The 144,179-nt window shown below is 35.6% G+C and overlaps 7 protein-coding genes and 1 long non-coding RNA gene across 19 annotated transcripts in view; 3 read left to right on the plus strand and 5 right to left on the minus strand.

Moving 5' to 3' along the window:
* The window catches only part of LOC125222275 (protein ABCI7, chloroplastic), a 5,632-nt gene extending 3,043 nt beyond the window's left edge, over positions 1 to 2,589 (plus strand). Inside the window, exons 2-4 of one of the 2 annotated variants that reach the window (XM_048124797.1) lie at positions 1,109 to 1,368; positions 1,917 to 2,228; positions 2,519 to 2,589. In XM_048124797.1, the coding sequence (XP_047980754.1) occupies positions 1,109 to 1,368; positions 1,917 to 2,228; positions 2,519 to 2,573 (627 nt within the window). In that variant the 3' untranslated portion in view covers positions 2,574 to 2,589. Of the gene's footprint in view, positions 1 to 1,108; positions 1,369 to 1,916; positions 2,229 to 2,323 lie in introns of both variants that reach the window. The other variant, XM_048124798.1, reaches the window with a different exon arrangement.
* Positions 2,590 to 6,937: 4,348 nt separating this feature from the next.
* On the minus strand, positions 6,938 to 9,262 carry LOC125218281 (bifunctional UDP-glucose 4-epimerase and UDP-xylose 4-epimerase 1-like). 2 transcript variants are annotated; one of them, XM_048119918.1, is made up of 9 exons: positions 8,942 to 9,262; positions 8,812 to 8,861; positions 8,612 to 8,747; positions 8,246 to 8,347; positions 7,950 to 8,177; positions 7,692 to 7,773; positions 7,532 to 7,614; positions 7,362 to 7,453; positions 6,938 to 7,276 (listed from the first exon to the last, which is right to left on the minus strand). In XM_048119918.1, the coding sequence occupies exons 1-9, from the start codon at positions 9,233 to 9,235 to the stop codon at positions 7,192 to 7,194; spliced, it is 1,152 nt and encodes a 383-aa protein (XP_047975875.1). In that variant the 5' UTR covers positions 9,236 to 9,262; the 3' UTR covers positions 6,938 to 7,191. The 2 variants fall into 2 exon arrangements, with proteins under 2 accessions (XP_047975875.1, XP_047975876.1); XM_048119919.1 differs by having other exon boundaries at positions 8,612 to 8,736; positions 8,942 to 9,261.
* A 14,139-nt stretch (positions 9,263 to 23,401) lies between these two features.
* Positions 23,402 to 32,561, minus strand: LOC125223330. 6 transcript variants are annotated; one of them, XM_048126431.1, is made up of 12 exons: positions 32,179 to 32,559; positions 30,667 to 30,810; positions 30,478 to 30,576; positions 29,681 to 29,785; positions 28,816 to 28,923; positions 28,350 to 28,460; positions 27,940 to 28,047; positions 27,757 to 27,852; positions 27,406 to 27,545; positions 25,924 to 26,344; positions 25,150 to 25,207; positions 24,978 to 25,047 (listed from the first exon to the last, which is right to left on the minus strand). In XM_048126431.1, the coding sequence occupies exons 1-9, from the start codon at positions 32,251 to 32,253 to the stop codon at positions 27,489 to 27,491; spliced, it is 903 nt and encodes a 300-aa protein (XP_047982388.1). In that variant the 5' UTR covers positions 32,254 to 32,559; the 3' UTR covers positions 24,978 to 25,047; positions 25,150 to 25,207; positions 25,924 to 26,344; positions 27,406 to 27,488. The 6 variants fall into 6 exon arrangements, with proteins under 6 accessions (XP_047982386.1, XP_047982387.1, XP_047982388.1 ...); XM_048126432.1 differs by lacking the exons at positions 24,978 to 25,047; positions 25,924 to 26,344 and having other exon boundaries at positions 32,179 to 32,558; XM_048126433.1 differs by lacking the exons at positions 24,978 to 25,047; positions 25,150 to 25,207; positions 25,924 to 26,344 and adding an exon at positions 26,437 to 26,864.
* A 2,581-nt stretch (positions 32,562 to 35,142) lies between these two features.
* On the minus strand, positions 35,143 to 39,649 carry LOC125185188. The gene is made up of 3 exons (XR_007170079.1): positions 39,546 to 39,649; positions 39,400 to 39,465; positions 35,143 to 35,295 (listed from the first exon to the last, which is right to left on the minus strand). It is a non-coding gene; the product is annotated as an uncharacterized LOC125185188 (long non-coding RNA).
* A 4,106-nt stretch (positions 39,650 to 43,755) lies between these two features.
* LOC125222421 (probable LRR receptor-like serine/threonine-protein kinase At1g63430) lies at positions 43,756 to 48,314 on the plus strand. Of its 3 annotated transcripts, none has more exons than XM_048125014.1 (14): positions 43,756 to 44,173; positions 44,456 to 44,594; positions 44,715 to 44,786; positions 44,872 to 45,015; positions 45,119 to 45,265; positions 45,708 to 45,824; positions 46,153 to 46,217; positions 46,387 to 46,448; positions 46,563 to 46,641; positions 46,784 to 46,989; positions 47,090 to 47,222; positions 47,317 to 47,474; positions 47,552 to 47,767; positions 47,849 to 48,314. In XM_048125014.1, the coding sequence occupies exons 1-14, from the start codon at positions 44,080 to 44,082 to the stop codon at positions 48,092 to 48,094; spliced, it is 1,878 nt and encodes a 625-aa protein (XP_047980971.1). In that variant the 5' UTR covers positions 43,756 to 44,079; the 3' UTR covers positions 48,095 to 48,314. The 3 variants fall into 3 exon arrangements, with proteins under 3 accessions (XP_047980971.1, XP_047980970.1, XP_047980969.1); XM_048125013.1 differs by having other exon boundaries at positions 46,387 to 46,419; positions 46,522 to 46,641; XM_048125012.1 differs by having other exon boundaries at positions 46,387 to 46,641.
* A 113-nt stretch (positions 48,315 to 48,427) lies between these two features.
* LOC125222422 (glutathione S-transferase T1-like) lies at positions 48,428 to 50,544 on the minus strand. Its single transcript, XM_048125015.1, has 7 exons — positions 50,409 to 50,544; positions 50,226 to 50,299; positions 50,079 to 50,139; positions 49,779 to 49,832; positions 49,552 to 49,631; positions 49,002 to 49,207; positions 48,428 to 48,880 (listed from the first exon to the last, which is right to left on the minus strand). The coding sequence occupies exons 1-7, from the start codon at positions 50,471 to 50,473 to the stop codon at positions 48,686 to 48,688; spliced, it is 735 nt and encodes a 244-aa protein (XP_047980972.1). The 5' UTR covers positions 50,474 to 50,544; the 3' UTR covers positions 48,428 to 48,685.
* A 12,386-nt stretch (positions 50,545 to 62,930) lies between these two features.
* On the minus strand, positions 62,931 to 80,731 carry LOC125219749 (lysine-specific demethylase rbr-2). 3 transcript variants are annotated; one of them, XM_048121796.1, is made up of 35 exons: positions 80,541 to 80,731; positions 79,520 to 80,458; positions 79,046 to 79,438; positions 77,844 to 77,901; positions 77,182 to 77,304; positions 76,952 to 77,009; positions 76,448 to 76,584; positions 74,842 to 75,000; positions 74,641 to 74,727; positions 73,023 to 73,202; positions 71,992 to 72,144; positions 71,716 to 71,901; positions 71,559 to 71,630; positions 71,343 to 71,438; positions 70,670 to 70,756; positions 70,423 to 70,539; positions 70,140 to 70,347; positions 69,969 to 70,033; positions 69,618 to 69,676; positions 69,393 to 69,524; positions 69,141 to 69,300; positions 68,723 to 69,058; positions 67,748 to 67,927; positions 67,594 to 67,655; positions 67,118 to 67,196; positions 65,647 to 65,796; positions 65,424 to 65,557; positions 65,115 to 65,226; positions 64,958 to 65,031; positions 64,417 to 64,561; positions 64,180 to 64,329; positions 63,983 to 64,078; positions 63,794 to 63,889; positions 63,518 to 63,720; positions 62,931 to 63,247 (listed from the first exon to the last, which is right to left on the minus strand). In XM_048121796.1, the coding sequence occupies exons 2-35, from the start codon at positions 80,383 to 80,385 to the stop codon at positions 63,004 to 63,006; spliced, it is 5,457 nt and encodes a 1,818-aa protein (XP_047977753.1). In that variant the 5' UTR covers positions 80,386 to 80,458; positions 80,541 to 80,731; the 3' UTR covers positions 62,931 to 63,003. The 3 variants fall into 3 exon arrangements, with proteins under 3 accessions (XP_047977753.1, XP_047977752.1, XP_047977751.1); XM_048121795.1 differs by having other exon boundaries at positions 79,046 to 80,431; XM_048121794.1 differs by having other exon boundaries at positions 79,046 to 80,458.
* Positions 80,732 to 89,332: 8,601 nt separating this feature from the next.
* On the plus strand, positions 89,333 to 91,173 carry LOC125185418 (WAT1-related protein At2g39510-like). Its single transcript, XM_048081941.1, has 6 exons — positions 89,333 to 89,532; positions 89,616 to 89,678; positions 89,769 to 90,126; positions 90,271 to 90,432; positions 90,514 to 90,665; positions 90,743 to 91,173. Exons 1-6 carry the CDS (start codon positions 89,345 to 89,347, stop codon positions 90,912 to 90,914), a joined length of 1,095 nt encoding a protein of 364 aa, XP_047937898.1. The 5' UTR covers positions 89,333 to 89,344; the 3' UTR covers positions 90,915 to 91,173.
* The last annotated feature ends 53,006 nt before the right edge of the window (positions 91,174 to 144,179 follow it).

Raw genomic sequence — 144,179 nt, forward strand, 5'->3', positions numbered from 1 at the left:
CGAAATATTTCATCATTTTATAAGCTGCCACATATCATCCATTCCTCGTATAGGTTATGAAGTTGCTTATACTGCATGTACAATTGATGATAGGCCTAGGCTATCCTATGTGAGACGTATTACTTTTTGGTCCCAACCTAAGTGAGACATCTTTTTTGGCAATAATTAACTCACTTCTCTCTCTTACTTTATCCTCTTATCTCCCATACTTTATTCTCCCTTTCTCTTTCTTACTCTATTCTCTCTCCTACTTTACTATTTATAGTTTAATTCACTAAACACCACTACCTAAATTCCTGTGCCAAAATATAAACGTCTCACTTAGGCTGGGAGAGAGGGAGTATGAAATTTTCAAGAAAATGTTTATAATCAGCAGAAGTGTACCTTGTGTAGTCACAACAAGAAATGTGTGTTTTGGACATAAGTTGCTTTAAGAGCATCTCCAATACTACAGACTTCCCATCGGACTTCCCAAAAACACCTCCTGCCACGTCATAAGGACTTCTCACCCTCCTGCCACGTCATGAGGACTTCTCACTGCACAATCCGGACTTCCATCGCCCTTCCCGCGCGGACTTCCCACAATAAAAAAAATTCACAAATTCACAAATATTCAATTTACGTTACGGAATTAAATTTTCAACGAGCCGTGTATGTATATTTTTTTTTTTTTTTTTTAAATGAAAATATTGGGAAGTCCGCGCCGGACGTCCGCGACTCGCCACAATGGCGCCCTTCGCGGCGGACGTCGGCACGCCCTTCTCCCGACGACCGCGCCCCTCCCGCGTCCGTCCCTCCACGCCTTAAAGGCGGACGTCCCGGGGCCCTTCCTGGAAGCCTCTCCGACGTCCGACGGGAAGGGCGCCGCTGGAGATGCTCTAAGAAGCTTTTACGATGCCCATGTACTGGCATGCCATATATGCTGCCAGCCTTAGTCGTTGCCTGTTAAAAAGTTCCCAACTAGAGCATTTTTGTCATCTTGAGGCAGATATTTAATCGAGTAATAATTATTGTTATGTAGCGTGTAGAGTTGCTTGATATAGTCATCCATAACTGTTCAGTTGCTCCTTTTCTGGTTGGGTTCACTTTTCAAGCTTGGTGAATGCAGGGATCAAAAAGTGTCTATGAGCTAACTGAAGTCAGCACTGGTGGAAAACTGAGCCGGCACAATGTCCATGTGCAGCAAGAAGGGCCAGATACTGTAACAGAGTTATCATCATTTCACTTGTCAATCGGTGATCAGCTGCAAGACTTGCATAGTAAGCTTGTCTTGGACCATCCACGAGGTTTCTCACGGCAACTTCACAAGGTTATTGTAGCACATTCGCTAGGACAGGCTGTTTTTGATGGAAATGTTCAAGTCAACAGGTATTGGAGTTTCCTCTCGATCCTTTAAGTTACTAGCGCATCATCATGACAGCTCCTAGAAAAAATCAAACATATCATTATATCAGTTCCTTAATTGAGGTGATGCGAAGGTGATTTATAGTATTATACTATTATGTTAAACGCTTTTAATGTTGACTTATTGTGATTTCTGGTGCACATGTAGAAGAAAACTGTACATGGAATTTTTGTTTCCTGATAAAGATTTCAGATGTATATTAGCAGACAAACTTAACCAATTTAACATAAAAATTGGACTCTCGGTCCTGGTATGATAATTTTATTCATGAGAATGCATTTTGCACGAACAGGAGGTTGCAATTTCAGCAATTTTGTTAGTGCGACCAATGTTTTTGATTGCGCAAAGTGCTTACAATCTCTACGCTAACAATTGCCGGTGCTTAATTTTGCTGGAAACCTCTGTTTGAAGTAGTACGGATTTTATATCAATGTTTCATGCCTCAACAGGCTCAACTTATTGTGTATTTCAGATGATTCTCATTACAATTTCCATAATAATTTCCCAACAGAGAAGCCCAACAGACAGATGCAGGACAACTTTCGAGGAGCCTCCTTTTGGAGCCTCGAGCAACTGTGAATGTGAAACCGAACCTCCAAATCATAGCGGATGACGTTAAATGCTCCCACGGAGCTGCAATCAGTGATTTGGAAGAAGACCAGCTCTTCTACTTCCAAGCACGTGGGATTGACAAGTCTGCAGCAAGAAAAGCTCTGATTTTTTCATTCGCAGCTGAGGTTATAGAACAATTCCCTGATGCTACTCTCCAAAAGAAGGTTGGAAATCTTATTACAGCATTGCTCACTCCTGCACTTCCTTCAAGGTAATACTCCATATATTGCATAACTTATCTCCATAGTGATACTGTCGTCTGGATATGAAAGCCATCAATGTGATACTCAACAATTCTTCATCCAGTTAGTGGTTCAGCACATGCTGCTAAAAACTGGAACAGATTATGGCAGGATTGTTTAAGGAAAACGATAACAAAATTCATATTGTCGAAATGTGACTGAGATTTGTGTTTTTCTGTTTTTCCTTACATACCAAACAAATCAACAGTATATAGGATTTATGAAAATAATGAATATTGGTACTTTGGTGTGTGTGTAGGCAGGGCAACTACTGTCTCCATTTGTATCTATATGAAGCTAGAATAAATAAATAAATTCTGTTTCTCAGCATTTTATCTATACCTTATTTACTGTGAAAATATTCAACTTTTCAGTTGGCCTTAATTTGAATTGTGTATATATTACCCTTTTCACGAAAATATTGTTTAGGAGTATATTTCAATATCTCTTCTAATGTACTTTTATGATATGTGTGAATGAGTTGTGGTTACAAAACTCGGCTAATAGCATCCAAACAAAAGAAAATGACTTTGAATTTCAAGTTATTTTTAATAAGATATGTCTTGATTTTCTTTTAAAAATTATCAATAGACATAATAAACCATTGATAATTTATCAAGAAAAATAAAATATTATTGGGGCTATTGTTTGCCTTCACATGGTTCACTCTCGTAATTTATCAAGACCAATTTGAAAACTTTGTCCAACAACCAAATTGGGTTCTTTTAGGGAACATGAAATTGGAGTCTTCAATTCTAATTTCAATATTTTGGTATCACAAAAATATTTAAATTTGAAATTGAATTGCAATTCCAAATCTTTCAATTCCACAATTTGAATTCCATAGCAAATGTAGAAATATTAGTCGTCAATGTCCTAAAATAAACTACTACACATAAGTTTATCTTCATTCTGCTACAAGCAAAATGTTTTTTTTGGCAAGAAATTTAAGAAATGTTATTGAAAAAGTGAAGCAAAGAGAAATTAAACTGTAGGAAATGGTAAACTAGAGAAATAAAGAAAGAATAAAGTAAGAGAAAAAAATATTCTATATTTCTAAAAATGGAAATGACTTATTTTTGGTGGGACAATCCACAAAAATACGTGACTCACTTATGGTTAGATAAATGGAATAATAAACCTGGAGATACGTACAAGAGATATAATTGAACCTGCAAAATTATTTTTTTTACTACTATTATTATTAACTGATTAGTATGAAAATTTGCAAAAGAGTGCTTTAAAAGAATATACATAACAAATTTATATAAGGAAAAAAACTATTTGTAAGATTTGAGAAAGGATTTATTAAACCCTAGTTAAAATATAACTAAACCTCTATAAAAAAGACGAAAATCCACCAAATTTCTTGTAGGTGTAGAATCGCAGCCGCCGCCGCCACACCAAACAACCTCCAACCGGAGCAGGGTTGTACTCAATTCAATAGCAAGAGATTAAATTTGAATCCAGGTATATTATAGGGATAAATTAAATTAAATCTCTTTGTTATGCACGCCCCACCATCTATATTTATTTCTGCTCAATTTTTTATGTGCTTTATTATGGAGTAACAGTTTTAATGATTTGTTTTGCTTTAGTTTAACATACTACTAATTTTATTTACAATTCAACATTATTAATAGTAATACATACGTTCTAGGTTGTAGTGATTAGTTTTAAGTGTTTTAATTTTGAGATTTTTATGAACATGGTACTGATCAATACTTGAATGTTTGTTTGGTCGTTTTTATAATTTTATTAAGAAATACTATGTGTTTCTACAAGTTTTAGACGATGATATAGTCTACAAATTATTTTATTCTTTATATGCTTCAAGACAATGCACCTAAAGCAAACATTATTGAAAAGAAAAGTAGAAGTCTTACCTATATCATGCATTTTTATACTTCTTACTATATAAGTATGTATTTATAATATTTTCGGGCTATGCCTAATGTAGTTTCGATCTAATGTTGCTATCATTTTCGAGAAGTGGATTCTGGCCTCCATCAGGCTTAAATAGTGAAATCGGAAGCATTATTTTATAAGCAAGGTATTTGGCCGACGAATCTATTGAGTTTGTAATACATATTTTGGATGATTGAATTTCTGAAGATCAATGGATCAAACTTCTTATTTGTTGGAGAACAACGAATGCAAAGGTAAAATTTTTATATATCCAAATAATCATCATTTCATTTAATTTATGAACTCACTTATCTTTATACTTGATATTAGAATACAACTAAGAGAAAATAATAAAAAAAAACTTGAGCGAAAAAAGGTATTGAAACGAAGAATAGGAAAAATGTCATTTGCACAAGCTAAAGCCAAATTTACAATGTTTCTTCCTTATATACTTCCTCCGTTCCATGTTAATTGGATCATTTTACTATATGGAAACATTTCAAGTTAATTTAGTCATTTCTATTTTTTGCAAAAAGTAAATCTCTCTTACTAAATTCTCTCTTCGGCTCTCTTACTTTATTCACTATCCACTTAACACACTATTCTTAATCTCCGTGCCGAAAAAACGCCCTAATTAACAAGGTACGGAGGGAGTATTTAAATTTATAATTGTTTTTTACAATATATTAGTAACGTAACAATATATATATTTATAGACGAAGGAACAAGAACGATGCTCTAACTTGTGTTCAACTATTTAGTTTATGTTTTATTTTTTTGAACGGAAACTCAAGTGATGCTATCTCAAGTAAAATTGTGTGCGTCTTTCAAAGAAACAAAACACGAACTAAATAGTTGAACACGAGTTGGATATCGTCATTTTTCCTTTGTACATAAATATTGTTAGATTACCAATATATTGTAAAAACAATGATAAAATTAAATATAGTATATAATAAAGAAAATACTACTAATTTGGTTTTAACTTGCGCAAATGACTTTTTTACTATTTTTTGATTCATTACCTTTTTCTCTCAAATTTTATTTTCTCGTACTTGTACTTTAATAAGTAGCAAATAAAAAAGATAAGTGAATTCGTAGCTTAAATGCAATGATTATTTTATGGGTTTATTAAATATACCTTTGCATTTTCTGTTAAGCAAAAGTTTGATTATTGATTTTGAAAAATTCAATTATCCATAATATGTTATTAAATTTTCAATAGGTACAATACCTAATATCTTATTTTCAAATAATGCTTCCAATTTCTCATTCAAGCCGATGGACATCAAATCATAACTACCTTACACAAAGCCAACCAATATTAAAAATATGTACTTATAATTGAAAAACATGTAGTCATTGATAAAGGTAGAATTAGTCGCAAAGGATAAAAAAATAAGCATGATAAATTATACTCCTTTTGTTCCACTCTAAATGGAGTATTTCTATTCCATCACAGGATTTCAAAAGTGTTGTTTTGTGAGTTAAGTGGATAAAATTAAATAGGAGAAAGTAATGTTTCTATTTTTAAAAGTGTATCATTTAGAATGGGACATCCCAAAAAAGAAAATGGATCACTTAGAATGGGATGGAGGGAGTATAACCTTAGCTTTGTTAAAATGTTATTACCTTTCCAATATCAAGCATCTCAATTTTTTTCCTCATTGGCATAGCGTGCCAATTATTAACATCTATTGGATAATATTTGCCATTTCTTGTGATCGGATCTAAGAAATGGCAACGCTTGCTATCCTCTCCACTTAGGCTGATCAAACTCCTTATATTCAACAGATATGAAGTACTCCCTCCGTTCTATAGTAATGAAGGCGTTTCTTTTCGGCACGGAGATTAAGAAAAATTGTGTTAGGGTGAGTTAAGTAAATAGAGAATAAAGTGGAAAATGAAAAATGTAGAGAGATGAAGAGAGAAAAAAGTAAGAGAGAGTAAAGTAGGTATGGAAAAATGTATTGACTTTTACTAAAAAGGAAAATGACTCTATTACTATGGAACGTATCAAAATGACAAAATAACTCTATTATTATTGACAGAGGAAGTAAGTTTGAAGGATGACTCGTATGCTTTTCATATAGATAAGGCCTCTACTTTCCTTTTCAATAATGTTAGTTCAGATACACTGTCTCGAAGCATAAAAAGAATAATATGATTAGTCCATTATTTAAAAGCTTACCCTGGTACATAACTTAGCATAGTGTTTTACCTTCATCTTTTCTTGTTCGACACCAACACTTACATCCTATTTCGCCAACTATGTATGGTTATGGTCTAAATGTATGACCATGTTCAGAGCTTCTTAATGTATATTCTTATTATAAATTCTTCCGCCTATTATAGTCCTAGTTGTGAAATCCGTATATCATTATAAAAATTATGTTAAATAAATAAAAATTATTTCCAAATACAAATATAACTACATTTAGTTTTTTTTTTTAATCTTTATTTGTTGTCAACCTTTGTCTTGCACACATATTTTCTTTATGTTATCTTTGTATTACTGTTGCCATAACTACAGTAATAAAATAAGCTGACTAAAGCTTATAAATACATACACTATAAGTTATTATAAATAAAATTCAATTCATTATACACCATGTTTTGAATATAAAAAAATATCTTTTACAATGTCAAAATTAAATCTTCGAGGTGTTGCCTTATCCAAGAGAATTCCTCCACTGTGGAGAAGATGAGCAAATTGATTGCCTATAGTTAGTTCAGTTTGTTTGTTGTAGGCCGCCAAAAAATGAGCAAATTGTTCCTGTTATAACCATATTTATTCTATAAATGATTAACTCTGTGAAATATTATCACAATGTAAATACACTACACATTATTGGCTTTCCCTATATATATCAACTTTGCAGCTGATAATTAACAAGGGAATGAATGACTGCTTATTAACTTTCAACATTCAAAATACAACAAGATTTCCCCACAAATTAAACTATATTGTAAATGTAGAATATCGTTTCACAACGCACAACGTGTAACAGTGCGCCCCGGATATCAAGGCTTCGACCGGTATCCCCATGGATTCTGGCTTGCCCACTTCCATTGGTCTCTACACATTTCATCGATGCCATATTTCGCCCTAAAAAAACAACTTAGGATTATAGATCAAAACGGCTAGCAAATTTTATATGTGAATATTCAACAGAAACGATTTGTATACTTACTTCCAACCAAGCTCTCTCTCAGCCTTGTCTGTTGACGCATAAACAGCCGTTGCATCTCCCGGTCGTCTTGGACAGAGTTTAATAGGGAGTTTCTGGTAAGAAATGAAAACATTCCAAATATATAAACTAGTTAAGCACGTATACAAGTTTCGTGTTTTCTCAAACCATACCTTTCCTGATGCCTTCTCGAAAGCTGCCACCATTTCAAGAACAGATGTGCCACGACCAGTCCCCAAGTTATAGGCAACGCAACCTCAAATATGAAATTGGACGAATCAATAAGGTGAAGCATATGTTGCTATTTTTGATACCATTAACGAGTGTATTCACCTATTTCATTGCGTTGCAGAAGCTTCTCCAGTGCAACAACGTGGCCGTCTGCCAAATCCATAACATGGATGTAGTCGCGAATCTGTTAAGAAGAAATTGGCAAACATAATATCTTGGAATAGAACTAAATAACACAATCTCAAAATAAACAAGGAGGGATGTAGCCTTTACACGTACCCTAAACATGTTTTTTTAAACTTATTCAGAGTCTTTTTTACATACCAAAAAATCAATTAACACCCCTTAAAAGCATAGTACCGCGCTACCATCAGGTGTGGGATAATCATGACCATAAACATTTAACTCGGGTAATCTACCAACAGCCACTTGTGTTATATAAGGCATAAGATTGTTGGGGATTCCTCTAGGGTCCTCTCCAAGCATGCCGCTCTCGTGGGCCCCAACCGGGTTGAAGTATCTGAGCAAAATAATTGTCCATTTTTGATCTGCCTTGTGCAGATCTTGAGCAATTTCTTCAAGAAAGAGCTATTGAGAAAACAAGAAATATTAGGAGTCTTGTCAAACACCATACAAGTGGTCTTAAGAGGACAGACCTTTGTGCGGCCGTAAGGATTCATAGCCTTCAACTCGAAGTCTTCAACACACGGAATTTTATCAGGCTGGCCATAAACTGTTGCAGATGAGGAGAAAACCAACTACACACAAGAAGATAAGTTGAGTCGTGGTCATATGCCAAAGCAAACTTGTAATTTGTAAACATTAGGGTCTTGAGTTACTCGAGATTGAATAAGGCAGAAATTAATTTTGCCTAATCCTACAGAGGATCAAGCAACAACATATGATATGACTAAGCTATATCTAATCAACCAAACCAAATAACTCTAATACATGAGAGATGGTGATGAATGATGTAATTGTTGAAGCTGACAATTAAAATGATTATATGAATAGTAGAGTACCTTTTTACAGTTATGTTTAGCCATGAGTTTGTATAGATTAAGAGATCCAAGCAAATTGTTGTCAAAATATGTCATGGGATTAGCAACACTCTCACCCACAGCTTTAAGCCCAGCAAAATGGATCACTGCGTCAAATCTAACAAACAAAGTTAGAGAGTTAAAAGTAATAAGAAAAAGCAGAGCATAATTCGAAAAAGTACTTGGTGTGAGAAAACAATTCCTCCAAATCATCCACATTTCTGATATCCCCCTGCAAAAGAAAAGATTAATCCAATTCCAAACAGCAATGAGAATGAAGTAGTGAAGATAGATAGATAGATAGATAGATACCAAATGGAAATGGAGATTGTTGGAGAGTTGGGGGCCGACCAACTCCCTGACTCTGTCAAGGGCTTGTATGACGGCATTGTCGAGATTGTCTAAGACGAAGACAGTGAAGCCGGCGTTGAGAAGCTGCAGCACAGTGTGTGTGCCGATGAAGCCCGCACCACCAGTCACCAAAATCGTTTCTTTCCTGCCCAACACCATACTGCTGCTGCTTCTCAATTCTGATTTTGGGATTTTAAATAGAAAAGCGGATGATAGGTGAGTGTCCACTTGAGTTTTGAGTAGAAAGCGGAACATTCAATCCAAAACGACCTCTGTTTCATGTTCGCCTCATAATTTTATCCCTTATTATTTCACAAGAATTAGTAGAGTCATTTAAATGTGACAACATCAATTTTAATATATAATTAATAAAATAAGATAAAAATAGAAAAGTACAGTAGTTAAAATTGTAGTGGAGTATCACACAGAGGAATTTTTTTTTACCTAAATAGATATTGACTATTTCTATGGACTGATAAAAAATGAAAATATGACTTATTTCTATGAAAAAATATATATATATATTAATCTGTACATAAGCTATCATTTCAACTCAACAATTTATTATTATTATTTTTTTTTGCCAAGATTTAAGTACAAAGTTAATCCCTGTAAAACTTTTTTGTTAGTTAAATTCCGTCTATTACATTGTTTAGTATTTTTTATATTATTTCCTAAATTGTGGTGTTGTAGTTATGTACTAGGAGTACAACTTATGTGAACATTATCTTTGTAGTACTATATTTAGTTTGATTATAAATATTTAACAATATATTATTGTTCAATTACTTGTTTATTTTGAAGTAACAGAGAAAATTATATTTATGAGTTTTATAAAATTAAAAACGTGATAATATTTTTTTTATGTTATAGTAATCAAATTAAATTTACAGAACAAAATAGAATTGATAAACATACATGATAGTATTAAGGAATTTGAATTCTCATAATCTTAAAAAACCAATAACCCAACTCCCAATCAACGTTGAGTAATTTTTATTTCCAAATTTTTGTAAATTAGGAAAAGAAGATGGAAAAGAGTTGGGATGAGTGATTGCAAGTTATGTGCGGAGAGAGAAAACATAAAACAGCATATACATAGACATGTGCATTGCATGGGATGGGTTGTTTTGTTAGTTGTTATCTTATCTTACACGTCATATTTCGGCGTTACGTCTCTCTCACCTTATTATCATTCATTCATCTTATCAGACAAACCATTTTTGAGATTACACGAAACGAAACCATTAATTATTTTGTCGACTAATGTATCCAGTTGTTACTTTCGTTACATATAATAATAATTTAAATTACAGTTTTGATTGAATATCATGATAAGTTTCATATTAAATTATAAAGTTTTAGATTTTTTTAATTATCTCATCAACTTATAAATATAGACTTCAGTTGATACTCAGATAGTACTTATAATTGAACTATGTACACGAAATATTAAAGGAAAAAAAATTATTTTAATAAAATAATGATGTTTTGAGCATAAAGATTACTGATTTCTATATATATATGAGTCAATAAAAAAAAATTATACTACTATTACTATTTTACATCTCATCAAATTGACCAAATTTTTTATTTGAAAATTCTCTCTTTTGGTGATCATATCTTGATCTTGTTATTTTATTGTCGAAACCATCTTGGATCTACTCGATCATTTTATGCTATATTCATTCGTTTAACTCCTTTTAACTTTTTAATGTGAAACTCGATTTCTTGTATTTTAATTTAATTTAATTTGAACTAGTCTGATATTAGTTTTTTTAATAGTTCATTATTTGGAATTTATAAATATATTAAATTTTACTTGCATTAATTAATATTTATTACTATTGGTTATGTTCAATAGTAATGTTATCATGATCGATGAAATTCTTAAAATTGTGATATACTAGAATAATTCGTGATTACCATTTAATTAAATCATATTAGTCTCAAATAATTAGAGTGGTCACTACGCATTCCAAGAGGATCAAAGCAAAAAAGAGTGTTGGATAAGGTGATCCACATTACAACTCTATTTCCTAAATGATGTATTCACAATTTTTATCTTATTTCTTACGGAGTATTAAAGAAATAACGTCGAGTAAATATTATTTCTTCTCTCAACCACCAGTAATCTCACCTTTTACCTTTTTTTATTTCTTTTATTTTGTAATTTATGTATTCAAATTTAACTAAAATATAAGATTTATTAAAATTTTAAAATTATATTATATTGAAAGCTAAAAAATGCATAGTTAAAATCCTAAAATTACATTTTATTGAAAGCGATAAATTACAAAGCTAAATGGTAATCAATCGTTGTTGTTGACCAAAATTTGTCCTATTGGAATTGTGATCGATCTAAGGTTTTGACCAATTCGTAAAAGTGACGTAACATTTAATTTTATAAAATTAAATGATATAGTGTCGATCCGTTCGGAGTAGATGATCGTCGTATATTCATTTTTTCTGATCTTGCGTAAATGTAATATTCCTATGATTCGATGAAATCAAACATTCTCTATGTCACTCTTTGCATTTCCAAAAGTCATAAACCGCCTTATTCTTCCGTTACAACATATACCGTCCCTTTAGAGTTGATTCACTCGATCTTTGGGGACCAAAATTTCCCACTACTTCAAGAAAACTATTTTAGAGTTACCATGCCAGAACTTCATAGATCAAGCTTAGTCATCCACTTGGCTATATCTCCTCAAACTAAGGATGAATTGTCAATCGCCTTCAAGCACTTCAAAAGCTTTGCCGAAAACCACCCGCACCAAAATCAAATCAGCTCAAAGTGATCAGCGGGAGCAGAGGTCTTGCACATTTTCTGAAAGTGAGGGTATACACCACGTAATATCTTGTCCCTATACACCCCAACAAAATCTGAATGGCCGAAAGAAAACATCGCACTGGGTATTAGCTATTGAGACGGGCCTTCTCTTCTTGCACAACTGACTTCCATCTCACTTCGGGATGATTCATTTTCTACCGCAAAGGTACTTAATTAATAGGATCAGCCTTCCTCCTACTACAAATCTTTCATCTCCATATGAAATTCTCTATAAATCGCTCTTCCCAACCACACAATCGATCTCAAGCATTTATTGTCTTTGCTATCCGCATCTTAGGGCCTTATAATAGATCCAAATTGGATTTTAGATCATCCTCCTCTGCCTTCATTGGATATAGTGCTCCCACAAAGGATACAAAGCTTTACTCAAATGGCAAATCAGGATCACAAGGGATATCATCTGATTTAGCCAGCTTTTTCCTCATCATACTGCTTTCATCTTCCTCTACTCTTACCTCATCTCCTCTCATCACAAATGTTCCCTGCTCCAATCATTTTTACTTCAACCCGTTGCTTCTCCTTAATCCTAACATCTCAACGCCTAGTTTATCACATGCTCCCATTACCTCTTCTTTTCCTTCCTCTACACGCCTCCTCAACTCAATCTTCCTCTGATGCCCCTCTTGATACCGCTCCCGCTATTCCCACTCCTCCACCTCGCTCGAACTCCACTCACCCTCGGAAGCACTCTATGACTACTAGATCCCGCATTTGAATTTCTAAACCAAAAAGTTCTCACACCTGTAACTGATGACTCAAAAGATCTTCATATCATTATTCCCACCTAGCCAAAATTTGCCATTGCCATTCCCGTTTGGAGATGTGCTATGGATGAGGAATTTCTTGCTCTGTTTTAGAAAACAAAACCTCGGACACTTACTTCCTTCCACCCGAAAGAATCTAACTGCTCATTCTGTTTTTTTCAGACAAGAACATGCTCACGGATCATTGTCGACAAGGCTAGTTGCTGCCCAAGGATTTTTCCCAAGAGTGTATCTTCACACTGGCCCATCAAGCATTTGGATGTAAATAATGCATTCTTGAATGGAGATCTTCAGGATGAAATTTATATGCGTCAACCTCCCGGTTTTGAACGTGGGCCTCCCGGCATGGTTTGGATCATGGCCTTCACATCAAGGCTTCTCCCTTCACCTTATCTGGTTTTTCGGACTCTGACTGGGCCTCTGACATTGATGACCGCCGCTCCACCACTGGCTACTGTGTCTATTTTGGTTCGAATTTGATTTCTTGGTGTGCCAAAAAGCAAAAGGTTGTATCTCGCTCCAGTACTGAAGCTGAATACCGAAGCTTGGCACATTTGGTTTCTGAAATTACATGGTTACAATCACTTCTTCATGAGCTTGGTTGGAAAATATCTTCTTCTCCTGTTGTGTGGGTTGACAATCTTAGTACTATTGCTATGGCTTCCAACCCTGTCCTTCACTCTCGGGCTAAACACATTGAATTGGATATCCATTTTATCAGAGATAAAGTTGCTGCCAAGAGTCTAGATCTTCGTCATGTTCCTTCGATTGATCAGGTTGCGGATATCTTCACCAAGCCTTTGAGCAATCAATTCTTCACGAGGCTATGCAACAAGCTCAATGTTTGTTCTCTAGCCTCTCTCGAATTGAGGGGGAATGTTAACCTATGCTTGATCACATCAAACACATCACCAAAAGAAGAGACATGTCATCACACTACTCCTAGCTGGAAAGATGTTCTGCTGCAGGGAACCAAGAGAATGGATAAGAAGGAGTGTGGCCACCACATTACTCCACACGCTAGCCACTGTGTTGTTCCACGTATATAGTCTGTTAGAAGTTTTGTTTGTATCCATTCCATTCCAGAGGGTTCCATTGATTAGTATAAGATGCAATAGTATTTTGTCTTCCTTCTCAACGCATATGAATTATCAAATTACAATCAATGAAGCATCTTCATTTTGAGTTACTTTCTACCCAACTTTATTCATGCTTTTCCTCTTTTTAAAGTTGGTCACAATTGCGAACTATATAAAATAGCTATGAGATTAGACCAGATGATTAACTAAGAGGGTTAGTTATCCCACCTTGGTTGTTAAAGATTTACGCCCTACGTCCATGAAAAGTATGATCATTTGGCTCGACATGATTTTTAATGCATAATTGGTAAAGTAAATGAGAGATAGAAAGAAGTATATATTTAGTGGAGAATGACTCTCACTTCATTAGAGAGAAGAAAGGTTCTAAAAGTAGAAAACTGATACTCCTTCCATTCCACCATTTCCTTTTTAGGATGTCAAACCATAAGTGAGTCATTTTCATTTTAAGCAAAAAATATTCTTTTACTTTATTTTCCCAGTTACTTTATTCTTTTCACTCCTCTACTTTACTTTATGCATTTTAACTCTTTAAATATCAATTCATTAAATTTTGTACCAAAAGAAGTGGCTCGCTTATGGCAGAGGGGGTACTTTCATGGACGGATGAACACAAGGTATAATTTAAACAACCACGAGAGGCAAGACATGGATAAATCAAATGGATAAATAACATGAAATCAATATATCTTCGTCGAGAATTCTGCAAAAATGTATAACTCCTCACATTCATGGATATATCTATGTTCAAGACAAAGTATTCAATCAAAAACATAGGAACTTTAAACTAGTTACTCCGAAATGGATCAATGATCATAGTGAAGTCGTCAATCTTGATCCATGCCTCATTCCTTCTCCTTTCTTCTCCAAGACTGTTCTTGAGTGTCGAAATGAGTTTTGGTGGCTGATCGAATGTATTTTTCAACCCAAACCTTTTATTTTATTTATTTATTTTTTTATCTCCAAAACCACGTGATCTCGCATTACCATAGAATCCACCCAATATACCCGTCCATATCATAATATGGTCCAAAGTTTTTTTTTTTTGGTTTGACTTTATCCTTGTGATGCTTGGTGAAATTGGCTTGTTCGGGCGGTTTGGTGCCAAAGTGGCTCACTCGGACTGGTCCTTCACACTAGAGAGACGCCCGAGTTCGCCATTTTGGTCTGTTTTTCACATGTTTTCTCGACACAACTCACTCGGACTATAAAACATTAAAACTCAAAACTATTCATTTCAACAAGCCAATCAAACTAATAGAAATATGAATTTATTAAATCTGTAAATTTAATTCTATAAGAATCACTATGATTAGCCCAACAAAAGTAATTTCTTCCAACCAAAGAATTGGCACAATCAATTAAAGTTGAGGCAGGCCCAGTCAACTTATTTCTCAGCCCACGTCCAATATAAAAGTCGGCCCAATTGAAAAAGGTTATTCGATTTACCTTCTCCAGTACCAGCGATCATTCGATTATTAGATTATATACAGATTTACTGTTACTCCTATCTATTGCATAAAAAGGAATAGATACACGCACACATACCTACTCTTGATATACTTATTCAAAGTCAAAACTTTATCAGTTAAAAGAACTAATTTTTTTCAAAAAGGAAATGATGAGTTATGACCTTTGTATGTCAACAATAGTTGCTCTTACAGTTTAATTATAGTCCCTCTGGATCCAATTGTTGAATACGCGAATTCAAGATTAAGCTTTGAAATCCATAATAAAAAAAAATTTTACTAAAAAATAACTTAGAGTGGTAAGTTATAAGAGGAGTTAATATAAAAGAAGTGAAAGTTGTATATTCATATATTTAACATAATTAGTTAATTACATAACAAAAAGTTATTGGATATCATACGATCTTCGAAATACTAAAATTTCCATAGATCATTATAATAGTCAGCTTATTTAACAACGAATAAATAAAATTATACTTATAAATGAACGTTCAAGATTATAACTTTTTATAATGTTTCAACATATATAGAATAAATAAATTATAGGAGTACTACTTATAAATGAATGTTCGAGAGAACTCGGTAAATTTGTAAAGTAAGTTTAGGCAGAAAAAAATAGTAACTTAAAATAATTTCTCTTTAAGTTGCATGTAGGTGTAGCAGAGCCTCAGAGGTGATATGCCTAAATGTCAATAAAAGCAAAAGGAGAAAGGTACAAAACACAAGAAAAAATAATGCATCGTCCACTAGTTACGGTTGAATAGATTGGGTAATATTGACGTTACCGTCTCAACATAGATACTTCAAACTATAGGGTGGGGTAATATTGACTTTACCGTCTCAACATAGAAAAAATTTCGAACTATAAATAAATTGCCATCAAAATTACTCCACAACTTCTCAAATTAGTATGAAAAAATATTAAAGTTCGGCTCACAACTATCTCCCAAATAACTTTTTTTTACTATAAAATTGTATATATGATATAGCATTGTAGGATTATATAAATGTCACCACTGATGAGTTAAACGATGTTATTCATTCATACAAGCGACATCATTTGATTGAAAAATATCAACAACATCAACAACTTTTTTTAAAATAGATTAATTGTGAACAAATTAAAGATGAAGTGAAATCATAACTTAATCAAATTTCAAAATTTTTTATCTTTTCCCCTATAATATAAATCATTTGTTGATAACAACCACCAAAAAGCTTTAAAAAGTTTTTGGTCTTTTGACTTTGATCACAAAGTCATTAATTTTTTGTTTAGCCGTAACCGTTACAGGAATATAAAGTTTATCAGTATCTAACATATTTGAAACGCTTTTACACGGTAGGAGACACTTTTTTACTTTTGGGATCAAATACACCATCCCAAGCATTAGCCGATGGGTATATAGGCTTGCGTGTAGGGTATTTCTCCTCCGACTCATACTTATTATCCTTTTGTATAATTTGATTTTTATTTCTTTGTTGTTTTGAATGTTGTTTCATTCTTCATTTGTAGAGAGCGATCCATTTAAAAATGGATTATTGATAATTTCTCATAATTTAATATATTAAAAGATTTATATAACTGTATACTCTGTTCTGTAGAAGAAAAAAAACTATGTGCCCTGTTATGCGTCAATATATCTAGAACTATCTTCTCACCTATAATAACCTACTCAGTCAACCATTGTGAGAGGCATTGTCCATTGTGAATTACTAACAGTTTTACGCATTTTTATGATTACACTTCCTCCATCCGTGAAATATTGTCCACTCTTATCATTTTTGTCGGTCGCAAAATATTGTCCACTTTATTTATTTATTTATTTTTCATTTTTGATAAATGGAGTCTATTTTCCACTAATTCATTGCACTCACATTCTATTATAAAATAATATACAAATAAGAAATTCACATTCCACTAACTTTTTTCACTCACTTTTATTTACAATTCTTGAAATCCATACCAAATCAAATATGGACAACATTTCACATACGAAAGGAGCATAAGACTTCTTTTATAAAATTTTGTGTCGACCTCAAAAATTTAGTACTATTAATTACATATTCATGTGTCCGAAATTTTGATCATTTTGTAAAATATATTTCTAACTTACTCCTAAGTTTAAAAAAAAATGATTTATGTCTTACTCAACATACAATAAAATGATGAATTAAGACAAATTTCAAACGAATATTACTCTATTATTTCAGTGTAGATGACCCACTTTCTTTTTTAATTTATACAAATCAAGATAATTCATTATTAAAAGTGGAAACACCTTTATCTCACTTTATCTCCCCTCTCTTACTAAACTCTCTTCACTTAACACACAAAATAAAGTTTTATAAAATCTCGTGCCGCCCAAGAAATGGGTTATCTTCCTTGGAACGGAGGGAGAACTATTTTTATAATTTTCATAAGTTAAGTAGAAATAATCATAACATTTTTTTTGTTAGATCAATAGTATTCACATGCGAACTCAATGACTATTCATATGCTGATTTGTAGGCACCTCAAAGGGTGGGAGAATTAACTTAAAATTTTAAAGTTGTTTATACCAAAAAATGACACTCCCTCCATCCACAAAAAATATACTACGTTGTATTTAGTTTTAATACGCAATTGATAAAGTAAGAGAGAGACGGAAAAAGATGGTGAAATTAGTGTTTGTGGCATTTTGTGGGATCCATGTTTTAGTAGTATTTAATTGATTGAAACTTTCTATAATGTAGAAATCGACATAATTTTGATGGATGATAAAAAAAAAGGTAAAACTAGTCTATTTTTTTTATGGGCAGAGGGAGTACTAAATTCATTCAACTCTCAATTTGATTAGACTTGACTTTTAAGAAATATAATAAAAAGTGAGTGTATAAAGTTAGTGAAATTTTTAAATATTAATTTTACAATAAAATATGAGTGAGAGCCTATTATCAAAAGTAGTGAAAGAAAAATGAGACTTATTTTCGTATGGAAGGAAATGGCAAATTTAGGATAATTAATAATGGACTGTGAGAGTAACACTTAATACAATGATTTAGCACACAAACGTCTGAATTTTTATTCACTAAACGGCAGCAAATTTGATATACTATACTATTCCTTTTATCTATTACAGTAATTCATTAATTCCCCACCCGCCCACCAAAATTTATTCTTTAATTAGAATTCTTTTGCTAATCCTTTTAGTTAGTTATTTTATTAATAGGCATGTTCCAACAGCTACCTATCATCATGTTGTTTGATATGAATGCGTCGCACTCTTTTGTTTCAATGTCGTAGAACTCCCTACAAAGCTTGAACCTAGTTTGAGGGTGTCTTCTCCCGTAGGAGGACTAGATATTACACGAACTTACTTGAACGTAGAATTTGTTTTGGGAGTTAGAGTTAGTAGCCACTAGCCAGTAACTTACACGTCAAGCCGTTGGAGAATGTTGACATAATCTTAGGAATGAATTGGACTGTTGAGAACCACTTGACGGTCATAGCAAGGAGAGGGCAAATTTCTTTTCGAACCCCAGGCACCGAGCCTAGAGATGTCAAATGGGCAAGGCCGACCCAGCTAGGACCGGTATGGGCCAGCCCAGGACCACCCCACCAACGAAATGGAGCGGGATTGAGCTGGGCTGAGTAGATTAATCGGGATCCAATTGGGCCTTTTTATAAACCCAGGACCGGTCCGAGCCTAGGCCCGCTCAAAGCCAAGCCCAAGCCCAGGACTAGCCTGAGCCCAGGCCCGACCCAAGCCCGACAGAATCAACATATGTACTACTAAGTTTTATATTCTTTCAAGACTTATTTATGCATGAAGCTATAACAACCTTACATGTGTGTAGTATATGAAGATTGAATAATGATGTATCGCATTCAAAAATAGTTCCACAAATATAGTGATTGATTAGTTATTTATATTTATGCAAATTGTATTAGGTATATGTACTGTATCATGCATTACGTATATAAATTGTTATATACTTATATATATGAGTATGAAGATTGGATATTGTTTCATGCATATTCATATTTTTTCTATTAATATATTATTTATATTGCATTTTATCACTACCCATATTGTATACATGTTCATTTGATTATCATCACTTTTACTAATCAATATGTAAGGGTTTTTCGTAAATCAAAGCATGATATCTAAAGTGAAAATAATTAAGTGGCTAGAATATATCAAGGATATTATTGCATCGAATACGCGTGCCAATCGTATGATTTTATCCCCAAGAGGTGTTCGACGCCCACCATAAAGTGAAGAAGAGAAATATTTATTTTTTATCTCTCCTAATACATAGAGAAATTTTTGGAATATGAGTGTCAATCGCTAACCTTTCAGAATATGGGATCGAGGCACGCAAATTTTTTAGAATACGGGTTTTTTAGTTTTTTTTTTCCTATTTTTATGCTCTTTTTCTTATTATTTGAATGGACCAAACTACCCCACAAATTAAACTTTTAATCTTTGAATGAAGTTATATTTAAAAACTGTGCGTGAAGTCCTTCTCCTTGACGCTAAGACTCAACGTTGGCAGCAGCGGAGGGAGAGGAGGCCGAGAATCGAAACTAATTAGGAAGAATTCAAAAGATCTGCAACAGCAGAAGGAAGAATTGCGTCAACTCTCCATCCAAATTCAGTTTGTACATTCTCCAGCAAAGCTGGATCAGTTTTCCCTTCCGATTCAAAGTGTACATTCTCCAGCAAAACTGCGTCGCTTGAAAATCGCTGCTGGATAATTGAGTGTGACGAGGAGGCCAACAAGGAGAGGAGCAAGCGTTAGGAGGTGATTGGCAGCGCTGGTCGGAGGAAAGGATAGGACTTTCTGGATTCGTAGTATACAACGGTTGATGCACTTCGACTGCGAGAGTAGGTACTATGAGCGGCGCGGAGACATGACGGCAAATCAGACGGTGCAGTATGAGGTGGGGAAAGAAGAGCTCAAGAATATTTTGCAACGACTTTCTGCATTACCGTACAAGATGGAATCACAAACTAAACATATTGTGGTCATTGTCACTCAGGTGAAATTCAATGATGATCAAAACCGTTAGGGAGGGTGACATAATCACCTTGTTGGAGTCTGAGAGAAAGAGAGGCGAGGAGGCTTCGTTGATTTCTTTGCGCCATTTCTTGCTATGGCAATACCTTTGTGAAATTTTATTTTGATGTAGGTTGTGTCTGGATTTTGGTAAATGTTTTAGATGCAAACTATCAACTCAAATGCAAGCACTTGTTGCTGCTTCTGTTTCTGAATCAGCCTTGTGTGTGATGATTGCCACAATTGTGTGTTTTAATATCTTCTATCTTAGCGTGAAGGAGAAGGTATTCACGCACAGTTTTTATACTCCCTCATTTTTTAAAAAATAGCAACTATTTTCATTTTGGATAGTTCCTTAAAAATAGAAACTTTAGAATCTATCTATTTTAGGACATGGACCCCACAATCCACTAATTATACTTTCACTACTTTATATCTTCGTCTCACTTACTTTACTCATTTTTCTTTTGCTTTCTCTTACTTTACCAATTCTTCTCAGTTACTTTACCAATTGTGCATTAAAACATGTGCCGTTTCAAATGTTTCTATTTTTTGAATATGGAGGGAGTATATAACTTCATTTAAAAGATTAAAAGTTTAATTTGTGGGGTAGTTTGGTCCACTAATATTTTTATTAAAGGAAAATAATAAGAAAAAGAGCAGAAAAAAGATAAAAAGGTCAAAAATCCATATTCTGATAAATTCGCGTGCCTCGGTCCCATGTTTTAAAAGGCTAGCAAATTTAATCTCAAATTCTGAAAGGTCAGCAAATTGAGATCCATATTCCTAAATTCATCTAGATCTCTATGAAGGTAATCTAAGATTTGTGATGAGACTCATTTCATGCATCTTTTTCAGGGTGATTTTACACTTATTTGTGGAGATAATGCACGGATTTGAGTTAAATGTGCAGGGTTAGAGGGTGCAACTTGACCAAGTAGATGAAAACGTGGCAAATTAGAGTACACATGCGCAAAAAAGCCGCCAACTGATCAAGGAGAACACATGGCACGCTGACAAGGGAAATTGTACAAGAAAAGAAGAAGAACCGAGAGGATGTTGAACATAATGGTGCAAACTAGTAAGTAGACCACACCACGGAGTCATGATCTGCTTCAGAAATGATCAAGGGAAGAGATGTCTAATCATTGAAGATGTAACCCTAGGGATTTGGGCCACGACTTCCTATAAATAGAGGGTCACACCGAAGAAGAAGCAGCGCTTAACGCTACCATCTTCTTAGTTTAGTTAGAAATCTCTCATAGAGCGCTTAACTTTACCATCTTCTTAGTTTAGTTAGAAATCTCTCATTGAGCGCTTAACGCCACCACTCTCTTAGTTTAGATTAGTTTTGCTCCAGATTTTCCTTAGTTTAGCTTGTTTCCAGCTTGATCCAGCCATTCTTAGCTAGCCTGTTGAAGATTCCATCGTGCATTTTCAATTGTTGCACATCAATTTTAGATCTCTAAGTGTTTTGAAGTGTTTGAACATCTTAGATTTAGAAACTCTTTCATATTTGATGCTTTGATTATATCTCATTGTTTTCGAACTTGAATCTCATGTTTCCACCGTTGGATATAGTTTAAATTCTTGCATTATGGAAGTTTTAGTTAGATCTCGTGTTGTTGCCTCTTATTTACGCTTGTTGGATGCTTTTTGCAATTGTTAGCTTAGATGTTTAGAAAGTACTCTTAGGGCTCGTTTGGTAGCTATGTCATGTTTCGACTAGACGTGATACCATTATGATAGTAATCATAATTTCGATTAGTTAATTTACATATATTGGGTGTTTAGTAGATTAAGATAATTGTGAGTTATCTTATTGTAGTGTTTGGTACAACAAGTCACAAGCAAATATTAAAATTATGATTGCCAAAATTATCCTCGTTAATTTAAGTTAATTACTAAACTATCCTCATTTTTCCCTAATAATTCCTATAAAATCGTATATTTTTGTTTAAAATTAGCATCTTTTCAAGCTAAACTCCAGCATATTTTCAAGTTAAACTCCTTATCAAAAAACATATATTTATTTTGGTATTCTATTTTTGTGAGCATTGATAATTTTGGACCAAATTTTATGAATGATCACTCATTATTTTGGACAAATTCTATATGAAAATATTTTATCAAGTGCCAAATTTTATACATTCAAATTTTTTGAAGTTTAAAGCGTTTGTGGATTGAACAAAATTGTATATTTTTGTTTAACACAAAAGCAATTGCCTATAGAATTATAAGTATAAATTATAAGTATAATATAATATAATGTAAATAAAGTGAGAACAACAAATTGACATCAACAAAAATCATAACATGATTTAATAGGAAAATGACGTCTTTCAATACAACAACTAAGTAAAATTGATGGGTTAGAAATTTTGATCGGTAAAATTAGTAAAATTGATGGGTTAGAAATTTTGATGGGTAAAATTGTATTTTGCTAAATTAACTAGGCTTCCATGATAAATAACATAGGATTTTGGGTAGTTACAAATATGATTAAAACTTAAGATTTTTAATGGGCTTTGTGCGGGACGTATACAAAACACGAGCTAATATATTCGGTAGGGCTAGATTGACATCCCTACTCCTAATATGCTATCAATATAGAATATGCATTAAAAACCGAAATACTATAAGTTATGACATGATAATCCTAATACTACCTGTGTTTCTGTCTAATCATGTCGACACTATATAAAACATAATATTGTGAGAACTCATAATTTTATTTCAGATCGTATTGTGTTCATATAACATGATACTGTATCATTAAAACACGAACAAAATTAGGTCAGATTCGTGTCAACACAAATGGTGGGCCCCGCTGATGATATTTTGGAACTTTCGGATTTTTCAAATGTCTGCATTTTAATAAAATCTTGCCTTGATTTCAGACCTGGGAAAACATCTTACATTCAATATCATCTTTTCTTTTTTTTAACACACTACACAACATATGGACTAAAATGTACATTGATGAACCAAACATAAAATCTTAAATGTGCATTGATGAACCTAACATAAAATACAATTGTTTGTGAGTAGGCCAAACATAAAATACAATTGTTTGTGAGTAGGCCAAGCGGTAGAGAGGTTAATGTCAGAGGTCAAAAGTCTCCGGCTCGAGTCTTCCTTGACACGGTCTTCAAATTTGAATGCATTTACTCATAAATTAAAAAAAAGGAACAAACACAGAAATAGATATAATGCGTCATAACCATTCCAAATATGACTATCCAACAAAAACATACATAAAACCAAGTCTACAACAAAAGAGAGTTGGACTATTCTATTCACATAGAAAACTATAGTACCAACCAGTTTAATCCAAATCATCAAATCCGACCATTTTTCTCCACATCCTAGAGTTTATGAGAAACACAACGATATTCTATTTATGCAACCTAGCCGTAAGCAAAAGCACTAGTCCAAAAAATTCAACACCTAACCTTCTGCTTAGACCCACAAATGTTTTAGCAATTTTTTTAAAATCTAACCTTTGGTCCAGCTTGCTGTTTCTTCTAAGGGTTAAATTTGGTCTGCAAATCCTTCTTCCTGACCCCTGCACTCGGCTGCAAGTTGAAGTCACTGCTACAACTGAAGCTAAGGGCAGAGAATGAAGATGGTGCAGTGGCTGGCGCCGGATCAACAGCATTTTGTTTCTTTGAAGATTCAGATTGGCACGGAAATTCGCTTTGGAAGTTGACGGGAACATCAAACTGCGATTGCTTCAAGCATCCATCAATCTGGCTGAAAGTGGTGTCAAGCGGCTCCCTGAAGCAACTCGGAAATGTCAGGGTATCTTCAATTGGTAACTCCCCATTGAGAGTCTTTAAGGCGAATTCCAACGGATCAGTCCAAGAGTCCCCAAAATCATAGCTAAGCTGTGATGCATGTGATTGTTGACCATCAACGAGTGGATTCGTACTAGCTATCGCTGTCGCGCCTGACTGCTCTTCTGGAACAGTTGAGCCCTCTGTAAGAGGAGGCTTTTCGACTTCTTTCAGGTTATTAACATCTTGACAAGTTTCCTCACCGCCTAAATCAGCTTTATCTACCACCTCTGTCGCTGGCTGGATATTTGATGTCTTAGGAATATCTGAAGCCTCATGTGGAACAATTGAAGAAGCATCGACTTCTTTAGCAGTGGACCCTCTTAGCGAAGGTTCGTTCAAATCCAAGTTCAGTTGCATCTCAGGTTCAGAACCTGCAAGCCTTCTTGAAATCCATAATGGATTCGTACTAGCTGTCGCTGTCGCACCTGACTGCTCTTCTGGAACAGTTGAGCCCTCTGTAAGAGGAGGCTTTTCAACTTCTTTTGGTCGATTAACATCTTGACAAGTTTCCTCACCACCTATATCTGCTTTCTCTACCACCTCTTTTGCTAGCTGGATATTTGATGTCTTAGGAATATCTGAAGCCTCATGTGGAACAGTTGGAGAAGCATTGACTTCTTTAGCAGTGTACCCTCTTAGCGAATGTTCGTTCAAATCCAAGTTCAGTTGCATCTCAGGTTCAGAACCTGCAAGCCTTCTTGAAATCCGTAATGGTGTGCCTGACTCCTTTCTTTTCTTGGATTTTCTTGAGCCGATCTTATTTCTACCCCAACTTTCTGGAAGCTGCTGATTGGTTAAGGGATCAGACCCAGCTGAGCTTGTAGATGCATCTACCGCCATAACTTTAACGCCCTTTTTAGAGACCTTGCTTTCTGGTTCAAGGTTATTTCCCATTTCGGCCACCTTGTTAGAATTTTCTTGGTCAACTTGTTCTCTTTTCATAGTATTGGTGCCCGATTCAGCTGGACTCTTCGCACCAAAAATTTCTGCACCTGCACGAGACAATTATACGAACCGTCAGAGCTACATAAGTTCGTTAAAAGGGTAACAAGAAGCATTATATATAATTTGATCTTAAAGTAGATTATTCTTACCACCATTTGATTCTTCACCAAGAAAAGGCTGTCCCTTGAGCTTAGCTTGAGTTGAAAACTGAAGAGAAAATCGATATTTCAAAATTTAATAGGAAAAGGCATGAAAATATGGAAAAATCAAAACAAAGATGCACATAAAAAGCATATGACAATTTTAGCTTATTCTTGTTTTACAAAGGGGAATATTATAACATCCTCTTCATTCTTTATTCATGCTGCAATGAAACATAATGCACAATATGCAATATATGCAAATTTCAAATATAGCAAGAAAATATCTAAGGAAATATACAACAAAGAGTATGTGCACATTTGGTGCAGATTAAAAGTAGGGTTATTTTTTAATTACAGCCTGAATTTTGTCCTAATGACAAGTTTTCAGCCCAAACTTAAAATGTTACAAATATCCCATTTATCTTCGTTGTTACAAACATATTTCTTCAGCTGCAACTTATGATACTGACCAGTTTGACTAACAGCAGGAAAACATTCATGCCAAAGAAAAACCATCACTTCATCACCAACTTAAAAACAGGTTCACAAAACGGTGAATCCACAATGTGCTTTGAAGGCTTTTTGATAAGCAGCACTAAAAGGTGACCTCCCCTTGGAGGTGGAGCTATGAACAACATTATATAAAGCAAATTCAGCATGCAGCAAAGCATTATGCCACTATTTTCATTGACCCCCCAAAAATACATGAAACAAGTAAGGCAAAGGCTTGAAGAGGCCAGTATCCCCTTCAGCCCCATTTGAACATAACGGCTCACAAACCTCCTTACTTCACATTTAAATGCGGCCAGTAATATCTCTTCTTCAAGCTTAGACTGTTTTCTTTCTAACCTAACCCCGCTTCAACCTCTACCATGCGGATCACGAATTGTTATGTCTCAAGATTTCGTGGGTTGCTCAGTCGATTTCAAGTCAGTTTCCTTTTAAGTGGCATCCTGCGTGCGCATAAAAATCCTCAAAAGGAAGTTCGGCTCATATTCATGCCAAAGAAATGAGCAGTCCAGGAAGAAGTGAAGTTTTGATCAATCCCGGAACTTGGGATCCTATGGATGAAGACATGGTCTCCCTTGATCCCATTGAATTTCATTTGGAAAGGTTCTTAAATAGCCTGCAGCTTGTCCTTTCTCCCTTCACCACAAACAACTAGCTCATAAAACCTTGTTGCCAGGGCTTGAACTTCTCTCTAAACACATCAATGAGAGAAGGTTCTCTATTGTTAGCCATCAAGGATAAAACCAAGGCTCTTAATACCAACTAATACATGATGACTTAAGTAGAAGACAACAAATGCTCCTCAACAAAAAAAATGGAATCTATTGAAAACTCAATTAACGAAAAAATGAACTTTAATGAAAACTCAATTACTTATAGCAAAGTGATTCAATGCCTGCCTCATAAAACATCTTAATAGGTGTTTAGACCTAAAAGGGACCTTACTTGAAAAGAAATTAAAATCCTAAATGAAAACAAGTTAAACAACTATAAGAAGGGCAGAAAAGGGCCTAAAACAATGGAATTTGGGCTTAGAAGCCCATGTCAAGGTCAAACCGTGAGTCTTGCTCGTCTCATGGTTTTGTTGTGGAAAACATCTTATAATAGAGATTCCTAGCTCCACATCAGAATTTAAGCACAATTTAGATAGCGCTGGCAGCCGACCTTTGCTTTAGCCTTAGCCATCAAGTATGCATCAGCTAGATAGATTCCTAGAATTTTGCCTCATCATACAAAATCGCCAATCAATACAAAATTGCCAATCGATACAAGCTCCATCAAAGCAAGAAACAAGATTCTCATATCACAATTACATAAGGTCCTTTGGTATTTAACAGTTAACTATTTATTTTACTTGTTATGCTCTTACATTTCTAACCTTTTAGCATTTAGTGGTTCAATTTCATGGATCAATTTTTGACATTTCAATGAAATCTGTATAGCTGTCTTCTTCATATGTGACAGGTGATGACCATCTATTATGCAAGCACATACATCAGTCTTTGTAATCCGTCATCACAAACTCACTTTGATTAACCTTGGAATACATAGGAAAGCAGCTTGTAAATATATAGCCTCGACTGATTCTATTGATAAATGCGAGCAATTTGTCATGTATGTCAACATCAATTCATGTGCCTATAGATCTATATATGGACAGAGTGTACCATGTAACTGAAGAATGAACCAAGGAAATGCATTAAAAGGGTAAAATAGCTCCACAGATGAGGATGACCAAGCAAGAGAACTCACATGGTTTCTGTTCTCCATCGATTTGATGTCATCGAGTTCCCTTTTCAGTGGTTTGCAAGCACAGCTACGAATATCATTGGTTTTCAGATACCGCAAGGCATCTGGTTTAACATGTAACCACTGACTGGATCTGTATAAAACTGCAGCAACCACACAAACCTTTCAAGATGGATGATCAAACGCGGGAACTAATCCCAACTAAAAGATGCGTAGGAATTCGATATAAGCATTAAAAGACACTATTTTCAAAATGCAAATAGGAAATCATAAAAAATAATGCCAAAATTGTCATAAAGAAGGATTTGAGCTTTTTTGTTAATGCCCTAATAAAAGGATAAACAAATCAATTACCGGATCTTTTCTTATCTTATTCCCAGATTTTCTTGTCCTGATTTCTTTTATCCAGCCCTTAGGCAGGTCATCATCAGTTGTGCACTCAACTGCCACCTACTTAACCTCGAAATGTCAAAAGCGAAATTCACCAGATAGTTTTATCAAATTTAGAATAAGTACTGAACATCACACAGCACAAACCGTCACAAAAGAGCTGATCTTCTTTTTCATTTTATGAATGCCGTCCTTATTGGTTGTCGATACGACTTGTGGTGACATGTCTGGAAAAGGTTCGCCCACATTTCCTATCTGAAAGAATAAGTATCAAAGAATCAATACGACAAGAAGAATTGTCAAATGAAACATAAAAAAAAGCTAAACAACCTAAAACTAAACTACTATCTCTTACCTCAAGTAACAATAACCAACAAAAAATAAAAACATAAAATAAAGCATATTTTACATAAAACAAATAATTTCACATCTGAGGCAGGTAACAGTCATTTGAGCTCTCAAAATTAACCTAGAAATCTCTAATGCATCAGGAGCTAAACTGTAGTTAATGATTATATTAAATCTAGGATGAATATAGAGCTCATCAACGCACAAACCTGTTTTACAAGCGAGTTTCCGTCCCTTCTCTGTTCATGAGTGCCATCAGTATTTTTCGTGGACAGGATCTGTGGCAACTTCTCTTTGGCCGTCTCATCCACATTATCAATCTGAAAAAAGATGATCGCCCAAACGGATATTAGAAGAGAACAGAGTACTAGATAATCAATTCACTGAAAATATTATCAAAAGGAATCATAAAGCAAACACAACAATGATGAATCCATCTAGTGCCACTTAAGGATGTAAAACTTAAAAACAGAACCGTCCACAGTGCATCATCTATCTCCTACTTCAAGTACAATAGAATAAACTTTAAGTTTCAGTTACAATCCAAAATGTTCAGTTCACAGACGTGCTTTCAAAGGCTAATCTGGAAATATTGAAATCTCAAAAGCTTATTATGTACTATTATACGTGTTTCAGTCAGAATTATGTAAGTATTTGAGGTATGACAACACAAACCTTGATGAGAGAGTCGGTCTTCCTTTTCTTTAAAGAAATGCTACGAGTATTTCTCATGGGTGAGGTATGCAGATACGTGTCTGGAAATGGATTGTCCACTTTGTCAATCTGATGAGATTATTGCAATTTAGATGAAAACAATAAACATCAAGAATCAATGCTTTACGAATTATGCATCTATCTAGTGTCTCCTAAAATCAACTATAACTAAACAACTAATAAATCAAAAAATATGGATGGGTTGCAAATAAATCAATAACATTTGCTATATTTTGCACATTTGACACAACTTTTAAAGCATTGTAATATTGCAACCTTTTGATTATTTTTAGCAAATTCAACATCTCCATTTCTTCAAAAAATTTTCTCTGTGAAACAACGTAGTTTTGGTCATGAAATGCTGTATTTCTAACACGTCCATTTTGCTTCCAATGAAAAGTTGGTGCAGTGGTTGGGGTATTATTTAAACATTTTAAATGGGGTGTGAATTTACAGAATATGGAAAAACTAATGATTTATTTAGCAACTATAAAAAAAATTAAGATAGTTATGCATAAGCTTATTAGTTTGCCACTGAAAAGCAAATATATTATGTTTAACAACTTCGTAGAATAACTTGAACTATATTTATCAAGGGCAAGGCCTTCATAAACATTGTTGAAGATTGGTCACCAAGATTGACCTTAAAAAGTTATTAATTTGTTACCCCATATTTTTGATTATATTTTTCCTAGAAGTGTAGGCAACAAATCCAATTCAATGTTGACAAAAACCCTTCAATTTAACATCTTTCTCCAAGGACTAAATGCAAAATAGGAATAAATCGATTCAAGAGCAGTGATTTACTAAAAGATCCAGTGCATACATTATTTTGATTAGTAATGACGTCACTACGGGCTACGTCATCCAAGTATCGAGTGACAGATGCCTTAGAATAAAATTTGATTCCAGTTGATATTTCAGTATATACCTGTAAGAGTACAAGAATGAGCAGAGAAAAACAGCATATGTATTATGTAACAGATTTAATGTTTATACTATAAAAGTGATTAAAAAATAAAGATGAAAGATAAGTAGTAGCTGGACTTCATAACAAAACAGCAATTATATTAAGAGACCCTCGGAAGAATGCTTACGAAATAGCTTTACACCAGTAAGGGAAGGAGAGATGAAATCTAATAAGTAGAACAATAGAGCGATAGAAGGCGCAGGGTAGTCTAATTAATTGATCACAGTATAAAAAAATCGTAATCAAGAGCTGGACATAAAGATTGTAAAATATTTTTTAGTTTAAATGAAGCCCCTAGTCCCAAAAACTGCTGAGTCCATCAGATGCATATATTCAAAAAGAAACTTCAACTACACAGACACAGGAGTGGCAGCTAAATAAGGATGTAAGGAGATTTGACCAATAGCTGTATTAACCAGAAAGCCGGCATTCTTTATAAATTTATATACTAGTTTGTTGTGTGTGCCAACAGAGCATCACTATGTAGACATGGAAATCCAACCTTAGGTTTATTCAAAAGATATAAAATGACTAATTGCATGAATTTGGCAATTTGGTACCTTCTCAGTTGTGCACTTTCAAGATTCAGAGATTTCATTATAGGGAATACATTGGTAATGATTGAAAAAAAGAATTACTCCTATATTACAGACCTTGTAAGATAATCCTGCTGCTGAGCCGCTCTTTCTTCTTCTTTCTTCCACTGTCCATCCATTAGGCAACCATGCTGAATCATTTGTTTTTTCTGATACCTATAAAAGGTAAACATTTTTTAACATTTAAACACAAAACAAATGTGCAGAAGAAGTGAACGTCTCCAATGAATTAGAGTGAAAGTTTACCGCATCAACTTTGTTAACTGAGGGCCCCTTGACATCAGCACTTTTTAGAGGTGTAACACGCAGATTTTTGTTGTTTTCTTCGGCACAACGAATGACCTCATTCTTGGAATTATATTTCTTACCAGTTGCAACATGGAGATAGTACTGCAACAATAAGACACAATATAAGTAATTTCTTTTAATTTTATTTTATCATATGTTTTTCAAATATTTGAATCCTTATACAGTTGGAAGAAGTGGATGGGTGAGGGTCCAAACCCCCAACCATCGCATGACCCATCAGTTATAATTGTTCAAATTGACATCACCTTTTCAAATTGATCATTTCTTGAATTTTTTGTGTTCTGGGGACAACACACAATAAACGAATAGGAGCAAATTCATTCTAAGAGTCGTATCTAACTGAGAAAAATTGGTCTTGTACTTATAATACCTTCCTTAATCAGTCCCTCACTATTTTTATGCTTTTATGCACATCTTTAAACTTAAGATCCGTTTCGTTGTCTTCTTCTAGTTCCGTGTACTCGCACCCAAAAGAGAAGTTTTAAACAAAAAGTTAAATGTGCACCGATCTGAGATTTAAAGCCTATTACTCCCGCTTCTGTTTCGCGTCTCTCAGTTATCCACTCATTTAGGAAAATAAAAAATAAGTATGTGTAGAATTTATAATCTCATAAGGGAAAGGAATCCATAACGAAAGGAATCACCAGATCTTGCTTCATGTCAGCTATTCATTCAAAATGCTACAACGAAGAATGATGTTGGCAGTGATTATTGAGTCCTAAATTTAATCCATTATTTTCCTATCATATGAAGCAGGCATTCCATTTTGGGAAATAAGTTGCCATTAGTCCACTCCATATCCACCGACATTTAATGCAATTTTACAATCCAGAATCTTATGGGATCAATATGTTTCTAATGAGATTCTAATACACCATGCATATCCCAATGGCATCCCTAAACTCGGATGTGATGGGATTCTCTAAAGTCAAAGCCCGCTAACAAATTGAACCACTCATTCTTCTCTGTTCACGACCTTCATCTGTATACTAAACTACTGATAGCACAAGATTTTCAGCTCAAAGGAAGAGCCACCAACTTCCCAAACTCTTACCAATCAAGCAGCACAACAGCTACAAAATCTTTCACCAATTCTCTCTCACCATGCAACCCCAACACAAGAGAAAACAGGATCAAAGTTTCGCCTTAACGTTCTACAATAAGTATGAGCCCGTAAAAATCACAACATTGCACAAAATGAAACATTCATATGGCCCTAGTCTTATCCCACTTCAACATGCAATCAATTAACAGTACAAAACCCAATTTTTATCGGAAGATTCCAAAAGTCATCTAACATTTAAGCACAAGAGCTCCACAGATTGAACAACCAACTCGCAAAAATCCAAGATTCCTCTCTATTCATCACCAAGGGTTGAGCAAATTCAGCAACTCAAAGTAAGAAATTAACTTTATTTCTAAAGGGAAATTAATTCAGCAAGTGATTACCTTAAGTTTCTTCCCAGACCTGTGCTTGATCTTCACCGTAAAGCCGGGAGGAAGCCACTCCGGCGAGACCACCATTTCATTGTCTGATTTTGAGAGTTGGGCAAAAGATTTTGTTTTTGTGTGAGAGAAATGAGGAAATTCAATATTTATATTGGTTGAATTGAAAAAAGAGTGTATGGCTGGCAACACGTGTTCACATATTCTACTACGGTTGGATCATCGGAAACACTAATTTATTTTTCTTTTGCAGTTTTCAGATGAAGATTTGATACGAATTATGCATTCGTTCCATTTCGCATATTCTATCTCTGACTCGATCGATCATCGACGCAAGGATTTCTATTTGAGTTCTAAAAGCTAATAGGATTATATTTTATCGATTTAATTGATTGTTTGATGTGTCTATTATTGGGTTTTATAGCTCGACTTATTAGTTTGTAATCAATTCTACATCAATTGAGGAATTTGATGAGATTGTTGAGAATCTACGAAATAGGCCTACCAAGATGATTCATTTCAAGACCATCATTCTATTCGTCGTTGAAAGAAATTTGTCTGGGTACCTATCAAGCCTCAATCGGAGTTCGATAAAAGATGTATTGGTCATTTTACTCCAATCGGAGTTTGGTAGAAGATGTATTGGTCATTTTACGAAGACTGCGCAGAGCAGCTGCAAACCAGCGATCCATTAGCTCAGATCAAAGGAAAAAATGCTTCCATCGACCTGCTGACGTCTCCCAACAACCCTAGTCGTGATATTTTGCCCATTTCCAAGCCCAACTCCTTCCGCCCTTCAAATATAATTTACAGAATACTCTTAGCCCCCAACCAAACAAATATCCAAGGAGGATGGAAGAAGGTGAGGAGGCCCAAATTTATCCCAACAGAAAATATGGATTTCCATATCAAGATTTATAACTAAGGTTGTTTTCTTTCAATTATTATTACTTTTGTTTAAAACATGATGAACTAAGATTTAGTGGAATTAAATCTGATACTTTGATTTTTATGTCTACGTAATATTTGATTGTCTATGTCTAGCTCATGTCGTGGTTTTAATCATTTTTGCGTTTTACAAAAACATATCTTAAATGAACAGATGAACACAATATGATAAAATTGGAGTATTTTTACTTATGTATAAAAGTGAGTTTGAAGTTAATTGTATACAATCAATTGCAACCGTTAAGCTCAAAACATAACTTTTTGTATACCAACTTCAACATGACGATAAGCTTATTAATACCCGTCTGTTAACTCTTACATTAAACACAAATTCAATCAATGTAAATTCCGCAATGTAGGATAAATGACATTAATTAATGAGTTACTCAAAATCTCTCGATGTCAAACCTCATGATACTTCATTTCCAACCACCGATCATTGGACCATTAGATTGATATATAAATAATTATTATAACTACTAAACATATAATATTTCTAGTCCCTACATTCAGTTTATCTATAAACCTCATATACATTGACGTGGTGTACTAAAGTCTAAATATGTCCTTGGATGCGGTCATCGTACATCAATTGATGTCACATTGAAATTTGAATCACATATATATAATGTCGACAATCTTTTAAACATGTGTGATGAGTATATAGGGTCAGGTGTATTAGGGTCCTTACACACAGAGGCGGACCTAAGTAGAGGGATGGGTTCCTTGGAACCCTAATCGATTTTCGTTTCGACTATGTATATAGTATTAATAAAATAAAACATAACGATTGATGTAGCAGAGGTAGTTGTCAATTTGGACTTGCATACTAGTGGTCATGCGTTCGACTTTTGCAGCTGGCATTCTTTGTTGTTTTTTATTAACTAAACATGGTAGTCCATTTATTTACTTTATTACTCCTATTAGTTAATAGTTAGTTTATTTATATATTTTCACTTTAGTAAAAAAAATTTACTTCTTCATTTCTATAAGTATTAGGTACTTATTTTTATAATTTAAAATTATTATTGTAGCACCGTATAGATCTTGCAATTGTGATACTACGTCTGGATCAATCATGACATTGCTATAGTTCCCGCCATCAAAATCAAATGTAGAAGGACTAGGAGGAGCACGTACCTGGTGAGTGGTGTTATACCGCATTTCATATTTCACGTAGAGAGCACGAAGTCACTATCTAACCTTAGTTTGATTTCATCAACATTCGGAAGACTTAGTTCGAAGCCTTCTCCTCTTGTCAAACCCATTTCGTGGAGTTGAGAAATATCCAAATCGTGCAAATACCATAGTACATGTCTAAAATTTTATGAACACCATGCAACTTCCATTTTGGATCCAAGCACTTTGCAATAAAAAACACATTTGGAATTCGCGCAAAATATTTCAACCATTTTTCAACCATATAAAACAAAATAGCCTTCAACTCTATGAATTGAGTATTTTTCACACATGTTTTAAAACCAATTGCCACATACACGCAATGCTCCAAAACGCGTACCGCGCGTAGGATAATAAACACCGGGTAACTTAATAGTGGCATTTTTGAAAGCTTGGAATAATCAAAATAAATCCATGTTGTGGTCCCAACAAGAGGGTATCAAAAGCAAATTAAAAGGAACATGTGGGCAAGTTCTAAAAAAATCACATAAATACTCAATGTGGTTCAAGGTCGACTCCAACATATCGTATGTCGAGTTCCAACGAATTGAAACATCCAAATGAAAATTGGTGTACCTGCACTGCTTGCTATGACAATATTTCTTCCAAGCTCTATCAATGTCACGCCCGCATTTTCTAAGGATAGAAAACACGGTTGATCGCGACTAGGGGAGGATTAAAGAAGCGGGGAAGAAAGGGGGGAAACTCACACTTTTGACCAAAATATTTAAGTAATTGAAATAACTTAGAAAACAACTTAGTATCATTTCAACAAAGTACCAACTCTAAAGAAATAAAGACTAGAAAGTAAACAATTTTGAAAAGAGTTTGGTTCTCAATACTAAAACGATTCTAAAGAAAAGACACTTAGCGGAAGCGTTCAAGACACGGAAAATGCCGAGTATGAAGACACGACATATCCAACGATACTAAGCCAAACATAAATAATCCATGAATTCTGCTCAACATCCTCCACGCCCGTCGTCGCTCAATCTGCACATTAAGAAAAACAAATATGCAGGGCTGAGTACTTGATGCACTCAGTGGACACATGCCAAATCAGTTTGTCAAGCCATAACGAGTGATTTGGGGGTTTTAGAAAGAACCCAAGTCACTAAAATATATTTCACAAGTTCGGTTGCAACCGTTTTCCATCCACATTCACCATCACCATATCTGAACATACATGACAAGGAACGTGGCCACGAACCAAGTCACTAGACCGGCCAACTCCAAAGAGATAGCACACGATCTACTGGGTGTACACTAGTCCGAGCAGGGTTTGCGGCCCTACTGGGACCCGAATTCGATTAAACATACATGGCATAGCCACTTCAGATAGGTTTATTCAAACACAAAACATGGCAAGACAAACAATTTTCACCTCCTTTCACATAAAAACAGTATTTAGGACATAGTCCTTATTTAAAATGAAAGCTCACCTCAAAGCTTAGCTCCTCCACAAACTTCCTGTCCCAACCTCAACAACGTGCACAATTTCACCCTTTTCGAAATAACATGATATGCAAAAATCAGATTTTGCAAAATAATTTACTAATTTAAAAAAAAAATTGATGCATCCTATTAGGATGTGTGTGCACAAATTATCCTTTTATCTTATATTAGAAACACCTCACCAAAAGCAACTTGGTCCAATAACAGATCTGGAATTAGTAAATCATATTGAATACAACAATCCCAACCAAAACTTAATCTCTCGATTTTCACTAAACTGGATTAGGCCAAGAGATTCAATTCTAAACACCATAAATTCGATTAATAAGTAAACTGGTTCAGCTCGAATTAAACAAACACTAAAGAGAAGAAAAAAGTCTAGACAAAAATATACTCCCAGCCACAATACGTGTACATATAAACAAATACTCCCTCAACATACGTATACCTATTAAAAGAAAAGTGAAGTATTTAAAAGTATACTCTCATCCATCACGTGTGTATACCCATTTCACAACACTTAAATTCATACTAATATCACTTTCCCACTTTATAAACAAGAATATAGAAAAGGAAAAGGAGTCAGCAATATATATATTCATATTAATGTCAGATTAATGTTTAAAAATCTGTTAAAAAGGAAAACTAATCTCATCCATTGATTAGGTGTGATCTGATGGTTGATATGGAAGCCACGTGGAATTTAAAAATTAATAAAATAATCGAAAAGGGTAAAAATGGTAAAGCACAATTATACATGATTTCGATACATGATGTAGTTATATTTGTACATTATGTTCTATTAGTACATGATGTTAATGTATGAAAATTGTATTTTAATGTACTGTACAACATACCCATGATAATGTACTAGGGTATGAATTCGCGAATGGAAGCTATACTATATAGCATCTACAAATTCACAAATCCATACCCCGTCGGAGAGTGATGTACGAAATACCAGTGATAATGCACGATATAACCATGATAATGCACGATATACCCATGATAATGTACCGGGGTATGAATTCGCGGATGGAAGCTATACTATATAGCATCTACAAATTCACAAATCCATACCCCGTCGGAGAGTGATGTACGAAATACCAGTGATAATGCATGATGTACCCATGATAATGTACGATATACCAATGATAATGTACCGGGGTATAAATTCGCGGATGGAAGCTATACTATATAGCATCTACAAATTCACAAATCCATACCCCGTCGGAGAGTGATGTACGAAATACCAGTGATAATGCATGATGTACCCATGATAATGTACGATATACCCATGATAATGTACCGGGGTATGAATTCGCGAATGGAAGCTATACTATATAGCATCTACAAATTCACAAATCCATACCCCGTCGGAGAGTGATGTACGAAATACCAGTGATAATGCACGATATAACCATGATAATGGACGATATACCCATGATAATGTACCGATGTATGAATTCGCGGATGGAAGCTATACTATATAGCATCCACAAATTCACAAATCCATACCCCGTCGTCGAGTGATGTACGAAATACCAGTGATAATGCACGATATAACCATGATAATGCACGATATACCCATGATAATGTAGCATCGTATTACACATCGGGCCCAAAGTTAACATCATTCACCAAGGGTTTAGTAGTCCATGGGGCTAGGGTGTAGTACCATCATATTAACATAACGTTCACTAACCGGTGGAAGTTAGATCCAGTCCCCTAGGGTTAACTCATCCATAGGGCTAGGGTATAGTATCCACAAGATTACCCTAGTGAACGTTGTGTTACTGAGTCGGTACTACACCCTAGCCTCATGGATTACTAAACCCTTGGGGAATGGATATAACTTTCGTCTAAAAAAATTATAATCTACATTACGTAGAAGGGGCATATACATTAAAACACATTAATGTACAAATTAAGTTAATGTACTAATCCATATAAATGATGTAACAGTAATATACCCAAATTGCCCTTTAATGTACGAAACTGGTATAATAATGTACGGCGATGCTTTTAATCAAAGCCATTAGATTAATAGATCCAAGGGCTTATATTAGTCCTATGTTTTATACTAGGGGGTGATAAGGAGGGTAATGCACCCCTATATATATATATATATATAGAGTTGTGATCAATGTCGAACCAATTTTAAAGACCGAACTAGAGATCAAACTGGGCCATTAGATATAGTTTTTTTTATGAGATGGTGCTGCTGTGAAAATTTTTTCCGCTTCATTACTAGCCCATTTTACTTCATTGTATAGGTTTATTACTTCATTCTGTACATAATACCTTGAAACTACAACATGTTTTTACTTGCTTTCCAGTAAGTTTTGAAATGATTCAACATATGTTTCATTCAAATTCATTGACGTGGGTTTTTGCTTGATTAACATTTAAAAATGCAATTTATTCAAGTGAGTTTATTACTTAATTCAGAAACATTATTACTTCATTGGATAAGATTTTTACTTCATTCCAGTAGGACTTCAAATGCTTCTACACATACTTCATTCCAATAATTTATTACATTATTTCATGTGTTTATTAAACCAATATTAGCGCCATGGCGGTGGTGATAGATATTGTAGAGAGAAAGAACGGCACGCGACGGCGAAACCACATTTACGTACTGTTGGAATGAAGTAAAAACCTACAGGAATGAAGTAAAAACCTACTAGAATGAAGTAATATATTCTGGAACGAAGTTAAATCTTCGTAACATGTTAGTATAACTTATTTACCTTCGGATGAATTAAAATAGGCTCGTGATGAAGGCGAAAATAATTTATAAATTTATGTATCTTATCCATAAAAAACTAGATCTAAAAGCCCTAATTTGGTAGGGTTCGGTGGTTCGGTCTTTAAGAGTGGATATATATATATACTCCCAACTTAACACACAACTTAACACACGTAATTGTGTTAAACAAAAATCAAGAAGGCTCCTTCCCAAATATGAACCCTACTGTACTACTATTATTTCTCTAACTAAAATAGACACAATTTAATAAAGGGGATGGAATGAAAAGAATTATAAACTCCCTTCTCTAAAGCCTAAACTGATAAATTTCTCTCCCATCACTACACGTCTACTCCTATCCATCACAGAGTGAAAAAGACCACCATTTAAAAAAAAAAAGAATTTGACATAAAGTCTCCCAGCCACCGCGTATAAACTCCTTTCACAAACCAGTATACATATAATATTTCCAACTCAGCACATTAGCAAGAACAGAAAAGAGGAGAACTTAAAAGGTATACTCCTATGAATTACGCTTATATCTCTGCCACAAAAACTAAACAAAACTTATTAAATTACTCCTAATCACTATACATCTTTCTCTCCACAACGAACAACAACTCTTTCCCTCCCCTCTCTGATTCTCAAATCCCAAACCCATTATAAATTTTAGTGGTTCGTCTCAAATATTTATGGGCAGGAATTGAATTTATGAATTAGAATTCAAGAGAAACAAGAGGTTACTTCTACAGCTTTAAAGATCGAAGCTTTCAAAGGGATTATCATTCAACAAGTTGCAGAAAATTTCAAAATAAATTATTCCAGATTCGGCCAGTGAACTAAAGTGAATGTATGAATCTATGGCATGGATTTGAAGAAAAAGATACCTTTAGGAAGAAGAGAATGACAAGATGAATTAAATCCACAGCTCTCTCGGTCTTCCCCTTTCAACGCTGTGATATCAAGAATTGGCTACACAAAATCAATATGATTGTACGAAGGTTTATCATTCAAGAAATTGAGGAGAATTTACCTTCGTATGAAAGAGAAGAAAGAACTGCAGTAGAGTTTGAAAAGGACGTGAATGTGGGATCTTATAGGCAAAACTGATAGAGATATTCATGGATTTGGTAGTTAATGTTAGCGCTTACATTATCAAAACCAACAGAAAAAATTTATTGATCAATTGAAATTCATTCAAAACTTGAATGATCAATTGAGCAATTGCTTGTGCAGTGTGTGGTGTGGGAAATTCCCGAAATGCAATCAAACGTTTGTTCAAAGTCCAACTGTGATCAACGAAATGCATAGTGATGCCCATATATCAATTTTTGCAAAAACAATCAGTCCTCACATCAAAGCAAATCGAAACTTTATGACCCAAGTTAACAATAGACGTACCTAATTGCGTCTTCTTTTCCATGCATTGTCTAACAACAGCTCGAGTCATAGAAGTTCGACTCAATTTGCAGCAACATTATAAACTTGTCGCATACTCGACTCAAAAGCATCGTTATCAAAAGCATTGAACGGAAAATGTTTCATCACAACAAATCTAGACATCACATTAAGAGCATTTCTGTGATCATATTTTAAAAGAGTAGTGCTACACATACCCGATGTTTGGGATGAACCCGTCCCACTCCCGGTCCCGACTCCATGTTGAAAGTTGAGTTGAGTTTGGGTTGGAGCGATACCAAACTCGACCGAATGCGCTTTCTCCATGTGACGGGTAAATGTACCATATCCTCCACCCTTTCGTAATGTGTATACGTTTTCGCAATAGTTGCAATACACATTATAAATGTCCAGATTGGTACTATCTCGTACCTTCTTGAAATGTTTCACCATGATGTTTGAGGTTAAAGACCTTTCAATTGGTTTAAGAGGTTGAAGAGGGTGTCCACGACCACGACCACGACGACTCCTTGGTGGTGGTGGGGGTGGCATTTCTTGTTGTTGTTCCTCTCCCGCCTCTTCCTCCTCCTCCTCGTCATCATCATCATCATCGTCATCAAGATTTACCGGGGTTGAAATTTGTTGAGAATAGGCACCGGGACCGGGAACACCACTACCACTACCAACATAAGCATCGCCACCACCATATCCACGTCCGCCTTGGGATTGAGAGCGGGAGAAAGCAATAGCATTGGCCATATCTTGCTCTTCTCGATTCTACAAAATAATATTTGTAGTGTAAATATCAAATAGAATTATGAACAATAATGTAATATAATTCATAATTAATAATATTAGTAGATAAAAAATATTAACCTGCCACATATCCATGTTCCTTTGAGAAATCTCATCAATAACGGTTTTTCAACTTGGCCACTTGGACTTTCCCTTTCCCTTATCAACACGACCTTCTCGGGATGAAGACATCTTGATAGTATATTTTTTTGTTTTAGTAATTGAGAAAGACAACTTATAAAACTATGAAACAAGTATAACAATGCGTAATATAAGAGTAGCACTTGAATAATTCAAATGTAAGCACAATAGCACAAATGAGAAATGGGAGACAAAGAGAGAGAATTGGGAGATTGAAGAGAGAAACTCTTGTTAACACAAGAATGGGGTGAATGTAAGTGAGGATAGAAGGGGGTATTTATAGATAAAAATTTGGGAGAGGGGGGAATGGATCAATTTGAATTCAAAATCAGAATTAAAAAATATACAATAAAAAAATTGAAAATCGGACAAAATCGGCGGTTTTGGTCAACAAACCGCCTGTAAAAACGTCTGACCACCTGCATGAAACATTCAATCGGCGCTGCAATGTGTCAGCCTTGTGTTCCACACTGGAACCGGGAAACCGCCGGTTTTTGCGGTTAATCGCCGGTTTCAGTCAAAAAACCGTCTGAAAAAGCTGCTCCTTGGTTGCCAACGGCTGACGCCTCAAATACCTCGCCGGAACCGTGAAATTGCCGGTTAACTGGCGGTTCGGTCACGGTTTCAGTTCGCATAATCTTGAACCGGAACTGGCCTGCGGTTCTAAATATGGCGGTTCCGGTTCATAAAAAATGTTACGGTTACGGTTTGAAACCGGAACCGGCGGTTACGATTCCGCAATTAACCGCCGGAACCAAAAACTTTGGGCATCTCTATCGCTACATTCCATTTTATATTTTCATCTATTAATATATATTATATATAGTAAAAACGTAAATTGTTGGGGGTCTCAAGGAACCCAGTGTCTCTATATAGGTCCGCCCTGTATACATGCGTCTTTAAGCACAAAAGTATAAATCAAAACCATTTTTGCAACTTTTATAAAAGTTTCGTAGCATTAATGTCATTTTAATAAATCACTCCAAAATTCGGCATGATTAAAAAGTAGTAATAATAATAATAGTACCTATAATTATAGTAATGATTAATTTCCAAATAATGTACCTTTTCAAATATTTTTTCAAAAATAATTGCAATTAAGAAAATCACACAAATTTAATACCTCCAATTTTGTCGGTAAAAGTGTCATTTTAATATTGTTACGTAGTTAGACTTAGAAACATACATGTGCCACAGTAATTCTATGTTGCATAACCATTCCTATCGCATTTTGCTAGATTTTCCAAAGGTTGCATTTATTGTATTATCTGTTTTGTTAAATGTCACTCACCTGGAATTAATATATTATTAAATAAGATTCAATGCACTGTGACTAATGAAAGCGCTTTACCAATATCATTCCATATTAAATATAGCATACTTTTATAAAAGTTGGTTTACAAAAATTAATAATTAATAACCATCTAATCTTTTAGAAATAAATCACAAAATACTTGTCAAGTGATGATTTTATGATTGATTGTATTTAAAACTTAAGTATTACTCTATTAGTTCCACTTTAGTAATCTTAGTTTAGTTGTGTATAAGTTTAAAAAAAATGTAAAGAAAAGTTAGTGTAAAAAATAGTAAATTGTGATTTTATTGTTATATATTTTACTATTAGTTCTATAATAAAATATGAGTGAAATATAGAGTCTACTATCATTTATAGAAGATTCTAATCGATTGGACAGATTAAAATAGAAATCTGAGATTGCTATAGTGGAACGGAGGGAATAGTATTCTCTCCTCTTGTCCCACTAAAAAAAGTAATACTACTACTACATATTTAAAATAAAAATAATACTATCTCCGTCATTAAGTACTTTAGAGCATTTTTTTGGGACGAGATTTTAAAAAATTGATGTGTTAAAGGTTAAAATGGAGAGAGTAAAATAAAGGAGAGAAAAAAGTAAGAGAATGAAGAGAGAGTAAAGTACTCCCTCCGTTCCATAGTAATAGAGTTAATTTTTCCATTTTAGTACGTTCCATAGTAATAAAGTCATTTCCCTTGTTAGTAAAAGTTAACATATTTTTCCACACTTATTTTTACTCTCTCTTACTTTTTTCTCTCTTGATCTCTCTACCTTTTTCATTTTCTACTTTATTCTCCCTTTATTTAACTCACCTAAAACAATTTTTCTTAATCTTCGTGTCGAAAAGAAACGTCTCCATTACTATGGAATGGAGGGAGTATGAGAGAGGATAAAGTTTTTGACCAAAAAGGAAATGACTCAACTACCTTGGACAACCTAAAAAGAAATATGACTCAAATACCTTAGGATGAATGAAGTACTTCCTCCATCCCATAATAGATGTCACAATTTCCTTTTTAATTTGTCCCGCAAAAGATGTCGCATTTTCTTTTTTTGGAAATCACATTAACATAAATATATTATTTTCTCTTTCCACTTAACACTTAAAACAACATCTCTTAAAATCCATGCAATTATCTAAGTGTGCCATCTAATATCGACGGAAGAAATATCAATTTTTTTCTATTTATTTTATTCCATCTCCATTTTACTAATAAAATAAAATGAATAGATAAAATTCTCATGCTAATAGGAGGAAAAAAAGAATAGAGTACGCCCTCCGTTTCATAGTAATGTAGACATTTCTTTTTGGCACGGAGATTAAGAAAAATTGTGTTAGGTGAATTAAGTAAAGGAGAGTGAAGTTGGAAATGAAAAAGATAGAGAGACGAAGAGAGAATAAAGTAAGAGAGAGTAAAGTAAGTATGAAAAAATGTGTTATTTTTACTTAAAAAGAAAATAACTCTATTACAGTGGAAAGTACAAAATGACAAAATGACTCTATACAGAGGGGATAGTAAATCGGTCATTATCACAATCTGTACTTTTTCTTTATTCACCAAACATTAAATTAAACAAACCGCAGGCATTTCGGTGAAGAAAATAGTGCAATAGACAATCCAGAGTTCACTGTCCAACTTCAACACTTCGCTGAATGCGGCTGTGTTTTAATTCTATACGAACTTCACATTCTCATTCGCCCTTGTTGCTGATTTTAATTCCAGATTCCTCCCTCTCTTTTTTTCTCCGCGTAGAATAAAGATAGAATCTTGGTTTCTTCTTGTCTTCTCTTTTAGTATTTCTCTAAATTCTGTGCACATTTGGCCTGGTCTGTTCTTCAACAGCCCAGCCCACTTCTTCTACGCTGGCTTTTGTCACGAACATAAGTGTGTGTTGTGTTGTGTATAATCAGCTTCAATGATGAGATGGTCTATTTCATGTGGAGTTGGACTTCTTTTTTTATGTTTTGGACTCTTTCTCGCTGACTGCGCCACATTCCCCCAAAATGAAGGTTAATTCTTGATCTAATTTGATCAACAGATCTTGATTCTTGATTGAACTGCTATGTATAGTACTCCATTTATTCAATTACTTTTTGACTCCTGGAAAATAAAATTGGGATATTGATTGATTTTTCTGAAGAAATGTGGGTTATTATTTGATTTGTATTGATAGATCTTGGGTTGTAGTTGTTCTTAGATAATATAATGAGTTTGTTAGAGTGTGGTAGCAGCTGAGCTGAATAATGCAGTGAATATTTTATGCCTTACATTATAATTATGGGAATGTTCAGTTGAAGCTTTGAATTCCTTCAAGAGAGAGATTTTGGAGGATCCCTCACATGTATTGTCGAATTGGAACTTTCTTGACTCCGATCCTTGTGGTTGGCCTTTCATTGCTTGCTCCGTTGGTGGAGATCATGTGATAAAGCTGTAAGTTTTTCTGCCCAAATGATCGGTTTATAGTGTTGGTGTAGATAATTATAGGAAACATGATAAGTAATCGTAGTGCACAGCATAACTTGCCATTTATGGGGCTACTCGGGTTTGCAGTAATGTTTCTGGAAAGTCTTTGAAGGGGTTTATTACACCTGACTTGTACCAGCTCTCGGGTTTGCAAGAATTGTAAGCTCTTATTTTCTCAAAATGTAGAATATTAGCTATTGTGGCTAATATATAGGCTGATTGTATGTATCTCGCTCATGGGCAGAATTTTGCATGGAAATTTGTTGATTGGTGCAATTCCTAAGGAAATAGGCATGCTGAAAAACCTCAAGGTTTTGGACTTGGGTTCGAATCAGCTAACAGGAGCAATTCCGCCTGAGTTTGGGAACATAAGCAGCATCGTGAAAATGTTAGTGAAATATGGCTGCTGACATCAGTGTATCTGTGGTGTTCTTCCTCTGTTTCATGGCCTTTATTTTTCTCTTAGCATTGACCATCTTCCATTTATACAGAAATCTTCAATCTAATGGATTGGTGGGGAAGTTGCCTCCTGAACTTGGGAACTTGGAATATCTTGAGGAGCTTAGACTGGATAGGAATAAGCTTGGAGGAATTCTGCCTGCTACTAGTTCAGATTCTATCTCGGATACACGTGGAATGTAAGAATAAAGCTCCTTTATGTGCCTGTGATTCTCTTTACTAATCTGTCTTGCAATACCTGGTTAAAGTGCTCGCATGAATTGGCAGATTCTCTACTTTTAAGATGTGCTCGTGCTAATTAGGGCATGTATGCATATGTTATCTAATACGATGGCAATATTATTTCTCTGAGAGATGAAAATTGAAAATGCAACTTCTTAGGTATTGACATAGTTCATTTAAATATGTTTATATGGTTGTCCAAAATTGTCTTTAAACTAAACTCGAGCAACTCATTTCTGAGGTTGGGAGAATGATGCCTGACCAGTAACTTATGTCTCAATTTGTTAGTTGGTTCACTGTATTTACTTTCAATAGCATTCTATCTGATAATTTGTTTTGTCGTTACACATAAATACTACTAACTCAGATAACAATTCACCTAACATATAACTATATTAGGCCTTCATCAAACAGCCGGCTCACTGGATTTTGTCGATCCTCCAAACTAATAGTAGCCGACTTCTCATTCAATTTTTTGGTTGGAATCATACCTAAATGCTTGGGATATCTTCCTAGGTATGTTAGCAACTTTATTGCCTTTCTCTTCAGTTTTCATCTATTTTACTCTCTCCATCTCAAGGATGATGACCCCTTTCTTGGACAGCTCTACATAGATTTTATGCAGTGTTTTTTTTTTTTTTTTTTTTTTTTTTTTTTTTGTGTTAGTTGGAGAAAGAATAAAGTAGAGATAATATTGATTTCATTTTTAGAAATGAGTCATCTTTGTTGGGACTTGGGAGAAACCAAAAAAAATAAAGTGGGTCATCTTCGTTGGGATTGGAAGGAGCATTATTTATTTACTTTTTTGTTCAATGTACTTAAGAATCTAATATATTTATCATAGGACAAGTTTCCAGGGAAATTGCCTTCAAGACAAAGACGTGAAGCAACGATCTCCTGCACTATGTGGTAGGTAACCCAGCTTTATACCGTTTCTAAGCACATGCTTGTCTCATAGTTGTAAAACATAAATCATAGTAATTTTCATCAATTGTTAAAAGCTTATGTTACGTATATTGTTTAACTTGGTTAAATCATGCAAGGAGTACTGACGCTAATAATGGAAAATTTTCTATAGCGGGTGGTGCGCAACCTGCGAAAGGCCATTCAGGTAACCCAAAGCACCTGCCTACAGCAGAGGTAGCAAAGAGCCAAACTAATAAATCAAAACCTTTGTGGCTTTTGGCTCTTGAAATTGGTACTGGAACTATAGTAGGCGTGCTCTTTGTCATTGCTCTTTTCGTGGCCTCCCAGAAGTGGAAGAAGAGACACTCTGTCATGATCCCGTGGAAGAAGTCTCTGAGTGCTAAGGACAACATTTCAATTTATATAGGTTGGTTTTCTGCGAATCTGACTTGCAGCGATTGAAATTTTATTCCCTCAGTGACCAATAAGTGAACTATATAGGTCAGTTTTAGCTTAGGAGAAATTTTATTTATCAACTGTCAATCTCCTACAATGAAAGGCTTATGCAGATTCTGAGGAACTGAAGGATGTAGTAAGGTACAAGAGACAGGAACTTGAAATAGCCTGTGAAGATTTCAGCAACATCATCGGCTCGTCTCCGGATAGCTTAGTATATAAAGGCACTATGAAAGGTGGGCCAGAGATTGCTGTGATATCCCTTTGCATTAAAGAAGATCAGTGGTCAGGCGACCTCGAGCTTTCTTTTCAGAAAGAGGTTCTGTTTTATCATAAGTACATTTGCTTAGGGCTCTTTGTCAAATCTATGAGATTTTCTTTCTGCAAATATGCTTAAAGACTAATATTACATGATTCAGGTGGCCGGGTTGGCAAGATTGAATCACGAGAATGTGGGTAAATTGCTTGGCTATTGCATGGAAAGCAAGCCGTTTACAAGGATGCTGGTTTTTGATTATGCATCAAATGGAACACTTTATGAGCACCTTCATTGTATGTAATCTTTCTTTTTGTCTTTTCTCGATTTGGAAGCTCATCGTTGTTTAGTTATAACAGCTGAAATCAGATACTTTCTGATTAATTGTAGATGGAGAAGCCTGCCAATTCTCGTGGACTCGGCGCATGAGGATTCTTATCGGCATTGCCCGTGGTTTAAAGTATCTTCACACTGAACTCGACCCGCCATTTACAATATCTAATATGAATTCCAGTTCCATCTATCTGACTGATGAATTTTCTCCCAAGGTAAGGCTAGATAAATTGTCAATAATCGCATTAAAAGATACAAAGTTCTTAGTAGATAGTCTCATCTCCTTCTGCAGCTGGTTGATTTTGAGTGCTGGAAGACAGTCCTTTCCAGATCAGAGAAAAGCTCGGGCACCATTAGCAACGAGGGTGCAGTTTGTATTCTCCCAAATAATTTGGAAGGGCGTCATCTTGATATCCAGGGAAACGTATATGCATTCGGGATTCTGTTACTTGAAATTGTCAGTGGGAGGCCTCCATATTGCGAAGATAAAGGATGCTTGGTGGAATGGGTACATGCCTCTTTGGCTCGTCTCACTTGAAATTCGTTGTCTCAGTTTTCTAAAGGAAGCACCTTTGCCTTGTATATGCAGGCTAAGGAGTATCTGGATTCGCCTGAAGTGATTTCGCAAGTAGTGGATCCTGAGCTGAAGCATTTCAGAAACGAGGATCTGAAAGTGGTGTGTGACGTTGTGAACCTATGCATCGGTCCCAGCACGAGCACGAGGACGTCCATGGTGGAGCTGTGTATGATGTTGGAGAGTGGCGTCGACACATCTGTAGCTGCTGAGATGAAGGCGTCTTCTCTGGCTTGGGCTGAGCTTGCACTTTCTTCGTAGTGAGTCTTGGTTGATAGTGTAAATACAAATTACTGTATTTTTCGAGTTGCAGCAGCATATCTCCTTGAGGTGCCTGAGTTCTTGTAAATGCTTCATATATTATTATTTTTATTTGGAGATAACTAAAGTTTTGGTTCACTGTGGACTCCTTGAAGCAAAGCCTCCTCCCTCTGAATGATCATGATTTGAAATTATGAGCAAATGGAGTTTTGTGTTTTTATTCTTTTAGGTTTGAAAGAGTTTTGCTGGAAGCTCATAAAGTTATGTTACAAAGCTCATGAAGTTATGTTTGACTTGGAAATTTGGCCACAAATTATTGTTTTATGTTCGTGCTTCAGTTGGCTAAAAACTTACATACAAGTAGTATTTCTTTTACAAAGGGAAGTCATATATATACCAACACAGCAAGGATCTCATGTCACACATTGGGAAATTCCTGATATAACCAAAACAACTCTGGAGTCAATTACAATAGAAAACATCCTCTTCCTTATATGGGTAATTTCTCTTCTTTTTCAACTTGAGTGGTGTCACATGGCTTCCCGGACGCAGCACACCTCTCATCTTCGAGTCCACTTCTTCATGGTGGTTTTACAACTTAGAGGGCAGCACATTTTGGCTCGTCTCGCCTATTGCTTTCTTAGATTGCAGCTTCTCTTTAACTTTGAGGAGGACTGAATGAACTTGGTCAAAATGAGGACTCGTTGCATTCTTCGTATCAGCAACCCACTTCATGACTCTTTTGTGGGGACCCAAGATTCGTTCTCGATCTTTTTCATCCACAAGCTGTATTATTATAATAAATAGCAGCAACACAACATGATATTACCATGTCGAACACAAAACTGCTATCTATACTCTAGTCTCTCTGAGAACTTGAACACGTAGAAAAACATAATATCATTACCTCAAGCTGCATGATCTCGCATACTAAACTGAGATCTGCAATAGAAGGTTGGGTGCTTCCAAGTAAGAAACGCCCTCTTCCTTTAAGCCAGAAAGATTCGATCTTTCCAAGAGATGCTGAAAGGAGTTTCTCGCTTTTAGCTGCTGCTTCAGGATTCAGAGGCAACCCGAGTGCAGGTCCAAGTGTCGAATTGAGTACATATCCAGCTGAAAGTGGAAACACAAGCATTTCAACAAGTTAGCCGGCCCTGATAGGAACCAACCAGCATAGCATCAACGGTTGGCTTAACTACTTAGTTTAGAGCTATTTAATACTTATTGAAGGGCTATTCAGGATTGATGCTAATACAAATTCTTTCTTGGTTATGGTTTAACAATTTGATGAGCCTAGACATGATAACCGAAAACCACTTATTATGCACGTCCAAGTTCCTTGATTGGGAAAGTATTAGCATGATACAATAAGAAATCATTTCTTGATGCTTCTACATAAACGATGGCAACAGAAACATGGTAAAACATAGACAGACAACAGAGATCAGTATAAACACCTGCACCACTACGCAAATTCGAGTGATGCCAATCCAGCACAGAGTGAATTTTCGCTCTTAAGAACAGGTCGGCAGGGTACCTAGAATGACCAAGAGTTGGGTTACAAAATACGAAACGTCACGAAGAAGTGACAACAAATAAAGTCTACATTAACCAAGATAGGATCTCTAGACACAATCTTATTCATGTACCAGAAATATGTAAAAATCATGGGAATTGGAAGTACCAATGATCAGCGATTCCAGGAAACGAACAAGCCAAATATATCAGAATCGCATGACTGCAAAACACAACAAAAAATGTGTGTGTGAATAGTCCAGAATACTTGAAATCTCCTCACATTTTTTAAACACAGTTGCAGTTTGTTAATGAGTTCTTGATGCTTACAAAATTACATAATTTAATAAACATTAAATTTACAGCATGGATTTGCTGCACAAAAGCAAAATGTTGTAACAAATAGATCAATAACACAAACCATAGATAGACCATTCTTATAAATGAAAAAAGAAGAAGAAAGAATCACCTCTCAAAAAGCTTGAATCTTCCATCCACTATAGCAGGGACTTTTTTCATGGGGTTTATTTCTTTAACAGAAAAAAAAATATAAAAGTGAAAATAGTCAGACAAAAATCTATCGCAGATAAAATTGAGTTGGGGGATATGATTTGACCTTGAAATTGAGGAGATAAATGCTGGCGTTTGGAGAGGTCGATTCTAACCTCCTCAAAATCTATGCCATTTACTCTTCAACAAACAGTTTATCAGCTTATCAGTTCTTTTATCAATCGAACTAAATAAAAAAGATCAAGATTGAATTTTTAAAGAAGGTGAGTATAGTAGAAGGAGAATTTACTTGCAGAAAATGATAATTGCGCGGCTAGGTTGTGACATACGATCTGCAAATACCGTGAGCGTCATTTTCTTGCTCTTCCTTCTTGCCTTTCCTTCTATATCAATTCAATTAGTCTGCCAAATAGAATGTATTTTCCAAAAGGGAAATGCTACGTGGCCATATTATGGCCAGCCATAAACTGGTTAAGTAGCATAAAAAAACCGGTTTATTTAAATTTTTTGATTTAGTAATTGTTGATTTTACTTGTATACCCTTTTCATAATTGGAAGAGAAATTGACAGACTTTTCTCTTCTTCTCCCCCTCTTAATATTATTCTCCCGCCAGCATTTCCACGAAATGGAGCCAATTTTATTTTCATAATGATTTGCGCACAAAATCCCTAATTTACAATAACTAATTTATCGTATGAGTTTAGCTTCACGACAAGTCTAGCAAATAAGTGTTGATTTTTTATGAGTACTAGTATTAACATCCGTGCTATGCTCCCGAGTCATGTAATTTTCACTTAATGAATACAAATTCTATATAATTCACTAATATCAATATGCATGTGTTATAAAAAATACTTTTACCTTTTCAGTCTCACTCTAAGTAGAGCATTTTCTATTCGATGTTTTTCATTTTATTTCATGACTTAGGGGTCGTAGAAAATACATTTGATCTACAATATCGGTATATTTTATTTTATTTCATTCGCAATTTCCTCAATTTTTTTGAATCTACGCAAAAATTGGATTTTTAGTACAATTTGTCATTGTAATGTTGGATTGTGTATTGGACAAAATTTCGTTGTATTTGCACAAATTTCATTGTATATTTAGTAAACTTCTCCTTTTCCTTTAATTTTTTCGAGATCTGCACAAAAATTAGATTTTTTTTGTTAACCACCAGCTTTTAGTCCTCCATTGAGTTTGGAGGGCTTAATATATAACCTTCCTTGTTCTTCTCTATTCAACATAGTACAATGTTTCTTTCCATTTCACTTCAAATATAGTCATAAAAATGGTTTTGGAACTGGTGTTTATAAAAGATCACAACTCCTGGACATTACTCTTTTACAAATTTGGTTAATGAGCAAATGTCTGTTTATTTTCTGTTTTTTTGCGGCATTGGAGCTAATGTCCGGTAGCTGAGATGGTGAGATATTCAGTTCCAATAGGTGAGTGCTCATACTTTGCATTCATTTTGCTTTCCTCTCGCCTACTATTCTTTTCACTGTAACACCAAAACATTTCGAAATTCGGAGGAAAGCACTAATCAAACTAAAGAAGAATGAGACGATCATTAAAACACCACTGAATTAGTCTTATAATATTTGGCTTCTTGACTTGAATTTTCTGTTTGTATCTTCCCTCTCAGGTCAAGACAATCATTCACAAATTGAGCTGGGGAGGGGCTTCAGCACATGCCAACAAATTTTTCTTTTCTTATTTTCTATTGTTAAATTTTTTAAAAATTTCAATATACAATTTTCAGCCCTTCCTAAATCAGTGCTATTAAAGACTAAATTATTCGAGATTGAATGATGGAAGGGGTTGAAATGAATTTCTGCTTAAAAAATATGGAGGCAAATGAAGAAATAAAAATAGCTGTCATGGTTTTAGGGAAGAAGATGACCCAATTCCCAAGAAATAAATAGTATATACGTAATAAAAATTTTATGTGATGAATTACCAAATTTGCTTTTTATAGTACATAATATTTAATTTTGTATGTGAGATAGTAGTTCATTTAACTAAAATTCATATAAAACGTTAATTATTTTTTCACTTTTTTCTTTATTTTTGATTAAGTGATTGAATTATTTCAAGTCTCAACTCTTTTTATTTATTTTTTTCATTTCAGTTCAATTAAGCAAATATTTATGTTTTGACAAATTCTAATATTACAGTATTAGTATATACTAAGCATAAAAATATAAAAGTAAATATGATGGGGTGAATGTTAGAATTTTGTGATTTAAGTTTAATATGTTTGGGCTAGAGTTTGTAATGCTAGGATTAGAGTTTGACATTTCAGGTCGGATAATTTGAAGTCTCAAGTAATATTTATTAGCTTTTACAATGTTTTTGTAAGACAACATTTTGATTTAATTAATTGAAATTTTAATATTTCTGTCTATTACTTCTTACGTCCCATAGAAATAGACCATTTAGGATTACCACAAATTTTAATATATAATTGGTAAAATAAATGAGAAAGAAAAAACTGATAATTTTTATAATTAAATGAGTAAGCTGATAAAAACTTTTATTAATATATATTTTGCTTGTTTATTTGATTTGTTATGATCTTGTCATTATATCTATCTTGTTTGTAATATTAGATTTTAAGTACACTTAATTTATTTAATCAAATACTAATATCATTAAAAGGTTTGGTTTAGAATAAATCACTAACTGAATTTCGTAATATTAAACCACAAGCATATTAAAAATATAATTTATTTAAATAACATGAGTAATATTTATTAAGATTTCTCTAATAAATGCTCTTATTATCCAAATTGTTCGATGAGAATAGTTCACTTTAATTTATCTATTTTTTGTTATATTAGATCTTAAGTAGTACTATATTCAAAAAAAAATTATTTAAATAAAATACTAATAATGCTATTAGAATTTCCCCAGTAAATCAAAAAGTTGGACGAAAATAAATCATTAACTTAATTTGAGTATTTGACTATAAAGCACATTAAAAATCACTATACATTTTTTAATATCTTCAATTTTATAATTATAAATTTGACATTTTTAGTTATGTTCCGTTGAATAAACTAATATAGGAATAATATGGAGAGAGATAAAGTAAATGGAAGAGGGGGAAAAATAAATGGGAGAGAGGGAAAAATAAAAAATCAGGCGCTATTTTGTGGGAAGAGTAAAAAGAGGCGGTAGTTTCATCATAAGGACAAAGAAGTAAATTTAATTATGATTGAACCAGAAATAACATGTAAACCGATTTTCTTTCTAAAAAACCAGATTTTGATTTTTTTAACCATTGGTTAATATGTAGTTGTTCAGTTTTTTTATGAGTCCGAAATTGCCTTGTAAAGCATAAACCAAAATTATATAAGGTATGAGTCAAAGAATTATAAAATGTGATCAACCAAAAATTCATTAAACTGGGCGGCAAAGATGGGGTCCACAAAAACTGGGGCTTTATATTTGTACAGATTTCTGGTCAACAATTTCTCAAAAATTGGGACTCATGGCTGCAGCAGAGCATATTGTATGAGTATTTCTCAAAGCAATACACAAGATAAAGCCAATAATTTGAAGAAAAACTTAGTCTCAAACAAAACTAAGACCTGACGTCTCCTACGTGGGACCTTTTCCGTTTTCAGCTGGATCTTTAAAGTTTAAACCGAACAGATTTCGGCTTCCTTTCCGAATGACATAACTGGGTGTATCAATTGAATCAATTTCTATTGCTTGAGGAGATAACAACACGAAGTTTGCTGACAATATGTCTATTTGTGACCAAAAATCAATAGAGAGAAGCTGTTTGATTGTTTTTGAAGAATCGAGATTGCAGATATGGCGTATAGCATTGGAAACTAGAAGCAGGAGGAAGAAGATGTATTGGGAGTTGGGCCCATACTTACTATTCTCTCTTCCCAACTACTGCAAAAATTGTTTTAATTATTTCAATTTTAACAGCTTACGGCATACTCTAATAAGTACACGTAAAATTTACATTTACAAATAACATAGTAATCTAAAGTATAATAAGAACATAAATAAACATGAGTTATGGCATAAGTTCAAAAATAATGTTAATAGACCTTATAACATTAACAGTTTATATTTTACTATAATTAAGAAAAAACTGATTAATTATATAAGGTAAAAATTTGTTACTAACTTTTAATAAGCATTAATTATATAAGACTTTTTATTCATGGAATTTATAATTTTACCTTAAAATTTCAAACCGAAACATGTTGTTTGAGGCAAGTTGTAATTCTCAAGCCACGTATTTTGACACCGCTTTTGAGTAGGAAAAAAGTTTCCAACGACGATGATATTCTCGACGACATTGTTACTTTAGTGTGGATAATGCAACGACGGTAATAATTAAAATTTTACTGATTTGAAAAATAACAACAAAGATCATCATATAATCAAACAAATACATAAATTTTAAAATCAAATTATTCAATCGAATATAAATTGGTTTGGTATTTAATTAAAGAATAAGACACAACTAAATTATTCAATTGAGCTGAGAAACAATTGAACAATTCAATACTGTTTAGATTCACTCGATTATAAGATTTAATAAACAATCCAACTAAACTTGAGTTAATTGAATATAGTACTATCAATTGAAGCATTGAACAATTCAATAGTGCTTCGATTCACTTGATTATAAGATGTAACTATATTATTCAATTAAATAGTTGATTGAACATAGAATCAATTGAGCCATTTAAAAGTACTTAGATTCACTTAATTGTAAAATGTAACTAACAATTCAATCAAACTTAGAGTTAACTAAACATAGAATCAATTAAGCAATTCAATAATACTTAGATTCACTTTTTTATAAGATGTAATTATAGAATTTAATTGAGCAATTGAATAGTGCTTAGATTCACTTCGAATTGTTCATTTGAATCTAACATTTACCCTAATTGCCCAACCATAACTGAAAATAAAATATAAAAGGTATATGAATCAATTTGATTCACTCCAGAATTTTTATTAATACTATTACTCAATTTAATTGAGTCTTAGAGCAAATCGAACAATCAATAGTGTTTAGATTCAATTATATATTATATGTGAATTTTAGGTTAAGTTGGATACTTTATTCTTTTTTAAATTTAAATTAAAGTTATACATTAATCGCTATTCAATTGTTCATTTGTATCTAAAATTCACATTAATTGTTCAATTAAATTTAAATAATAGAATACAAAAAGTAGTAGATTGATTTGTTCAATTATCATTTTCATTAGAATTGACTTTCTTTAATTGAGTTTATTAATACACTTATCGTATAAATTTTTCTTTTTAAAATTTATAACTAAGATTCATTATAGTATAATTTAAATTTATAAATAGATTTGTTAATCTATAATTTGATTTTATAATATTAAGAAAGTAAAATGTTACTACTAAAATGGCATTTGTCGTACCATCAGTCCATCACTAACATGTACAGTACTAAAATCTTACAAGAGATGATAGATTACACTCTCATTAAGTAAAGTAATAAAAGAGTAATTAATGCATCTAAATTTGAAATTTGAAAGAGGCTGAATTCTCAATAATCGATGGAGGGAAACAATGAACTTTGCACAAATTCTGGTTTTTCCCATGAACTTTCAAATTAGTACCATAAATCATGAATTTTCATATCTGTTTGGTATTTCCCCAACCCGACCCGAACCCTATTTTTCCGGTAACCTTATGCCAGCGTGTACAATCGGAAAATCTATGTGGACTCCATTTGAAACGACGTCGTTCCACCTCCAAATCTATAATTGAAATTTTTTTTTATATATTATTTCACAGCATCGTTTGTATCTCACCTTCGCAAATTTTCGTTCTCTGAATCTGCAATTAACCTCTCAATTGCAACTTTTATCAGGGATCTTCGTCGATTTCGGACTCCATTTGGGTAATCTCGACTGTACACTTGAATAGTTTTCAATTTTTGTGAATTTCTTGTTCTTTTCTTCGAATTAATTTTCAAAATCAAAACCTTTGCTTTCTTCAAATCAACAATGGAGGCTGCTCAGATTGTGTTCCATGCTCTACACGTTTTTTAACTGTTGTTTGGGACAAGTTTCTGCTTAGAATTGTTTGTTGGTGTAACTTGGTTTATTGCCTGAATAATCATTTTGTGCTCCATAAGTATGCTTTCTGTAAGTAGACATTTCTAACGAAAAGTTACTAAATGGATTCAAAATGCATTTTATTTGTGAAAGAAGGTTGCCGATTTCACCATTTCAAATATTTACATAAATTGTTTCTATATCTTAACTGCATTTTCCAATTGTAGTTGCTTGTATTGATTATGGTAGCTCTAATGCCACTGCTGCTGCTACATAAAAAAGAAGGAGCTGGTTTTTATGGTTCTTGGTTGTATCTCATTTTTCCAACAAATATTTATGAAATTTGTTTACTTTATTGCCAGAAAGGTTGCAGCAAATGAATCGAATGAAAGTGATGAAGAGTCAAAAGGAAGCATTATGGTATGATGTGCTTCCTTGAGATATAATACTGCTTGCTAGCACTTGCAGGGAAAAAAGACGAGGACGGGGACGTGCCAGCAAAACTGCAGAGAGAGAAATCCTAAGACACGAGATTGAGCAACTTGTGTTCGTTTCAATTTATCCTACAGAAGGGACCTGTTACTATCCATCTTATTTGTCTCAAAATAAAATGTATCATTCCTTGGGGTTCTAATTTGACCTCAGAAATTTTTTTCATTGTAAATTCTGAATCATATTCCGAAGAAATGCAGATATTCTATTAAAATCGCCTTTTGTTGGGTTTCTCTATCAGTGTATATAATTCATTCACATTCATGTCCATCTTGTACTTGTAAAGATCTGTATTTCTTAGTTGTATTTATGTCCTAAGTTATGGTGAGCATCATGTTTCTACAACAGAATACTCAGTTTGGCCTCAACTACACTGCATTGAAACTATGATTGCTTGCCTAAAGAGTAAAGAGAACACACAGCAGTCATCTTTTCTCCCTAACACAAAAGCATTCAAATACAACCAATGTCATCTTGACCATAACAAAAGTTTTATATTGTCTCCACAACCAAATGTGTTCAATTCAGGGCAATACATCAAAATATGATCATTGAACATACATGTTCAAAGCTAACAAAATATCCCATCAAAAACCAAATGTTTTTTCTCAAACTTGACTCTGTTGTGTTGCTAAACCAGATTGTGCTTCACCAGGTAGTACTTGTGCTTGTCGAACTTTTCGAGGCCGTCCTCTCTTTCCCTAATAAGAAGCAATATGAATATATTAAAATCAAACTCAAGTTCATAACACAAACTGCTCTATGAACAAACTGATCCATACATCAATAAACTAACCTTCTCTTTAGTTGGCTTTGGAACAAGATCGTTTTTGCATGATCTACTGTTGTGCCCTTGTTGAAGGCATTTTTGACAGGTCATAACACATATTTTGCGAAGCTTGTGTGGTCTCTTTGGATCAATTTCCATTGGGTCTTTTTTCCTCATTTTTTTTGGTCGACCCGGCATCTTCTTCACATGAGGTGGCATGATACGGTAGCCTTGTGCTACACCCCACATCTTGTCACCATTCAAAGGTGGAATGCCATATGCATAAGCCATTTTGTACTTCTCCACAGTGAAGTAGTCACTCACATAAGACTCAACCTTTTCGTTCAAGAAATTAATTACTGAACATGCATGCACACAAGGGATTCCAGTAATATCCCAAACTCTACACTCACAAGACCTTGAGGCTGGTGTTACCACAAACCTATTTTCATTTAAGCTCACTTCAAACTTACCACCCAATGCAGGCATAGTAACACAATATCGACTATTATACCTCAACTTCTCTACTTTTTTCCTGATTCTAGGACACAAGACATCAGTTTTCACACGTGCCTCATTCAATTTCTCATAATGCATCTTCATGAGTGAAGTTCTAATGTCTTCTAACATGTGTATGAGATGTTTACCTCTTGGAATCAAGACATACTTGTTAAAGCTTTCACACATATTATTCAAGATGGAATCACAACTCTGCATAGGAGTAATAAAAGCCTTACAAAATCTTGTGATGTTTCTTTCCATCAAATGAATATAAGCTTCAACATCTTCCTGTTCAAGTTCTTGGCATGCCTCATTGTATTGTTCCATGTAAGTACTCCTTACAATTTTCCAGAAAATGCTCTTTAGTTCTGGGCCTTTTGAGCCCTTGTGTGTCTTCTTCCAATTGCTATAAACATGCCTTGCACAATTTCTATGCTCGGCCATAGGAATAAAAGCCTTAACTGCATTCTCCAGCCCCTATAATTATAATAGAAATCAGTAACTACATCAATAAATTAGATTAATCAATAAAAAAAAAACAGTACATACCTAAAAAAAACAGTACATACCTTTTGTTGGTCACTAATGATGGTGATTCCAACACCTTCTCCAAGATTCAACTCTTGAGCCATTATACCTATGAACCATTTCCAGTTAACTTCGTTTTCCACTTGAACAACCGCCCATGCTATTGGGAACATTTGGTTGTTCCCATCACTTCCAATTGCTGAAAGTAATACACTGGTACTATGTACGAGACATGGATAATGAGATAAAGAATTAGAGCAAGAGTAATAAAATTTAGAAATATAGTAAGTTAGTAACAACATCGAAAAAAAAAATATTAAAAAACAGATTTTTATAATAAAGAGTGCTATTCAAATTGATTTTACTAATAATATATCTATGTATTTTATGGAATTAATGAATAATTTTCTTCTATTCTAGATTTTTAAAATAAAAATGATATGATTAAAACTGATTTCTAAATAATATTATGTAAAATATTTATATATTCATGGAATTAAAGAGATAGGGGTAATTTATATTGTTAAAGAATGAAAATCATTTAATTGTAATTAAAAAAAAATATACGAAATTAATAGCTACGTATAAGATTAAAAATTACTAGAGAAAATTAACATGAAAAGTTCTTTATGGTATAAACTAAAATTATTAGCTATAAGATTATGGTAGCAAACAATTCCTAGAGAAATTACCAAAAATGCATAAAATTAATAAAATAAAAAAATGCTAGAACTGGGATTCAGACCCAGATTAGTTGAAATGATGCACCTCAGCACCTGTAATTCAAACCAACTCAGCTACTAACTCAATTATTATTTTTTTTATACATATATTATATATACTAATAAGTCGAATGGGTGAGGGCCCAAGGGGCCCCCTGGCCCCACCATGGCTCCGCCACTGATAACACTATTAGAAAATTCTCCACATTTTTCTTCAATTAAATTATTTCTTATACTTTCATATTACTAGCTCTATCCTTGGAAAATAGAATCTTTTAAAACGACATGAGTTTTAATACAACAATGGTAAAGTAATAGAGAAAAATTGGAAATAAGAGAGATAAAGAGAAAAAATATTAGAAGTAGTGTTAGTGGATTGTGGGGTCCACGTTCTAAAATAGAAAGTTTAGAAAGTTTCTATTTTTTAAGGGACGACCCAAATGAAAATAATTTCCATATTAAGGGACGAAGATAGTATAAATTATTTTTTTAAAACTTATATATTTCAAAATTTAAAAGTTTTGAGGTGTTAGATCATTACCAATGGAAGGGCCGATCGAGAGGCCTTGCGATCGGCCCTCTATTGCGAGGAATGAGCTGATCAAAGGCCCCTCCCATATGGCCGTTGGAACGGCCTTGGCCGATGATCGGCCACCCATTGCGGGGATAAGGCCGATCATTTATATTTTTTATTCCATATTTTTTACTATAATTACCCATTCCATTGTTTCCATATCTCACACCAACATCTTTATCTTCTCTCATTTTAAATTTGCAACTCGTTGTATTTTTTTTTTCTAATATTGTAATACCATTTAGATTTGCGTATATATTTTTGTATTTTAATTTATTTAATTTAATAACATATTAAATATAGAAGTGTGAAAAAATTAAAGCAAAATAGTGATAACGTGGAAATAAAATAGAAAGTGAAATAGGTCCTGAGATAAACACTTCCATTATAGGAAAATAGACCCTTATATAAAATGTTGATGTAGAAAAACAAAAGAAGGACCTTTTTGGAGGGCCTTCCATCGCTAATGCTTGAAATTGTCACACAAGATATTTAAGTAGGAACTCTTTTTATGAAAACATCAATGCTCTCTTTGTTGAATAAATGCTTACATGAATTTGAATATTTTACAAACAATAGGGATATTATTTAAATAATAACCACATATTATATGCTAACTATGGCCGAATTTGAACCTCAAGATTTTAAAATCTAACGTCTACACAATAGACACGTGACTTCCATGTTTTTAAAGAATATATGCATACGTAGCATAACAGTATGAATTTATAAATAGTTTAACGCGAGTCTGTAAAATATTCAAAATGAATCTATATTCATTGAAAAAGGAATTCGTGGATATTTAGTACAGTATATTTTTCAGAATGAAGAATATGTATGCAAATTCAGCATGAATCTATATACGCAAATTCAAATTCATTTTGAACAGATTTAACCTGGGCCAACAAAATTGCAGATTTAACTATCAATACGTGGTTTTAGTTAAACATTTAAGGAGTGTATTCATTTTAACACGACCCACAAACTATATTGTGAATATTGCATACTAGTTGCTGAGTTATGATCAAAGTAGATGGAAAAACTCAAGTCTAAAGAGGTAGAAATGAGATGTGCAGCTCCAGAGCTTCAGGAATCTGGTTGTTTAGTTTAGATTAAATCTCAGCCGTCAGATTCAATTAGCCGTTGGATCTAGTTAGGGTATAAAATGTATGTTTAGCTGATTCTGTTAGCAGTTGAAACATTTTTTCCTCTTTCATTTTTCCATCTTCTTCCATATAGATTGCTTCAAGCTACTGTAATCAATCCAAGATTGGATTTCGTTTTCTAGTGCAAAGTAACACAGTTTCCTTTTGCATTCATCATTGGCTTTCGATTGTGTTTCTCAAATTCAGCAACATATATGATAGAACCCTAGTTGAGTAGTTAGGGCATTTCCACCAAAACCAAGAATGAGAATAATTTGTTTATTATTTCTCATGAATCAAAATACTAGAGAATTCTACTCTCTCTGGCCCATTAGAAATGAAATGTTTTCCTTTTTAGTTTGTCCCATTGAAAATGAAACGTTTCTTAAAATGAAAATATCTCTATCTCTACCTTTTCATCTCTATTACTTTACTCTCTCTTCATTAACTCACAAAACAACACTACATAAAAATCTGTGTCGATTTCTAAATGTTGCATATTTAATGGGACGAAGGGAGTATAATTTATAGAATTCTAAACCCTAAACATATTTTGCTAAGCAAGCAAGATAAATAAATAAAAAAATTTATAAAAGATATGCAAAATCAAATACAATTAAAAGATACGTTGGAGATTAAGAGAGATATCTTGGGCGTGATTTAGATTGCTCGAGGACCCTATCACTATATTCACATTAAATACAATCGAGGTTGATATGAGTAGCATTTTTAGGGGGTGTTCGGTTGGCAAGACTAAATCTCATAAATAAATATGTATCATGTTTGGTTCATAAGATTGACCCCCTCAACTTAATCCTAGATGGATAATCTTATGACAATTAGTCATAGCCTCCCCCCTCCAACAAAAGTAATCGCATAACTTAATCCTAGATGGATAATCTTATAATTATTACTCGTGACAACTGCCACCTTAGTTTATACATTTTATAACATCGTGCATTGAAATAAGTTGTTTATAGTTTAAAAAATACGAGGTCGATGATGTACACCTCAAGAACAAAGCAACATTATCAACAACTAATACAGACGAAACGTGAACTGAAATTTCTTTGACGCCAACAATTGGTAAGGTGACATTCTTTAAAGATGACTTGGTGAGTCCAATAATTAAAGTGACTGTTTTGATTAGAATTTACAATTAAAATTCAACTAAAAGTCTGTTAATGAGAAATTCCAAAATACATTTAAGTATGTGTATTTAGGGTCATATTCTAATGCTTATGGCACCCTAATTCAAAATCAAGATCAAATCTTAATCCTTAGATTTTAAAATGAGTGGATGAGATTAAATTTTACGAATCTCAAGAAATAGTAGATAAAATATCAACAAAAGGGTAATATCGTCATTATGTTATCATATGATAATTTTCGTGAATGTTTTTTTTATATTAACATAGTGTATTACAAATATCAATAATATGACGTAAGAATATCAACACTAGTACAAGAAAATATCAACACATATTTATTGAGATTTTTACATGGTTTTATTGAGATTTTTTTATGTATTTGTTGATAAAAATCTGGTTATCAACATTTACGAAAACTAAAATAAAAAATATCAAATTTCATCATCCGAACATCATCGAAACATATGCAATCGAGATCTCGTTGGAATCCTTTTAAAATTATCTTTAATTTGATATATTTTTTGCGAAAAAATAATTTAAATCTAGAGAGTTATATAAATTTAAAGTTTTAAGATGATATTAATGAAAGAAAATTGATATTAATACCCTCTAATTTTATTTATTAATTTTCTTAATTAAAAATATTATCCATATAACTAAGATTTAGTCATAGTTTGAGATTGCTAATTAGTTACCAATTGATCACCTCCTATATATTTACACTAATTCTAAGGATTATGGAAAATCGAAAATTTAGTAATAGTCGGTGAGTAAATTAACCAATTTTTTTAAAAACTCTCTCATGACTGGGATGTTAAGTATAGGATTTAAATGATGTTAACACAGAAAGAGAGGGGGAAATCAATTGAATAAATTGATGAATAATACATGTCTACAACTACAAGACTACAACTACAATAATAATCACTTATCTTGTACGTAGAAAAAGGGAGATAAACTCTCAAGTTGAGAACGTTTTCGAGCTGCCCTTCTAAAAGGCTTTCTCTGTTTCCATAACAATGTCTCAAATTTGCTATAATCCATCTCCTTCTTATTCATCTCCATCTCCATCTCCATCTCTATCTCCATCTCCGCACCTATCTTCTTCGATGAGTTCCTCCTCAGTTCGGACCTCCTCAACGGTGTATGAGGCTCTTCAGCACTGCACCTGCAAATCAAATATAACGACCACAAAATATGAAATCCCATCCATCATTTATCAAGTAAATTGATCGAGAGCTCGAACTCAGCTTCAACTTTCATCCACATTTGTGTTTATCAAATGGCTACTTAACACACATTTTGATAAAGCATGATGCATATTAGTATGCTATGAATTCCTACTGTGTACATTGTTCTCATAAATCACCCTTCATCATACATCATATTTTTCTAGAAACGATAGGAAAATCCATTGTAAAGCACAATAACTACTTGCCTGTCCTGTGCAGCTGCCACTGATGGAGGCGTATCTTCACCCGGACAAGGATTGCATGCTGGACATATGTAAAACTTTGGGGCTGACGAGATTTTTACGCAGTCAAAGTGATACCACTCGTCACATTTGTCACAAGCGATCATAGCTCTCTGGCCGGATGGTCTCCGACAAATGCAGTAAAGCATGCTCCGATCCTTCAGCAACTGCAGCAGCAACAAGCTCAGGATAACAGTACTGTAAAGGGCAATTGGCCATGAGAATTTCACGGTCATTTACCTTTAGTTCCTTTTCACAGGATACCGGCAAACTTTCACCCTCGTAAATAAGAGCAAACACTCGATCCAATCCAAGTACCCCACCATCCGCCGAGACCTGTTTGTATCTTAAGGGATAGAGAATTAGAAGGATGATCATATGTGGCAGGATAGAAGCACTCTCTCTATGTATGATGTATGAAATTATGACCTGCTTGGCTGTATCTGCCCATCGCGAGCCCAAATCCCTGATTTCTGTTAATTTTTCAGTGAAGTAATCTTCTGGAGGGATCTTCATAACCAGTCCCTGAAACATTGCAGCAACAGAATATAATCATACGAACGAAATGATTTCATTATATGAATAAACTCGAACCAAAATAAAATACTGGATGAAAAACACAGTACTTCATGCAGATGATGCTGGATCTGTTTAAGAGAGGGCTTTTCTGAGCTTCGTAAAAATTTATCTGCTCTGATTTTCCATGAATTTCTAGCCAATGCCAACTCAAATTTGAGATCTGCTTCATCATCGGAAATGCCTGAAACATTTGTTGCCTGAAAAAAAATCATATCTTTTTTAGTAAACTAAATGAAGACTCAAAAGATGGCGGTGCCAATATACCAGATTACATCCCCTCATACCTTCAAAGCAATACACAACTTTTGTTTGACAACATCAAGATCTTGGCTGGTGTAGGATAATGCGGAATTTACGATTTCCATAGCGCGTGCATTGGAATCATGCGCTTTCGCAACAATTTGGTCCAATATCTCCCATTCTTCCGTCCTGTGCAAAATAACACATATCAGATTCATTATGGAATAATAATGCTAGTATTCACTGAACTAAATGATTTAACTTCATGTGAGGGGACACAATCTCATACACAGATACATTTTTGAACATCAACGATAGGTCGATACCTATAGCTGATGGAAAGAAGAAGCACATGTAGCATGTACAAAACCAAAGTGGAGACTGATTCAACCAATTCGAGATACATGAACATATGCACATAAACAGTATACACCCCACGGCTAATATCATCTTGAGGCAATCATGTTATTTGCTCTAATTTCTAAGCTTATAAATCTTGAGCAATGGAAAATCTGCCGACCAACATAAGTGCACAAATATCAATAGCAAACAAATCCAAAAATTGCAAGAAATAAGGTGGGTTACCGCAGACAAAGATCGTTGGCATCACATAGAAGAACTTTAAGCCCATTCAATGCTATTGGCTTCTTTCCAGATCTCTACACAAGGAGAGATGAAATTATAACATTAAATTTCCATGCATTAACTCCAAAGAGAAGTAAATTATTAGTCAATCACAAACCAGCATGCTACATCCACCATGAGGAATTTTAGCACTATTCACAAAGTCGCAGTATTGGCAAACAAATGAAACAGCATCCTCCAACAATGTATTTGTACATTGCACGTGGAAACTGCACAATAGATATTAAATAAGCAGGTAGTAATTGCTGATTAAGAAAGTTGAAGAGAGTAGTTTCCACGGGAAGTATAATATAAGTTGAAGAGAGAGAGTAATATAATGGATCATTGCTGCCTGCCAAAATGCTATGCATCTATTTGAAAATTTTAGCACAGGTGGACATGAAAATGATGTGCCTAGAAAACTGACCTGTCCTTGCAAATAGAACAAGTCAAAAGGTCAAGATCCTCAGTAGCTTTGATGCAGCATAAGCATAAATTTATTGATTCTCCGGTCTCGTGATAGTTAAATATTTCAAGAGATCTCTCAAGAGCATTCTTTAACTGAAACAGAAAAAGTAATTCCTTCAGAATTAGACGATAACCACCACACATCATTTAACTGGATTCATAATAGGACCAGTCTCAATAACCTGTGTAAGAATATTAAGTGGTGGATTTTCCTCCCCAATTGAAGGCTTAACTAGCTCGACACAACGCTCTTTCCACTTCTGAGCTTTTTCAAACTCAAGCAGAACCTTCTGTAGTTCAACACAATTGAATGCATTGAGAGTTCCATGTTCCTAGATGTTAAAATTGCCATTTCAATAACCATAAAATCCAGTAAACACAATATGACATCTAAATGCAAAATAAGAACAATTTTATGTTCTCTTTCCATGAAACAATGTACATTGACCATTTGGTCATTAGGTAAAGCAGTACAGATGGTAAGAACAAGTGAACAACACAACCACTAAGAAAGAAAGGTGTAACTGTGAAAGGACCCATCAAGGAATGGACTTGTATACAAAAGAGTCGATGTTTCCATAATCAGTCATTCAAAGAACTAAACTCTTATATAGCATTATTCTTCCTACACCACCGACATAATCTTTAGAGCAAAGCAACAGATCTACTTTTCTCAATAATTTTATGCAGTCACAGATATTCAATATCTTGATTGCAGGCAACAAGTGCAATAAACAAGAACTATGATATGAAACAAGAACCATAATAAGCATGCCCTTTAAACTAGGCTAGCAACTTCCATTAAGACATGGACAGTTCCAAGGAATTCTAAGCACATCAAGAGCCTAATTTCAACGACATACTTAACATTTTAGGTTACCATTTGAATTAGACAAAGGAAAAGGCTTAACAACAACCATTCATGATCCATGAATACATCAACTTTTTATTATGCTTCCTTTCTATAACAAAAAAAGCTACAATTATACCCATCACTGGAAAGGATACGAACTGATATGCATACATATTAAAGTTTATGTAAAAAGACTAACTCGAGCAACAAACTTAACATTATAGTGGCAAGATCTCTTGTGTTGGGTCTTCTCTTTGTGCAAGATTTATCACAATGAGTGCTTAATGTAAATAAAACTAACAATATCTACTTTCCAAACCATTTTTACGAACATTATTGTTCATTATGTCAAGAATAAATGGTGCAACAAACATGCGGAGACAAATAAATACCAATTTAAAAGTACAACAAACATGCGAAGACAAATAAATACCAATTTAAAGCATCCTCCCCTTCATCCTACTGAAGCCCCGTTAAGATTAATCTCGCATTATTTTACTTAATTATTTTAAATATCTGACTCAGTAGCCATTTCTTTAAGGTAATTTCATAGTGTTTCTAAGAACAACCTTCTTGTAGGTCATTCTCGTTGAGTACACAATCCAAGAAACACGTTCTAGTCAAACTGGTATGTGGCCCAACACTTCAAGTGAGAGAGACACTCAACAAGGTCAATTCACAGACATGGCTTAAACAACATACAGCATGAAATGGCTGTAAGGGAAATTCCATGTTAGATGCTAATTATCCTCAAATATACGGCCAAAAATCTAGACCAAAATGTAAATTGACTTTCTTACTTTGAGCTGCAGCAATAAATCCCATGAGCGGTCTCCAAGACTGAGTCCAAGAAAGAGGAGAACTTGCTTCAACCACAAACTATACAAATATAGAAACTATTACTAAATAGCATTAAAAGTATGACTCGAATATATAAATTTGCTCAGTATATTAGTGGATCTTAAAATAATACTCCCTCCGTCCCTCTATAGTAGAGGCATTTCTTTTCGGCACGGGATTTAAGAAAAATTGTTTTAAATGAGTTAAGTAAAAGGAGAATAAAGTAGAAAGGAAAAAGGTAGAGAGATGAAGAGAGTGTAAAGTAAGAGAGAGTAAAGTACTTTTTGCCAACAAAGGAAATGACTCGGCTACAGTGGGACAACCCAAAAAGTAATACGACTCAGCTACAAAGGGACAGAGGGAGTATTTTACAGCCAAGAACTGCAGCAGATGGAACTAAGACACCTTGTATAATGCTGTAATAGAAATAACTTACTTGTGATTCTGAACTGCATCCCGTAGACAACCAACAATCAATGGAAACGAAATGTGCAAATCCTGCAACTTAAAAAAAGTTAGATGAATAAAAGAGCAGATCTGGCGCTATCTACTTTCCATGAATGAATGGTAGAATATACAATCATAGAGACCTCTGACAGAAGAATATGTTTTTTAACGTCGCTGACTTCAAACTGCCAGTGATTGTTAGGGTCAAGAATGTGAATGGACTTCCTCAGCCATTGTAAGCCATCAAACAATGAAATCCACAAAGCACTGGATTTATAAGTTCCAGGAAGATTGTCAGCATCATCCAACATCATCTCGACTTCCTAAAACAAAAGAATTGGACCATTAGACGATCTGCAAACCATAAAGCTATTAAACAGAAAAATTAATAGATATCCAACAATATGAAAATATTTTCCAATCTTCTACAAGATAGGTATGACTAACAATAAATTAATATGAGTGCACTTTATTTCCCCTCATGCATTACTTTGGTTGGATTAAAATGACAAACCACAAAACAAAGAAAAAATGTTTAAAATCAACTTAAGGTATTCAGACATTTCATGAAACAAATAATCCAAGGCATAGAACATGTCACTATAAAAAGTAGCATGCCTTCTAGATGCATCACACATGATTAGAAAGGAAGCGAATCATGGATAAAAAGAAGATTTCCCACTTAAGGATGCTTATGATAGACGCAGGAGGGACACAATTTCTTCGAAGAAGGTAAATGCTAAACACCATAGTAATTTAAGACAATGACAAAAGAAATTTGACCTCAGAAACCAAAAGAAATATTAATGCAAAGATGTAGAGATAGGTAACAAAAATAGAATTAAGAGAAATTTCCCCAGTTAGAAGACAGAAGAATATCATAACCCAGTTCTAAATGCAAATATTTGGTGTTAATAAATGTAATGAAGAATAGAGACAGACAGCTTTGAAATTACACTGGCTGCTTATTGTCTTGAATTGAAAGAAAGCAAGTTAACATTTTTGAAGCAGGCAAGTTGGATAGAAGCTCAATAAAAGATTGCAAGAAATAAACGACATCTAATCAGAATCCAAGTGTAGTTTGGATCTTGAAAACTATGACAAAGAAATAGGATCACCTTGTGGGTAGGAACAACAGAAGAAAAACAGATGATACGAATGCACCACTTGAGCATAGAACAAGCATCTTGCAGTTTAGGAACCATGTTAAGCTTAAGATCAAGGGAAACACCAGCTGCAACAGCATTCTCAATTGAATGAACATGATGTTCAAGTCTTGGTTTAAGAGAGCTGGCAGTGCCTTCACCAACAATGTGGACAAGCCACAAGTTCTCTGCATCTTGTAGTAAAGAGCTGGCCTCCTGTTCCCACTCACTGACCTTCTTCAAAACTTTTTCAAGCAGTGAACATTCTTCAAGGTATACCTTCAAGTCTTCTGATTCCAACACCAACTCCTACATAATTATAAACCATCAGTGAGATTCGTCAGTAGAGAACAATAACTGCAAACTTAATATCAACGTCAAGGGGATTAACCTTCAATACACCAACTTGGAGACAAGAATCTGAGACGGGGAAACTGGATGAGCCCTGAAGTAGGAATGGTTTGCACTTCGATAACCACTGCTTAGCTGTTGACAATGCAAGTTTGACTTCAGGAAGAGATGGTGGGATGATGCCAATCTCCTCAGAGGCCCTGAAAATATTGTATTTAAATATTTCATTAACAAGGGCCACTCTCACATCAGTTCAACAGCTAGGAGTTCAAAATAACATTTATAGTACAACCTCAAAATATCATCAAACTCAGACATAGGTGCCTTGGTTGCAAAAAGCTCTTGTGCTTTTTCTTCCCAGCAAACAGCACCAGCAAGTCTTTGCGACATATCAACAAAGATCTTCTCTTTCTCAATCTGCAGTCTGACAAGATATGCAGTTCAGACTTCACTTATAAATTAATTATATATAAGCTGATAAGAAATTAAAACAAACAAATTACAAAATGTAGCATACATTGTTGCCTCCGACATCAGTTGTTGAACAAAATCCATGGACATTTCACCATGAAGTGCCTGTATTGAAGTTGATGATGCTTTTAGATATGCTATCTATCAATTGTATATAAGCGACTTAGAGTACACACAATATCTTCACACCCAAAATCCAAGACAAATAGAGCACAGTGGCTTAACTGGTGATGTTACCAATTAATACCTAGCAACATCATTTAGAAATCAAAGTGGACATGTGCTCCATGTGACCGAAGAAGCACACATTTACCAAAAAAACCAAGACTTAAAACAGTAAGAGGCCAGGAGCAGGATGGCGAATACACATCTTAAACCAAAACAGGGATCAAGTTACCTCCAATGCTTTTACACGGCATCGTGCTTTGTTAAGTTCAAGTTCAACACGAGGCAACTCATCCACTACGTCAGAAGAAAGAAGAAATTTATACATAACATACCCATAATTTGAATAGAAAAAACAATATTAATCAGCAGACACAATCATGGAAGTCACAGTGCAATATACCTCGGATTTTAAGCAACAGTCCATCCTTCTGGATGCATGTCAACTCATCAACTAAATTTCTTTGATCCTCCCGTTCTTGAACATTCATAAGAACATGATCAAAACGCGACATCCAGGTTATGGTATCACTGTAATAATTTCTCAAAAGTTCTAGCTCTGGAACGTTAACAGTAAAATCATCCCATTCACCAAGAAACTGTTCGATTTCCTGTTGAAAAGGTAGTAGTTTTTAACGAAGAGTTCCACATCAATGGCCAATATATTAAAAAGCTGCAACCACAACCTTTAGCGAATCCAAATCTTTCAAAATCTGAATGCACCGAGACCGACAAGATTCGACTTGCCTTATCAAATCGTTAAGCCTATCTGCTTCAGGAAGCTGAAGTTGTTTCCCTAATATCTGAAAATTATAAACAGCCAACTATATGAAAGAAAAACATAAAACAATTGTCGGTCATGCAGGAAAAAAAGACACGAGGGGATAGGGGAAGGTGGGGATGGAGAGCAAGAGGGGAAACACTTTAGTATACCTCTGCCTGAAGCTTGTAGAGCATATCCATCTGAACTGAGGAATGAACTTTCTGACAGAAACAATTTCTAACATTGTCCACCCAAACCTAACACAGGCAATGACCACAAAGTTGTTACACATGTATTATATTTAAAAACAAAACAAAAAAGTTCCTAACACTCTCATTAAGTGGTGATAAAATTGTTCACTGTTTCATTCACCAATATTAGTAAAACAAGCATCTACAGGAGATGCATCTACGCCAAACCATCTTAAGCAAGTAGAGATAGTAGACAACAATCTAAATTAGAGAACTGAAAGAACCTTTTCAAACTGAGAAAACATGGAAGTCCTTGAAAATAATGATACACCCTCCCTCCCTTCACCAAGAGGGCAAAAACTGCCTCTAAGGTGTCCACAGAGAATGTACAACTTCTATTTTCTTGACAATACTCATTATTTACAAAAAAAAAAATACCCATGGTCACCACTATCTTAACCCACTATTTTCCCATGATGGGACACTTCTCCACTAACCAAATAACTACCTAACAATTTATTAAAACTTGTGTCTTCCTCAATGTTGCACACTCTTGGTGGAAGGGAGTAGTACATTGAAGTAATTTTAATCAGACTAGTTTACTGAAATAAACCCTGGCATAGAAACCAAATATACCCAAAATCACAAATACCTTCACAGCAGAAAGCTTGAGATTTAGTTGCTCAGTTTCCATTGTGTGGATTGGTAGGTCAACAGCCTTCATATATAAGATCTCCAAATCATCTAACTGGACAAGTTCACAAGGAAAAATACAAAGACAGGTGTAAGCTCAACTCTTGTACAATAAATCCAGCAGTATCTGTGCAGAACAACAGCTACTGAAAGGAGGGTCTAGAAGTTATCTTACAGAAAATTCTGACCATAATGCGAGGGCAGAATTAATTTCCTGAATTAGCATATCAGCTTCTTCTTTGTATTCCTACATAGATATTGACATTAACCATTAAGCTCAGCACCTAATGCACAGAATACTGAAAACTAATAACATACATGAACAGTCCAACCTTTAACTGAATATGTCTAGGTTCATTGCAAGGTGGGGTATCAAATTTGAGCAACTCATTGACATGATTCATCTGAACCTTCTCTAAGTCAGACTTTTTGGACCACGTCTTCAACTTAGAAACACAATTTCTCACAGATTTTGCCCACTTTCGTGCTTGAACCAAGCTGGTATGCATTTCTCGCACCTGTGGACAGATAATTAGAGGATCTTCAGATGCACGCACAACTAAAATTCAGATGAAGCCAGAGACCCTGAGGAGAGTAATAATGCTTACAAGATCCATCTCAGAACCCCCCCAAAGAAATTGCTCAGCTTCTTCTATAGCACTGACATAAGCTTGGCTAGAGTACGGATGGTCGAGTATCTTACATGATCTCAAAATCCACTCTTCAGCGAGTTGCAAATGTGTGACATGGCCACCCTTGACCTATAAATGGAGAATGTCATGGATTAAATTATCATCTCACGTTGACAAAGCAAAAAAAAATCCTCGCTTAATGCAAATGGAGTGAGTGCTATGCTTGTTTAAACAAGTTTCTTCCAGGAGGATACAGAGTTCTATGCAATAGTAGAAACTATATGTGGCTAAACAGTGACCAGTGAATAACACCTAGAAGCTTATAACCCAAAGACGTTCTATGATTTCAGATCTACCTTCCACAAACTGAAGATCTTCGAAAAAATGTTTGCTTTACTGAGATGAAAGTGGTTCTTCACTAAGCTGGTGCAATGTGATACTTGATACTCGGCACGGGTTTTAATGAGAAATTGGTAAAGTAAGAAAAAGAAGGACAAAAAGTGGGTTAAGTAAGAGAGAGAGAGAGGGTAAAGTATGAGAGAAATACTTTCCATTTTTAGAAATGGGACTATTTTTTGTGGACATCCCAAAATAGCAAAATGAAACTATTTTTCGCAGACAGAGTACAATTTAATTCCACCTGCTCTATTCATAAAATTAAGCTAACAGCAACGAGCACTGTCTTGCTACCTCCAAGGTATGAACTTTTAAAATAATAGAGCCGTTATTTATGAGAATCATTATTACTAATATAGCAGGAAGGGAGGCAGTCATATCACAACATTTAAGGGTAGATACTATGAGCACATGTAAAAGGTCGGGTACCAAAGCAAGAATTGTCTTCAAATTATATCTTAAACTAATGACCAATGGCAATTGTGCAGAAAAATTGACAGATCACATCTTGAGAAATGGTAACTGTACTAGTAGGAATTCAGACAAGAAACTCTTTGCAAAAAATGAATAGAAGAATTACTCTTTCAATGTATCATTAATATTATCTCAACCTTTTTTGTTAATACTGCTTGTTTTTCTGAGCTTGCAGTTCTTTTCAAATGTGAATCCTCAGCTGCTTCCACCGAATAAAACTTATCAGCTTCATGCAGCAAACCAGTCAGTTCTGCCAGAGTATGGCGGTATTGAAGACGAAGTTTGATCGGCTTGCATTCACAGAGGTGCTCCCAGTGCTGCAAGAAAAGAACATCATTTCAATTTCTAGATGTTTCAATACAGTTTTTTGGCCCTTGAGATTCATATCATTGAAAGCACAACATAAAGACACTGAACTGCATAGAGCCACCAGATCGGCAAGCATTCAGCAAAAAACAGGCAGTTGGAAGACGTATCACACAAGGCGAATAAAAAGATGATGTTGCAAAATATAAATGGACAGAGTGGTCAACTATCAGGAAAACCCTCAATATGGTCATATAAGAAAAATTAACCGTGACTTGTTGCATATATCAATCATCGTCTGTGATAGCAATCATCCTTGGCACATCTATACGCGTTGCAGAAGGGATGTGATGGACTACAATCGGAAACCCAGTAAGCACGCAATGCCATGTCTGGAATAAGTGGAGAGGCGTATTGGTCGTAGAGGTGTGTGGAAGGGATGTATGTCATCCATCAAAGATGTTGGCATGGGGGGAGTCTATCAATATCTTTGGGATTTTATAATTCATTTGTTACTATCTTTTGTCAAGTAGATGCGAAATTTATTTTTTTCCGAAGTCAGTTGTGTAGGAGTCTTTTGTAAACTGTTTAAGTATCATTCTGAGGTTAAGAGGGAGGTATCTTTCAGAGATCATTGTTGGACGGAAGCATTCTGCGGCCTCCAAAGAGGAATCTGAATTTTGATATTCCACTATTATTTTTTAATTATATTTTCATTTTTTTCAATCTATTTGCGATTAATTTTTAAATTTTGCAACTATTAACTAGGGTTCAATAATCAAATTAGGATTTATAATTACTTACTCCCTCCGTCCCATAGAAATAGGCCCTTTACAGTTGGCACAGATTTTAATGCATAATTTGGTAAAGTAAGAGAAAAAGGAGAAAAAGTAGTTGAAATTGTGTATGGATGGTGGGGCCATAAATGATAAAGTAAAAAAATTGTCATAAATGGATATGGACTATTTCCATGGGATGGACGAAAAAGGAAATATGGCCTATTTCTATAGGACGGATGGAGTATTATATTTAATATGCATTTTTATTTGAAAATGATCATTTAGAATTTTATTCCAAATCAAGATACGTAATAGGAGTCGTTTATTTGATACATGCATTTTCATTCACTTATCTATTCAAACACTTTGTGCACTAAATTATTCATGCGGTCATTTGATCAAACATTTTGTGGGTATTGATTACATTTCCATTTTTTCTCCACATCAGTCTGCAACATAATTGCACATAAATCTTTTACCTTGTAGCCCTACCACTACCTGCATCAGTGAAAGAGGCAGGAATATAACCCAACCCTCACACCCACTCATAAAACACAACAAAGTAAACAAGAACCACCTTTATCAAGATGAACGCCAAGCCACTCAACAATTAAGATGAAGTAGTTGACATTGAAATAGTAACTTATTTAAGCAGCTAGGACTGTCTCACCTCTAGGCAAACAAATGTGGATGGTCTACAGTTGCAAGAAACAGCAGAGAGGTACAATAATTGCTGGCAAATGATGCACATCGGATCCTTGAAAAACATCAGTGATGCTAATCAGACGAAAAGCAGATTTATGGGGGGGGGGGGGGGATGTAAACACCGCCCACCCATACACTGAACAGAAGTATAAAACTCATTGCATACCTCCTCTGTACCAACATAATCAGGCTGTACTCGAGGTGTCATACGAGAAGATCTAGTTATGCCATTTTTCCAAAGCCGCTCCCTCCAAGTTCTCTCATTGTTGTATATCCTAAGCAACTCCTCTTTCAGGTAAGGGGATACTCCATTATCAAATTCACTCTGCGATAAAATATAGCAACCTTATAAATTATAATGACTTGAAATCATTACAACTAGAAAGAGGAAATAAAAAAAAAGGATAGTCAAAGTTAGAAAGTAGTGTTCTATAATCATGGTTTAACTTTGGATATTAGCCTCTAAATACAAAATCTTCGATAAAATTAATGAATTGCATATAAATTGGGTAATTAGTATGAGAATACACGAACTTTCAGTTTGTTTTGATTTTACCACGAAATTAAAATCCCGAATTTTAAGATGGCATGGAGTCAAGAAATTGCCTATGTGGGACATTGCATACATCGTTCCACACTTTAAAAGATAATGGTGTATTAGGATTTAGTTACAGATTCATTTCTTTTAGGGATTAGGGTTACTGATTCTTCATCTAGGAGATAGAATTCGGAGCAATGCTGACTTGTGTAGCGGTGTGGATGACAGAGGAATGGAAGAGTAGTTCAGCTGAATCTGGTTATTCGGGTTGGGTTTAAAACCGAGTTGGGCGACGGGACTACGTCTAAAGGCTGAAGAGCGACATTCTCCGATTGATGTGGCGGCGTGACGTCGCCACCCGAGTTCCCTGGTTTGTTCTGGTGTCGGTTTTCCTTGTCCTCATTAGAAATTTTGTTTCCTTCCAATCTCACATTCAAAGATTCAGTCGTCCTCCTCCATTTCAAGTTCTGATTCTTCTTCATCAGTTCATCTTCGGCGGTACGGTAATGGTTGTCAACTTGTCGCATCTCGAGTCTTTGTCTTCTAATCCTCCCTTTCACCTTATTCCTCTTTTTTTGTTTCTTTTTGTTGAACTTTGGAGTGCCCAAATTTGGGATTTTTTTTCCGTTTCGAAATGGATTTGGCTGAACGATGTTGATGGTTGGGCAATTTGGTGTTGGTGTTTGGTTGAGGTTGTTGTTGATGAGGTTGTGTGTCAGGAATGGTTGGCTCGGTGCGGATTGGCACGGTATCAGATTCCAGAACAGATTGTAGATTTTCCAGATGTGTTTGCAAGGAGGGGCCGATATGTGAACGTCATATTGAGGCTGCCAGAATCCGGCAGTAGAGATAGACGGACAGACACAAAAGGATGAGAACAGGACACAAAGACAAACAACAACCTAAACGTCATTGTTAAACTCCGAAAAACACCACATAGCCCAAATTTTGGCGCGCCAAAACCATTTCATCCCATTAAAGTGACACGTCAATCTTAAAAGGTGGCTGGCAAACTTCATCGTGGTAAAATCAAACAAATTGAAAGTAGGTGTATTGTCATACCAAAATGGAAATAGTTGTTATTTTTAAAGGACGAAGGCAGTATGAATTTTTAACCATTTGAAATCATTTCGTAAAACATTGGAGGACAGCATCTACTAAAACATTCTTCTCCCATAAACAAGCCAAATGGATAGTAACCAACACAAAAATTAAGCAGCAAAGAATACCAAACCTTTGCCACAACACACAGGAGTTCCTCATGTGATAAAACAGGTACTCTATGATAAAGCCGGTAAAGCTCAGCTCCAAAACCACCATGAGGTAACCAATCAGCAGGGGCAAAATTGACAGCCTCAGCACAATTTAAGCCTGACACCAAAGCAATGTCTTAGAACTAAACTAAAACTAAGAAATAACTAGTCAAAGAGATACAAGTGATAAGATTTCATGTTTCAAGCTTACTAGGGAATGCAATTTAACTACTCTCTCTGTTCCTTCATAGTTGAATCATTTTTCCATTTCGGGAAGTTCCTTTATAGTTGATTCATTTCCATATATGGTAATAATTAACTCACTTTTCTTTCCTACTTCATTTTCTCTCTTACTTTATTCTCTCTACTTTTTTCACTCTCTTACATTATCTACTTTATTACCTATCAACTTAACACACTAAACATCCATTTCTTAAACTCCGTGCCGAAAAGAAGTGCCAGAACGGGGAGTATTTCATGCTTACCCAGGTTAAAACCTCCATGATAAGATCGAGGAAAAGTGATGACAAAGTTCCCAGGCTCCTGCCAAAAATAAAATGAAATTACAGAGGTATTCTGCACGCTTTAAAGCTTTTAAAAGAAACCAAGAACCTAAGGTGGATAAAATTACTACAAAGACAAATAAATTTAGTTTTAGAAAATCTCACAATGAGATAAACATCAAGTTTCGGAGTTCTGAAATACTTTAACATACCTGAATTATACTGTACACTGGAACTCCTTTTTCTATCAGAACAGAAGGATTCAGCATAGTTACAAGCTGAAACAACAAGTCTGGTTGTGCTTCAAACAGATCGGGCAGACTATCCCGCATTACCTACACAACAGCAAAACTCAAACACGAAAACAACCTAGGAATCGGAAATATGCAATCAAGTAGGCTACTCATTCATCAGTTCTGCAGTTCTACCACATGTCTAACACGTAAGAGTAATAAACACTAACAACCACTGAAGACAAGCATCTGGAAAAAGACGCATTGTAATGCTTGAGGACATAAAATTGAAATGGCATTCTGGATACAGGGAGAGAAATTATAGTGTGTAGCATCCTTGTTTCAAAACTGCTTGAAGAAGCGATGCATCTCCAAACATGACTATTGTTGGCAAAATCCCATGACGGTTATAAGATAGCTAAAGAGGAGTCTTAATTACCACATAGTGGCCTGGCCCCACAGCTGAAGAGACCATACCAGAATGTAGACCAGAAACATGTAAAAGATTTTGTGTAATGCCTAAAAAACTTCATCACAGTTTAATACTGTATGTTTCAAACATCACCACCGAAATTAGCCACATGCCTAAGTCCCTCCTAAGACCGGAAAATGTATGTATGTAATAAATGAAGCAACAATACCTTTTCAAAAGCATCAGCCTCATTACCAGGGACACTGTACCAACATTTAGGCTCTCCCCTGAAACGAGGGAGCAAATAGGTCAGTCAGTCAAGAGTACAAAAAAAAAACACAGATTAGAATACTGAACCCACTGCATGAATAATGTGAGAGCAGAAAAGTATAAGACCCACATAGAGAAATGACAGCAGCCAAGGAAGACACGCACACCAAACCCAGCATACAGCCCAGTCCAATTAATCAACTATACAAGTAAAGAGTCAACCTCACACAATCATTTATCAAACAGGTAGAGCTTGAAAAAAAAACTGCCAGCAGAATCTCATAATGCATTCTCTGATGTTTAATTAGCTTTAGAGAATTGGACAGCCCAATCAAGACAATGTGATGCATTGCACCCATAGAAAGATAATGGCACATAATAATCCCATTGGAAGTGATAATGTTAATAACTCCAACTTGAAATTTACTGGCACTTCAGTTTAATCAGAAACCATTACAGCTCTTTCCTTCACTATATATTTTTCTTTTCTTGGGTAGAGGGAGGGTGATTTGCTGTCTAAGTAAAGAAACCCTCTGGTGAAAAACCCTTCAATCAAGAGAAGGTTGACTGCCTAGCAGAACAGTAAGATATTGGGTTTTGTCTCTTCATCTTTGTAGAGGAAAATTTGCACAAACATAAAATTTACCAAACCAACCAAGATGATCAGCTGATCACTAAGCATTCTCAACAGAAAATGTATAAATTCTTGACAGTCTCGCCAATTTAAAATCTTTAAACCATTTTTTACATTGATATTGCAACAAATTTGTCACATGCATATAGACAATACCTCTAACCCTAAGAAAGAACACAAAAATATTCTTTCCCATAGACACTTGTAAGCATGTGACCTGCAGTGATAATACTATTTTTGCAGAGGCAGATGATAATATAGATAGATAAGGCAACTCACTTCAAATCATCAATCAATATACGAGATAGGATTGTGCTCATACTGCACATAGTGATGCAATCAAGCAACTTCTTTTGATCATTTGATTTAACTTTCTTTTTAATTGATAACTGTAAAAGCTAGTGGCATAAGCTTCTGCAGTGCAGCATATTAATGACTCTATAATCATGCATTAAAGCTTTTCTTCTCAACAGTGGACACTGACGAAAAAAGAAAATTAGAACTACATAATAATATTATCTACATACCAGTGGTGATAATTCATTGAGTAAAAGCAATGATCCTCGAAGTGCCAGCAAAATGCTGAGAAAATCATGCCAAGATAAAGCCAGGGCACCATAACCCCAGCAATGTTCTGGTGGACAGTCCGAAGCATTGAGCCTTGTAATCTAGGTAGGTTATTAAGGTTCCACGGGCTACCACAGTACTCATTCCAAACATCAATGTCCACTGATGGAGGCCTTTGATCAATTTGGCGAGGAAAGCCACTCCCACATGCAGAAGTATCCAAATCGCTACCATACATTACTTCCACCTCTCCAACTGAACCATCCACAATTTCCCAGAACTTCTTTTCCACTTGCACCCATGAAGTAGCTGTTGATCCAAACCACTTCTTCTTGACACGCTCAGCCACACGCCTGAATGATTCAATTGAAAATTGCTTGCCAGGAACAAAACCAAAACTATCCTTCTCGGAATTTAAACACTCTAAACAATACCAATTTCCTGATGGAATTGTCTTCAATGGTGGAGATAAGCAATATGTATGCCAACCCTTATCACATCTGTCACACAACAACATGACATCACCATGGAATCCACTTTTACATTGTTCACATATCTGATCATGCTCTTTGTCCTCTATTTTCTGTATTTCAATCCTATCGCCTTCTTTGTTCTTCCGTCTTCTCTTGAAACCTGAAGCCTCGACCAACGGTTCACATTTCTTCGAGCCATTCAAACCGCGCTTTCCGCTCTTGCCTTTTCCTTTATTCAACCGACAATAGTACTCTTCGTAGTCAATCAAATGCTCCAAATACAATTGAGCCAAGACATGCTTCGAACAAGCTGAAATCTTCATTCCTGGCCGAATGAACCTGAAAACATCCCCCCACTTCTTCATCTTCGCAACATTGTCATATCCTCCAAATCTTTTCACGGCATTAAACAACTTACACAAATCCAAATCCTGCCCCTCAAACACAATCCGTTTCTTTGCCTTCTTCCCACAATGCTCCTCCAAGAACTGATTGTACTCTAACCTAAAAGTCTTGGGATCACACGGAGCACACCGCGCCTGCAATTGGTGAATGGACTGTGTTTTAGTCCCAAACGTGAACGAGTCCATGTCCAGTGCAAATGGGGGTTTCCAACTTGCTGGTGGAACAATCTTACAAATCCCATATGGTTCAGCCTCAGGCCTGATCTTATATATATACTTCAAAGTGTCCTTAAATTCCTCCTCGGTCGGATAAAACACAGGACCCGCCGGCACATTTAACGACCCACAGTCACTCCCGCCCAATAAACCCCCACTCCCTCCTCCTAGAACCCCTTTCTCCACTTTCCTAACCCTCCCTCCCATAATTTCTTCACAACTCTCACCTCAGTTCAAAAGTAGATAATTTGAACTACAGAAACAAGCAATAAAGCAAAATCTGCACGAATTAACATGCAATAAAAAAAATGGCAAACTCAAACTTTAATCACAGTGATCAAGAGTTGAAGCAAATGGAATACCCGCGAAAGAATCCTTAGGCCTCTCCATCTTCTTCTTCCAGCTCGCAAACGTAGAGCATCTTCGGTTGCCTTATACAATATCCATATTTTTAGTCTTTGGAGCAGTTGGAAGCGAGGAAAATGGCAAATTTGGTTATGGATTTCTTTGTTGAAGGTAGTTTTAGGTTAAAATTCAGATCTTTACTTTTCTGGGCTTCGAATCAACGGAAATTACGAATTTAGTAAACGGTTCTTCCAAACTGGAGCTGCGCTTCTCTGCGCACCACTCGCTTCAAAATGTTGTACCTTCCAAGTCAGGATACAAGTAATTTAAGTACAGTGCTTTGCGCGTGACAGCCACGTTTTAATCTTGGTTTGTTGGGATAAATCAGGCGGTTGATGTATCATAGTGTTGAACACGCGCTATTAAGCGTGTGGAAAGGCGAGGTGCTTAATGCGCCGTGGTGGTGGTGAGGTCAGAGACGGACATAAATCAACGGCTGTGATCCATCGACTCTCGTCACTCGTGTTTTATGCAAAAATCTATGTGCTGTGTTGGAACCAAACTCAATAAAATATTTTAGATATTTAAAACAGGAAATTACACTCACTTCATTTTATCATAAACCAACTTTGTTAAAAAATAAATACGATGACTATCAATGGATCTTCGGAATTGGAAAAATAAAAATATCGATGATATTTTTTATGTATGAAATTTTTTAGTTTGAGCTTTAATTATAATAATTTCTCTTTTTTAATAAATATGTAGGATAGAGAGTAAAGTGATATTTATTCACATTTTAGGGGGAGAGACAAGTGTTGGATTGTCTACAATAGGTGAGATTAGAGATAAATTTATGACATTTATTGTGTTTGTTGAAGGTCGTCCGAGGTCTTTCATCATTGCATGCAGATTGTTATTCTTGAATTATATTTTTAAATATATAGATTTTGTTTTTAAATAAGTATTTAGGTCCAAAGTTCATAGTAACGGTAATAAAGTCGCTATTGTTGCGTAATGACTAGGGGTGAGGAAAAATATACTCTACTGAAAAAATACTGAATATACTGGTTTTTCGGTATACAACAGTTTTCGGTACGATATCGGTATCAATTTAGGGTTACTGTCTATACCGAATATTTGGTATGGTATCTGTATGATTTTTTTGTACCGCAGTTTTTGGTACGGTATGCAGTATAACGTTCTCGATACAGTATACCGTACCGACCGACCCCTAGTAATTAGGGATGTCAGTGTAGCCCGTAACTTGTGGGCTGGCCCGAATAGCCCGTCAAATTTATAGGGTTAGGGTTGGAAATTTCAAGCCCGATATAGTTAAAACCCTATTAGTCCGCACCCGATTTACCCTCAATCCGTTAAAGCTAGACCCGAAAACCCAATAAATTTCTAATATTCTATTTTTTCACTCCTAATCTGACACTTCATTAATTAGTTTTATACTCCCTCCGTCCTAGTTTAAGAGTTAAATTTTACCATTTAAGTATGTCTCAATTTAAGAGTCACATTTAGAATCTACCATATTTGGACATAAAATTTAACCTCGTTATTCTTCAAATTTACACTCAAATGTCATTACTTTCATAAAAATAAAACAAAACAAAATTTTGAACATACAAAAAGTCAAAATGGTCTCACTTTCCACTACCTCACTTCAATTATTACGCACTCTAACAATCATTACCTCACTTCATTTATTACATACTCCACCAATTTCTTAAAACATGTGTCATAACTAAATCTTACTCTTAAACTGGGACAGAGGGAATAATATATATAACTAAGAAAATAACTTTCAATTTTATATTAAATATACAAATTATATAGGATTAAATTTTTATTAATATAACAATTGATAAATAAATTAAAAACTTCGAATTCACTGAAAAAATATTTAAATTTTTAAAACATGCATTAAAATTTCACGAAATATCTCAAATATTAGTATTTGATCATGTAAATAGTATTTGATCATGTTTATGTTTATGTTTGAGTTAAAGCATATATCTCAAATTTATCGTAGTTAAATATTTTACATTTTATGAATATAACTAATTTTCATCATTATTATTGGATTAATCACATGTTAATTTTATCGACAGCAACCCGATTAACCCGCTGGGCTAGCCCGAAACCCGAGCTTTAGGGTTAGAGTTGAACTTTTATAACACAAAAGAAATCACAACCCGATTAGCCCGCACCTGATTGACCCGCAACCCGAGTAGGATTGACCCGAAACCCGATGATCCGACTCGATTGACATCCACTAGTAATGACCAAATATACTTTTGTTGGAATTGTGATGTGATTGGTCAACACTATTTTACAGGATCAGAGAAAAGTAACATTGTTCAATGAAATGATATATAATTCATTTACATTCTAAACGAATGATCGTGGTACAATTGTTTTCTCTTGATCGATTTACAATAAGTAAAAAACAATGGATCAAAGTTTGTCACTTGGAATTATGAGATTAATTAATGTGTTAATCAAGTGATTCATGAAGACATGTAATAGTTATGTGCACAAGTAACTGGCTATTAAATCTACACGCCGGCGTCGTCCGGCCTCGTGTCGATCGTCAAGCTTCTTTGGATTGTTCTTTAGGCTTGGTCGTTGGACTTGGTTCCGACAGATTAATCTTTTTGAACCACAATAACATATCATTTAGACATGAGTCACATGACCCATTTTCTGTATAAGTTCATGCATCTCCCCGGTTGTTACACCAGTCATGATGAGGTTATATGAACAGGATAAACATTCAAACTTATAACTTTTACAGCTTTTGAATCTACATAAATGATAACATTCAGCACATTAATTCCAACATGAAAAGAATAGTTTCCATTCATTCTCACACAAAGATATCTGATAACAATCTAATTAAAGCTTAGTATGTTTTCATTGTTGAAAGTTTTGTCCCAACTTCATCCAATCAGTTGGAGCTTGGTCTGTTAGCGGTGTTGCTACAAATGAAATGAAGTCGTTTCATCTTTTAAGATGACACGCCTAACCGAGAGTAAAACTGATATACATCTTGTCTTGCGGAAAAGGCATTCCTTGCTAACACTTTCATCTTTTAAGACGACATGCTTATTTATGGTTATGTAGTTTCAGTTACATTATATATTGTTTAATTTCAAGTTTTTCACCTTGTAATTTTTACTATTAGCACTTGTTTTGAGTTGTATTACGTCTGACAAATTCTTCATTTATATCCAGATTTTTTAACAATCGTACGACAATATACGTGACTTGCCGCATGAAGGAGAAGAGTAAGAAAACTTTAGAAACTTAAATATCTTTATTTGGGGATGTCGATTGGCTCAAACATTGTTGCTTCCATTATTTTCAGTTCTCACCATGTTCTTAACTTTCTCAAACATATAGCAAATCAAATTACTTACATTTTTCACTTGTTGACACTATTTGCATAAATTAGAAATGGGTACAAACATACTCCCTCCGGCCCCAAAGAATATGCACTTTGGTTTCAGCACGAGTTTGAATGTAAAATTGGTAAAGTAAGAGAGAGGTAGAGAGAAAAAGTAATTAAAGTATTGTTACTGGAGAATAGGTCCCACCTCATTGTAGAGAAAAGACTTTCCAAAATTAGAAAATGCATATTCTTGTGGGACGGACTAAAAAGGAAAGAGTGTATATTCTTGTTGGACGGAAGGAGTGATATAGATATATTGATTTTAGAAAATACTCCATTCGTCCGTGAATGGAGTCTCATTTTTCCATTTTGGTTCGTCTATAAATAAGAGTCTTGATTCATAACTACTATAAATGGTAATATCCTCATTTCACTAACTCCTTTAACTTACATGTTATTTAAAACTAATATATACAAGTGAGATCTCTATTTTACTAATTTTTTTCCACCAACTTTCCTTAACCTTTCTTAAAATAAGTGTTAACATTTCTTAAAACCCAAGTGAGATGATACTCATATTTGCTTACGGAGAAAATAGTTACTAAGGGTGGAATTAGTTATTTAGTCGTAGGTTAATCTTATGCGCTGACCGCAATTAAAAATTAATAAATTATAATTGCGGATCATTGTGATTAAAATTTTAATTTGTCCTTACTTAGTTGATAGTTCTAGTTAATCCAATTAATCGGGTTAATTTTGTTTACTAAAATATGTGCATGTATAAGTGGTTACTAAAGTTTAATTTGTTTCAAAATCAACACTAAACTTTATACATCTCCCTTCGTCCCAAGATAATTGGGACAACTTTTGAGCACGAGACTTAAGAAATTGATTTGTTAAAGGTTAGAGTTGAGAGAAGAAAGTAAGAGTTGGAATAAAGTAAGAGAGATATAGAGAGTAAAGTAAAAGAGAGAATAAAACTTTTACTAAAAAAGAAGATGATTCAACTTCATTGGGACAAACAAAAAACGAATACAACTCAACTACTTTAGGACGAAGGGAGTATTATTTATAGTTTAATTTAATCGGGTTAATTTTGGTTATGGTTTAATTTAATTTGTTAAATTAGTTTACTGACTATTTTGAAATAAATGAAACTTTAAAACCAATTTAATAGAATTACTCTAATTTACTATAGTAATCATTTATAAAATTAACCCTTAATTAATCTTACTTAGAGCATTCACCATAGGAACAAACCTCCTCACAGCCCATTTCCAATTTCCTCCTATCACATTATTAGTCTATCTAACAACTCATCTTCAACCTTACCAATGTATCTCATTATCTCTATATATAATTTATTTTAATTGTTGGAGAAAACAACAAAAAGGAAATAAATAAGAGAAAAAAAAATTAAAATATGATTATATTTTTAAAAAATGAAATTGAGATTGGCGCCGATCGAGCGCACATCAAAGTCCGGCTGTGCCCGCTCCTCCATTGACCGCCGCTCGGCTCTACTTCCCCAATAGGCGCCGATCGCACAACGGCCGATAAGTGCCCTAATTGTAAGTGCTATGAAAGAATGAGTTTGAGTTCATAGCATAGCTGAATGCACTAACTGACACGCAACATCCAATGTTCCGAAATTAATGATTTAAGCAAAAAACTAATATTTTTTATAAAAGAGCATCAAACAATTTTATTTTGCTTCTCATATTTTTGCTTCCAATATTATACATGTCTCTAAACAAGAAGAGAAAAGCACGACAAAAAGTTGTCCACTCTAACAAAGTTCCGTCGAAACCAAAAAAGCACATCATTTCCGAATTAGTACAACTTTTTAAATATGTGCAAAATCAAGTTACTTTACCATATTTTTATTTAGGTGCCAAAATATTTGGCAATTATGCTTCACACACAATTTTTGGCAACATTCGTTCAATTTTCATGAAGTGAATATATTTATATGATCTAACATTATATCAAATTTATATAAAGAATATTTTGGAGACTATAAAAAATTTCGGAAGATGATCTAAAATTAATTTTATTTTAAAACAAATGTCAGATAAAGAGAAATGAGAGGATATGAAATTAATAACAAAAAAGAGAGAAATAAGAATAAAGTGAAATGATCAAAATTTTCTTTGGCAATGAAAGGGTAAAATAAGAAAGAAAGTTCAAAAGGCAAAAAAACAAATACCTTTAATTATTAATAAATTAAAACCTTAGTACAAAGACCATTAGTACAATTTATATTTATAAAGTATCACAAATATACATCTTATGTTCACCGAATAACAAATTTCAGTTAAATTCATAGATAATAAAATAGGCAATAGATACACATCAAAAAAAAAAAGAAAAAAAGAAAAGGTAATAGATGATCACAAACAAGTATTCCCTCTGCTTCATAGTAGTAGAGTCACGTGTTTCATTTTGGGCGTTTGATAATAATAGAGTCATTTCTTTTTTTAGTAAAAAATATCACATTTTCTCACTTTTACTTTTTCTCTCTCTTACTTTATTACTTCTATTTTTTCCTCTCTTTTACTTTATGAGTACCCTTTTATTTAATGAATTACACACTTTTTTCTTAATTTCCATGACAAAAAAAAATGCTTCTACTACTGCACAATGGAGGGAGTATCACTTGTTGCTGATCAAATTTGGACTAATGAAGTATCAAAATGAAAATCATATATACATCAAACAATAAGTTTACTTGCGAATAATATATTCTCTCTGTTCCACGTTATTTGCATTTTTTTATTTCAGTTCGTCCCAAACTGTTTACACTAATTTAATTACATAGATAATACAATCTCAAATTCACAACCGAAAATAAAAAGTGCGTGTAACAAAGGCGGGAGTGAGTATAAGTTATGTTCCAATTTCATTAATATAAGGCCTTTCGATAAATAACTTAAAAGTAAAATTGTAAGAGTTTAATCCAAAATAGACAATATTAGTACACTGTATTTAGATTGCAGTCGCGCCAGGGTGGCCCAGCAAACCTTCAGCTGAAATGTCGGTCGCCATGCGGAGCTCGCAGTTTACACACGTGATCTTCTTCTTCTTCTTCTTCTTCTTCTTCTTCTTCTTCTTCTTCTTCTTCTTCTTCTTCTTCTTCTTCGAAATTTGGGCACATACACTTGATGTTTTAATTATTACTCCCTACGTCCCGGCTAAGATGACACATTGCTTAGCCGGCATGAGATTTTAGGAGTTATTGGTTAAAGTGTTTAATTGGAGAGAGAGAGAAGGTGAGCGTAAGTATTATAGTAGAGAGATAAAGAAAGATGAATATTTAAATAGGAGTGAAAAAAAGTAGTTGAGTGTATTAATTGGAGAGAGAAATTTACCAAAAAAGGAAATGTGTCATCTTAGTTGGGATAAACTAAAAAGGAAAATGTGTCATCTTAAGCGGGACGGAGAGAGTAGTATTTTTTATATTTAATTTTATAATTGTTTGCTATTTATACTATAGCATTTTTCATTTACTTTTTATATTTCAGTTAATGTAATTTTCAATTAAAATTCAATTACTTCAATGGCTAAAAGTGAGGCTAAAAAGAGACTGACTATATTGCGAGTGTGGAGCTAAAATGATAAAAAATGACGTGACACCTGAAAAATGGGATTAAAATTAAATTTTTTGGAAAGCATTATATTTACCGTTATACTCCCTTTGTCCACGACTAGAAATCCGTTTCTCTATTTTGGTCCGTCCGTGAATAAAAGTCTCGGTTTCATAATTATTATAAATGATAAAGAGGCCCCACATCCCACTAACTCACTCCACTCACATATCATTTAAAACTAATATATACAAGTGAGACCCATATTCCACTAACTTTCTTCCACCCACTTTTCTTAACATTTCTTAAGACTCGTGCCGAATAGTAATGAGACTTATGTTCGCGAACGGAGGGAGTACTAGTTAAATGCAGGTGCAACTCTCACATTTGGTACTTTTAGCACCACGATCACACATGAATCTATTCAACAATATATCAGCGCTGATTGTTATTGCACGTAGCTCGTTATCGAGATACATTATTTACAATTTGGAAGAGAAAACTCAATGCTCAACTTGTTCCAAATTATTGTAACCTTCATAGTTCATACTACTCCCTCCGTTTTTTAAAAATAGCAACAATTTCCATTTTGGACCGTTCCCTAAAAATAGAAACTTTAAAATATTTCTATTTTAGAACATGGATCTCACAATCCACTAACTCTACTTTTTCTCTTCCTCTCTCTTATTTTACTCAATTTTCTTTTCTTCTATATTACTTTACCAATTCTTCTCACTTACTTTACCAATTGTGGATTAAAACATGCGTCGTTTCAAATGTTTCTATTTTTTGAATACGGAGACTACATACTTTAGAATGGAGGGGATGAAAAATAACAAAAAAAAAAATAAAAAAATTATGTTAGTGATTTTAGATGGAATGTACCGATTTAAAATACTAATCAAACTTTTGTAGTATGATATATGCTAATTTATAGTACTAAATTGAAATATTAGTGAAACATTTTGCATGTACAATGTAATTAACCACAAGTATTAACATTGCATCTGTTGAAATTAAAAATTAACGAATTTTAATTGAGAACCAACAAATCCATATTGATAAACCCTCACTTCAAAAATCTAATCAACTTATTGTGTGGAACGGCGGCACCCTCGTTTTTGCGTCAAGAAATTGATCATCTATTAATTGAAAAAAGATAAAAAATAAAAATAAAATACAGCAAGAAATGTAAAGTTGAAACGATTATAAATGAAATAGTAGTGAAAACCGTTCATATGGTGGGTGGTCAAAACTGAAATTAAAGACGAGGGAAAAATAGGATGATGAAATGAAAGAGAAATATGCATCTTTAATTGGGGATAACAAACTAAAGTTGCGATTGATGGTATGTGGCAATAACTAATCAACACATGCACTTGCTCAACAAAGTTGGCACAAACCAGAGTTTAGTATATATAATTACTTTGCACCCTTTTTAATTTAATTTTAATATAATAATTTAATTATATATGTATGCTTTAAATACTCAATCCAAAAGATTATATACCAGCAACAACATTAATGGACTATGCTATAGTAACATCCATCCCATCACTTGATGAAATGAGTCATGTGGCATTGAAATGGAGATTCTATTCTTTAATCTTGCAGTAACAGAGAATAACAGAGGTGTATTGCACTCATAGTCCACCAAAAAGATTGTGGAAATGAGATAGATATATTCAAGAATCAACACAATTAAAGGTTTGATTTCACGTAACATGCTTGTAGTGGATTCAAACTAAGACATGATATGTACACAAACAAACTCCTATTATATATAGGTGAGGTAGACACACACATGTATCAAGAGATAAGTAGACTTGAGATGGATAGTAAATTAGTGAGAGAGCTAAGAGCATATTTGGGTGCAATATTTTTGCAGTTTGGGTATGCAGGCTTAGGTATAATAGCAAAGTTAGCTCTGAATAAGGGAATGAGCAATTACACATTTGCTGTCTACAGAAATCTGGTGGCCGCCATCGTCGTAGCCCCTTTTGCCTTTGCCTTGGAAAGGTTAGAATTTGTTGCCAAGTTTGTGTTTGTGTTTGTGTTAGTGTTTGTGTGAAGTTGAGAGTTTATTTGTTGTTTGTAAACAGGAAAACCAGGCCAAAAATGACACTCTCCATTTTCATCAAAATATCCCTCCTTGCTCTATTGGAGTAAGTGTAACTAATTACTCTCTCTCACTCTTTTATAGTCTTAATTTCTACAAACCAACCCAACAACCTAACATGTTGTTGAAATTGCAGGCCTGTGATAGATCAAAACTTGTACTACATTGGGCTGAAGAGCACAACAGCTACATTTGCAGCCGCGATGTGGAACACGGTTCCGGCCCTCACCTTTCTATTTGCGTGGCTCTTCAGGCTTGAAACCGTCAACTTCAGAAAACTGCACAGCCAAGCAAAGGTTGTGGGAACTGTAGTAACTCTAGGTGGAGCAATGATAATGACTTTGGTAAAAGGCTCTGTTATAGAATTGCCATGGACCAGACAAAACGCCAACTCTAACTCTCTTGCTGAAGAAATACACCCCCACCAATTTATCATGGGAGCTATTATGATTGGAGCTGGTTGTATTTGTGGCTCCCTTTTCTACATTCTACAGGTATGTATATATAGTGTCCTTCCAACATTTAAGCAACAAAATTAGTGGATGGATTTTGCATGAAAGACTGTTTATGTTGCAGTAAATGCAATTTATTTTGTTATTTTACTTTAGTATACATTTTCAATATTTCTTGTGTTATAGGCGATCACGTTGAAGTCGTACCCAGCAGCGATTTCCCTCACCGGCCTCATATGCATGTTCGGAGCATTGCAAGGGACCGTCCTCACTCTCGTGGTCGAGAGGGGCAATGCTCACATCTGGTCAATTGGATGGGACACCTCACTTTTAGCTTATGTTTATGGTGTAAGAACACGCATTTGTGATGGACTATATATCTTCAAATTATTTCACTTAACACTTAAAAAAAGAATTTTGACAATGCAGGGATTAATATGTTCTGGAGTGGCCTACTATGTATCAGGAGTCATCATGAAGGACAAAGGCCCGGTTTTCGTTACTTCCTTCAATCCTCTAAACATGGTGATTGTTGCCGGCATGAGCTCTTTCATTCTGGCCGAGCAGCTCAACGTCGGCAAGTACGTTTTCCAATTTTCCTAGACCTAGGTGTTTGTATGAATGAGACGGATGCTAACAGAGGGTGCTCAAATTGCAGGGTAGCAGGAGCCACGGTGATCGTGATTGGGCTCTACCTAGTTATATGGGGAAAGACTCGCGATCAAAGCGTATCCACGTATCCTCAATCGGAACTTGTCCACCAATCACCGCAGAATCAAACCTCCAACACACATGTCTCCAAGCCAACTTCCGACGACAGTGTTGTTTAAGAGGAACAATTTTCATCATAAAGTATACATTAAGAAAACAAATAATCGAGGCTTATTATATTTTCTGTAAGAGCAGAGTTGAGACATTGTTATCTAAATTCATCAATACAAATGTCTAAGCAATCACAGCTCAAATACTTGTGGTTATAGTTCAATCTGAAATGGGCACTTAGAAGATCTCCCATGAAAATCAGATTTGTATTGTAGTATCTATGCAAAAAAGTTTTGAAGAATTTACAAGAATGTCATTTTAATTAAATAATTTTTTATTAATGTACCATGATTTGAAATGTCAAAGAAATGTACTCTGAAAGGTAAAAACCAACTAGTATAAGATATAAGTGAGACATTTATTATTAAGTTAATTTATAACAAGTGATATTGGGCTTACTAAAAGTTTCAAACGAGAAGAATATGAACCTCTACGTATTCTATATTAATTTGGCACGAAATTGATTTGACAGGCAAACGTAGTAGAATGGCTTCACCCCCTCAAATCCCTCAAGTGAGTCTATTTCCAATCCAATACAGAAATATTTTACTTTTACCCACAACTCCTACACTTTCAAATGTTGGATATATATATTCAGCAATCAGCTATTAGCAATATAGGTGACAAAACAGAGTGATTGACCAAGACCAAGACCAAGACCAAGTGAAGTGTCTCTAGCTCTCCCGAGGGCCGCCCATCTGACCTTATAGATTCAAGGAGATGTCGTTCATGAAAACGTATAGGAAAAAGACGTCGAAAAGTATCCAGCTCCATCTCTGAAGATAAATCATGGTTTCACTCGCAGTAGCCATGTTCTTAGTTGTTTATTCTGTCAAACAAAATTGTTAGCATTTTAGATGGTGTTTGGTTTACTAGATAAAATAAAATAGTTGGAAGATATAATATAGGAATAAGTTGTGAGATTATTTATTAGGAGGGGTTGGTTGTGACTAATTATCAATGACTATCCATCTAAAATTAAGTCATGACATTCAATCTCTTCTACCAAACATAATTTAATCATGAGATATAATCTTGCAAACCGAACACTCTCTTGCTGTATTATTTGAATGAGAACTAACACATTATAGGATCAAGTAATAGACGTACATAACACCACAAACAATTGCTATACAAATTTGATCAAAACACAAAAAAAGTGTTATGTCCGTCCCATCTCAAGTGATTGATTTCTTTTCAGCCGTTGTTATGGGAGAATGATAGTAAATAGTTAAAATGCAGATAAAGTAAAGTAAAATAGAGAGTAATGTAGAAGAGGACTTCCTCAACATTAATATCTCTCTTACTTTATTTTCTCCCTACTTTAACTATTTATTATCATTTTCTCAAAACACATGCCGAAAATCAGTCAATCACTTGAACTGGAATATAGGGAGCATTTTTTATCCACTTTGAATGAACACCACTTGCACCACGTGCTGGTCTGGAGCAGTGCAGAAAGCCAGAAACCATTTGAATGAACAATTCTTATTTCTCTATGCGTTGAGCAGTGAACGTAAAATGTAAATGAATAAGACCTTCTCCAATAGTACACTAAAATCTAAAATGAAGTAGAAAATTAGTTCTAATAGTACTCTAATCCAATTTCATTTTTTGTTTTTGAGTAAAGATATACTTATATTTAGGTTTACACTAAAATAAAACCAAAAACTTTTTCAAATTTATGATTAAAAAGGCATAATATAAAGATACTCTAAATGATTTGTAACTGTTACATGAATCAATTTTTTTATATTTAATGCCTAAATTTATTCCTCCAAATTCACCAAGTACTCTAGTTTGCAATACATATTAAAAGCGCATAGAGTTCACGCACTTGATCAAGTCAAACAGTCGATGGATCAAGCAAACTACTATCTATCGGTCGTTGGATATGCAAATGGAGAGACTTAGGCCTTTCAAAACCTTAACCCACAATACTATAGACTAGTAAAGGGAAGTAAGGGTTGAATCCCTTAGGGACAGAGGCAGGATGATTTGGGTTTGAGACATTGGGAGGTTTTTTGCTGCAGCCACACTTTTCAGCAGTGTTTTAAAAACCGGTTTGGACCGGCTGGTCGGACCGGTCCGGCCGCGAACCGGTGCTCATACCGGTTCGGTTCACCTTATAAAGCCGGCAGGAGGTTGGGCCGTTTTGAACCAGATGAACCGTCCGGTTCGACCGGGAACCGCCAACCGGTTGAACCGGTTTTCTTTGATTTTCAACAATTTTTACAAAAAATTGAGTTCAATTGGATTCGAACCATAGACCTCATGTATGCAAGTCCACCTCCATTACCACTCCACCACTTCAATTATTGTGACATAACAGTAACTTTGATTATTCTTATAATCAATAATTTTCATTCATTCTATAATTTATTACTTATAAATTGATTAAATAATTATGATTAATTGTAAATAAAATATATTATTTATACTTATTATCTAATAAACTTTGATAGTAATTTATCACACTAAATTTGAATATTGTCATACATATATTTAAATAAATATAAGTTTTAATATATTAGGTATATATTTATACAATTATATTTTTATTTCACTAAAATTTAATTATACTTATACTCAATTAAGCTTAATAAGATTTTATTATTCACTAAATTTGATCAAAACCTACATTTTATTATATATAATATATTTAATTATATATGCTACAGTAAAACGGCCCGACCAGTGGTTGGACCGTCAGACCAGTTGAACCGTGAACCAGTAGCTTCGCCGGTTCGCTTGCCGGTCCGGTTTTTAAAACATTGCTTTCCAGTGGGTTAAGTTTGGGACTAAAAGCTAAACTGATCAACTCAATAAACTAAATAGATCAACTAACCTAGACAAACTTAAAGCTGAGAAACATGTTGGATTGATCAATTAAAATAAGATGGGAAAAGTACTCTGCAAAAGGTAAATAGGGACCACTGACACTATTACGCACTACTAAAAAGCTGTAAACAACGAAAAGGTGACAAGGACTGCTACTCTAACGAACTACGATCTTCTTCTTCACTAAGCAACTAAATAAAACACCTACGATAGATGAAAACAGAGCAGCTAACATAAAAATAGAATACAGATAAATCAAAGCATGGATCCATGTAAATCAGACATAAAGAGAAAACATATCTATAATATCTATCCTAGTTTATGCAAATTGACGAACTAAAAACTCAAATCTAACTACGATGAATCGAAAATAGAACAACAAGCAATCATCAGAACAGAATCCAACTCAGCTATCAACAAAACCAAACCAACATGCATCGCAAACTCCATCTAAACATCGAATCTAGTCATAAACAACTAAGTTATGTAGATCTAACTTCAAAATTAGAACAAAACTAAAACTAAACAAGAGAAACGAAAGTGACAATTGGACCTAAAACGGTTGATTGTATCTTCATTGGATCTTAATAGTAGTGCATATAGATTTGTTGTTCACAAGTCTGAAATATCGACTATTACAGTAGGAACAACAATTGAGTCAAGGAATGCCGTATTTCTCGAAAATACATTTCCTTGCAAGGACAAAGAAGAAGTTCCAATCAGTTCTGAGACAAGAAATGAAAATGAGGCCACTAGTTCTAAAACAGTGGATGAAGCCACTAGTTCTACATGAAGGGGTTGGCAGCGGAAGCGCTCACATAAATCAATTACTCCCTCCGTCCCAGTTTTATAGTTACATTTTGCCATAAAAGTCCGTCCCACATTTATAGTCACATTTAGAATTTTTCATATTTGGACGTAAAATTTTACCCCATTATTCACTAAAATTACACCCAAATGCCATTATCAACACAAAAATAAACCAAAACAAAAATAAAAAACCAAAAAGTCAACAAGGGACCCACCTTCAACCAACTCACCTAATTTATTACACACTAATTCATCTCACTTCATTTATTACACACTCCACCATCTCACTCTTCCATCTCACTTCATTTATTACACACTCTACCATCTCACTTCATTAATTACACACTCCACCAATTCCTTAAAACCCGTGCCCTAACTAAATGTGACTATAAATGTGGGACGGAGGGAGTACATAATAATTCTGATCTATTTAGCAGATTATTTAGACAAATTCTATTCGTGTAATTATCACATGTATCATGCTCATAACTCAAATAAAACATGCTTTAAATTAATTGAAATCTAAAACATGCTTTTCTAGGGTTTAGCCATTATACCTTGATGATTCTCCAAAGAATCGAAGATGGCTAGCGTCTTCTCCACGTGAAGATCTTTAGTACAAAACCACGGATCTTCTGTCTGGTTCCCGAACCGTAAACTGATATCAGGGTGGGCTGATCTCACGAGTGTACTAGGACTTAAATAGAGAAGACAGAAATCCTTTCCCACGGAGGAGAAGAAAATTCGACCACTCCTAGAAAGAGAGGGGGCGAAAATTTTGAGTAAAAATTACAAGTCTGTTTTCTGTCTCCTTTATTCTCCTATTTATAATAAGTCACATATTGGGCCCAGACATGGATCTATGGAAGGCTTTGGATATGGGCTTCTCCAATTAGCTTTTTACTAATTAAATTAAACCCAATTTAATATAATCTTATAATTGGAATATTACGAGCAGCCACTACAAAAGTAATATTGCACTCCCCATCCAAATCCGAAATTATAAGTACTTCGGGTTTCCATTACTTGATATTTATTTCTCGCGCTTAAGATAGAAACATCCATTAATTAATTATTGTCTGCTATGGACTTAATTAATTAATATCTTATTTATTCCAAGAGAGGATTCAGCAAGAAAACTTATTTATTATTCATAGAGTAATTAAACTCCAACTAGCTAGGTTCCGAATAATAAAACCTTTCTTCAAGTTTCTCTTGAGGATGTTATCAAACGAGACTCACCTTGCGCACGATTCAACATAATAGCAATTCTAGCACCGCTAGATATTAATCACCACTACCCAATATACCGGGCTTATTGGGTTGCGAAAAACCCGCACCATTTGGTAAGTCAAAGTAGTGCATAATCAATACCGTATGCTCAATGCTAACGTACATTGATTAAGATATAACAATTTACAAAACCTCGTCTTTCAGTAGATAGCATAAAGACTGTCTCGCTGTTAGATCCTTTCGGTGCTATACCACACCAATGTGATCTTATTTCAGTAAGGCTTAGAAATAATCGGACTAACATTGCAACCTTTCACGATAGGTAGTCTAAGCCTATCTAGGTTGTGAAATTATTCTTTTTCTTTGTTTAGAACTGACCGTGTTACCTTAAAGTGAACGACGCCCACAACCGGTCTACTAAAACAAAGACTTAGACTTTGTTAAGTTACTTATACATTTAAACATGTAATAAAAATCTATTAAATGTAAAACATAACAACATTATGACAAAAATAATCTATTTATTCCTTTGAAAAATAAAATAAGAGTTTTAACAGTATTCAATCACTCGAAAGGTGATTTCTAGTATACAAGCCTCTAACACTACATCAGTGGATGAAGAGCCTAAATCACGCAAGCGAGTGAGGCCTGATCCAAGTGATGCAGTACTAAGACGTGGTAGTAGGGTCAGAACACCAAAAACATTTGGTCCTGACTACATTGCTTTTATGTTGAACAAAGAGCCCGTTCAACCACGGAATAGCCCGTTCAACCATGGAATCAGAATTCATAGCTTTAGATAAAGCTGGGGAAGAAGCCGAGTGGCTTAAGAACTTCCTTGAGGATATTCCAGGTTGGTGTAAGCCAGTGCCTCCAGTGTTGATTCACTGTGATAGCCAAGCCGCTATCGGGAGGGCAAATAATGGCTTCTATAACGGTAAGTCTCGACATATTCGTCGACGACATAATACCGTGAGATATTTGATCATAACAGGCGTGATTACAATTGAATATGTGAAGTCAATAGATAATCTAGCGGATCCGCTAACCAAAGGGTTAAACCGTGATCAAATGAATAAGTTGCTAGAGGGAATGGGTTTGAAATCCGCAAACTAAAGAATTGTCATAGTGGTAACCCAACCATGATGACTGGAGATCCCAAGAACTTGGTTCAACAGGAAAACTAAGCTATTAGAGTTTGTGTGAAACACTCGTCTACATCTATTCCCTAAAGAGCAATAGAGTGTTGAAAACTTGCCTTGTGGTGAGGATAAGTCTATGACTTTTAATGATTCCTAAGGATCTTTAGGAGATTAAGTTCTCAAAGAGACCGAGTAGGGCAAGATACTCGAGTAGGAATCACCTATGTAAGTGTGAAGTGTGGCGCTTCAAATTACACACTTATGAATCCAAAGTGGTGTCCAAGGCCGCAAAGGACACAAAACGTGAGAACGGATGAGGTTGAGGTGTTTAAGTGTTAACACCATTGTCTCGGTGCACGCTGTGGGGGACTAGTTCAAAGCATCGCGCTACTAGGCCACCAGTGTATCCAATGGCGTTGACTATGGAAGTTTAAAAGCTAAAAACTACCTATCCTTATGCTTATATACCTCTCGAGGGTTGAGCTTGTGTCTGCATGCATATGCATTGGACTATTTCCACTCATGTGGGGGATTGTTGGAATCTATGCCGGTCAATGGACTTTAACCAATTATAATTTCAACGAGATATTTAATTTTATAAAATTAAATGATATAGCGTTGATCTACGTTCGGAGTAGATGCCCCCGTGGTATATTCATTTTCTCAAAACCGATTCCCGGTGAGTGAGAAATAATGGATTAAAGTTGTGCAAAATTGCAAACTAAATGAGCTATGAGAGAAGCTTAGGGAATAACTAAGAGAGTTAATTATCCCACATTGGAAGTTACAACCTTATTAATCAAGTATTTAATAAGAAGGATTATTACATGTAATGATTATAGTGGACTAAAATGGGCTGTAGAGCCCACATGCGCACACGCGTGCCGTCGCCAGCCGCCCCGCCGCGAGCCTGAGCCCTTGCCTGTGACCTTGGACTTGGACTTGGACTTGGATCTTGGACTTGGATCTTGACAATTGGTCTTTGGTTGGTCTTTGGGCTGTTGAAGAGACTAGAGTAGACGTGCAGTGTGTGATATCTCTCTATCTAACAGGTCCAGAGGATTCGACTAGATTTCAGAGGCTAGAAGATCATGAAACTATCAGACAGGGGTCGTTGGGTGCACTCTATTTCTTCAAAACCTCAACCCACTATACTACAACTAGCACATGGAAGTAAATGATCGATCCCACGAGGACGGATGTGTTACGAAACTGCATTTGAGGATGTTTTGGGAAAGGGGTTGGCTGCTGCCACGCAATTTGTGGGTCGAGTACTAAAACTACTGGGTCTGAGAGACTTAAACTACTTTACTCTACCTACTGGGTCTAAGAAATGAGAACGTACGGAACATGCATGACTTTGAGAAACGAAATGTTTTAAAGTTCTAAGACAACTGGAGTTAACTTAACTAGATGGATTTTCCTAATTTGGACAAACAAAGACAAAGCAAATAGTGGGGACAAGTTTCCTTAAACTACCAGGGTCTGGAAAAGCATGCAGAAAAGTAAAAAGATATGCAGAAAGTACTGACAAGGTCTGGAGAACACGCAGAAAAGCAAGGTACATGTAGAAAGTACTGACAAAAGCAGATCTGGTTCTAACTACCAACAAACTTCATCTTCTTCGGGAATCAAACAAGAATAGCAGATAAAACAGAGCATTAAACACCATGAAAACAGAGCAAACTTCAGATCTAAGCTTAAAACGAGAAATTAAAGCCTAAATTAACAGATCTACGCTACTGGACCTAGAGGATGCAGAAACAGAAAGTAAATAGCCATAATCATGCAAAACGTAAACAGCAAACACCAGATCCACGAAACTCCAACTCAAATCCACCACGATTCAACAAATCCAAACATCTCCATACGTAAATCCACAACCTCCAACAACAAACCAACAGATCTCAGCTCCAAACATCCAACAATCAACAACAACGAAAACGAAAAGCAAAAAATAAACATCAACTCAGCGAGATCCAACAAAAACCAACATAAACTTCCATAATAACGAGAAATAGCTTCGAATCCAGCAGATCAAAGTCAGAAAGTAAAGTTACGAAACTTAATGAAAACAAACTAAACAAAACAAGATAAATATTGTTTCTTCGCCTTCATAAGGCGGTGTTACACAGCAGCAAAATGACGAGAACCACGACGGCGGCCAGAAATCACCCCATCTCCAAGTGCGCAGCAAGTGAAACGAGTTTTAAGTGTGAAAAACAGGGAGCTAAGTGTATTGTGTTGAAGCTGATCGAGAATTGATATATCCAGTCGTGCCTTCTTCCTTTAGGTTGATCTCTTTATATAGGAGAGGCTCTAATCCCTAGGACATCCTTTTTGTTATTTGACGCTTGTGCCCTTGAATAAGACGCTCTAAAATATCTGCTCTCTGCCTTTTTCTGCTCCCGTCGCCAACTTCTAATTCTCCCAGGTCATCTGAATTTATTACTCTCTTTTGGATCTGCCAGGTCAGGTAACAACAACTCCTAGGTTCGGCAGATTTATTACGCACCTGAACTCAGAAACACAGATTAGCGCCCCAAATGCACAGAATTTTAACCTAAAACCAATGCATGAAACGACCCTTACCAGCTGTTCTTTAGGCCTGGTCGTGGGCTTGATGTTTGGATTCGACCCAAGGCTAGTGTATCTAGTTCTTTTTAGACCGCCACCATTTCCACGTCAGCAAGACAAGCGGGATAACACCTCGTCAGGATGACGAGGTAAAGCCAACGTGGTTGAAACGTGATAGTCCACGTCGTGAATGAACCTAGACGCGTCTAGATTCAACCTCTCCAGCTCTGAGCTCGTAACGGCTTGTAACGCCCGACCGTTACAGCCTCACCATGATGACAGCCAGTGGACTGAGCCTATAAATAGGCTAGCCACTCCATGCATTTTACACACTAGAATTCACAAGCATTTCACCAAAGCATAAGCTCTCTCTCTCTTTTGCATAGTTCTTCTGTTGAAGTTCTTCCCTCACTTCCATCCAGTTCGCCGGAGCTCTGCTGATAGCGGAGACGTAGCCGTTTTATCTTTGGGGACGAAACACCAATCCGAAGAGCACTACCGAGGAGTATCTCATCTTGCGGAAAGAGGCCTCCTCGACTCGGCTAAATTCCTTTTACGGTTTTACTATTTCGATTTTCCCATTGTAATTTCGTTTCAGTTTGTTCTTTTGTATTCCTTTTTTTGGATTGTATTATGCCCGGCTTTTATCTCTTGTAATTTTAGAAACCAAAAAATCTGAGTCCCTTCTTCCTTGATAAGGAAGAAGAGAGGAAAGTAGAGGTAGAACAGTGTCTCCGGTTGTTCCTAGCTTCCTTGCTCCATGCTACGAATAAAAGTGTGAAGTGTGGAATGTGAAGTGACTGAAGATGATGATGCCGAACTCCCTTCTGTGTGCCTTCTCTTCACAATTTATAGGATGGCATTGGACCCAAATCCCTAGGGTAAGCTCATCCTGTCTCGACATTAATGCCCTTGAGATGACATCTTATTTTCTCTCTCCTATGACTCATCATCTCATGTGGTGAACTCCACTTGATCAGCTTGCTGGCTAGGCAGGTTCCATTGCTTGTTCTCAACTGATCAACTTATCTTCGATTCTGGCCATTTTTCGCTTATTTTCCAAGTTGATCAAGTTGTTCTTGCACTTTGCCGCTTCAACACTTTTTAGCTCCTGCACACTCAAATTCACCACTTTTTCGCACATTATCACCCATGTTAGTGTAATAAACCCCTATAAAGCCATGCTTGTAACGAGCCCTATCACCCATGCAACAGAAAGAGCAATGTCAACACAACATCAAAACAATAACGTGAATTAAAGATCAAAGCAATATTCCTACATTCCATCAAATTAACATCTATTTCAACCTAGAAAACAAATAGAAAACTGAAGTCTCAACCGACACAATTTCCTTGCACCCTTAAAATCATTAAACATTTTACGCATACAATAACAAACACACCAATAACATTGAAATGATTCAAATTCAATGAATGAATAAAGAGATTGGGAATCACACAAATTTGATCAAAATGGAGTTTATAACCCTAGAAAAAATGGACTAGCTGTTCGGTTTAGTATACCAAAAAGCATGTTTAGAGCAAGTTTCGCGCGAATAGAATCTTGCTTGCATACGGAAAACTCTACAATCCACTTTTAACCCGATTCAGTATTATTCGAGCAGTTTCGCACAAATGGAATCAGTATATTATTATATTCTGTTTGCTTGTGCATTTATAAGATGTTTTATAAACATTTAAATGTATACGAAGCAAACAAAGTCTAAGTCTTTTGCTTAGTAGACTGGTTGTGGGCGACGTCCACTTTAAGGTAACACAGTCAGTTCTATGCAATGCTTTGCAAAAGAAAAAGAAGAATTTCACAACCTAGATAGGCTTAGACTACCTATCATGAAAGGTTGCAATGTCAGTCCGATTATTTCTAAGCCTTTCTAAAATAAGATGACGTTGGTATGGTATAGCACTGAATGAATCTAACAGCAAGACATGTCTTTATGCTATCTACCGAAAGACTAGGTCTTGATAAAATACTATTTCTTAATCTACGTACGTTAGCATTGAGCATACGGTATTGATTATGCACTACTTTGACTTATCAAATGGTGCGGGTTTTTTCGCAACCCAATAATCCCGATATATTGGGTAGTGGTGATTAATATCTAGCGGTGCTAGGATTGCTATTATGTTGAATCGTGCGCGAGGTGAGTCTCGTTTGATAACATCCTCAAGAGGAGCTCGAACAAGGTTTTATAATTCAGAAAATTGGCCAGTTGGAGTTTTATCACTCTATGAATAATAAATAAGTGTTTCTTGCTAAGTCCACTCTTGGAATTAATAAGATGTTAATTAATTAAGTCCATAGCAGACTTCAATTAATTAATGAACATTTATATCTTAAGCGCGAGAAATAAATAATATAAATAATGGAAACCCAGATTACTTGTAATTTCGGATTCAGAAGGGGAGTGCAATATTACTTATGTAGTGGCTGCTCGTAATATTACAATTAAAAGCTTATATTAAATTGGGGTTCAATTTAATTAGTAAAAAGCTAATTGGAGGAGCCCATATCCAAAACCTTCCATAGATCTTTGTCTGGGCCCAATATGAACTTAATATAAATAGGAGAATAAAGGAGACAGGAACACATTATTTTTTTGAAAATCACGCCAGTCCCAAAAATAATTAGAGAGGGAACGATTTTTTATTATTCTCCTCTGAGAGATCTTCAGCTCCTCCTCCATGAGAAATTTTCTGTCTTCTTTATTCGAGTATAATATTTTGATAAGATCAGCCTACCCTGATATCGAGATACAGTTGGGGAACCAGTCAGAAGATCCGTGGTCTAGTATTGAAGATCATCATCGTGGAGAAGGCGCGATCAATCGTCGATTCTTTGGAGAATCAGAATCGGTAACTCTAAACCGTAGAAATCATGTTTAGGATTTATATTTTCTAAGTATGAATTATTTGCGTTCAACATGCAATTATCTGTTTAACATGTGAATTGATTAATCGCATAATCGGTCAAATAGATCTATGTCTGATTTATTTGTTTTGTACAAGTCTTCCGCTGTGCAAGGGCGCCAAACCCTAGCACTAGTTATCACGAGCAACAACAATAGAATTAATTATTAATTCATTTTTTTGCTCTAGTAATCTGTATACTTCTTGCCTTCTTTCTGAAATAATCGGCGGCCAGATTTTCTGGTCACGCCAAGACGGAGAAGAAAAGGAAGTGTTTCGGGTTTTTTCAAAACAGTATATTCAATTATTAAAATTTCCCAAAGTATGAAAACGTAATGAAACACATTCAACCCACAACAAGTGAACCAGGCTTTAAACTGAGACGATGGTTTCTCTGCGACGCGGACCACCGTAGTCACCTGTAGTTTATTTCGCCACGTGGCGAAGAGATTCGACCGCAGGGCCGCAGCATTCCATAGATTTCGTGTAGCGTATTCTAGCTGTCCACGTAATAGTACGATGAATAGAATAGCTGTAATTGGCGCAGCTGATTTATTCACTAAAATCTTGTAAACAAAATAAAATACGAGTATTACAAACAACATATAAGAATGATTTTAATAGCGGATGAGGAAGATTATATACATTTACATAATTCATTTATCAAATTGTTCATTATATTTTTGAGGTTCTACACCACGTTTTGCTATGCAATTTGTTTCTGTGAAAAAGATTCAAAATACTAAATACTCACTCCATCCCATTAAATATGCAACATTTACTTTTCGGCACGGAATTTTAAGTAGTGTTGTTTTGTGAGTTAGTAAAGAGAGAATAAAGTAAGAGAGAAGAAAAAGTAGAGAGAGTATTGTTATCATTTTTAGAAACGTTTCATTTTTTATGGGACATACCAAAAAGGAAAACGTTTCATTTCTAATGGGACAGAGAGAGTATAACTCTTTAAGTTCGACATCTTTCCATGCAAAATAGTTACTGTACTATGTTTTTTCATTTTGCGTCATTAACAAAAATTAGCTTCTATTTATTCCTATTTATTCGACTTTTTCTTTTTATTTTTTTTAATTTACCAATTTTATATTAAAATGCACGTGGTTCACAAGTAAGATAATTTTTATTGGACGGTAATAGAAATATCATGTTTAAAAAATATTTGGGGCATAACGTAATTTGCGACGGTCAATGATTAATGAGATATTTAGTGGTTGAGACAATCCGAGGATTAAAAAAAAGGAGAGACTTAAAATAAATTAAAGAAAAGAGTTGCATATTTCTCAATTGAACGTTGGTTGATGAATACGTGCCATTGTTGGACTTGATTCACATTTCTCACTCTATTTTCTACTGACTATTTTTCTATAGCTTAGTATTTTAGTTATAGACTACATTTATCATTTTAAACTTATAGTAACTATTTCGACGCAGCTAACTTATTTGGAAATTATTTTGTAAATAGCTCACTTGGATTGTGACTTACAGTTAAATCCTAAACTATTTATGCAATATCGATTAAATTACGAGCCATTATAAAATATTTTAATCATGAGTATTGATTTTGCATCAATTGTACCGAGTCCATTGCAGGGTCTAAAAATTTGTCGTGACACATGGATGGCCTGACATATAAGTTCTAAAATGATACTCCCTCCGTCCACAAAAAATAGAGCACATTTGTCATTTTTGGTTGTCTACGAAAAATAAGACACATTCAGAAAAGGAAAATTTTCAACAACTTCCCTCTTACTTTTTTTTCTTCTCTCTTACTTTACCAATTATACATTAAAACCCATGTCATTCACAAAGTGCTCTATTTTTCGTGAATGGAGTGAATATACTGCATTATAGATGTGACAATTAAATTTGACCAGTTATGCAACCTTTCAGATCTAGCAAATGAATGTGATATATGGTAGTACATATAAAATAATATTCTCACCATTTCATAATAGATGACACACTTGGAATAATAATACTAGATTTTAGGAGATGTTATTTGTGTCTTGAGTGAAGAAAGAAAATAATTTATTTATATTTTTGTAAAAGAAAATCATTTTTAAAAAATAAATATAATATCTTTTATTGGACGAACTAAAAAGGAAAAGTGTAGAAAAAAAAATAGTATATTTAGTTTTGAAAATGACATTTAACCAATAAAATGTAGACATACAAAATCGCAAACGATTAAACAAATTGCATATATTCACCTAGTTTGTTATATATGGGCAATCTGATTAACTCTACATAAATATATTTTCTTAATTGAGAAAATAATCTAAGTTTTGAATTATCAGTCTTTTATCATAAATATCACATGGTATGAATAATGTCTAACCATTAATTTTACCTTAGAGAGCAATTTAAGTCATTTGGCATGGATTATGATCTATCGCTAATTAATTAGAAATCTATCAATTCTCAGTAGTTAGATTAGGAGATCTAGTGATTCAAATAATGCCAGGTGGATTATATTTTAAATTTAAATAATTAGTAAATAAACTTAAAGGGTATTAATCTCAATTTTTATTTATGGTAGTTAAAACTAATTACTTTCTCTCTTAAAATCATCTCAAAACTTTAAATTTACATAACTCTCTTGATTGAAATTATTTTTTCGCTAAAAATATACTCCATCTGTTTCTTAAAAATAGGGACATTTGAAACGACACGAGTTTTAATGCAAAATTTGGTAAAGTAAGAGACAGGGAGAGAAAAATTGGTAAAGTAAGAGAGAGAGAGAAAATAATTGGTAAAGTACGAGAGAGAGAGAGAAAAAAAAGTAATGGAATTAATGTTAGTGGATTATGGGTCCCACTTTATTAGGGTAAATAAATTGATGTATAAGGGTGTAAAGATTTCCAAAAATAGAAAGTTTGAAAGTTGCTATTTTTAAGAAACGGACTAAAAAGGAAAGAGTTGCTATTTTTAAGAAACGGAGGGAGTAGTAAATTAAAGATAATATTATAAGGATTCTAACGAGATTTCAATTGCATATGTTCCGTTGACGTTCGAATGAAAAAATTTGATAATTTTTATTTCAGTTTCGTATATCAAAAAATGCATCAAAAAATTTCAACATAACACATAAAAATTATCAATAAAACCGTGTTGATATTTTTGTGTACTTGTGTTGAAATATTTATTGTTAATACACTATGTTGATATAAAAAAAATCACGAAAATTATCATATGATAACAGATGACGATCTTACCTCTTAGTTGATATTTTGTCTGCTATTTATTGAAATTCGTGAGATTTAATCTCATCTATTCATCTTAAAATTTAAGAGTGTGGATTTGGTCTTAGTTTTGGATTATGATGCTATAAGTATTATAAGAGGACCCGTCTTGGCATATATGCAATAATTCAAAATACTACTTTTACCATCCTAAAAAATAGTACTCCCTCCGTCCAGGCTAAGATGCCACATTTCTTGGCCGACACGAGATTTTAGGAGTTATTGGTTAAAATGTTTAATTGGAGAGAGAAAATGTAGTGTAAGTATTAAAATAGAGAGAAAATGAAAGATGAATATTTTAATAGAAGTGAGAAAAAGATGGTGGGTGTATTAATTGGAGAGAGAAAGTTTCCAAAAAAGGAAATGTGTCATCTTAGTTGGGACAAACTAAAAAGGAAAACATGTCATCTTAAGCGGGACGAATGGAGTATATCATATCATATCTTCTCAATATTCTCATTACAAAACAGTGGAGCTTCTCTTTATATTCTGGACATGTTAATGTTTTTTTTTTAATTTTAAATTAGTTATATGTATACTAAATTGATAAAACTAAATATAGTTTTTAGAATATTTTTTGAATCCCCTAATGAAAAATCCTAGATCCGCCACCAGTTCCTATAAGCTACCAAGACGTTAACATCACTCTACTCTACAACTCAGTCGGCTACTCTATCCAAGCCCCTTGACCTAGCGGTTAAAGGAGGCAAGGATACCGCGTCCCCATCCTAGAGGTCACGAGTTCGACCCCTAGGAGGCGCAATTTGGGATTAATTTCCTATGTGGAACTGACAAGCTTATGGGCCTGTACCCAGCTGTGGGGGGATTAAGTTTGCTTGTGTGGGCATGTGGGCCTGTACCCAGCTGTGGGGGGGTTAAGTTTGCTTGTGTGGGCCTGCCGAGCTTATGGGCCTGTACCCAGCTGTGGGGGGGGTTAAGTTTGCTTGTCATAATTCGAACTCAATTGGGGGGGTAGATGGGGAACCATTGACGATCCTCTTAAGAAAAAAAAAAAAAACTCAGTCGGCTACTCTGCCTTTGTCCCGAGGTTCGACCAAGGCGGGAAGAAGACGGCCCACCAGTTGGAAAGAAAACACTCCCTCCGTTCCAAGTTACTTGAGTTGTATTCCATTTTGGGTTGTCCCAAGTTACTTGACTCACTTCTCTTTTTAACTAAAAACAAAACATCTAATCACACTTACTTTATTCTTTCTTTTACTTTATTCTCTCTCATTTCTCTTACTTTATTCTCTTTTTCTACTTTATTTAACTCATTAAACACAACTTTTTAAATCCCGTGCCGAAAAGAAACGACTCAAGTAACATGAGACTGAGGGAGTCTCTTATTTTACTATAACAATTATAACCATAATACAATCATTCTCCCTTTGTTAAGTTATGAGCCTTATTTGATGATAGTAAATGATCCAAGTAGATGTTGAGTTCTAGTGACAAATTAAATTTATTATTCTTTTAATAAATTATTGTCCTTCAACATATCCATATTGGTAGAGTGTTCATGTATAACTTTATGTACAATATTGATATTTACCTTTTCAGGTATTTAGATTTTTCATATCTGTATGCATTTTTTTATTACAAGTCGATGATTGAGAAGTGGAGTATCATATTGCCTAATTATTTGGATTCCGGTGGATAGAGAAATGACACTGTTAATAAAGGCAAACCCCCAAAGTCGCTACATTTAATAGGGTAGTATTAAATTAATTCAATTATTGTTTATAAAATTAAATATAAATTTTTAGAATACTATTCAATAGAGTAGAAGATTTGATTTCCACATTTATTTTCCATATATCTTGAAGAGTGAACTGCATGAAAGGTCCCTAACTTTTGTGTTTGTAACACCAGTGATCCCTAACAAAATATAATATCACCACAGGGGTCTAACAAAATATACATTCACAAACCAGGTGTTTTTAGCCATTTTTCAGAAGAAAATGCCCAAATGACTTGAAGGGCAATTTTGTCTAATAACTGCCAACCTACTCACCCACTTTACATTGACTTGCAGAGCTTTGTCAAATCATACAGTGTAAGAGTCATATATCCTATGATGTTGCATTTGAAGAGTTTTCATTCTCTTTTGTTTTTATTTTTAGTGTGCTTCTACAGTTAGTGTGCATCGCCATCTCTGAGTTAGTCATCGCAATTTTACGCATCTTCCACCCAGTGGCAGACACAGTAAGGAGGGAGGAAGGGCTTAAGCCCCTCCCTTCTCTCTGGTTTCACAAGTTCTATGATTGGAATATAATAATGGAGTACTAGTTAATACCTCTCTAGAACTCCACTAATCTCGATCTTCACCCCACCCCAAATTGAAAAAAAATCGAAAATCATGGCGGAGGAATCACGTTTCGTATGCAAGAAATTACCATGTGAGAATCTTTTGAGGTCACATTTAGTCTCAAATAGCTGCGAATTCAGTTGTGTTTCAGGAGAAATTAGAGTGTTTCGATAGGGGAAAATTGTTGAGTATCCAAGTTTGTAGAATTGGGACACGTTTTGAGGGAGAATTCCCAGAAGACGTGGCGGGCAGTGCGGCCGCCATTGGAGGAGGAGAAAGCTTGCAGTTGATGAAGGCGTTGTGAGGGCACATGACTTGACACTCAGAAAAGGATAGATGAAGAATGGCTAGTGTTTCTTGTACGAGTCACCATGAGAGAGAAATAAATGAAGATGAATTAACTCTATGTAAAATATGCAGTATTCTGGAGAATTGGCCCTACGTAATCATTTGTAAAATTGAAAGAAATGAAGATTGAAAAAATATTACTTTAAGTCACATCCTCTTGATGTGTAAGTGTGCAGTACATGAAGCAGGCTGCATGGCAGGGGCGGCGTCAGCATGGTGTCTGTGTTTGACGAGAATGCCCTTTTAGGGGCTGAGGGTGTTATGGTCCGTAAAAACCTTATTTATGATTGTATATTTTGTTAGACCCATGAGGTGGGAATTTGTTTTGTTAGGGGTCACCGGTGTTACAAACCGAAAAAGGTAGGGACCTTTCATGCAGTTCACTCTATCTTGAAAATATAGTACTCCCCCCGTCCCTTAAAATTTGACACCATTTGACCCGACACAGGTTTTAAGAAATGTGCGAAAAATGTTATAATTTGCTGGGTCTAACACGTTTCCTAAGCCAGGTGTGTGAAGAAAATCGCTAGATCAAGGAAGTACTGAAGGAGATGGTCTAGCGAAGGAAAGGAACGAAGTGAGCAGGATTTACAAGGAAATTGGCGTGACAGAGGAGTCAATAGTTGAGGACATCAAAGTCTTATCTATACCTCGCTGGGCCCCACTCAAACGCCTATATATAGAAGAGCATGCAACGCAAGGATATACACTTTTTTTCACTCTTCTTAGCTCACACACATTACACACACTTGGGAATGGATCTGGGGTAGTCGGGAACGGAAGGTTACTTTCTTAGAAATTTCGTGGTTGGCAACACCGTCCGAGTGTGGGCGAAGATACAATTCCTTTTAATTTCAGTTGTTTTGCTCGTTTTTACCGTCGAACTTCACTTTTGGGAGTCGACCTTGCTGTTGATGATACTTATTTGTCTTTCCGTTTGTTGATCTGCGTTTAGCAGTTAAAATTTCAAGTCAATTTGCATAGATCTCTCTGCTGTTAGTTTATTTCTTCAAATGTTATGTCGATCTCTGTTTATTTTGATGTTGTGGTGTTTGATATGGAATTTGGTGATAGATATGTGGTTATTTGAGCATTCGGAGTTCCTTGTTTAAATCTGATGTGATGAAGAGTTTCTGTTAGTTGGAGTTCGCGTCGGACGCTTGGATCCGGAGTGGATTTAGCGTCTGAGGTTGGATTCGACGTGTGGAAAGATTGTTGTTAGATGGATTCTGTTTTCTTCTTGTTTTGTCTGTTTTTGCTTCGTCTAGAGTATGCAGATCTGTTAGGTCCTTCGTTGATCATGCTTTAATTTGATTTTAAAAGTCAGTTGCTCTGTTTTAATTTCGCTCATGTTGAATTTCTTAAGAAGTTTTACGCAATTTGGTTGTAGAAGACGATGTCGCTGTTAGTTAGTATGAGAGTTAGTTATTCTGCCAACTTTTCGTTCGTACTCTGCTTTTTCAGTCATGGTCACCACAGTAGGTTTATTTCCTAGGTCTAGTAGTGAAGTAGTTTTCTTAGGTCAAGTGTCGAACAGTTAATTTCCTTTACTACGCTCTTTCATGATTTTTGCCTAGGTCTAGCTGTTAGCTTAAGAATTTTAAAGTTTCCCAAGTCAAGTTAATTTTGTTTTTTTTCCTCAACCCAAGAAAATGCGTGGCAGCAGCCAACACCAAAAACACACCCAAATCCTTGAACATGAGTATTACGCATCCTTCTCTGTGGGATCGATCCCTACTTCCCTATACTAGGTTTAGTAAAACGGTTGAGGGTTTTTGAAAAGAAGTGCTTTGTGTGTCCGATGACCGGGATTCCTTGCGATCAACGAGTTCCTAGACCACGTGATCTAGTGGATTTGCTGGATGTAGGGAACCTGTTATTCCCTATTTGAATACATACAAATACATCAGAGGCTTTTCAGTCTTACGTTTATATATTAGTTTTAAAATAAAATGTGAGTGAGAATGAGTTAGTGGAATGTGAGGTCTACTACCAAAAATGGTAAAAGTGAAAGGTGACAAATTTTTAGGGACGGATGAAAAAGAAAATAAGTGACAAATTTTCAGGGACGGAGGGAGTAACAAATATACAATGATGCAATTAAAAATAATATTGATCTCGCATGTATTAGAGTATTCCGAATGTGAGTATACTTGTGCCAATAAATTTTCATAACTTGTAATCATATTTTTACTTTGATATTATATATTCTTTGAGTTTTCACTCACATTGTATTCCTCAATATCGCTCTTCATCGCATCCGACTCTAAATTCCCGAGTCGTATTATTTGTAGAGCAGGTATAACTTTATATACAATATCGATATTGTGAGTCTAGGTTTTTCATACAAGTTGGTGAGTGATGAGGACACTGTTAGGTTTGGTATACTGAAAAGCATGTTTCGAGCAAGTTTCGCTCGAATAGAATCTTGCTTGTATACGTAAAACTCTATAATCCACTTTTAACCCGATTCAGTATTATTCGAGCAGTCTCGCACGAATAGAATCACTATTATTATTACATTGTGTTTGCTTGTGCATTTATAAGATGTTTTATAAACATTTAAATGCATAAGAAGCAAACAAAGTCTAAGTCTTTTGCTTAGTAGACCGGTTGTGGGCGTCGTCCACTTTAAGGTAACACGGTCAGATCTATGCAATGCTTTGCAAAAGAAAAAGAAGAATTTCACAACCTAGATAGGCTTTGGCTACCTATCATGAAAGGTTGCAATGTCAGTCCGCATATTTCTAAGCCTTACTGAAATAAGATGACATTGGTGTGGTATAGCACTGAACGGATCTAACAGCAAGACGTGTCTTTATGCTATCTACTGAAAGACTAGGTCTTGATAAAATACTATTTCTTAATCTACATATGTTAACATTGAGCATACGATATTGATTATGCACTACTTTGAATTATCAAATGGTGCGGGTTTTTCGCAACCCAATTATCCTGATATATTGGGTAGTGGTGGTTAATATCTAGCGGTGCCAGGATTGCTATTATGTTGAAACGTGCACGAGGTGAGTCTCGTATGATAATGTCCTCAAGAGGAGCTCGAAACAAGGTTTTATTATTTAGAAAACTGGCCAGTTGGAGTTTTATCGCTCTATGAATAATAAATAAATGTTTCTTGCTAAGTCCACTCTTGGAAATTAATAAGATGTTAATTAATTAAGTTCATAGCAGACATTAATTAATTAATGGACATTTATATCTTAAGCGCGAGAAATAAATAATAAACAAAGTGGACACCTGGATTACTTGTAATTTCAGATTTGGATGGGGAGAGTTCAATATTACTTCTGTAGTGGCTGCTTGAAGCTCCAACGATTTGTTTTTAGAATGTGTGCACAGTAAGAAATAACAAGTCTCCTAGGTCCAGTGAATCCACTAGATCACAAGGTCTAGGAACTCACGGATCGTCGGAAGATCTCGGTCGTCGGACACACAGAACACCTCTTCAAAAACCCTCAACCACGTATACTAAAATTAGCACAGGGAAGTAGGAATCGATCCCACAGAGATGGATGCGCAAGTAAACATGCTCAAGGATTCGGGTCTATTTTTGGGTTGGCTGCTGCCACGCATTTTTGGGTTGAGGAAATTAAACTAAACTTGGAGTTGAAATCTGCTACGATAACAGCTAGATCTAGGCAGAACAGAAATCATGCATGTAATTGGAAACGAGTCAATCACTAGATGCAAGAAACTATTTTCTAAATTACCTAGACCTGGGAAATAAACTGACGGTGGGGACCATTTGCTGAAAAGGTAAAGTACGGATGAAAAGCTGAAAAACAGCTAACAAAAGTACCAACTAACAGCGACATCATCTTCTCCAATCAATTTGCAAAAAAATTTCAGTAGAAACAACGATGGAACGTGAATCGAAAACGAAACAGATAGAATTAAAAACAATTAAACGAAGAACAATTTAAACGAAGGGAGATCTACGGTTGCTAGACGAAGTAAAACAGAAAGAGAGCAGAAAACTCAAAATCCATGCACAACTCGGTTTCCCCTGTTCAGATCCACACTCGGATGTTAAATCCACTCCGGATCCAAGCATCCGAAACCAACTCCGTCCAAAATTATAACCATGACTACAGATTCGCCAAACAACCACCGATCAACAACAACAACACAGATCCACAGCTATATTACTTAGATCAAGCACAGAAACGTCCAAAACAAAGAATAATATTCAACTTCCGAAATTAAACCTCAAAACACAGAATCAACGTAAATCAACACAAGATAAACACCATCATGACATAAACTAAATGCATAGATAACCGATAAGTAGCCAGCAGCCAAATCGATTTCCAAAACGATGAAGTTCGACGGATAAAAGTATGAAAAACTGAATGTAAACAGATTGTTTCTTCGCCCTTCGCAAGGACGGTGTTACAACTAACTTTTCTCCGAAGATGAACCCCTAGAAGCCTTAACTACCCCAGAATTTCCCAATTTTCCCAAGTATGTGTGAGTGTGCTGCATGCTCCTTTATTTATAGGCGTTGAAGTGGGTCCAACGAGGTATGAATAGTCTTTGTTGCCCTTAGCTATTGACTTCCTTCGTCTAGCCATTTTTCTCTTCAACTCTGCTCACTTTCCTTCATTTTCCTTTGCTAGTCCATTTTCTCCAGCTCTTCTTGGATCTAGCGATTCCTTCACACACTTGGATTTCACCACATAACCGATGCATGAAATTAGCCTTATCAAACTGCTCACACTTAAACCATACTTGTCCTCAAGTATAAAGACAAGAAAAAGAAAGGCAAATTTCAAAGCACGGTTATCCCCTGAACGACTCTTTAGACTCTAACTTAACACACACTCCTAGACCTAGACATAACTAACGCACAAATAACAAACACTTAAAATAAATGAAAACACATAGACACATATGCATGAACTAGCTTCAACTTTTGAGCAACCGTCCCCACAAGATCAAGATCAATCCAACAGGCTGCACTTCTCCAAATCAGCCCTTTCCCTTCTTCTACCTAATCAATCTGTCAGTTCGTCAAGATAGCCTTTTACTTCTCCAATTGTTGGATTCACTTGATCACTCATTCCTCACCACAAAAACATAGACAACGAAAAAAACAAACAAAATAGCAGAAATTAAAAGTTACTTGGTCATGGGGGTGAATCACTTCTGGGGCTGGCTCCCTCGAGAGCCAGATTGGGGTGGGATCCCGGGGTGGGACATCTTCACTTTCTTTCTTGCTGGTTCCTCTTCTTCCTTCTCTGGTTGATCAGACACTGGTTTCTTATTCGTCAAGGACTTTGGCTTCGTTGGGATTGACACTGGCTTAGACACGGGTGGGTGACCATTTGCTTGAGCGGGTGCGGTGGTCGCTGGACGGATGGACTGCTCTGGCCTGGTTGCCTGACCTCGCTGCTGGACCCAGGAGTTACCTTCGACTGGGTCAAGGGAAGTGTCTTCTCCAACCATTTCAACATCTTCATTACAAGCTCCTCAACCTCCGTCATTCGCTCGTTTTGCTTGGCGGACTTCACCGCCAGGTCCGCAATGTTTCCGCGCAGGGTCTTCACCTCTTCACGGCTCCCGCTCAGCTCTTTCCTTATCCCTTCAAGTTCTCTCACCATCTCTTTCCACATCACTTGCATTTCTTTCTTCACCTCCTGGACTCCTTCCTCAGCTCCTCGACCTCTTCACTTGGCATAGCCTCCTCAGCCTCTCCAGCCTCCACTTTCACCTTGTCTCCTACCGTGTAGAAGAAGGTCTTTTTGCCGTGGGCTTGGAGTAACCCCTTGTTGAAAAAGTACTCAACGCTGAAAACCTCCGGGGGCTCGCACATGACGACTAAGGGAGCGGCTTTGGCTATCTTTATTTCAATGTTCCACTGGAGGTAGGCGCCGAGGAGGTGGCAGGTATACATATGACGAGCAGGGTTGCTTGTCATTTGGTGGCATGCTTGAGCCAGCCAATAACCTAGATGCACCTTCACGCCTTTTGCCATGCACCAAGTGAAATAGAGGTCGGTAGTTGTTAGAGCTGAATTCGCAGTTCCCATCAAGTTGTAGCTGATAAACGTCTGGGCAAACCGAAGGATTCGGTCCTCAATGTGAGAGGCCTTGGAGTAGCTGGACTTAAATGCCCCTGCCTTAGAGTGGGTGACTAGTTTCCACGCTGCCTGCACTTTGAAACCTGGCATATTCTTCGGCACGCCGATCATCCTCTCGTTCCATATTCCTTCATCATCCTCAGCCTGGGTAAACAACCCCATCCTCAAAGACCACTCTCGGATGCTCATTTCATGTTCCTCATTAAAAAGCCTGAATGTTATGGAATCCGCATCAAGGTCAGAAGTGTTTTTTAATCGGAATGTTGAGAAAAACTCCCTTGCTTAATCCACCAGTACTTTCTCCTGGCTGTGCCTTAATAACCACTCAAAACCGATTGAATAGATACATGCGCGGAAGTCCTCATCGCATGCAATCATCCGAAGCTCCTTGGGGCTGTACTGCTTGCCAGACTTAGCCATCTTCCCAGCACTGCATCTCTCTTTGTACACTGTGGCCTGTTTCTGATCGTCGAAATGCCTCATCGACTCCAGCAGCTCCTTGGTCAGCCACACCTCCGGGCGTCCCTGGATAAACTCCTCTTCAGATTCTTCGAGTTCAGAATTGGACCCAGGAGTAGGCTTGTCTTGTTCCTCGGTAGAGGGAGCTTCGGTCACTGGGGAAAGGGTCTCCTCAACCTCTTTGACGGAAGGAGCTTTCCTTGATCATGTTGACTGAGTCGCCGCTGCCTTTCCTTTCCTTTCCCTCTCCTTGGCCAGGCGACGTTCCTCTGCCTCTTCAGCGTTCATCCCCCGGGCAGGGAACTCCTTCTTCTCGGAATAAACCAAGTCATCCACTTCGTCAAGCAGACTCCTTCTGGCTCTTCTCCTCTCTGCTCTCTCGTCCACCCGGGGTTCGTCTTCTTCCTGGTCGTCCACCAGGTCCACAATCAGATTTAGCCCTTCCTCACCGGGCTCCGGCATTCCAGTAGTATCCAGGTTTGTTTCTTCCAAAAGCTTTACCGGGGTTTCCCCCACATCATCCACCATCGGGGTCGCCCCCTCAGTATAAACAGGGGTTTCCCCCCCTGACATCACTTGGGGTCGCCCCCTCCTCCACGGGTTCAGGAGTCGCACCCCTAAAATCCTTTGGGGTTTCATCCCCAGTCTCCATAGGGGTTTCCCCCTCATCCATCAACTCTCGAACAGGGGTTTCCCCCTCAGCAACTTCTTCGTGAACAGGGGTTTCCCCCTCACGAATCCTTTCCACAACAGGGGTTTCCCCCTCCACATTGTCTTCCATAACAGGGGTTTTCCCCTCAGCAATTTTCTCACCCTCAGAGTTAGGGTTTTCATTACCTTGTCTTTCGGTCTCCACCTCCGCTTCACCATTCTTCCGCCCACCATCTGCCGGCAGTTCATTCGTTGCCTCTTCTTTATCCGCCTCCAGTGAAGCGGTTTCTGCTTGTTGAGATCCAGAGTCCGGCACCCTGGTTGAATCTTGAGGCCTTTCTTCTTGGGGAACTGCGGGTTGTGCTGCCAAATCCGCTGGGATCGTTGGTGATGGTACGGCCGCCGCGGATGCCATCAGATTGGTGGAGAACAGAGCGTAAACTTCTTTCGCCTTCTCGACGCTCCCTAATTTTTGCGTCAATTCTACCAACAGAACCGCGTCGTACACCGCCGGCTACGAACTGCTGGTGGCCTGAGTTGGATCCATTACTGTAAATCTGAAATCAAGAAGAAAACTCGGTCGAAATTGGTTAGGGTTTGTATTTCTTGAGAGAGAACGAAGTAGAGAGAAGGAAGAGAAAATGCAGTTTCGTCGATTGGGATTATTGGAGAGAGAAATGCCGGTTAGCCTTTTCTGGTGAAAAGATGGTGCGGTTGCAGGCGTGATGTAAGCAACCGTACACCTCCCATAAATATCGGCAATTTTGAAATTCAAATTATCTCCATCCCTCCTTGACTTCCTTCTCCAGGCTTTCCTTTGTTTGAAAAGCAATTAAACTATTTACACACTCTTTTTTAGTATTCCCGAGATTCCCTGGTTCAGTGTATATATTCAAAATGTCAACCAATTTACCTGACCCAGGAATTCATCGAGAATACCTCCTTGTCTGACTAGGTGATAATAGGGAGTGCGCGTAGTGGCACTTCCTCCACTACACACAACTCAGAATTATCCCTATAGACTTTCACTCTATGACCATTAACAAGAAAAAGGACAGAGTTAGAGGCACTTCCCTGGATTTCTACTGCTCCATTTGCGCGGAGGCCGACAATGGTATATGGACCGATCCACTTAGACTTCAACTTCCCTAGCATCAGCTTGAGCCGGGATTGGAAAAGGAGCACCTTCTGTCCAACATGGAGTTCCTTGACCCGGAGATTCTTGTTATGCCAGAATTTTATCCTTTCCTTATATCACATGGCAGACTCATAAGACTCCAGCCTCAGTTCCTCCAGTTCTTGTAGCTGTAATTTCATTTCCTCTTCACAAGCCGAAGGCTTCATATTCATCTCCTTTACTGCCCAGTACGCCTTATGCTCGATACCCACGGGCAGGTGGCACATCTTGCCAAACACCAGCCTAAAAGGAGACATTCCGATCTTGAAAGCAGTTCTGTAGGCCCATAATGCATCACCGAGCCTCTTACTCCAGTCTTTCCTTGACGGATTAACTGTCTTCTCCAATATTGCCTTGATCTCGCGATTAGAAATTTCTGCTTGGCCGTTAGACTGAGGGTGGTACGGGGTAGATACCCTATGGTGAACACCATATTTCTTCATCAGAGCCTCGATGGTGCGATTACAGAAATGTGTTCCTTGATCTGAGACAATGGCTCGAGGAACTCCGTATCTGTTGAAGATATTAGCCTTCAGAAATTTTGCCACCTCCTTCGATTCACATGTCGTGGTGGCTTTAGCTTCTATCCATTTAGACACATAGTCTACTGCAACCAATATATATGTGTTCCCACAGGATGATGGAAATGGTCCCATGAAGTCCATTCCCCATACGTCGAAAATTTCGCAAACAATCACCGGGACCTGAGGCATCTCGTCCCTCCTTGAAATTCCCCCTGTCTATTGGCATCTCTCGCAACACTGACAAAACTCAAAGGCATCTTTATTAAGCGTCGGCCAGTAGAAACCGCTGTCCAATACTTTCCTTGCTGTCTTCCTTGGTCCAAAGTGACCTCCACACGCCAAGGTGTGGCAATGAATTAGCACATTTCTTTGTTCCCATTCGGGAATGCAGCGTCTAATCACTTGATCCGAACACATCTTCCATAAGTAAGGATCGTCCCAAAAGTAATATTTGGCTTCGCTTTTAATTTTCATCTTCTGGGCCCGGGAAACTTCGTCTGAACTTGGCACTTCTTCCGTGACCAAGTAGTTGGCTAAGTCAGCAAACCATGGCTCTGCGTTAAGTGTTCGCTTACCCTTGTCGGAATCTCCTAGACCGGTTAATGCCAAAACTGCTTCCCAACTGATCCGTCTAGGAAAATCCCCTAGATAATACAAATGTTCTTCAGGAAAAGCATCGGGTATGGCCTCTTCTGTTTCCCCTTGATGAATTCTGCTCAAGTGATCGGCTACTCTATTCTCCGTTCCTCTTTTGTCTCTCACTTCCCAATCAAACTCCTGCAAAAGCAACACCCAACGGATTAACCTCGGCTTAAACTCTTTCTTAGCCAGTAAGTACTTTATTGCTGCGTGATCTGTGAAGACTATAACCCTCGACCCAAGAAGATAAGGTCGAAATTTCTCGAATGAGTTAACGACAGCCAACATTTCCTTCTCCGTGGTATCATAGTTCTTCTGAGCTTGATTTAGAGTCTTGGATGCATAGAAGATCACATAACTTTTTCCGTCTATCTCAAAGGGGTGATTCCAATCTGGCGCCCTGATTATTGGTGCGGACACCAGTCTGTCCTTAAGCAACTGAAATGCCTTCTTGCATCCTTCGTCAAAGACGAATTCTACATCGTTGTGCAACAAGTGAGTGAGCGGTTGCGCGATTTTCGCAAAATCCTTGATAAACCTCCTATAAAATCCCGCGTGACCCAGGAAGTCTCTGACTTCTTTTTGGTTCGTGGGGTAAGGTAACTTTGATATCACATCTACCTTTACTTTGTCTACCTGTATTCCTCTTTCAGAAACCACGTGACCCAGGACAATGCCTTCAGTCACCATGAGGTGGCATTTTTCGAAATTCAAGACTAAGTGCTTCTCCTGGAATCTTTTCAATACTAGGTCAAGGCTGGCCAAACAAGTGTCGAATGAATTCCCGTATACGGTAAAATCATCCATGAATATCTCAATGCATACTTCAAGCAAATCCGAAAAAATACTCATCATACACCGCTGGAACGTTCCTGGTGCGTTACACAACCCAAACGACATTCTTCGGTATGCATACGTACCAAAAGGGCACGTGAACGTGGTTTTCCCTTGGTCCTCTGGGTTAACGTAGATCTGGAAATAGCCACTGTATCCATCAAGGAAGCAAAAATACTGTTTGCCAGCCAACCTTTCTAACATCTGATCAATGAAAGGTAGGGGGAAATGATCCTTCTTCGTGGCCTCATTCAGCTTCCTGTAGTCGATGCACATCCTCCACCCCGTCACCAGCCTAGTGGGAACCAACTCGTTCTTTACATTCTTGACAACAACCTGTATTCCAGACTTTTTGGGCACCATATGGACATGACTGACCCACTCACTGTCCGGAATGGAGTAGATGATCCCTAGAGAGAGCAATTTCAACACCTCCTTCAGAACTTCCTCTCGCATGTTCGGATTCAGTTTCCGTTGTGCGTCTCGGTGAGCCTTCGCACCTTCTTCTAGACGGATGTGGTGCATACAGAGATCAGGGCTGATTCCCACTAAATCCGAGAGGGTCCACCCTATTGCTTTCTTATTCCGCCTGATCACTTCCAACAATTCCTTCTCCTGCTCCTCAGTCAAGTTACTGTTGACTATCACTGGGAATGCCTCATTCTCTTCCAAGTAAGCATACTTGAGGCCTGGTGGGAGTGTCTTCAGTTCCTTCTTTGTGTCAATCATCTCCTGGGGCAAGGGATTTTTTTCTGCAATATCAGGTAATGTTTCCTTCCCAGACCCAGGAGAATTCTCCAGACTAGCCACATGGGCTGATCCCCTTGATCTAGCTGACTCGGGATTTCTGCAAAACTCCATGATGGCCTCTGCTAGTTCCTCATCTGTCAATTCCGTCGTGTTCATTGCTGCACACCACCCTACAACTTCTCGGTCGATTAAATGGCTCAACTCCGAATTTTCCATTTGTTCCTGCATCAATTCTGTCTCAAGATATTCTTGGACCAAAGGGTTAATAACATCAATAGCATACAGATTCTCAACATCCAATGGCCTTTTCATCCCCTCATCAACGCTAAATGTATATTTTTCCCCATTATAATCCAAGCAAATTGTTCCATCAAAGACATCGATAATGGTCTCAGCAGTGCGCAAGAATGGTCTCCCTAAGAGCACACCACTAGACTCAGCAGACTCATTATCGTTCATTTTGATAACATAGAAATCAACAGGATATAAAAAATCATGCACCTTGACTATGACATTTTCTAACACACCTTCAGGACAGATACAAGTTCTATCTGCTAATTGGATTACCACCTTGGTGGCGATCATCCTAACTCCTGTCAGTTTCTTGTAGATCGAAAGCGGTAAAACATTTATAGACGCCCCTAGATCACACATAGCATGCTCGACTCTGATATCCCCTAGAGAAATGGGTAATGTGAACATACCTGGGTCTGTGCATTTCGAAGGCATCCTTCTCTTTTGTATCACAGCAGACACGTTTTCCCCGATCACAATCTTCCCGTCTGGCTTGGTCTTCCCAGCTATGAATTCCTTGATGAACTTGCTAAAGGCAGGCATCTTCAGGGCTTGCAAGAAGGGCAGGTTGATTTCCAGCTTGCTAAAAATCTCCATGAGGTCCTCTGTATCATCCTTCTTTTTCTTTGCTTCCCCTCGGTATAGAAACGGCTTTGTTCGCTTCACCGCATTTGTGGAACTCCCAGCCGGGGTTTCGCCAGCTTCCCTACTTCCTTCCTTACTTACTAACTCAGGTTCTGGATCTAGGAAAAATGGATTAGTTGCTCGAGGTAGAGATCCCCCTAAATCTCCTTTCTGGAGGTCATCCTGAACAAGAACTTCTCTGGGTCTAGGGTTGTCTTCTCGAAACACCTGACCCTCCTTCCCTTTACTTGCCTGTGTGGGTACTTCTTCGTCGATCTCCATTGTCGGTCCTTCATAGCCCCTCCCGGATCTCAAGGTGATGTGACTAATATTTGCTTGGTCGGGTGGCTTGACCGTGGCAGGAAGTTTTCCTTCATTTCCCCGCATCTCATTCAAGGAAACCGCGATCTGGGACAACTGTTTTGCCATCATGTCCATGGCTGCTTTGTGTTCCGACTGAGCGTCTTGCAATTTGTGCACCACGTCATTGTTGGAATGCAAGTTATTCTGCATGAACTGCTGTGAATTCACTAGGTCCTGGACCATGTCATCCAAACTCTTTGGTGGCCTGGGGTTGAATTGATTAGAATTTGATCCTTGACCTTGGTTCTGTCCTTGTGTTTGCCGATAGTTCCCCTGATTTCCTTGGTGGTTATTGTACTGGTTGCTAGATCCTTGATTCCCTTGGTGAGTTGGTTGGGTATTCTGATAGTTCCCTTGGTTATTTCTCTGGTGAGGTGGCACATAGGAGCTCTCTGGATTGTTTTGATTCCTGTTTCCCCAATTAGTATGGTCCTGATTCCTGTACCCCGGTTGCAGTTGCCCCTCTTGATTTCTTCCTGACCAGTTGGACTGCGTCTCTGGAGGGTGTGCATAATTTGTGAGTTGCAGTGGGGGTGACTGACTTTGATCATTGTCAGTCCATCTAAAGTTGGGGTGAGTCCTCCGCGGGTTATCATAGGCCTTTTTCGCCTCGATCAATCTTTCCAAAGTTTCTCTGGCTTCACTTGCTTTATTCTTGGTAAAATTTCCCCCGCTCGAGGAATTCATCAAGTCCTTTGATTCAGGGTTTGCACCTTCGTAAAACAGATAGTAAGTCTCTGCCTCAATCATCCTATGGTTCGGACAAGCATCCAACAGTCACTTGAACCGGGACCAATAAGAGCTCAGAGACTCATCATATTCTTGCTTGCACTCCTGGATCTCCATCTTCAAGGCGTTTGTCTTGTTGGACGGGAAAAAATAGTCCAAGAACTCCAGCTTGAAATCCTTCCATGTGTTTATCGAGTCTGGTGGGAGCCGTAGCAGCCAAGTATTAGCCTCCCCCTAGAGGGCAAACGGTAGTCCTCTTCAGTCGCCTCGTTGGGTCTCTTTTGAATGCTGAACAGCTTACTAAACTCGTTTAATAATTCGTAAGGACATTCGTTCCTTCGTCCAAAGAATGTGGGCAAAACCCCGAGCACATTTGTCTTGATGTCTATAGACCTCCGGCGCGGGTTTGAGACTATGGCATGGGCGGGCTCACCGTCTAGATGCGCGGTGAGTGAGCCTATCTCCGGATCGGGATCCACTAAATGTGCCATATTCACGTCTTTCTCTTCCTTAGTCTCGGAATGCTCTGTTTCTGTGGACGACTTCGGGTCCTCTTCCCCTGACGAGTTCCACTCCTTCTCACTTTCTGATTCGAATGGAAATGGGTCTACTGTCCTTAACCCTGATCTGGTAGTGACGGTGGACGTAGACTCCTTGACTTGCCACTTGTATCGAGCGTTTCCTGACCCAGATGAACTAGCCCAACTTCCAGAATGGAAGCCCGTGTTCATAAACTGTCAAGAAAAACAAATAACAGAAATTAAACTATTTACGCCAAATCCTCAAATGCATAAACAATTAACGCCATCCATCCCCGGCAACGGCGCCATTTGAAGCTCCAACGATTTGTGTTTAGACTGTGTGCACAGTAAGGAAAAACAAGTCTCCTAGGTCCAGTGAATCCACTAGATCACAAGGTCTAGGAACTCACGTATCGTTGGAAGATCTCGGTCGTCGGACACACAGAACACCTCTTCAAAAACCCTCAACCACGTATACTAAAATTAGCACAGGGAAGTAGGGATCGATCCCACAGAGATGGATGCGCAAGTAAACATGCTCAAGGATTCGGGTCTATTTTTGGGTTGGCTGCTGCCACGCATTTTTGGGTTGAGGAAATTAAACTAAACTTGGAGTTGAAATCTGCTACGCTAACAACTAGATCTAGGCAGAACAGAAATCATGCATGTAACTGGAAACGAGTCAATCACTAGATCCAAGAAACTGTTTTCTAAATTACCTAGACCTGGGAAATAAACTGACGGTGGGGACCATTTGCTGAAAAGGTAAAGTATGGATGAAAAGCTGAAAAACAACTAACTAAAGTACCAACTAACAGCGACATCATCTTCTCCAATCAATTTGCATAAAAATTTCAGTAGAAACAGCGATGGAACGTGAATCAAAAACGAAACAGACTGAATTAAAAAAAATTAAACGAAGAACAATTTAAACTAAGGGAGATCTACGGTTGCTAGACGAAGTAAAACAAAAAGAGAGCAGAAAACTCAAAATCCATGCACAACTCGGTTTCCCCTGTTCAGATCCACACTCGGATGCTAAATCCACTCCGGATCCAAGCATCCGAAACCAACTCCGTCCAAAATTATAACCATGACTACAGATTCGCCAAACAACCACCGATCAACAACAACAACACAGATCCATAGCCATATTCCTTAGATCAAGCACAGAAACGTCCAAAACAAAGAATAACATTCAACTTCCGAAATTAAACCTCAAAACACAGAATCAACGTAAATCAACACAAGATAAACACCATCATGACAGCTAATCAATTCCAATATAAGCTTGTATTAAATTGTGGGTTCAATTTAATTAGTAAAAAGCTAATTGGGGGAGCCCATATCCAAAACCTTCCATAGATCCCTGTCTGGGCCCAAAAAGGAACTTAATATAAATAGGAGAATAAAAGAGACAAAATCATTCATTATTATTACTCATAATTTTTGTCCCCCTCTACCTAGAGGAGTTCGAATTTCTCTCCTAATTGGAGAAAGATTTCTTCTGTCTTCTTTATTCGAGTCCTAGTATTTTGATGAGATCAGCCTACCCTGATATCTGCTGGGGTTTGGTGCCCCTTGCACAGCGGAAGACTTGTACAAAACAAATAAATCAGATACGGATCTATTTGACCGATTATGCGATTAATCAATTCACATGTTAAACAGATAATTGCATGCTAGAACGCAAATAATTCATGCTTAAAGAAAATAAATCCTAAACATGATTTCTACGGTTTAGAGTTACCGATTTGATTCTCCAAAGAATCGTCGATTGCTCGCGCCTTCTCCACGTGATGAACTTCAATACTAGACCACGGATCTTCTCTCTGGTTCCCGAACTGTATCTCGATATCAGGGTGGACTGATCTTATCAAAATACTAGGACTCAAATAAAGAAGACAGAAGAAATTCTTCTCCAATTAGGAGAGAAATTCGAACTCCTCTAGGTAGAGGGGAACGAAAATTATGAGTAATAATAATAATGATTTCTGTGTCATTTATTCTTCTATTTATATTAAGTTCCTTTTGGGCCCAAACAGGGATCTATGGAAGGTTTTGGATATGGGCTCCCCCAATTAGCTTTTTACTAATTAAATTGAACCCACAATTTAATACAAGCTTATATTGGAATATTACGAGCAGCCACTACAGAAGTAATATTGAACTCTCCCCATCCAAATCCGAAATTACAAGTAATCCGGGTTTCCGTTATTTATTACTTATTTCCCGCGCTTAAGATATAAATGTCCATTAATTAATCAATGTCTGCTATGGACTTAATTAGTTAATATCTTTTTAGTTCCAAGAGTGGACTTAGCAAGAAACATTTATTTATTATTCATAGAGCGATAAAACTCCAACTGGCCAGTTTTCCGAATAATAAAACCTTGTTCGAGCTCCTCTTGAGGACATTATCAAACGAGACTCACCTCGCGCACGTTTCAAGCATAATAGCAATCCTAGCACCGCTAGATATTAATCACCACTACCCAATATATCGGGATTATTGGGTTGCGAAAAACCCGCACTATTTGATAAGTCAAAGTAGTGCATAACCAATACCGTATGCTCAATGCTAACATATGTAGATTAAGAAATAGTATTTTATCAAGACCTAGTCTTTCAGTAGATAGCATAAAGACACGTCTTGCTGTTAGATCCGTTCAGTGCTTTACCACACCAATGTCATCTTATTTCAGTAAGGCTTAGAAATATTCGGACTGACATTGCAACCTTTCATGATAGGTAGCCAAAGCCTATCTAGGTTGTGAAATTCTTCTTTTTCTTTTGCAAAGCATTGCATAGATCTGACCGTGTTACCTTAAAGTGGACGACGCCCACAACCGGTCTACTAAGCAAAAGACTTAGACTTTGTTTACTTCTTATGCATTTAAATGTTTTTAAAACATCTTATAAATGCACAAGCAAACACAATGTAATAATAATAGTGATTCTATTCGTGCGGAACTGCTCGAATAATACTGAATCGAGTTAAAAGTGGATTATAGAGTTTTACGTATGCAAGCAAGATTCTATTCGAGCGAAACTTGCTCGAAACATGCTTTTCAGTATACCAAACCTAACAATATCGAGATACAGTTCAGGAACCAGAGAGAAGATCCGTGGTCTAGTATTGAAGATCATCGTGGAGAAGACGCAAGCAATCGACGATTCTTTGGAGAATCAAATCGGTATGTTTAGGATTTATATTTTTCTAAGCATGAATTATTTGCGTTCTAGCATGCAATTATCTGTTTAACATGTGAATTGATTAATCGCATAATCGGTCAAATAGATCCTTATCTGATTTATTTGTTTTGTACAAGTCTTCCGCTGTGCAAGGGGCACCAAACCCCAGCAATTGGTATCAGAGCCAAAAATTGGCTCTGATTATGTGGATTAATTTCATGTTATGTGAATTGCTTGATCGTATGTTTTCCTCCTTGTGTGTTCGTTGTTTGATTTCGATTGCATGTTCTATAAACAACGAAGTATGGCAAGGAGCTGCAGTCGGCGCTCGCGCCGGAGGCTGCACGTCGCCAAGATATACTTGAGGAATCTGTTGTGTGTTAATTTGCTGTTTGGAATGATTACTAATTATGATTTGTTCATAGTGATTAGTTTCATTACGTGATGAATTGTTTTAAATAATTTATCATTGTTAATTAATTCGTTCAAGTCGTGCTCACTATTTCTACGTGAACATGAGAACTGCCCGGAATCAAGCAGCGACGCAGCTGCACCAATTGCAGCGGTGATCTGCCATCGAGACGTTCAGCGGCTGTCCGTTGACTCCGGAATGCAGCACCAGCAGTGACAGCTGCGTGAGACGGAGAGGGGAAGACCAGCTTGATGCCGGTGGCGATGGCGGTCTGAGTGGGAGCCCTTCGTGGGCAGTTCCCGGCTCGAAAGACAGCGCCCTTCGTGAGCAGCCAGGGTCGGAGCAGGCTGGCGGTCTTCGTCCACGGACTGCAGCACCGGCGGAGTTGCAGCGACACAGCAGCGGTGTGTCCGTGCAGCAGCTGCGTTGAGTGGCAGCAGCGACGGCGGGCTGGCCAAGCTGTGTCGGCAGCCCAAGCTCTCGAGCTGGGCAGTTTGCGCGACGCAGAACAACAGCGGTTATGGTGCGAGTGGGAGCCCTTCGTGGGCAGTTCCTGGACTCATGTTCCATCGCCTCGCATAGCTCAACGTGTAACCGCTTTCCAAATTTTGATTAGGATTTCCATATCCTTGGATTCAATTTTGGAAATAATTCAAGATTTCCATATCCTTGGATTTAATTTGGAAATAAGATTTGAATATATCTTTTGTGGATTTTATATATTATATAAGATTTGATTTTGTATTAAATCATGGATTAATTATAGATTTTATCCTTATTTTATGGATTTATATGGATTTAATTCCTAGATGAATCCTAGTTAAATTTGGATAATGACAATCTAATTTTTATCTATATTCTATGGATTTGTATGGATTTATTCCTAGACAAATCTTAGTTGGATTTAGATAATAAAAATATTATTTTATTCTTATCCTATGAGTTTATATGAATTTATTCATAGATAAATTCTAGATGGATTTGGATAGATGGATTTGGATAGTAATAATATAATATTTTATTCTTATCTTATAGATTTGTATGGATTTGCTCCTAGATAAATCTTGGATAGGTTTGAAGAATTATAATATAATATTATCGTATTCTATGGATTTTTATGGATTTAATCCAAGATAAATCTTAGATGAATTGGGATAAACATTTATATTAATTTATTTTATCCTATGGATTTGAATAGATTTAATTCTATTAAGACAAATCTTAGATGGATTAAAATAAGTATTAATTCAAGTTATCCTTATCTTTTGGATATATGTCCTAGATAGATTAGGATGTTAATGATATATAAGAAAATCCTTATTTAATTGGATTTAGATAAATTTGTTTATCTAAGAAATCCTAAGTAATGTTTGATATATTCATGATGTCTATTCTAAATAGAATTAAGATTTGTATAAATCTTGGTTGATTGGATTTTATTTATGTTAAGGATTATGATGGAAATGTTTCTATCTAGTAATATCCTAATACGTTTTAAATAATGATAATCCTAGATCAACGTTATCTTGAATTGTAGGATTTGATTTTATCGAAATAAAATCTTGAATAATCCTAAATTGATTTAGATAGTTAACTCTATTTGGATAATTATTATCCTATATAAAACTTAATTATTTAATTGATTCTCCCTCTTGACTAGATTAAATAATTGTCGTTAATTATCCTGTGTGTTTAAATGTCATGCATTAAATGGATTTATCTGTTTATTTGGTGTTTATCTATTTTAAGTGGATTATCTGTTTTATCTGCTTATGTGATAATTATGCAAAAACCATACTAAATATCTAAGTGATGATTACAACAAGTGCGTTGTATATGGTCTCCATCGGTTGGACTGCCAAATTTTGTGAAGCTGATTTTCTAATATTATCGCCACCTACAGAGTAGGGACAATAATCCTACGAAAACAGCAAGTTCATAAGGGCGGACTTCTCACATAATAAATAGAATGAACTAGAAAGTGGTTCCCAATATTATTGCCACCTGCAGAGTGGGGATAATAATCCTAAGGAACTGCGAGTTTCAGGGTTCAATCAGAATTTATGAGATAGCTTGGTTTTGTTGTCAGCACATGAACATTGTTATGGGAGTGTGTTGTAGAAATAAAATTCTGTAATGCTAAATCTGATGGTCGTGCTTAGGCAGCATTAGGCGTATCAACCTCCAAAGGAGGAAGCAATTGATGCGTCGGTGTTGTGACCAGTAAAATTGTCTAAATTTTAATGCGTATTAACCTCCAAAGGAGGATACAATTTATTAATTTTGCTGTTGTAAGATACATAATTGTTTTGTGGTTATTTGTGATTATGTATTGAGCATGAGTATGTGATAATAAGTTTCTTTGCCAAATCTTCATTATGTCATTTAATATTTTTCTGCGATCCTTAAAGAAAGTAAACTCGAATGCCTAAATTATGTAGACCGGAAACGAAAATGGATAAGATTCTCATCGCTGAAAGCTTGAAGTTTATACTCAATGATTCATGTCCTCCATTTCCTCGACATAATTCTACGAAGAATGTTCGAGAATGCATTATGCATGTACTTGACAAGCTCTTTGAGGAATAAGGTCAAGCTATTTTCCTTTAAGTAGCTCGACAAGTCTTGGTTAATGACGATGAAAGATGGATATCAAAAGAATATGTCAAGATGATTCGATTGGAATATCCTAGAGTGACAGAATGTTTTGATGATCTTTTGATCACTCAAATAGTTTCTGACACAAGTCATCGCCTAAAGTAATAAGAAATGACTACAAGAAGGTTTAACTGAAAAGTAGAAAATCTTCAAAATAATAGTCGTTATATTACTGTTAGAGGAAAGTAACATGATAGATGACGAATTCATAAAGGCTGCATTTTTCTTAAGTCCTAGTTCATTTGAACAAAAGACTAGATATGGAAATGGGAGAGCCTGAATTGTCATCAAAGTTTGTTTAAAGCGAGAAAAGATGCTTTGTGAGTTGGATTGACCTATTTTATAGAAGGACAATGACTTACATGACAATGCAACTTCTAAGTAAGAGATCTTGATCCAGTTAGGTTTTTGTTGCAGTGGGAGCTATTAATGCTCAACTATTGTTTTATGGTTGATGCTTAAGGCATCATAGTATTAAAATAATATAAGTGCGACAAGGTTAAGTATTCAACAACACATCAACTTCTTAATCATTGAATGATAAAGTATTTATGGCTCTTAGTCTTAAGGCCAAGAAAATACTTAGCAATTGTTCGAACTGATCTAGACTATCAAGATTTTAACATTTCGTTAAATAGCTTGAGAGTTGAGAAAGTCTGTTTGATGCACTATGAGTTAGAATCATTTGATTTTTCAAGAGATTCAGAAATACTTATAGAAGTGCAACATAGAAAGACTAGCAAGTCTCAATAATTTACACCATAAGGAGACGAGCAAAGGGTTATGATCAGTAGTGGGAGTCTAATCTCCATTAATGAATCCAAGCATTCATCTAATGAATGTGATAGTTATGTAAGAAGGAATCGAAGTCTTTCTAAGACAAGTTTGATTATGTGATGAGTTGTACTCATTAAAATCTTCCATTGATGGGATAAACATTAAAGAAACTACCAACATCAGTACCTTCTACAAAACACGAGTTGTGGACTAGAGCGTCTCTAGTCTAGCACATCTCAAGGTGTAATGTTATTCCAACACGTGTTGGAAAAGTGTCCAAGAAATTGGAGTTGAGTACTGAGGCATGTTTTAAGGTTTGTCCCAAATGATGTAAGGTTATAAGTTCTGTAATCTTCAAAGATATAATTCTTGTATGAAGATCAAGAGATGAACTACAAGCCTAACAGCGTGATAACTCTCAAAATAAAGAGAGAGATATCGGATTTTCCACATTACCAAGAAGTCATATCATTAGAAACTTTTGCACTAATAAAATCAACTTCAGTACCTATGATTGTGAGAACCAGGTCGTAGTGGGAGCGTTCTTAGGAACATAACAAGTTCATGGGTCTAAGAGTGTCGTAAGACTCAGTCTTAGATCAACTTGAACATAATCCCTTTAACTACAATGTAGTATTGGTTCATTTGGATATTCATCCTTGAAAAGGTGATAGATTCCAAACTACAATCTAAGATAGACAACATGTTTTACAAGACTTGCAAAACTACCTATAGGCTGTGTCAGTCAGTGGGAGCTAGTATATTTGCAAGTGTAAATATGGATCTCAAAAGGCTAGACAATGACAATGGGTTATGCCCAAAGAGAATTATCTTCTCGCTATCGTTGTGCCAGGATTTATTCGATCATATTGTCTATTAGAACTTACATAAATTAGAATGTATGTATTATGATTGTCAAGACAGCCTTCTATAAATAGAAGTCTTGAGGAAATCATCTACTAGAACATTCTAATGGGATATGTAATTAAGGGCAAGAAACGCATGATTGGAAGCTTATATAGACCTTCGTGGTCTTAGGCAAGCATCTAAATCAGAGTATATGTGTTTTATCAAAATTGTCAAATATTTGGAATTTGACTTGTGTCCTTAACAGTGTTGTAAGCACAAGGAAGTTGAAAGTGCATTACATATGATATTATTGGTACTCTACGATGATGAAATCTACAAAAGTTGCAAACAACTAAGATTGACATCTGGCGTAGGAAACTGGTTGTCTACCCAGTTTAAGATAAATGATTTAAGAGAAACTAATTACATTCTTAGCATCTAAGTCCTTTTAAGATGCTAGAAAGAATGTTGAGATTCTCTTAGGAATCCTATATCTACACATTGCTTGGAACATTTAAGCATTAGAAATTCCATGAAAAGGTTTATACCTCTCAAGATGGAATTGTCTTGTCTCTAGTCAAGTGTCGTTTGACGCTTAGTGAGATCAAGAATTATGAGACTAGTTTCGGAGATAGTTGTCTCATGTATGCTATAATGTGTACTAAGTTTGATATTAGTTGTGCTTATGCATAACAAGTATATATCATATTAACCATGACAAAGGATTTTGATTGAGGTAATGAATATACCCTAGTGCTTGAGAAAGACTAGTAACTATATTCTAGTTTATCAGTCATTCATGTAATGTCCTTGGGGTTACACTGTCTTAGTTTTATGACTAATCAGTGATCGAGTAAGTCATCCTCTGAATATGTGTTTACCTTAGGAATATCTTCCTAATAGCTTTAATCGTAAGTTTGAGTATGCCTATGAGTATTTTTTTTTATTACTCTAGTAAAGGCTAACTCAAGGGACACACGAGTTTATTAAGCTAAGCAATCACATATGAAGATGAAATTAATTAAAGATCAAGTACGCAGCAAAGACATTATGATGAAAAAGATATTATCAGAGAACAACCAAGCAGATTTTTCTTTCACTTAGTGAAATGAATGGTAGTTCGATATATCTAGTACAAAGACCTACTTTGAGTATAAGTGGGAGAGTTTTTGGCAGTGGGTATACTCGAAAGCATGTTTTGAGTATAAGTGGGAGATTGTTAGGTTTGGTATACTGAAAAGCATGTTTCGAGCAAGTTTCGCTCGAATAGAATCTTGCTTGTATACGTAAAACTCTATAATCCACTTTTAACCCGATTCAGTATTATTCGAGCAGTCTCGCACGAATAGAATCACTATTATTATTACATTGTGTTTGCTTGTGCATTTATAAGATGTTTTATAAACATTTAAATGCATAAAAAGCAAACAAAGTCTAAGTCTTTTGCTTAGTAGACCGGTTGTGGGCGTCGTCCACTTTAAGGTAACACGGTCAGATCTATGCAATGCTTTGCAAAAGAAAAAGAAGAATTTCACAACCTAGATAAGCTTTGGCTACCTATCGTGAAAGGTTGCAATGTCAGTCCGCATATTTCTAAGCCTTACTGAAATAAGATGACATTGGTGTGGTATAGCACTGAACGGATCTAACAGCAAGACGTGTCTTTATGCTATCTACTGAAAGACTAGGTCTTGATAAAATACTATTTCTTAATCTACATATGTTAGCATTGAGCATACGGTATTGATTATGCACTACTTTGACTTATCAAATGGTGCGGGTTTTTCGCAACCCAATTATCCTGATATATTGGGTAGTGGTGGTTAATATCTAGCGGTGCTAGGATTGCTATTATGTTGAAACGTGCGCGAGGTGAGTCTCGTTTGATAATGTCCTCAAGAGGAGCTCGAACAAAGTTTTATTATTCGGAAAACTGGCCAGTTGGAGTTTTATCGCTCTATGAATAATAAATAAATGTTTCTTGCTAAGTCCACTCTTGGAAATTAATAAGATGTTAATTAATTAAGTCCATAGCAGACATTAATTAATTAATGCACATTTATATCTTAAGCGCGAGAAATAAATAATAAACAAAGTGAAAACCCGGATTACTTGTAATTTCGGATTTGGATGGGGAGAGTTCAATATTACTTCTGTAGTGGCTGCTCGTAATATTCCAATATAAGCTTGTATTAAATTGTGGGTTCAATTTAATTAGTAAAAAACTAATTGGGGGAGCCCATATCCAAAACCTTCCATAGATCACTGTTTGGGCCCAAAAAGGAACTTAATATAAATAGGAGAATAAAGGAGACATAAATCATTCATTATTATTACTCATAATTTTCGTCCCCCTCTACCTAGAGGAGTTCGAATTTCTCTCCTAATTGGAGAAAGATTTCTTCTGTCTTCTTTATTCGAGTTCTAGTATTTTGATGAGATCAGCCCACCCTGATATCGAGATACAGTTCGGGAACCAGAGAGAAGATCCGTGGTCTAGTATTGAAGATCATCGTGGAGAAGGCGCAAGCAATCGACGATTCTTTGGAGAATCAAATCGGTAACCCTAAACCGTAGAAATCATGTTTAGGATTTATATTTTTCTAAGCATGAATTATTTGCGTTCTAGCATACAATTATCTGTTTAAAATGTGAATTGATTAATCGCATAATCGGTCAAATAGATCCTTATCTGATTTATTTATTTTGTACAAGTCTTCCGCTGTGCAAGGGGACCAAACCCCAGCAGACACGAGATTCATATCATCCTCAATTTTCCATGTATATAGAAATAAAAAAGATTTGCTTAATCGGGGTCACAGTCGCCCTTCTCATTTCTGCAGCATTTGGCGCATTACTCTACTGGCTACATATGCCACCTCAATTCTACATACAACAAATTAAAACTCGAGAAAACTCCAGTAACTCCTCGAACCCAAACACCACCATTGTGATGGACCTCAAATTCGTGAAACTGTCTATATCTAAAATAACACAATAATACTTTAAGTAATGCACAATATGATCAATTATAACAAGAAAATGCATTAACGCTAATAGGACGTACATTACGCAAGTTTTCCTTTTTATTTGGGGGTTTTTACACTCTAATTGTTATCATATACACATATTTTTAGCCTCATATTTAAACATGAGTAACATCCTTTATTCAAACTAAAATAAAATATGAACTTTAGGATTACAATATATGGTACGATTAAGATTGATTACAATAGTAATCTCATGACCCTCGTGAGATTTATGATTCCCGAGGTTTGACTGATAATGATGTAAGCAATTCACTCCTATAAACTTATAACTATTCATATTCGATGTTTATAAGGTCGCTTTTCAGTATTAATTATAATGCTGTAAATTTTCTAATCTACACATATCATTTTCATATTTAACAATCCAAAAATATACACTAAAAGAATCTAAATTCCATATAAGAGTCTCCATTTTTTTCACCGACCGTATATTTAAATGTATTTTATGAGAATTATAACAAAATCCTAATTGCATACGTGACTCGAATAAACCAATGTTATATCCCGTTAGACCATTTACAACAGGTATCTCTCGACATAACTTTAATTATACATCTCCCGTGCTACATCATCATTTTCTTTTAATGTTATGCTAGGCCACCACTCCTATATTCCAAACCTCTCTCCCCTTCCTTCCTTCGTACTACCTCCGTCCCCCAAATTTTGATACACATGACACGGAATTTAAGAAATGTAATGGAAAGTGAGTTGAAAAAAGTTGGTGGGATGTGAGTCCTACTGTTAAAGTATTAGTTTTATAATAAAATATGAGTAAGAATGAGTTAGTGAAATATGAGGTCCACTACCAAAAATGATAAAAAGTGAAGTGTGTCAAATTTTTAGGGACGGACCGAAATAGTAAACTGTGTCAAAATTTGAGGGACGGAGGTAGTATTTCCTTAATTTTAATTTTTTTGATTACCAATGTTAAATTACTTAACAATATAAAACAAAATTACTTCATTAAAATTTCTAAAAAATACAAGTCCTACAAATTTAAAACTAAAAATGCACTCAATTGAACAACTTTATCTTCTATATATCTCCCTTTCGCATAGTAAGTCAGCCTCAACAAACATATCAATAAGAGATGCGAAGTATCGTCATTGTCCGCGAACAGATTCATTTGTGTAGAGAGATACAATAACTTTTGTTAGTATGCCTTGTATTAGGATAGATTATATTTTCTAATTGGGATAGGATTATGTTTCCGAATTAGGATAGGAACTCATGTGTGCCTATTTATATGGGAGTATAACACATAATTCTGTGATCTGAGATTCAATCTAAAATCTGTAGCCATGTAATCTGAAATCTGTAGCCACAATCTGAAAACACTCTGAATAAAATATGTTCTCCGTTTCTGCCCGTTGACGTAGCCAACGCAACGCTGGTGAACCACGTAAATATGTGTCTTCTCTATGTTTCTGTTTGTCTTGACACAATTGCTCTATTCTGTCACAACAGCTTTTATGGACATTCCACTAACGATAACATATACTCCCTCTGTTCCATAGTAATGAAGACGTTTCTTTTCGGCACGGAGTTTAAGAAAAATTGTGTTAGGTGAGTTAAGTAAAGAGAGAATAAAGTGGAAAATGAAAAAGGTGGAGAGATGAATAGATAAAAAAGTAAGAGAGAAAAAAGTAGGTGTGGAAAAATGTGTTGAGTTTTACTAAAAAGAGAAATGACTCTATTACTATGGAATGTACCAAAATGGCAAAATGACTCTATTACTATGGAACAGAGGGAGTATGGGGGTCTGTCAATAACCCCCATAGGGGTGCCGATAAAAATTGTACTTACCAAATAAATTGTTTAACTTTATAAAGTAAAGTGGGTAGAAAAAGTTAGTGGAATGTGGATTCTACTTTTATATATTGTTTTTATAATAAATGTGAATGAAATAAGTTAGTGGAATATAAAGTCCACTTAACAAATATAATAAATGTGAAATCAGATATATATTGACGGATAGACAGAAAAAGAAAGATGAGATATTTAATAACATTCAGACGGACTACGTAAATAGGGTACTATGTACTCCCTCCGTTCCATAGTAATATAGTCATTTTGCCATTTTGGTATGTTCCATAATAATAGAGTCATTTTTTTAGTAAAATTCAACACATTTTTTCACACCTACTTTACTCTCTCTTACTTTTTTCTCTCTTTATTTCTCTACCTTTTTCATTTTCCACTTTATTCTCTCTTTATTTAACTCATCTAACACAATTTTTCTTAATCTCCGTGACGAAAAAAAACGCCTCCATTACTTAAAACGGAGGGAGCATGTTTCTATGTGGGTAAAAAGAGATTGAAACATGAATTAAAAATCACAAAAGATATTGACGCGTTTGTTTCGACCATCATGGTTTTCACTAGGCAACAAATTAAATATCCTCATGATTTGGAAAGTGAAAACTATATATTTCCGCAAATGTTAATCAAGAAATTTGTTTGATTGGTTGATTTAACTCTAATATTTTCAATTGCCTCGACGATAAATATTGAAATCATGATAAAAACCGCGCGCCCACACAGAGATATAGTGCGCTCAATTATTATTTATTTTTAATAAAGATTTATTACAAGTTTTAAACTCAAGTTTGAGTTTAACGAGACCACCAAGTATAAATTCGACCTAAAATTTAAAAGTATTTTAGTATTCCATCCGATCATGAAATGTTGTCCAATTTTGTCATTTTGGTCCATCCGTGAAAAGTTATCCACTTTTTTTTTTCTTTTTTTTCTATTTTTTGGTAAATGGATCCACTTTCCACTAACTCTTTATGGACCCACTTTCCAATAACTCTACACACTCACATTTTATTATAAAACTAATATATAAATGTTGAATCCTCATTCCACTAACTTTTTCAACTCACTTTTCTTAAAATCCACGCCGGGTCAAACTTGGTCAATATTTCATGGACGAAAGGAAGTAATAAATTAGTACATCTCATCTTAATGAAAGCACTACATTAGTTATTACCTTTAATTTGCTTATAACAAATCTATACCAAATCACCTACTCAAATCGAACAAAACCTACAAGCTCATTTTAATTTAAATACCATATTTTGAAGAAAAAGACATGAAGCAAATGGGTCTAACTTGTTCCCCATTAATCATTATGAAAAGTTATTTGGACTATCTTGTTGTCATTCACTCTTTTTTAAATCTACTTAATTATATTCATAGTTGATTGTGGATGACCACACGATCAATGTCGTTGATTTGAGTCTGTTTGATTGTTCTTCACACATTTGGATATGGATGACCACACCGTTTCACAAACACTAAGTTACCTTGCTCGAAAGATTTTAGAAAAAACGATTTAATTTTCTAACCTTTTGAAATTTGGGAATAAATTGAGTTTTTCTTTTCTTTTGTCTTATTACTTCTCCCACAATATTTAAGAATTGACCAAACTATCCCTAATATTTCACCCCAATTTTAATAATTTTCACCCTATCGTTTTTACCCCCAATTTTGATACATAGCGTACATGAAATCATTGCCTCTACCCTCCTCTTTTTCTATGTTCTTGTTCTTGTTCTGATATATTCATGTGAGTATATGCTGAAGCGTGCGAATTTAACTGTGCAAATTTCAAGCCAATGCTGGAGCGTGCAAATTTCAAGTCACCGTGCCAAAAACTTGATCGTTTTGAAGAAAATGACATGAAACAAATGGCTTTCATTAATCACCGTGCGAATTTCAAGTCACCGTACGAATTTCAAGTTACTGTGCGAATTTCAAGTCATCGTCCCATTAATCATTATGGAAAGTTAATTTTATATTAGTAACTATTTATATGAGTAATTGGAAATCTTCAATATTTTTTTGTTTTGAGGTGATGTTAGGAGGGCGAACTAGTATCATATAAAAACTTTCATCTTAAAGGAAACATTATGAACTAAAAAGAAAGTTGACCATGTGGGGGTAGTGATCAGGTTCTTTTTAATTCCTTTGCACGCATTTGTTGTTAATTGTATTTGCAGATATATGATAAGACTCGTTTCATGCATTGGTTTTGGGTGAAAATTCTGTGTTTTTGGAGCGCTAATCTATATTTCTGAATTCAAGTGCGTAATAAATCGGCCAAACCTAGAAGTTGTGGTTACCTGACAACAGATGCAAAAGAGATGAGATTGAGGTGAAATTCAGATGTCGTCGTCCGGACTTGGGAGGATTAAAAGTTGGCGACAGGAGCAGAAAGGAGCAAAGAGCAGATATTTAGAGCATCTTATTCAAGGGTACAAGCATCAAATCACCAAAAGGATGCCCTAGGGATCAGAGCCTCACCTATATAAAGAGCTCAACCTTAAGGAGCAAGACATCACTTCTACACACACTCTCTTTGCTCACTTTGGAGGCTCCTTGTTTCATTCCTGTTTTTCACACTTCAAATACTCGTTTCACTTGCTGCGCACTTGGAGATGGGGTGATTTCTAGCCGCCGTCGTGGTTCTCATCATTTTGTTGTCGTGTAACACCGCCTTGTGAAGGCGAAGAAACAATATTTACCTTGCTTTATTTAGTTTGCTTTCGTTTCAAGTACTTGTTGGTTTTTAAGTTTCGTAACTCTAGTTTCTGACTTTGATCTGCTGAATTCGAACCTATTTCTCGTTATTATGGAAGTTTATGTTGGTTTTTGTTGGATCTCGCTGAGTTGATGTTTATTTCTTGCTTTTCGCTTTCGTTCTTGTTGATTGTTGGATGTTTGGGGCTGAGATCTGTTGGTTTTGTTGTTGGAGGCTGTGGATTTACATATGGAGATGTTTGGATTTGTTGAATCGTGGTGGATTTGAGTTGGAGTTTCGTAGATCTGGTGTTTGCTATTTACGTTTTGCATGATTATGGTGTTAAATGCTCTGTTCTTTCTGATATTCTTGTTTGATTCATGAAGAAGATGAAGTTTGTTGGTAGTTAGAATCAGATCTGCTTTTGTCAGTACTTTCTTCATGTACTTTTGCTTTTCTGCATGTTCTCCCAGACCCTGTCAGTACTTTCTGCATGCTTTTCCAGACCCTGGTCGTTTAAGGAAATTTGTCCCCACTGTTTGCTTTGTTTTTGTTTGTCCAAATTAGGAAAGTCTGTCTAGTCCGTTAACTCCAGTTGTCTTAAAACTTTCAAATATTTCATTTCTCAAAGTCATATATGTTCCGTACGTTATCATTTCCTAACCCAGTAGGTAGAGTAAAGTAATTTTAAATCTCTCAGACCCAGTAGTTTTAGTACTCGACCCACAAATTGCGTGGCAGCAGCCAACCCCCTTTCCCAAAACATCCCAAATGCAGTTTCATAACACGTCCGTCCTCGTGGGATCGATCATTTACTTCCCTGTGCTAGTTGTAGTATAGTGGGTTGAGGTTTTTGAAGAAATAGAGTGCATCCAATGACCCATGTCTGATAGTTTCATGATCTTCTAGACCTTTGTGACCTAGTCGAATCCTTTGGACATGTTAGATTGATAGATTTTCTAAAAACTGCACTGCACTTCTATTTTGTAGCTCTTCAATATACAATTACATATATGGGAAAGTAGTACTGTGCATTATTCAACTTCTTCTTTTTTATTTGCACACAATAGTCATAAGTTGCATACTGCAGCATTTCCGGACACAATAAGTAGAGAGGAAGCACCTCCTAATTTTGTATTTTTTATTTGTTTTTAGTATGTAAATATTTTGGAATTTTGTAAACATCTTCTTCAGCATATGCCAAATCAATATCTCAAAAGATTAAATCGTTAGGAATTGGATGATAGGGGGGCTGATATATATTCGAAAACAAGAAAAGCAACAATGGCGGTCGTGTTTTAATGAAGAAGAAGACAAAATTAAAGAATACTGGTATTATTATAAAATAGGATTATATGGGTACTATTCTGGCCTTTTTTAATGTCACTTTTTATTTTATTTCTAGTGAATTACAGATATGCGTGGCTTTCTAAAAAAAATGAAGGTGGGAGGTGTGTTTATTTGCTAGCCCTCACACACACCTTTTCATTTATTAATCTCTTCGTTTTGATAATTAGTGAGAAATAAATAGAGGATTGAAAAATGAAGATGGGAGGTGTGTTTATTTGCTAGATGATTTTCCCATGCTATCTTCAAATCTAGATTTCTAAATTTAGGTTATTAAAAAAAGTTGCATATATCCAAATTGGTCCCATTAAGTGTGCATAAGAAGAAATCATTGGAAATTATTAATCACGACACTCTAACTCAAAATATAATCATTTGTGCCTCTGTCCACACTTATTTCTCATAGTACTATCAAATCTTGAGGTGGTCCCCTCACAAATTCAAATCTCATAACTTCTTATTCCCTTCATAAATAGAGATAGCATCATTTTTCGAATATTTTGCGTGTTTTAGCATTTGTTGTAACAATTATATTTATATTAGTTGAGTCCACAACTTAAGAATCTTCATTGTGTCGGAGGTGAAACTCCAACAACTGAGTCGGAATGTGCGACACCTAATTACGGTGTGCCGTAACATTCGACCGCGGTCAATAGATGGAAGGGAATGTCATCTACACATGTATACATATAAACTTAAGATAAAATATTGCTAGTATATTACCGAATATTACCAAAAAATTTAACGAATATAACAAATATACCGGTATATGTTACCAAATATAAGGAATATTATTAAAATTATACGGTTATAATGAATATTACCGGTGTACCGATAGTCTAAAATATGTATCGAAATCAATCGTATCGAATTTATGATAGTATATCGTATATACATACTGAATAATAATATAATTTAATATTTTGGATTAAAACGATAAATATATCCATTAATACTTTCTAAATGGTTTATATTTTTTTAGGTATAAAGATACGAAACAGTACGGTATAACGGTAGAGTGTACCGAAGTTCAGTACGATATACCAAAATATTGATACGGTAGTGATAGCACCCATACCGAAAGTTCGGTATTCCGAAAATTTTGATACGATAACGGTATGAATTCTTTCATGCCGATATTTTGGTAAGGTTTATGGTATAACATTTTCGGTACGATATCTCGTACCAACCCAGCCCTAATTAGGATTTCATATATTTTTTGCAAATACTTTTTCTATAATTCTTGTATACCCAAATTCTTTGCAAACCAAAACAAAGTAAAATATTCTATCATCATATATTTTGCACTTTATGCTATATATTTATAACCTAACAAATTTGATTGCAAAATACTTCAATTACAATAAATATTTTCAATCTATTTATTTGTCTAAATTCATGAAGATTTTAATATTTTACTATTCGATTTCTAGACTTTCACAAAATTTCAATAATAATATTATTGACTTTCAGAAATCCTAAATCATATATTACAAATTCATATATTTAGTTTAATCTAAATGTTTCCATATTTATTACTATTGTTTAAGATAGAATATTTCCCATAGTGTGATAACAATTAAAAAAAAATGAAGATTTTATGTACTTTCAAGCCTAAGGAGACACTATTTTATTTAATTTTATATATTAATTAATAGCATAATATAACCTAGCAACTTATCCTAATATCCTTTGTAATCTTTGTTTGGCTCTAGAACACAATAAGTTGGTTAGCCTTATTCTTGATTTCAGGTCAATCTTTTCATGTAACGATCTGACATATTTTTTAGATGTTATCGAAAATGTTGTTTGTTTAAACCAAATTTTACGTTTGTTTCTTCTGGTCAAATAAAAGAAAAAGTTATGTTTATATTGATTTATAATTAGTGCTTCGCATAACACTAATGTACTAATATTTGACAATGCTAAAGTGTGATCCTAAGTAAAATAAAGCTAAGTGCACTAAAAGTATTTTGGCCCTATCAAATAAAGTGATAAGTCTTAATCACATAATATTATTTAGGTTTAATGACAAAAGAATTGAAGTTAAAATTAAAAAAGGGAGTTTAGTATTAATTTGAAGGATTTATATGTTGGGCTTAAACAATAGGAGTAAAACACAATTCCAAGAATCATTCAACGGCATAATATATACACACCCTCAACCACCAAATTTGTCTCCAATCTCAATGATTTACAAGGCATAATATATACACACCCTCAACCACCAAATTTGTCTCCAATCTCACAATGATTTACAAATGAATTTAGAGAGAAAAGAGAGATTGAAGAATTTAGAGAATGTGCCTTTAGCATAACAAAGGAAACTCCCAAATTCATCAGGTATATTTGAGAGTGAAGAAGACCGACTCATTTTATGCTCCTTTTAATTTGGGCTTTATTTGCAATTGGGTCTCTTAAGGAAAAAGTTGGAGATAGTAATAGTTGGTTGGCCCGAAAATTTAAATGTTTGCGCAGGGAATTTTATTAAATGTTGAGCAAGTGGATTTGTTTAAAAAGGAGATGTTTGAGTCTATTTAATTATATATTTGTTGGAGTTAATTAATTAATGCTCTCACAAATTAATTAATTAATTACGGAGTTAATCTTTGTCTTGGAATAACTAAATTAAAGTAGTTAGTTCCACGATGGATAAAAGATAAAAATGAATTAATTAGGAGGCATGTATTTTAATTTTGTTAAATGATTTCTTGAGTTTGATCAGTACTACTCCCTCCGTCCCCCAAATTTTGTTACCATTTGATCCGACACGAATTTTAAGAAATGTAATAGAAAGTTAGTTGAAAAAGTTAGTGGCATGTGGGTCCTATTTTTATATATTAGTTTTAAAATAAAATGCGGGTGAGAATGAGTTAGTGGAATGTAGGGTCCACTACCAAAAATGATAAAAGTGAAAGGTGACAAATTTTTAGGGACGGACGAAAAAGAAAATAGGTGACAAATTTTCAGGGACGGAGGGAGTATTTGTTAATGTTTTCAAAAAAGGATATTTTCGCGAGTTATGATCGGAGTGAGAAAAATTCAATTAAAAGAATTTTAAGCGAACGTGGTGCATGAGCCTTCTATTTGAATACAATTTATGTTTCAAGCACCGTTTATGAGAAAATAAATGTTACATGTATTATGTCATGCCATGTTTTGTTTTTATAGAATATTTATCAGAAGTGGGGCTTTTGCCATGTATGGTTAATAGAATTCGGGTTCCAGTAGGGCCGCGAACTCTACTTAGACTAGCGTACACAACATCTAGATCGGGCGTCATCCTTCGAGTTGGTCGACTAGTGACTTGAAATATGGCCATATTCCTGGTCATATGGTTCAAATATGATAAATAGTTGGATCAATAGTATATTATTTTGGCTAAAGTTATTCAATTAAATTTGATATTCATAATTTAAATTATCTATATCTAAAATCACACGTTAATACGTCAATTAATACACAATATAATCATGACAAGAAAATGCATCACTACCAATGGGACAGAATGAATAAATTACACGACCCCAGTCAACAATATTTATTAGTACTATTTTCTAAATAGGATTAACAAGCATTTCGTCTATAATATACATCCTTGTTGTTTTCATAACTTGTTACCTGGTTTTTACTGACATTTTCCCCGTAATTAGTTTTGTTATTCGTAACATATAGCTAACGAAATGTACTTACTTATACTCCATTTTAAGAATATAAATCAAATATAGATATCATGGTATATTTTAGAGAAGATGCAATATTGGAAACCCTAATTAATTTGAGTTGTAGGATTTGCAAAAAATAAAGAAACGATGAATGAGAAGAATAAATTATCTTATTTCTCAAGTAATTGACCTTATCTATGGAATTCTAGAATTTCTAGAATTCCGACCCTAAGCGGTTCGACTCTCTTGATACGACTCGGGAAAGAACCGACAAAGAAAACACGAGAAGATTACATAATACTACTACTACTACTACTATTAATTATCGTCTAGCATTCTCGAGCTCCGCTTCGAAGGTAGATAAGTCCTCGTCATCGTTAGGCTCTACCTCCGATCCCTTGCCGGATTTGTTGTTGTTGTTGTTGTTCTTCTTCTTCTTCTTGATGGTCCTGGTGATCTTCCACATGACGAGATCGGCGACGTTTGGTCAACCGCTTGACCTAATTAGGTCATCGCTGAGGGAATATTCGTGCATCGTCTAGTGCCTGAAATCGGCCACCGAGCCTGGGTGCTCGAAGGCCAGCATCTTGGATTGGCCGATAATTTGGGGCCTGTTTGGCCGCCCCAAGTTCCGGTCCCTGCCCTTCAGGAAACCCTCGAGAGAAATGTGAAGGCGTAGTTAGTGTACTTGATGGCGCCCTTCTCCTCCAACCTCAAGTGCCAACGCGACTCCACATCGTAGAAAACCACCCACGAATCCGACGATGGTCCGTAGATTTCCTTCACGGGAATGCCAGTCCACGACAGCTTCTCTTGCTTCACCCATGGATAACGGTGGCCATTGATCAAATCTTCGCCGCTCGGATTGAACTCGTAACCCTCTGACAACATGTTTTCTAACTCTCTCTATTTCTCTCAACTATCTTGTGTGTATGGATAAAAAATTGTTCTATGATCTTGTATTATGTCTATATATAACTATAGGGAGTTTTTGTTGGGAATGCTCTCCTTTTAGTGACTCAGCATTGCTACCCCTACTTCTACTAGTAGGTGTCTTATAATTCAACTATTACGGCTGAAATCATTTAATGATTTTACACAATAAAGTCTTCAATTGTGTGCTCAAACTTACCTATAAATAACATTAGCTCCCATTGTGAAGAACACACCATACGCCACTCACAATCATCATATTCACAGCTCTTCTTCCTCCGTCTATATTTTCTCTCTAGATTCTCTACATCTTGTTTGGATATATTATATCCATAGAGAATTTGTGGGCTACTTGTGTTGTTTGTTTGGAGAAAATATTTTGTACTCCCGTCAATATCTTAGTGGAATTTTTGGCTCTCTGGCCGGTGGTTTTTTTACCTCTATTTACGGAGGGATTTTCCACCTAAAAATATTGGTGTCATTTTTACTATCTTTATTAATTTCTCATTATCTTTGGTTGAATTTATCACGCTTCTGCACTCTGTACCCCTACAAATTGGTACCAGAGCCACGATAGTTCAACTGGGATATTTTTTCTAAATATGTCAACGAAATTCGACATTGAGAAATTTGATGGTAAAATTAGTTTTGCTATCTAGCTAGTCCAAATGCTGGTTGTTCTTACCCATAATGGCCTAAAGAAGGTTCTATCCGGCAAAATGATGAAGCCAACCATTACTACGGAGGAGC

This window comes from Salvia hispanica, chromosome 4 (genome assembly GCF_023119035.1).
Source record: "Salvia hispanica cultivar TCC Black 2014 chromosome 4, UniMelb_Shisp_WGS_1.0, whole genome shotgun sequence".
Classification (NCBI taxonomy): Eukaryota; Viridiplantae; Streptophyta; class Magnoliopsida; order Lamiales; family Lamiaceae; genus Salvia; species Salvia hispanica.

Excerpts from the sequence above, each read along its gene's own strand:
- LOC125218281 (XM_048119918.1), bottom strand. The coding sequence starts at position 9,235 with ATGTTCCGCTTTCTACTCAAAACTCAAGTGGACACTCACCTATCATCC. Across the intron at positions 8,348-8,611 it reads CTAAACATAACTGTAAAAAG|TTGGTTTTCTCCTCATCTGC; the intron begins GTACTCTACTAT and ends TCTTGTGTGTAG. Across the intron at positions 7,615-7,691 it reads TCTGCAACGCAATGAAATAG|GTTGCGTTGCCTATAACTTG; the intron begins GTGAATACACTC and ends TTCATATTTGAG.
- LOC125223330 (XM_048126429.1), bottom strand. Across the intron at positions 25,048-25,149 it reads TGGTGAAGAATCAAATGGTG|GTGCAGAAATTTTTGGTGCG; the intron begins GTAAGAATAATC and ends TGTCTCGTGCAG.
- LOC125222421 (XM_048125012.1), top strand. The coding sequence starts at position 44,080 with ATGATGAGATGGTCTATTTCATGTGGAGTTGGACTTCTTTTTTTATGT. Across the intron at positions 46,990-47,089 it reads AGCTTTCTTTTCAGAAAGAG|GTGGCCGGGTTGGCAAGATT; the intron begins GTTCTGTTTTAT and ends TACATGATTCAG. Across the intron at positions 47,768-47,848 it reads AAGGATGCTTGGTGGAATGG|GCTAAGGAGTATCTGGATTC; the intron begins GTACATGCCTCT and ends TTGTATATGCAG.
- LOC125222422 (XM_048125015.1), bottom strand. The coding sequence starts at position 50,473 with ATGACGCTCACGGTATTTGCAGATCGTATGTCACAACCTAGCCGCGCA. Across the intron at positions 49,833-50,078 it reads AGATTCAAGCTTTTTGAGAG|TCATGCGATTCTGATATATT; the intron begins GTGATTCTTTCT and ends TGTGTTTTGCAG. Across the intron at positions 49,208-49,551 it reads GAATTTGCGTAGTGGTGCAG|CTGGATATGTACTCAATTCG; the intron begins GTGTTTATACTG and ends TTCCACTTTCAG.
- LOC125219749 (XM_048121795.1), bottom strand. The coding sequence starts at position 80,385 with ATGGGAGGGAGGGTTAGGAAAGTGGAGAAAGGGGTTCTAGGAGGAGGG. Across the intron at positions 69,059-69,140 it reads TCCAAGTTGGTGTATTGAAG|GAGTTGGTGTTGGAATCAGA; the intron begins GTTAATCCCCTT and ends ATAATTATGTAG. Across the intron at positions 67,197-67,593 it reads GATGCAGTTCAGAATCACAA|TTTGTGGTTGAAGCAAGTTC; the intron begins GTAAGTTATTTC and ends ATATTTGTATAG.
- LOC125185418 (XM_048081941.1), top strand. The coding sequence starts at position 89,345 with ATGGATAGTAAATTAGTGAGAGAGCTAAGAGCATATTTGGGTGCAATA. Across the intron at positions 89,679-89,768 it reads TCCCTCCTTGCTCTATTGGA|GCCTGTGATAGATCAAAACT; the intron begins GTAAGTGTAACT and ends TTGAAATTGCAG. Across the intron at positions 90,127-90,270 it reads CCCTTTTCTACATTCTACAG|GCGATCACGTTGAAGTCGTA; the intron begins GTATGTATATAT and ends CTTGTGTTATAG.